Genomic DNA, 144,179 nt, shown 5'->3' with positions numbered 1-144,179 from the left:
CTTGAAGTATTATGAAAAGGGATGCTTTGACTGCACCACTGCTGCATATATTAAAACATTCAACAGAGTTTCAGTCTGGGAAAATGAGAACTCTCCTGCTCCTGCCTGAAGGTTATCACAGGCCAGAGACTATTTTCAGAAGGCAGCTGCAGCCACCCTGTTTTGGGGAAAAACATAGCGAAGCTGAACATGACCCTTGTAATGACTTTTGTCCTCAGGACCAGAGACATGTTTCTGACATCTTTCATATATTAGAGTAAATGCCCTTCTTGTATTAGAGCCATTTCAGTTTGCATAAATTACTGAAATAGACAATGGATTGTAGTCTGAAGACAGACCTTTCCCTCCCATACTTGGCTGCCATGAGGGGAGGTATGCCCGAGCACCACCAACCTGATGTATTGCACCCAAACATCCTGCTCCTGGGTCCTGGCAAAGAAGCACACCAGTGAAGCTGGAGCAGGGCAGAAGAATAGCTCCAGGTGCAGATTTCTAGGGAATGCTTGCTTGGGCCCTCCTTGGGCTGTGTTAGCCCTGGCAGGGCACATGCAGCTATGGCCATGATGCTTCCTGCTTTGGAAATACATCAGTCTGTCCTCATGCTGCCAATGCAGCCTACAAGTGGTGAAATACCAAAGCTGGCTAATTCTGTAATACTGTTGCTGCCAGGTGTGTGAGTAGGGATCACTCTGCACCACACAGTTAAACTGGGTTGTTTCTGTATCCCAGAGGCAGGAACTATGCATGTGCATCCCTTTGGCTGGCTATCAGGCAAGAATGCATGAAAATTAAACAAATTACTGGCTATTACAAGAAACATATTTCACTAATTGGCTTCTGAGGGCAACATTTTATTGGGCAACAGCTATCAATAGGCAAAGTGTGTCACTTGTTTAATATTAGAACTTTATTCTAGCCTAAGGGAAAGGAAAGACTAAAGGATCAAGGAGACAAATGAAAAACAAACATGGAAAGCTGCAAAGTTAAAAACACTGAGGGGAGGAAGCCACAAGGGAACGGGATTAGATTTCAGAGTCTCCATAAGTGAGCACCAGGATCTTTCTTGTAAATTAATTCCACACTTAATTTTTGGAATTCTTTCTTACTTTTCCAGACTCCAGCCAAAACTAAGTCAGATGAAATGTTATAGGAGACTGGCATCCTGGGATGTAGTGGTAAACTAGTTTACTTTCACAGTTTCCTTTCATATGTAGATTAAGCACTGCATTTTCTTTTGTCATTGCTTGCAAAGATCTGAGTTTCCTTCCTAAGGCATCATCTTTTATTAATCAGCTTATCCACAACAGAGTCCAAAGAGACTGGAAATGGGTTCAGACAGATGTTGATAAATGTCTTAAGTTTCTTATAAACTAAATCAAGGCCAGCCATGTTTTATTAATAAGCTAACCTTCAAACATACTTTGCCCTCTGTATACTGTATCACACTTTATATGCCATCCTGTTTACACTGCTTGTCCCAATTTTATTCAAGGCTGTTAACATCCTTTACTTAAGAAGGCAAACCCCAATGTATATGTATAATGCTGTCATAAAGGGTAAATGTTATCATCTGCAAAAGTACATGCTACATACCAGGTATGGTAAGAATTTGGAAAGACTTATTCCTTCATTGCTGCATCTCCTTTCCTGCAATGTTGCTGGCCAAACATCCTTAACCAGCATGCAGCTTAGCTGATACTATCACCTTGCCATGGAAAACAGACTTTTGTCATGTCCTTGAAGATTTTCCCCCTCTCCCACAGCATTGCTGTGGAGCGGATGCTGGATCACACTATCCCACTTCTAAGAGCCTGTCCTTAGCCAGGAAAGATGAGAAAACCCCAGACTTTTCCAGCCCAGAAGAAAGACAGCATTCAGTCTCCTAGGGTGACAAGTCCTTCAGCATGAAGTCAACACCTGAACATGCATTTTGGTTTTATAGACCATTAACATCCTTCATATAAATTATAACCTCTTAGAGTGACATTTCTATGAAAGACCTGCATGAATCCACAAATGACTGGGTGAGCCCTGTGACAAGGATGATCTGTGAAACTGAAGGACTTGTGTAGTATTGCCAATGAAAATTCAATGAGGGGGACAGATGACAGCCTAAGGTGAATGTTTGGTGGGGTGGGGAGTGGTCTCTGGCTTAAAAATTTAGGGGAATGTTGATCCAGATGGCTCCCAGTGACATGAACTGTGAATATGATTGGTGACATTATTACTATCCCAAACCCCTAAATTATTTTAGGAAAGGAAGGAAACAGAAATCCCCCCAAATGCCTTCTGACAATTCATTTTTTAACCTCCCTCAAGAAGTTAACATTTTAAAGGCATGACAATGTTACTAAAGGAAGCATTACTGAAATTACAGGAACATGCCTGGAAAGAGGTGTCATGCAATATGCCTTGCAGTATGATTTCTACAGGGGGGTTGTAGTGCTCATCAAGTTCAGCTGTGGAATGTTCTTGCAGAATCAGCCTTCATTAGAAAGCAGATGACACAGAGACTGTTTTCAAGAGGCATCTTTTCTTTGTGGTGGTGTTTTATGAAATTTTAGGCTTCTACAAACTCATTTTTCAGATGTACCGGGCATTTAATCTTTCATCAAAGTATTATATGAGGTGATAGAGCTCATGATTTTGGAAAACAAAAATCCACTACCCTGGGCAAAATCCCACCTGTATTGTAGTTGATTAAATTTTTATCATTGAGGTAAAAAATAAAATGCAGGTTTTTTTTTTTTGTTTTTGTTTTTTTGTCATTATTGTTTTTTAAATCAGCAATGAGGTTTGCACTGTCCTCACTAAGGTCGGGAATTAACTTTAAGCAAGGCACCAAGAAAAAAGCATGTACAGCCAGAGGCCCCTCTTGTAAAAATGGCTCTAGTGTGTGCAGCTGAGAACAGGATGTTCACACAGGCACAAAATCCCAAGTAACATGTATCATGAAACACTTCCCATTAGGTCAGAGTTGCAGTGCTGATTCATTAAAATGCAAAGTGTTGCACTCAGACTTCAGCTTTCAGATGCGACATTCTGAAAAATGTACCGTTGTGCCTGAAATAGCCCGAAGTCGTGTCCTGTCTTTTCTTCTTTTCTCCCCTCCTGAGTTTCTTACAAAATCTTCCTATGGGAAAAGTCATAAGAAGATATGCAGAATTCAAGCGGAGGAGCTTGAAACTCAGCAAATAATTTATCTCAGTGGAGGGGGGAACCGTGAAAGATCTGAAAAGACCATTGGATAATTAAAGTGATACATGATTGGAAAACTATTTCTGACTGTGTCAATTAGGCGTCTGTTAAATGCTTTAACAGAAACTAATAAACTGTGGAGAAAAGAGAAAAAAATCAGAAAGATGTCCCAATTTGCTAGATCTATTGTTTCACAAATGTGTTTTCCATTGTATCTCAGTGTGCTAAAACACTTTAAACCTCTTGCTCTTGTCAGGTTCTTGCATAAAGGATCCCCTCTGCTCTTTAGGTGCTTTCTGACAAGTGCATGATTCCTCTTTGCTGACCAGCCTCAAACCTCAGTGAAGCTAATGGGAAATCAGGAAGGTCCTTCACCAGGCAGGTTTGGGCCCAGAGGCACAAATGAAAATATTTTCACCATCTTTATCGTGTCCAAGAGATGAAAGGAGAAATTTCAGTGGCGCTTAACACAAGCCCTGTAGACTCCATATTCTCGGCCTTCTGCAGAACATGCAAATCCTATGTGCCAATTCCTCTTATTTTTATTGTAGCTGATGAAAGTTCCCAGAGTGTAGAATTATGAGATTTGAACTACCACAGTTCCTGTGCAAAAACCCTCTAAAATTCAGTTTTCCCTTCAGAAAGAATGAACTACCAGGTCCATGACTCCTCAGTTCAGGGTGTCCTGATGACTACCACCTCTAAGGACTTCCCTGTACATCATCTTATGAAGCTATAGTATTGTTTCCTGCCAGGCAAGTCTGCAGTAGCAGATACAGCTAAATTATTTGAGGGTTAAAGGAGAAAAAAAATGATAAGATATCCTTTGTAAAAAAACAAGTGAGCTGCAGGATCCAATAGCTACCCAAAGGGTGAAAAGAGGGATGTGTACTGTCAGTGGATGCACTAAAATTTTGGGTGCCTTAAGTTATTATTTTCCTATATATTAGTTATATTTATATATTATGTCAGGCAGCCTGAAGTCCACTTGAACCGGGCAAAAAATCTCTTCCATTAAAATCATCAGAAATCTCTTAGTCATCCAAACCCACTGGCCTCATAGCAAAATTATTTCTATGCTTACCATAGCAAAATAAACAAGTTCAGGACAAGTGCAGGGGCTTTCAGAATAAGCTATCTTTTTCTCTAGCCATTTCCAAGCACAGCTCAAGTAAAATAAAAAGAATTTTTTTCTTTAATTCTTTGGAGTATCATAGAATCATAGACTGGTTTGGATTGGAAGAGACCTTGAAGATCACCTGGTTTCAACCCTCTGCCCATGGACAGGGACACCTCCCACCATACCAAAGCCCCATCCAGCCTGGCCTTGAACACTTCTGTGGATGATGCATCCACAGCTTCTCTGGGCAACCTGCTCCAGTGCCTCACCACTCTCACAGCAAAGACTTTCTTCCCTGGAGAGGATTTCCATTGTGGTTTGTATTTCTCATTCTGTAGGATTTGATGGAAAATCCCAACCGTCTTCAATATAGTTATCCTGAAAGACCATTTGTTCTTAGTGAGGCACTGTTCTTCGCTGCAAGGTGTGGGGAAAGGGCAAGGACTCTCTCTACCCTGATGGCCACTTGTACTCCAGGAACCATTTAAAGGTTGTTGTAGCTCATGTGGACGCAAGCACATGGGGGTTTCCCACATACATGCACTGTGCTCAAAACAGACCCTCACACCATCTTGCATCACATCAGCATTTCCCGGTACATAAAAGACAGGGATCTCCTAGAAAGAGTCCAGTGAAGGGCCACAAAGATGATACTGGGCCTGGAGCACCTACCCTATGAGGAAATGCTGGGAGGCCTGGGTCTGTTCAGCCTTGAGAGAAGAAGAGTGAGAGGGGATCTTATTAATGTTTACAAATATCTTAAGTATGGGAAACAGAGGGATTTGGCCAACTTCTTTTCAGCAGTTTGTGAAGACAGGACAAGGGGCAATGGTCAAAAAATGGATCACAGGAAGTTCCACACCAACATGTGAAAGAACTTCTTCATGGTGATGGAGACGGAGCACTGGGACAGGCTGCCCAGGGAGGTTGTGGAGTCTCCTTCTCTGGAGATGTTTAAGGCCCGTCTGGACACCTACCTGGGCAACCTGCTCTAGGGAACCTGCTTTGGCAGGGGGGTTGGACCCGATGATCTCTCGAGGTCCCTTCCAACCCCTACAATTCTGTGATTCTGTCATTCTCATGGACATGTCAACAAAGCCATTGACTTTGGTGTGGTGGTGGCACAGGAGCTTTATCACGGCCCTTCCCACTTTGGCCAGAGCAGACATTCGAGCCACAGAGAGCTCCTGTGTGGCACAGGGCTGGGAGGCAGCTCCTGGTTTGCAGACGTAGGGCCAAGTGCATGGGCTACAGCTGCTGGCCTGAAGGTGTAACCCTAGTCCCGTGCCACAGAGCAACTGCAGGGCCCAGTGGGTGGCGGGGCTGAAGGGGCCTGGCATGAGCGCTGGCTGAGAGGCTGAGCGTGTGTTTTGAGAAGAATTAAAATGGCTGGCTGTTGGCGGGAAAACGATTCATTTAATTGCTCGGCGGAGGCCTGGCCCACCTATAGCGCGATTGGAGCAGTGTATAATCACGGAGGGTGTAACTGATGGGAAAAATGTGCTGCTTTTACTGAGTGTAATAGATGTTATAAGGTAAAACCTGCTGTGTAGTTTAACAGCTCCTATTAAACCCCCAGACAAAGCATTTGCTGGGATTGTGGAAATTCTACAAAATAGCCTGTCCCAAAAGTCACCAGAGAGCACGAAGCATTTCTCTTTTTATAAACTGAATCATAAAAATAATAAAAAATAGAAAAAACAATTTCTAAATATGTGGCTGGATTAATGAAATTAACAGAGCACTGCTAGTTTAAGAGTTTAATGACACTCTAAGGGAAACACAAAATGAAGCTGTTCAAAAAACAGCAACTGAATGAAGCTGACTTGATCCCTTCTGTGCTACAAATTGCTCCAGCCATGAAGACAACTGCTAAAAATGCCAGGGAGTTCCAACAGCATCTGGTAATCTTTACAACAGATAAACTGGTGGTAAGGCAGACAGCACAGGCAGCACTCGGACTGTGCTGATTTTTTCCCCTCTTCTTGTGGTAAATAATCTTCAAAGGATACTCATGCACAGGCAAAACACTGAAAAAGAAAAATAACCAAGAGCAGACACCATCTCACAAGGGGAAGAGTGAAAGGCCCCAAATAGCCTCCTGGAATCTTTGGAGAGTGTTGCAGCAGCTCTACACTCAATTAAGATGTGTTCAGATTTCTTTACTATTAAAGGAGCAAGACTTAATACAAAGCTCATTTCACAGTCTGCTGCTTGTAACTGTGCTAACACTGCCAGGGACTGCTGAAAAGGGTGTTAGGTTGTGACTTCAGCACGACTGAAACACACACAGAGGAAATCCTTGCTGCACCGACTGTTGTTATAGTGAAGGTAAAAAAATGCAGGATATGATAAAAAACTCAGAAAGAAAAGGCCAGCTTAGCACTGCAAGTGGGTGTATGATTTGGTACTGCAGCAGCCAGTGTCCTCACAAAGGTTGAACCAGCCCATCAAGATGCCCTGCTCTGAGTTTTTCCCCTGAAGACATCATTCCTGGCCCCAAGGAAAGGATGCACCTCCTGCAGGCAGTCCAGGCAGTGCAGGCAGCCCAAGCTGCACAGATACTCCCTATCTAACTCTTCCACAGAAGCAAAAGCTCACAACTTCCATGGTTGAAGGGCAATCGAGAAGTATTTCCAACAAGCAGGAAGACAGCAAAGAGAAGTTGATTTCCACAGCAATAGAAATTGGACAGAATTTAATAGTACAGAAGTTACAGATGTCTATTGTAAGAATGAATCAATATGTTATCTATATGCAAAAAAAAAAAAAAAAAAAAAATGTTCTGGAGGATGTGGCTAATGAGCAGCTGAACAGAAATTTTTGACCATTAGTCTGTTATGGGATGAATGAGCGATGAGTGTCTTGTGGCTGTGAGAAGACCAAATGTGCCTGGAGGGTATAGAACAGTGGTATTTTGAATATCGCATGAATCCCATCAGTGCTGTTGAGCAAGAAAGACCCTGGCAGAGCTACCAAAGCTACTGATCTGGGCTGCCAATGTCTGCTTTTAAGGCTGCAGTGAACAGAAGAGTTTTCTTTAGTTACCCTTTTGAAAACAAGTGCCTCCATTGCTCTCAGAAATTTTAAGTGATTCAGAGTTGGATAATCTGAGTCAGTGTCTCTGATGTCACATCCATAATGAAACTCAACTCTCATCACTCAGCAAAGTAAATCTGAAAGAATTTTTGTGAATGATTACTGAGGCAGTCAGTCCTTGTGATGAAAAAGCTGGATCCTGTCACTGCAGGAAAGCATGCTCTCGTCACAGCATTTAAGTCTTCTAGCTGTTCCATGGTTTTGGGAGTAGCTACTACTCAAATAAGCAAAGGAAAGGACAGGTCACCACATAATGCATCCCTCGTCTAGACACAAAATGCAGCAGGAACAGCTAATGGGGGAGGCGCATTGCCTTCAGTTTCTCTTCCCTAGTAAATCTGCAGAACTTCTGGAAAGTTTATTTCCCATCCATTAAACACAAGTCTTGAGTGCCTGAAGTTGCATCATGGCTAAAGAAAACAACAGAAAACTAACAGAATTTTACTCTTCTGATCACCATCTACTCAAGGAACAAATGTCTGCTCCAGCAGCCCTGATATCCTATTTTCTACTGTTTCCACAGAAAAAAAGAAACAACAAAAAACAAAGCTGATCACATCTGGTATATCACTTATGTTGTAGATACTGACTATTAACTGTAATCAATCAGATCCTAAAAACCTTTTTCAACTCAAAGGAGCCTTACCAAAACCTCTTCCCTCAAAATGCTATTGCTCACAGAAAGTGGTGAGCCTTGGCCTAAACTAGGGCTTACATCTGCCTTGATATACATTGATACTGCTGTAAAAATGTCAATGGATCTACTTCAGGTAATTTCCAAGAAGGAGACCAGGCTGAATTCAAGCACTTATACTTTCTCCTAGATGTCTGGAAGCCCTGAATGACTAAGCAATCATGTTTTTTGTCCTTTATCTATTTTCATTGTATTTTTATCCACACATGTGCTGAAAACAGTCAGCAATACGTAACTTTCCAACCTCTGCTGTATTTATATATTAGAGTTATATTCTTTGCTTTGTCTAAAGGTCAGATTACATTAGCAGTTCACATTCCTGGTTAAACATGCAGGCAGATGTTTTCTTCAGGGGGCAGATCATGTAGGAGGAGGCATCTTTCGCTCCTCCGGTCTTCAGTCAAACTAGACTTGTCCTCAGCTGTGTAAATGTGCATCTTAACTGAATGGCATATGCTTCATTTCGGGCTAACATTTCAATGAACTTAAAACCATTCAAGGGTCTGTTATCTCTTTGCTTAAATCCTGGGACACTGAAATTAATGGCAGGTCTGCTGTTGATTTCAGGAAATGGTACTGGGACTCCTGCCTCCCCCTCAGCCAAAATGTGGTTCAGTCATGAAAAATGGAAATACATTTCACTCTATTTAGCATGGACACATTATGAGATGCAATTTGGCACTGAGGAAGTAAGTCTGGTTCATAAAACAGCTCACTATGCAGAGAAGAAATGACTTTTGCAAAGCCTCCAGCTACACTTTAATTAGGCTAATAACCTGAGGCTGTGACAGGTCTTCTGCAGAGCTGAAGGTCCTTGTGAACCCAGCCTCCAACTGCATTTGCACATTTGATTTATACTAATTTTCTATTCTTTTGTGTGAAATTTGCATCCTCCAGCTTGAATTTTCAAGGTCTAGTTGAACATGCAGGCCTCGTACAAGGAACTGATTAAAACAAATGTTTCAGAATTGGGAGATCATGGTATAACTGCAGCTTTCTGAAACATTTGCTTTTAATCATGGCAAAAAAGAAGTTTGAAATGATGAAAAAGAATGTAAATAAGAGAGTGTTCTCCACAAACAATACTCTCACAATGATGTACACTGAAAGCTGCTTTTTGGAAGACTGTGGACAGAGGGTTCACGTATGCTGTTCTAGCAGAGCACTCCCTTGTGTCTGGGCTAGATCAGGAGGTAGGGGAAGTCTCTGGTACTGCCCCATTACCTCCTCAGTGGGTGGAAGGGTGTTAGAAAAGCCTTCACTCATAAGTGAAAATACAAACTGGGTCTCCTGCCGGCTTTTTTTGGCCTAGTTGCATATGGCGTTGTTGACATCTATCACTGCCACAGTGGACTGAGAGGAAAGCTAGGTTTTGAGCCACTGCTTAGAGTCAGAATAACTCTGTGTATGGGGTGGATTTTAGGGTGATATTGCAAGGATACATGTACATATACTACTGTTCACTAAGTCTGTTGACACATCCCAATAGAAGTCCCTGTTTTCAGTTGCTAACAACTTTGCAAAACTGTGATTTGAATGTTAGCAATGATCATCTGTGGTTGGGTTATCTGATAAACAGATGAATATCTACTAAGAAAAAAAAAATACAGTAAGGCCAAATCCAAGATCAGACAAGGAAGAAAATAAGCAACTTTGCTTCTCTTGAATAAAGTGATGTGATAAACTTTCTTTTGCTTTTAAAAAATAAAGCTCAGACAAAACTTGAGCATCCAGCCCTTCTCTTGCAACCTTTCTACCAGCGATGGGTCTGCTACTGTGAAAGACTGCCTATACTAACTAAGCTTGAAAAAAAATACTGTTCTTTTAGGCAGGATCTTTTCCTGGTTAGATGGGAAGATTGCTAGGTTGCTGAGCGTGTTCTGGTGGCTCTGGGCCCTCAGGCGCATAACCACCCAAGCGCGCCCCAGCTCAGGCCTTAGAGGGCCTGAGCAGCTTCTCCTCATGTGGCTCCATAGCTGCTGGCATGGCCTCCTGCCGGGGAAGCCCTCCAGAAGAGGAGGAGGAAAGCCCTGTGATCTGAACCTCACGCAGGACGAAAGCAAAGCTGGGTAGAAAGGAAAGAGCCATGTTATGGCAGCAAGATGTTTCCTGTAGGATCACTGGCAAGTGGAAGGGAAATGTGGGACTACTTAGGCAGCAAGACATGGCCTGAGAGATGGAAACGAGGAAGGAGGAATAGATCAGAAGAGGATTTAGGAGGGAGAATTGGATGTGGGCTGCAAAGGAAGTCACGGCTGGAAGGTGAAATCTGAGGAACAGATCCTGGAGTAGTTAGGTAACGAGGAAAAACTTCTTTTTCTCAGCTGCAGCTCTTTTCCCAGTCTCAGAGTCAATCTATCAAAAACTAGGAACTTGGAAAGAAGGTTATTCTGTGAAGGAAAAGATTGCAATCCTCTGGGGAAAAATACTATGTGATCATATAATTAAAGTCTGTATCATGATGCATATGCAAAAGCAGGCCAAATTTAAGTCATGCAGACAGTAAATATTATGTTTTAATTAAATTGTAGAAACATTTTATGACCTGTTTCTTATTTTATTTTATTTTTTATTTTTTTTTTAGAGAAAAAAAGAATTGTCAAAATATGCACAACATCTAAAACAATGAGATAGAGAACATTAATACTGGAAAATATTCAAGCAGGTTTTGAAGCAACAAGAAATTATCTCAAGAGAAACACAGGCTACCAGAATTTATTTCTGCTTCACTTGTGAGTTTATATAATTTTTGTTACTTTTTTATTATTATTTTTTTGCCTGGAAACTGATTAAATATCTATGGTGATAAATTTTTAGTCACAACACTGCAATTCAGTGACTAAATACTGCTGATGTCTCTCTTAATGACTCAGTTTTCTGTTATTTCAAGAGGAAGCCTGTGCCTATTCCTTCATGATAAGGAAAGAAGCCTGAATTCTGCAGAAATTCCTCAAGTCTTCTGAGTGTCATCACATTCGGGTGCAGATTAAACAAACACACCCAACAACACACGGGATTAAGAATCACAGAGTCACAGAATTTCTAGGTTGGAAGAGACCTCAAGATCATCGAGAGCTATGGAGAAAGTCCTCTAATATTGAAGGAACTGTTTCTTCAAAAGCTTTGGATCAGGCCTCAGATTTCCACTGGAAACTGTAGTACATTTTCTGATGGAAAACTTTACATCCCTTTGTATAAGAAATTTTTTAAAGTGAGGGTGTTGCTTTCACGAACATGTATGCTTTAAATTCACTGTAAATGCTCTATATCACGGATTACTTTTGACACCTTCATGCAACATATCTTTGGCTGCCAAAATAGAAAATGGATGACCTTCCTGATTTATAGAAGAGCTGGTCATTTGATCCAACACAGTAGAGTCTGGAAGCAGTAGCTCAGCCCTGGCCTCACTGGTCTCATGGAAATAGAAGAGATTTCATATTCAGGGCCAAATTCTGCTTTGATTGACACCTTGTGCTTTTCTACAAAAGAGCTCACAAGGAGGAGCACCTGACTCTGTGGGTGAGCTCCTCCTGGAAATAAATCCTGGGTCTCCATCAGGACATAGCCTCCCACTGTACTGCCCCCCGGGAATCATTTGGTGGGAACCTCAGTGCCTCATCTTACTTTGACAGGGGGTGTCAGAATTTGGCCAAGAATCTCTTCCAAAACAGCATAATGTCAGACCAGAAATCTCATGATTTTATCTACAGCAGCATTATTTTCTCTTTCTTTTCATTTGCATAGTAAATTAAGTTATTTTGGATTAGAGCCAGCATTCTTCTCAGCCTTTATTAGCATATATTCCCATTGATTCTGGTTGGAGTTTGAAGAAAGACTAGACCAAATCTGCAACTTTTTACTCCTTTTATTATTGGTTTAAAACAGAGGCTATCTGGCTGCTCACTCAAATAAATGAAGTTTAGAAATGTCAGTAAGAGTTTGGTTCTCCTGTCTGCTGAAAGAGTGTTTTTTTAATTAATGAATTTTCTTTTAACTCATGCATTTGGCTTCCATCATTAGGCCCAAAAACATGTGCTCTCATCCAAAATATGGTGCTTACATTGATTTTAATTCATGTAACGGAGTATTATAATGCCACTACAGGAACATCCCCTTCAAGTCTGAGGATCAGGTCCCTCCTAAAGCACAGAGGGACTTCAGCTGCACTTGTTTCTGCTTCTTGTACATGCACATTGCAAGCATGGTATGTTTTTTTTTTTTTTTTTTTTTTTTTTTTTTTTTTTTTTGCTGTTGATAGCTTTAGCAAGCAATTATTCTGCAAGAGAAGCTGTTTTCTGAAGTTAGGAGCTTGAGATCACAAATGGAGGATGTGCACCCAGCCACTCACAGAAAAATAAACAGAGAGGCCCGGTCTGCTGTGCCACCTTTAACAAACATGCAGCACTATTCAGGGCTTTTAAAAGAAAACAACACAATTCCTCCTGCCACCCAGTAAAAAATGTACGTTTGCAATCTCGTCTTGTTTTGCATATGATTGGTAGCATAGTTTTAAACTGCTGTAAGTAATAAAAATATATATGTGCAAGTTGGCTATAAGAAATGCCAAAGTTTCACCTAATAAAATTTTGGTATGCCTCAATTTTCAAAGTAAATTTGATTTATTTGAGCCACCAGCCATCTGATGACAGCCTTGTGTTTTTTATATGAGTCATATCCCAAGGGGTCTAGAATATGCCAATAGTGTACCTTGGACCAGATCCAGTGTCCGCAAACAGGTTTTCATTAGACTTTGATGCCAGTTGCATTGGGGAGCAGAGAGGCTGCTGAAAACCAGCTTTACTTTGGGATCGTTTCTTTCTTTTAGAAAAAATAACAAAGATCTTTTTTAGAGAAGCTTTACGCCTCCACATTGTAGGTGTATGGCAATATTTTAGAGAACAGTAATCTGTTATTGCAGGTGGTCATGCTTCAAGCACTTCCGTATTTTGAGAATAGATCAGACAAAGTGCAACAACTTTTATTGAAAAATTGCCGAATTTGTAAATTAGAAACACATTTTTCTGTGGCTGAGATTAAGTTAGCATGTATTACAGTCACTGGGACTTCTCTGAAGCACTAAGGGGACTATAATTGCACAGATTATTCCACATATCCTGGGTTGGGACCGTGGCCATCCTAAGGGCACCTCAACCACCCAGTTCTAGATCTGTATTTAATATCTCTGCCAATACTCTGGGACCTTTGGGCTCGACCTGTTGGCACAGTGGCACGTACTTCCCTTCCTCTCATCCCCTCAGTGCTGGCATCACTGTCTCCTTTTTGGTCGTGTGGGAAGGCAGCAGGAGCCGGATTCCAGATTCTGGAGATTCGCAGAGCCAAGGCTGCATATTGCTTTACTGCGGTCACCATAATAGATTTGGTGGTATCACATTCAGCCTAAAAACGGATGCAGACCTGCCCTCCCCTTCCTGTAAGGTTACCACACTTAGAAATCTTGAACAGGACAGGAGTGTAAACAAGAGTGGAAGAGATTCAGACTCACTGGGAGATGCTGGTGTCTGGTAAAATAACACTTCTGAGGTCACCAAATTTGTATTCATTGTTGATAATTCTGTATGAATATGCACAGCCTTTGGCCATGCATGTGTGCCAGCTCCCACCTTGCAAAATGCCATTACTATTATTCTTGCTGTGCAAGTTTCTCCTCTCCTTCATGGATCACTTATTGGCAAAGTGTTTTTGTTTGATTGGTTGGATGGTTTTGTTTTTTAAATTCAGTAAGGGGCAATGCTTCTTGGTCTCTCAGAGAAGTGTTAGTGGCTGGGCAAAATGAGGAGCTGCTGAAATCCATCCTTCTTCCTGGAGCTGTGGGTTTTACTTCAGATTTGAAGGCAGGAGTATGCTGGCACTGAAGATCCAGCATCCCCAGGGTCCAAAATGGCACCCCTTTCCTGCAGGGGAGGATGGTGGAGGGAAAGAGCATTTCCCCCCATTTCCCATTCAGAGCCCTGCCACTGCCAAGGCATTGGTGTCTTGGGAGTCTGAGACCTTCTCATCCAAGGGGTTTCATGTGGCTGCAAGCCACTTCTGGAGAACTTCCAGTTTCTCTGGAAACTTCCTTCTAAAAATCATTTTCTGAAGAAGGGAGAGCTGGAGGCAGCACTGTGTGGGGCAAGGAGGAACCAGCAGCACTAGGGAAAGCCAAGCTCAGCCTCTGTGAGAAGCCATAGGCAAACACTTCAGGTAGTTGTCCAAAAACCACTCATCCCAACAATTTTGTAGTTGCTGAAGAAAGAGGGACATCTCCAACAAGCTGCTCCTTGCTCCCTCTTCTTCCCACTGGACTTGGTACCTCTGGCTCTTTCCCCCAGTGAAAAGGTGGCCCCAGAAATCATCAGTCTCCCTTCCTCAGGGAAACACATAAAGATAAATGCATCCCAGACATGGGGCTGATGAAGGCCATACACATATGTGCCTAGAAAGGAACAAGAACCTCACAGTTTCCTCCATGCAGCTCTCTAAAGATGCCTGGGGAGCTCCAATCAGTTCATGGCAGTAGCTAAGCACTTCTCTTCTCACCAGACGCAAGGTGCCACACAGCTGCTCAGTGCTTGAAAGTTGGTCTAGTCTCCGGGCTTAGCATTTTATGGCGCATAGTGCTGGTGCTGGATGAAGACTGGAGCACTGAGCAATGTCTACTGAATACATTCAAGGATCCATGTTATGTTTCATTGGAATAAATAACTCTCATAATACTTAGTTTTCTAGCTTATGGATAACATGAGCATTGGTATTAACTCACAACCTGGTTTATAATTGCTGCTCCTTTTTTTTTATAATTGATGAACATCGACCCGTGAAGGTAAACAATGCATGCCTGTCTCTCGCTGTATGCAGCTGAGCAGACTCCCAGCATCAGGAAGTGCTGGTTGTGTTGCTGTGACTGTCCCTGCCATGCAAGCCCACGCAGAAGGTTTTATTTCTATCTGCGTTCCTTCATGTGCTGCTTACATTCCTCCTCAAATAATCTGGTTTCACATGCTTGATGCTTGCAAGCAGAATCCATGCAAATACCCCACGCCATGCGGTCATTAGTCATGCTTGGTTACAGTTTTCAACAACTTCTCAGTGTGAACCTTGAAAAGACCCCGCTCTATTTTACAGTTTTTTAAAGCTTGCAACTGGTAGAGGTGAAGGACAGGTTTCTGTGTGGGTTTATTTGGCTTTTTAATTCCATTACATTTTTATGGGAAAGAAATATTTCTGCGAACTTGTGGACACCTACAGAGTGCAATACTTCATTCATTTTGATGTTCAGAATAAAAGAAATTGGGACACATTTTCACAAGCTTTATTTTCATAAATAAAACTTTCCTTCCGGCTGTGGCAAAAGCCTTTGAAAAGCAGTCCCAAGGAAATGCAAGAATTCCTCCCAGACCTACACGCTTCCCAAAATTGTCTGAGCCTGGAAACTTGAGCAGTATCTGCAAGGGGGAAGGGGCTAGGTTGCAAGGCTCACCAGAGAAGCTTTGGAAAAATGCTGTTTCCAATAGCTCACTGAAGAAGCTATGTTCAAAACTGAGGTGAAGACAGAGTCAGCTGTACCCACCCATAATTTATACTGTGAGAGATTCTGGTCTCCTTCCACTGAGCTAGACTTTCTTACATACTTATAAAGAGAGTAGCGAGGGGATTCAGGCTAAACTGGTATAAATCAGTCATATTAACCCCCCAAAAAGATTCACTTGAAGTACCTCCAGGCCCACTCAGAGTGCTTGGAGAACAGGTTGGGCCAGATTAAACCTCATTTGCACATTAGAGGATGTGATGCCAGTGGTCCTAAGACTATACTTGAGTGACCAAAGCTGATCTAGCACACCACGCTTTGCTCCTAAACACAGTCCCATCTCCACTGGCAGAAGCCGTGGGTGAAAAGCATCTGCAGGTCTTGGCATTAGGCACACGGGATATTGCAGCAACATTTGGCTCTGACATGATGGAACACTAAAAAAACCACACCACCACGTACACTGAGTGTGTATATATATATATATGGTTCATGTTCCCACGTACAGCACTTCCTCTCTCAATTTACCACCCTCCTTCTGGAGCAGAGACAGACACTGCCCGATCCACACAGCTGAGGTCATCTTCCATCACCAGTCCCACTGGTGGCCTGGGGATGCTGCCAGTGCTATTCCCTGAACAAGGCTCCTTCCCTGCTCCCTCAATCTTGGTCAATTCTGACTTTTTCTCTGTTTCTCACTCTCAGGAAGGAAAAGAGAAACTTGAGGATATTTCTTTGTCAGAAGCCATCAGAAGCCATTTTCCTCTGGCCACGGCAGCCACAAGAAGAAATAATTTGCCCAGCTATTGCCACCTGGCTGCTGCCTCCTTCTGGTGTAGCCTGCAACAACCACCTCTGCTGCTGTAGAGTGGTTACAGCCCTGCTATAGAGGCAAACGCTGACCACACCTCTCAGCTTTGCACCCTCTCATTCTTGCAGCCCAGGCTCTGCAGGAATGGTGGGAGGAAAGATGTTAGCATTTTTTTTTAATCTTGAAATGTATTTTCCAGTCAAATCCTCCATGCATTGGGAATAATTAGTTTTTCTTATGGGTCTCCATGTCAGCTGAAGTCCCTAAGGCTTTTGTTGATAGTTTAGTGTTTTATTATTATGCTTTTTTTTTTTTTTTTTTTTTTTTTTTAATCAAAATTGAAAGATTTATGCTATCCTTTCCAAAAGTCCTGCCTCCCTTTCCCAAGGTGAAACATACACCTGTGATATTTGTACTTGCAGAATTCATAAGGATTTTTGTAGTACTCACAAACATTTTCTGCTCCACGCTTGGTGGATTCCAGGAGTAAGTGTTAACACAAGATCAGCTCACCAACTTGCTTTGGAAAGAGACATATAATGGCCACATTAGTGCTAGGAGGAGAGGCTGACAGATTGAGGTGTGTTCACCACTAGAAAGAGAAGATGAAGACAGTCTACAATTGGTTCTAGGCAGAGAGAAGGCAGAGCCAGGCTCATCTCAGTGACACACAGCAACAGGCTACAGACACAAGGTACAATATTGCATATTCCCATTAGATAGGAGGAAAATTTACTCACACTGAGGGTGGTCAAACGTTGCAAAAGTTTGCCCGGTGTCTTCTTGAACACACTTAAAACTCATTGATCAAAGCAACCAAATCCAACTTTGAAATTGGACCTAACCTGGCAGTTGGTCCTGCTGTGAGCAGATGCTTAGACCAGATGACCTCCAGAGATTTCTTCTAAACTAAATTATTTCGTGACCCTATTACAAAGTGAGACTGTAAAAGAGTCTTAAATGGAACTGTTTCTCTCTTGATGTGTTCAGTTGTTCTCTAGCTGAACACAGATTGAAACCCTTGAGTGCAAAGACAGCTCAAAGTTTTTTACCAGTGCAAGTCCCATTGAATTCCTACAGCCCTGTGGATGGGGATTGTCCAGGGGAAAATCAACCACTTGAGTCAGTGAAATGATATGGGATGGGGAAGAAAAGGGCTAGCCCTCTGACTGAGGAGCAAGAGGTGACCTTTGGAGGATTAGCTCATGGTATTGTCTGCTGCCAGAGCATGTGAAGAATGGGGAGTTTACCTTCTCCTCCAGCAGTATTTGCTGCCTTATACATACTGCCAGGCAGGCATCTTGGCTTTAAAAGGCTGTGGCACAGGCAGGAGAGGCAACAGAAGCATGACTCTTTATGAACTTGTCATATTCAACTGAGAAGTAACAACAATCTATTTGCCTGTGCTTGAAAGTGGCCTTTGCTAATTTGATATTATTCATTATATATTTTTTTTTCCCTAGGGATGAATTTTCTAAGAAGCTTTGTCATCATCTTATGTGAAAATTGTATTGATTTATGAAGCTTTTGTTGACATGGGTCTAATATTCACTGCTGTTTTCTTCCCATTCCAGTGTCAACTCAGAAATGCATAAGCGTTACATAAAAGGAGTTGCTGGTAGCAGACTCCCTGGTGGACCTAATTCTGAAAGCCCTCCTTCCCTTTCCCCATGCTTATTCTGAAATGGACTGAATCCTACAAAAACCCTCTCTCCCCTTTTTAGCATTCAAAAAGGCAGAACAACTGCAAAGGGAAATACATGGCAGAAAAAAAACAAGTTGACAAGCTTGCTGCTGGGATGCCAGGGAAGGTGAAACTCAAGTGGATCTGGTACAATTGAGAAAGTTACACTGAGGGGAATAAATAAACAAATAAATAAATAAATAAATAACCGTTCCTTTGCCTTATAGAAGACTTCAGTTAAATAGTAATTCTCTGGGCAGAGTTTTCAGACTACCACAGACTGTCATGCTATACAAATAAAGTTCAACATTTTTAAGAATGATTAGATGTTTGTTGTGGAAAAGTTCATCTTTCCAGAAAGGTGACGTATCAAAACATGATTTCTCTAGATCAGTCAGGTAAGCAAGCCTTATACTGAATTCTCCAGACACAAGACTCCAAAGTCAGCTGATGGTTTTCATTATTCAGAATGAGTCTCATACATTACTCATCATTGCCATAGCTATGATTTATTGATTTGACCCCAAAACACTGGTTCACTTTTGTTAAATTTCTCTGAAACAAAAGCAACTGGTTGCCCTAATTGCACTTTGTTTTCAATAAATGGGTATAAAAAGGAAGAACTCGGAGCCCAGATCTAAGATATCTTGTCTAAATGATAAAAACAATGTCTGTGGATTTGTGTTGGCCTGGAAACAAGCATTAACTTGAGAACCTTTTCCCATACAACAACTTATTTATTTTGAGATTATTTTTAAACAACCACAGCATTCATTCTCTATCCAAGGATAAGACAAAAATCACACAAAAATTTTTTCTAGATGATGTCTGCTTTAGCAGTTTGTTACAGGGTATTTCTTAGAAAGAATTGATATCTATTTCCAGTAAATGTACCACAGAATAAAACAGACTGATAATTTGGAAACCTTAGAATCCTTAATTTTCCTTTCCTTGATTAAATTCTTAACATTTTTACTTTTCTTTCATGGCTATGTATTATCTCTACAGCTATATCAATTTCCAGTATTGCTGGCTTTCATGCAATTCTCTTTAAAACCCAGACCCTTCCATAGCCTTGTTTTTTCCTACATACTGCCTTGAGGGATGGATAGGTCCATCTGAAAGTGTATATTTCCTGCCTTCTACTTCCCCTTTTACTTCCTGAATACAGGAAAGGGAGAAATAAATACACGCTAGTTCACAACAGCTCACAAGAATATTATCCATTTTTTCAGCAGAATTAATTTCCAAACCCTCACTAATTATGTCTTGACATATCAACAGATGAGAAGAAAGCTTCAATCCATCCTAATAGATACTGGCACAACAAAGAAAATATTCACTGGGGCAGTGCTTAAGGGTGCAGAGGCAGGCTGGAAAGGTTATGAAAAGCTCTAAAGTATGGGAATAGACTGAAACACAACCCATGCCTTAAATGACGAAGATAAAGGTGAAATGTTTATATCAAAGTTCAAAGTACTCTTTCTAGGAGCTCATAAATCTCACTGGCCACTTGAAAGACAGGGCCTTGAATCCTGGTCTTTAAATTCATATCATGCCTGAAGAAAACTGAGAAGTTTAAAGGACCTACTGTAGGTAGGAAACTTCTTGTAGAACATTATCCTTGTGTCTTTAGCCCATGTTAAAATCTTTGAGATGCAAACACATTGTCAAACTTATTTTATCCATTTTTTTTTTCATCCTATCTTGATTCAGGGCATAGGTATCCTCTCCAAAGTCATATAGGAGGATTTTGGAAGAGCCTTCACACCCACTGTTTCACAGACAGTCCATCTAACTTTTGAGGTATATGGTCATAGCTTTCTCTTTTGGGGGAGCCATGACTCTTCAGACAAAACTAGCTTCTTTTGCTTGAGCTCCATAGCTACCTTTTGTAAGAAAACTGTTTCATCAAAGTATAGTAGTTGGCACAGATGTGAAGCTACTGTCCAGCTTTTGTCTTGCTACTCATGAGCATTTGATCCTTTTACATTTTCTGTAAGTTAGATGGTCCTATTCACCTAGTACTTTGGAAGGAAAGTTTTTTGTTTTGTTTTGTTTTGTTTTGTTTGTTTGTTTTGTTTTGTTTTTGTTTTTCTCTAGTAGCTTTGCTTTTAGCTATGGGCTTAGATTGCTCCATTAAATGAACTGAAATTCACATTGGCACCTGCTTCCATCAGTAGTGCTCACTTTCTTGGCCAAACAGGAGACATAGATGGAGGAGAGCTCCTGAGCCACAACATCCTTATGCATGTGTCCCAGCTGAAAAAGTGACCTACACTCTAGACCTGGGAGCAGAGAGCTTTCACCAGGTTCTGTGAAGAGGACATAAGAGGTCAAATTTTGCATTGTTACAGTGGTGAAATGCCACAGACCTCAGTAGAATAATTCAGAATTTAAATGTATACTTATGCAACAAAGCTGGCCTATGACCTCCTCAGCCAAAAATTGGCTGATGACCCCTATCCATCACCCAAAAAAAACACATTAGGGGGTGTAGTTTCTGGTTTTGCTTTGGGAATGAGAAGATAAAATACTTTCCTGTCGCCAAGGAAATATGCATTAAAATACAGTTCAAAGCAAAAACTGAGCAAAAAAAATGAGCAAAATTCAAATGGCTGAACGGAGAAGCCTTTACAACATTTTCCAAGATACTGACTCATTTTTTTATCCAATGATAGAATTGTGTAAATCTGATAAATAATGACCTTAATAAAGTACACAGAAATCACCATTTGTTTTTACAAATTGCCACTGGAATTAGCTCTGACTGTCCACATTTGTAATATTTGAACAAAGTCTGTGGTTCACAGGCTCTTGTACGACTGCCCACGTCTGCTGTTTTGCTATACCAAATTAAAAAGCCTTCTAGTGCAGCCCATAAGCATAACTCTAGAGAAGGAGTTTGGGAAAATCAAGTACAGTACAAAGGGCCAAATACGATACTTGCCTCTGAGCTGGACTGCTTCCGCTTCTACCCTTCTCTCAGGCTGCACAGAACTCAGACCAACAAAACCAGCCCATCCTTGGAGGCACTTTACTTCATTCATACTATACCTTTTTCAAGATGAATTGCAGAGGGATGAGCATGTTTAAGTGGAAGATGAATCACTCCTACATTCAGCCAATTCAATAAAGTAGGAAATATGAAAGAAACAGCCCTTTTAATAGCTTTGGCTGGTTCCACAGGGTGGGGTGGGGAGCTTAAAAATCAGGAGTGAAGCACTGAGCTTGGCATTCAGCTGGGAACCAGCAACATATGGAACAGGGCACCTGAATGATGTGCTCCTGGCAACCTGAAACAGGCCATTTGCATTCTGAGCCATCTGGAGCTTCTCTATAAGGTCAGTGATTTAATTATATAGCAATCTCAGTGATTCATCTGCAGTTCATAGCTATGTGGCTCGCTACAGGTAGGTCAAAGCTGATGGGCTGGAATGAGTTCCTCTGCCAATAGCAGTTGTTTCTGAGTCTAGCAACTGGTAAGAGGGAAGGGCGTGAGAACTATAGGACTTTTGAGAGCTGGCCTATTGATGTATTAAGACAACAAGGTTAGAGATGCCTAGGTTCCTAACTCCTGATTGAATTCTCTGTGAGTTGAGAAATTTAAATAACTGCCTGGATCTGGGACAAATGTCTCTGAAGGGTTTCCTCTGTTCCTGACATTTATCCTTTGTAAGCCATGTAACCACATTGCACCTAACAATAGCTTTGGAGGTGGGGTATCTGATATCTGTACCATGCTAGAGTTAATTGAAAGGATCACATACCAGGAAAGATTCACAAGCAGGTACTAGCCCATGGACTTGGGTGAAAGCAGCCAGTGGCGTTCCCTGCAACCTCCCAGAGCAGAGCACACCTCATAACTACATCAACATTATGTGTGAGAACAAAACAGCAGGAAGGAATTGGTAAGGCTCAGGTCTGACTCTCCACATCTGGCTCTGCAATTTAAGCCTGGATCACAAGCATAGACTTTCTTGGAAAGCACCACAGCTTGAGATGGACAACTGAATAGAATAAGGGGAGATGCTGGGCAGCCAAAGAGAGCCTGTTGCTCAAGTATTTTCACACACAAGGCAGAGGGAGACATTGCTATCGCTTTTTAGCCTTTTCACTGCATGATGTAAGCCCTGAAAGAATATTTCTGGATAAAAATCAGTACATTGTAGCACATACTATATATCACATAGCCATATGTTCTTATGGTCCTTCCTTGCACATGAATTGACTGTCTTAATTTAGATCACCAGCCAAAGCCTTACTCTGTGATCTCTGGTAGGGCATTTTTAAGGGATAAACTTCCAGGTAAGAGGACTCTCCTCAGTAAAGAAAAATTGTATTAGGGAAAGTTTAAGTAAATTGGATGTACATATGTCCACGGTGCCTGATGGGATGTACACACAAGTGCTGAGGGAGTTGGTCAATGTCAATGTGAGGCCACTATTGGTCACCTTTGAAAGGTCATAACAAAAAGGGAAGGTTGCTGAGGAATGGAAGAAAGTAAATGTCACTGCTGTCTTCAAGAAAGACAAGAAGGAGGATCTGAGAAATGAGATCAGTCTGCCACCTCTTCATCCATGGGAAGGGATGGAGCAAATAAACCTGGAAACATTTCCAAAGATATTAAGAGCAAGAAGGTGATAGGAAATAGTTAGCAAAGGTATACAAAAGAAAAGGCATGCCTGACCAATTTAAGAGCCTTCTATGATGAGATGAGTAACTTGATGGATAAGGAGAAAGCAGTGGAAGTTATTTATTTAAATAGAGAGGCTTTCAGCATTGTCTCACTGTCCTGGTTTCAGTTAGCACAGAATTAATTTTCTTCCTAGTAGCTGGTGGAATGCTGTGTTTTGGCTTAGAATGAGAAGAGTGCTGATAACACCCCGATGCTTTAATTGTTGCAGAGCAGTGCTTATACTAAGCCAAGGACATCTCAGCCTTTGCTCTGTCCTGCCAACGGGCAGGCTGGGGGGTGCAGTAAGAGCTGGGAGGGGACAGACCCAGGACAGGTGACCCAAACTAGCCAAAGGGGTATTCCATACCATCTGACGTCATGCTAAACAATATATAGGGGTGGCTAGCCGGGGGGAGGGGGCCGGACTGCTCGGGGTTAGGCTGGGCATCGGTCAGCGGGTGGTGAGCAATTGCATTGTGCATCACTTGTTTGTACATACTATTATTACTTTCGTATTATCACCATTGTATCATCATTATTATTATTGTTATTATTATTTTTGTTATTTTTTTTCCTGTCTTATTAAACTGTCTTTATCTCAACTCACGGGCTTCACTTTCCATTTCTCTCCCCCGTCCCAGAGAGGGAGGGGGGAGGGTGAGCGAACGGCTGCGTGGTGTTTAGCTGCCGGTCGGGTTAAACCACGACACTCACATAACATCCTCACTGACAAGAAGGATGAAGAATAGTAGCCTGTTTAAGTGGCGGTGAGGTGCACTGAAAACTGTCTGAACTGCCTAGCTGAAGGGGTTGGTGAACAGTGGCACAAAGTCCTGCTGGAGGCCATTCACTAGTGGTGTGCACCAGGGGTTGGTTACAGGACTAGTATGGTTTCTTCTTTACTAGTAATCTGGGTGATGGAAAAGACCACACCCTAAGCAAATTTGCTGATGATACAAAACTGGGAGGAGTGGCTTATGGACCAGCGGAGTGTGTTGCCATCCAGAGGGATATCAACAGACTGAAGAAACTGGCTAACTTTATTTCAGCAAAGGTAAATGCAAAGTTCTGGCCCTGGAGAGAAACAACTCTGTGTAACAGGAAAGGCTGGGGATCAACTGGTTGGAAAACAGCTTTGCAGGAAAAGATCTAAGGCTCATGGGGGACAACAAGTATGCCAGCAATGTGCCCTTGTGGCAAAGAAGGCCAAAAGCATAGTGAGTTGCATGAGGGGGAGCATTATCAGTAGTCGTGGGAGGTGATCTTTCCCCTCTACTTCATCCCAGTGTGACACATCTGGAGTGCTGGGCTCAGTTCTGAACTTCCCAGTACAAAAGAGATATGCATTTACTGGAGGGCGTCCAGAGAAAAGCTATAAGGATGGGTAAAGGACTGGGGCATCTGACATATGAGGAGAGGCTGAGAGAGCTGTCACAGTTCAGCACAAACATTAACATCACTTAACAAACTATACAAAATTATTGGCCCTATGTTAATGATATTCTGTCAATCCTCTGTTTTATTTTGGAAAGGCTTAACATCACAACATGTGAAACATGTAAGGGTTATGTGGACTAAGTAGGCTACAATGAAGACAGTTATTGTTAAAAAAAAAAAAAAAAAGTATGATTTTATGATTTGGGGAATGGGAGGAGGCGTTGGTTAGTCCTGGGGGATACAAAACTTCCCACCTTCTTCTTTAATCTGATCCCATCTGTTTCATGATCAGTTATGGACATTAGCTTTCCCATGAACACATAATTTTGTCTGCATGACTTCAGCTTCAGATAGGAGGGTCATAAGGGTGGAGAAGCTTGTTTTGCTCTCTCATTTTGGGTGGAGAAGGCCTCTAACTCCAGCTGAAGGAGTTAATCCCTCATTGGTTTAAACCTCTAAGAACTAGCTGTTCAGACTAAAGCATGACTCCCAGTGCAGTCATACTTGGGTTAAACTGTGTCAATTCCCACTTAAGCACAGGCACTTAAGTCCTGAAAGAGTGGGATGGGTAAAGACTGTAGGATTTTTGGAAGGTATTTTTCAACTAGTCACTTAGTAAAACCCAAGCAGTGCTTCAGGCTGATTTATGTACTAGAGATTTTGAGAAGGGCTAACCAACTTTTTATTTAACTTTTAAGAACGGATCCTATAACCATAATTTATTCACTAGACAACAATTTGCATGACGGGTTTATTTCCCTCAAGTATCCCTAAAAATATCCTGATACATTGAATTGATTTTAGAATTAGAAAAGGGCTAATTATACATTTACATTGTAATAAATATTTTTGTTTTGTTTTCTGCACTAGCATAAGAACTCCAACACACTTTTCATAATCACCATTACCAATTCTGTATTAGATGTGATAAAATGAAAAATAACTCTTGCACAAGAAAATCAATGGCTTTAAAAGCAGGAGCAAAAGTCACTCACAAAACATGCGTGAAATAATCCCAATGTCAGTAAGGGAAATTACTCCTTTTTCTGAATGCTAGTCATGAAAACTTAGAGGAAAATTAGGAATCTTTATATTTATTGCCATTCCATGAGAGAATATGCTGTCATTACCCAGCAGATAACTGCTGTGAACAACATGGAGCCTGTGTGAAATCCAGCATTGCATTTCACTGGACCAAGGATCTTACACTTGGGCTTTACAAGGAAAAAAAGAAATCATGCAACTTTTCCTGCTCCTTATAAAAAAAGAGACGGTCCTGTCACTGGTTGAACAGATATTTGCTAAGTATTTTATATATATATATATATATATATATATATATATATATGTGCCTTTTATACCTTCTCCAGTGACCAACAGAAAAAAAACAGCAGAAACAAACATGCTTTTCCCAAATATATATCCTCTTGTATCTGAGACGAAATAATCTCTAGTCTTCCAAAAAATAAAAGTCAAGCTTTGAATCTATTTAACTTAATGCATGTAAATTGCTGCTCTGAGTACAAAATTTCACTAGTTTTGCACAATAAATGTAGATGACAGGAAGACAAATGTTTGGGTAAGAAATATCACCTATCTGAAATATGGTCTTCACAGTATTTCTTAATATCATTGACAAAAAAATGGTAGAAATGATGGAGAAAGGAGAATACATCTCAGGGAACAATTATTATTGTCCATCCAGATAATACTATCGTCTTGCTGAATTTCTTTTTCACCCCCTTGGTACTGGCAAGGCAAGTGACTAATATATTTAGTGTTATGAGAACTCCGCAAGGCAATGACATCACATTACTCAATTTGTCTCCTGTGTCCTCCAAGGAGTCAAAGGTCTCGTGTACACTCAAAAGAAAATCAAGTGACCTAGTCTGAAATGAAAGTAGCTTCCAACACAAACAAAGACAAAGATCCAGTATTTTTGCAGTTATGACAAACTAATTTGAAAGTTAACGGTTTGGCCCTTGCTTTGAATTAGTCATTTTTTATTTTATTTTTTGTGAAGTGAAAGGAAAATGTCAAGTGCTGTCAGAGTATGAAACTTATTGGTATGAGATTTCTCTGTTAGATGATGTTTCCTACACTGATCTTGTACTGCCAACAACTAAAATACCTTTTAATGTGTTCTGGCTTTTAATGTATAGCACTGCCTAAGTTCCATATGTTTACCATTATCCATAGACTCATCAGTCCCCTTTATTTTCAATAGAGGCAGTTGTGGAAGGAGGCCAGATTGTGCAGCAACACAGTTCCGGTAGTGAAATTAGCAACTGCACAGTATTCCCAGAGAAGTCCTGTTCATTTCTGGCCATAAGCCTATTTCTGACACAAAAATATCCATAGGAAAGGAATTGTTATGTGCACGTATGTCTGTAAAAGCGAGTGTGCAATATAGCATGTATGACACATTCACAGAGAACCCTTCATCCGCAGCTCTGATCTTCTCCAGGTTGGGTAATATTCAGTGACTTCATTTTGCAATGCCAGAAATCAAGGTACTGAGGTACAGGAATGCCAAGTAACTTTCCCAGAGTCCTGCTGCGAGCCTGAGCCAAGCTAGAAGCAGAACATTAGGTTGCAGCTCTGCAGTGTCCTGTCCCCGGTGGCAATAATGGCCGGAGGTATTTCTGCCTTTCACTCCATCACCTGATCTTCTCCTGGTCCCTGCACTGCAGTACAATGCCCCTGTGGCTCTGCCAGGACAGCTGTTTGTGGGGAAAAGCTGTGAACCAGGTCAGGAAAAAGTCTTTTAAGAAAACCTTTTTAAAATTTCAGGCCTGATCATGATCACTGTTGCTGTACGAACTATTTGTCGCTGTGCTCTGAAAGCAGGAAGAGGTGATAGGCGAGAGAGGATGCCATAAACCAGCATTAGCACATCCATAGCCTAAATTATCCATACGTGCTGATGACATCCATGTGGCATGCTGCAGAACAAGGCAGTAAAGTGAAATTATCATGTGCCTTTCACTTACCTCACTTCCAATTCCCTGTCTGCTCTATAACATACTCTTCTTGTACACCAGTTACTCTTAATTATTTCTAAAAATTCCATAAACTTCTCCTATTCCCCAAACATGGAATATTTATCCTCAGCTTACCCTATGTTTGGTCTGTGCATAAACAATATTTAGACATAGACTGCTGGCACTTCGAGATTAAAACTGGAGTTTTCTCAGCAAAATCAGAAAACATCAGTGGGATAAATAGTTCTTTCTGGCTTTCCTGGAAAGTCTTGCTTAGGTGCATCAAAGATAAAGTGGCTTTTCCCTTTAGGAAATTGAAGGTAACCTTTATAGGTGTTACCCAGGTATGAGTTACAGATCATCCATTCCTTCATCCTTCCCACCAAAAAGAACTGAACATGTGGTGTCAGGATAGCTGAGGAAAGTGGTTTTGCAGAGGAGACAAGAAGGCCCATAGGTGTGCTATTGGTTCCCAGGACATAACTGAAAGCAAGCTCAGGCCACCTAATTCTGCTCATATTTAAGCTGGCTCAATATCTACCTCCCATATACACCCAGCAAGCAAATACACCTACTGCTTTTATTGCCTTCACCATGAGTTCTGCCCAACATGATGGCGTCACAGAGAAGTAGGGTATGGAGATGTGATACCCCACTGAGGAGGCTGTCACTGACTCATCCCAGCTTGGTACCAGCATCACACTAGTTCCACCTTCTCCTGTAGCCCAGGAGTCCCCTGAAGCTGAAGGTATTTACTGACCATTACAAGCCACTAGGTACTCTGGTAACTGGGGACACTGCTATAAACCTGCTGTAGCCTCCGTGATCTAATCTAGCCCTAGGCCTCATCAATTTTCTCAAGCATAACAAACATAGATTATCTAACATCACTTTTTCAAAACTGAAAAAGTTTTTGCTTCTTTTTTGCTTCTTTTTGGCCTCTGCACCAGATCTGTCCTTATCTTATTAAGCTTGAATTACTCAAAGTTCCCAAAATATTCCTGCACACTTTTGCCTCTTCCCACTTAGCTTATCTGGGCAGCTATACCCTTAGTATTGCGGGAAAAGACAGTTTTAAGATGTGCTGGCTGTTCCTATGCTGGTCTAGAGTTTGGAGCATGTACAGAGCAAACCTCTGCCTGCTTATGTGGTTCTGCTTGTTTTCTGACTAACACAGTTATCATGTGGGCTTTTATTACTTCTTCACCACTCACCTCAGACAAGGCTATCTCCTGCCCCCAGGCAATGCAAGGAATGCTCTTCCTGCTTCACTTTGTTCATATGTACCAGTTTAGTCTGGAGTTATGAACATGATGCTGACATTTACCAGGAAATCAGCCTGGAGAACCACAACTGGTTCCATCTGGCTTTGAAATCTAGGGTAGTATTAAAGTTTTTTCTTAAATATTATAGCCAGGTTGCTTGTTCTGTCTGCTTTTCCTTGCCTTGCCTTGCCTTGCCTTGCCTTGCCTTGCCTTGCCTTGCCTTGCCTTCCCTTCCCTACCCTTCCCTTCCCTTCTTTCTTCCTGCTAGAAAGTGCATATATTGGGTTATTTGACTTTCTTTATCAAAATTTCAAAATAAATTTCCATTAAATATATTTTCAGTATATATTCAACTTATTTTGAATATATACTTGGGGGTGTACATTTAGATTTCCATGTGTATTTCTATATGAATACATTTAAATGTGTACCAGGCTAAATTCTGATATAACATAGGTCTGTGTATACAAGCCAGGATCCTGAAGTTCCTTGACAGGTGGAGCCAGGCAAAGAACTTTGTTCTCTTCCCTATAAATAAGCACAGGTGAAGGCTGCTCACAGAGACCAAAGAGAGTAAATGCTTGATAGAGTTTTCTGACAGCTTACCAACACTCCCAGTTTCATGTGGCTTTCAAGCATGCAAACCCTGCAGGCACACAAATAAGCAGGATTACAAAACCAGTGGACAGTACACACCGGCCAATGTAGGTGCCATTTCATTTCTTGTCCCTACCTTCATGCCACTCATGCTACACCAGTGTGTCCTTTCATGTATCTTCAGGAATGTGAGATAGAAAAGGATGAAACAGGGTGAAGGATGTATGGAAACAGAAACTGAAGCAAAGTTGAGAAGAGGTATTGGATGTATTGAGTTTCCTTCATCCTGCTCCATCTTCATGAAGCCTGAGTGCTTGCACTAATGCAGAGGGCTTCCATCCACCCTGTCCTGCTCTATGCTTGTAGGTACAACTGATCAAAGTCAGCTTGCTGGCAGCAGGAAGGAAAATCTGAAGAGGGAAATCTTCACCTTGATGGATTCTGTGAAACAAACAAACAAACAAACAAACAAACAAAATCAGAAATTTGTAGAACAAATAAAGTGGATAGAAACAGCCTGTACTCACCATGCATGACCTGATTAAAGAATCTCTGCAAATTAAGACAATAGGTGGCATGGCAGAAATTCAACTTGAATCCCTGAGCTCATAGAAGGTATCACTACTACTGTACAGTAAAGAAGCCATGAGGGAGACCCTATGAGGTGATCCAAATGCTAGCCAGATGTTCCAGCTGGTTTTGAATTCTCTCAGCTGGGTGTGTTTGCTGGAAATGTGTCCTTTGGAGTATAGCCACCTTTTCTCCCCTGCTCTAAGTGATGCTGGTGCATTTGCTGTCTTGTGGTGCTGGTAGTTGTGGTACTTGAATTACACACAGAAAAAGTAATAGAAATAACCCATTCTTGCTCAAAATCTTGGGAAAGTGCTGGGAAATAGAGAATTAATTTGCATTTCTTCATTCCTGTTTACATGACTTCTGTGCATGTCAGCATATGTTGATCACCAGCCACTAAAAAAAAATGATTTCTCATGCTATGCAACAGGCAGAAGAACCAAAGCAGACTAAAATTACTGGGATGCTTGTTTCTTTAGTTTACTTCAAGCTTAGTTTTACTTTGGGGCTGACAGTGAAATAACAGTCATGGTTATGGCACAAATTCAATTCTATAGTGAACTTTTCAAGTTGTTATACCTGCAGGACACTGAGATGGAAGGACACTTCACTGGTAGGGAATCATGGTGATATTTTGTTGAAGGACACCTAAAGAAGGGTGAAAGTCTGGAACAAATAGGCTACCTCCAACTATCTCACAATCTCTTGCAATTCTACTGCTTTCTATTTACTAAACTATATGCAAAACTCTTTTGCATCATTATGAAGATTTTGGAGGCCCTGGTTTATGTTTGCTGTAGTTGAAGGAAAAGTATCTCTCTTGACTTCTAAAAGTGTTTTAATTGTTTCCTTCTGTATTTACCTCATTTCCCTGTGGAAAGCTATTTCCATTTAGAAAGTATTACATGGAAAATATGGAAGAAACAAAATCTTATTTTGAAATAGTTTATTGGTTCTTAATATTTTTGAGAACACGTTCAGTATTGACGATTAAACCTGACACTTTTTAACAAATGAAATCAACTATAGCATGGACACAGGTGCCTACACATGATGATAACTCTGGCAGAGCACAGGCAAAAACAGTACTCTGTAATAAAGACCAAAAATGTGTGGAAAAAATTTGCTAAGCCAAAAGGTAGTGAGATGGATCTTAAACATGATGATTTCTGCAAGGTTCCACTGATAAAAAGTTGCCGATTTGCCACCCATTACATCTCACTTCTAATCTCACAACTCCCATCATTAAAGTTATCTTCATTTGTCCTAAATATGTTTGGAACATTATATATTTGAATCATTATTATATGATGAATATTTGATTTATGTTCATTGTATACTTGGGGAAAGTATTACAGACTCAAAATATGCCTAATAACAATTTAACTTATTGAAGACTTAAACAAGAGTGCAAGGAATTTGAAATATGACCTAATGGTGGCCAAAGGGAAAATTCAAAGACTTAAGACATTCTATAGCATAAAGTACTATGATTTTAAAAATGAATGGGCTGGAGAACTTTGCGCAGAAAATTGAATTTTGCAGGACTTAATTAGCTTGCTTCATTCTTTTGAAAACTACAATTTCAGCTTTTTAATGAGGGCTTTGAGTTCCCTTGTGTATTCTGGGCTTATTTGTTTACCCAGAGAGGATCATGTGCTTGGCATGAAGAGTTAGTTGCAATATGAACAGGCAAGTAAAGCAACATACGTCAATAATGCAGAATGTAACCATCAGAGGGAAGTATTACTTGTTGCTCTGGCTTAATCTTGTGGAGGCAGGAATAAAAATAATACTATAATTTAGAGGGGATTGAAGTTGATGGATACCATCGAAGACATATGAACAAGAATATATAGCGGACAAGCTGAAGTAGGCTTTTCTGCACACAGAAAAGGAGTGAAAGGTGCATATATAAAAATTAGGAGGTAAAGAAAAGCAATCAGATATGACTGTCTGAAGTGAATGTTTGAAGATGATGGTCTGTATTAGCAGAAAAAGACTTACTGAACAAATGTTAAATCAGAAATAAGTTAGAAAAATTAACAAGAGGGAATCATCCACTTCAATAACAAGCTAGATCATTTCTTGATATTGTATGTCTATGCACAAGAAAGGACATGTGGCAGACTTTTGTGCAACAGAAAAATTATCAGATCCTGGATACTCTGAATGAGAGGACAAAATGTGGAATGTTGTGTAGAGAGACATCAGCAAGAAGTGATCAGAATGAGACAGAGAGGAATAACAATGACAGTGGCTAAAGAAGAAAAATATCACTGTAAGTCAAAATGATATAAAAATTAAGAGCTACAGTTTATGTACAAAGGTATATTTCCCTGTAAACCTGAAGAATCAAAATTTTAATTTTAATGTCCAGTGCTTCCTGAAGATTGACAGAGTCTGCACCCATCCATCCAACATTTTCGGGAAGGTTGTCCCACCTGGATGAACTTACATTTCTGAAAATAATTAGGAGGATGCAACAGTTGTCATGCACATGAAGAACATGGTAGATGCCAGAGGGAGGGAAAAGTATTTTTGTCTGTGTCCATATCCCCTACAGAAGGCATTCTCTAGTACTACCCAGAGGGAGAAATGCTCCACAGCTGTCCACAGACTGAAGGAGAATGAGAGAATGTCCACATTCCCCTTCCAGCCTCATAATTCTGCTCTTATCAACCAGCCTCATAATTCTGCATATCACATGCAGTTGTTGCTCTAGCCTGTTTCCCCAGCCCCTCCAGAACTCAGAGCATTTCAGGGGCATGCCTTCCCCTCCCCATGACTTCCACAGATCACCAGCACCTACAGCTGATGTCCTGCTCTGCAGTACAGCCATCCTTTTTCTTCCTCTCCTTACAGATAATAATTCAAACCCAAGACTTTGGCCAGGCCATCCTTTCACAAAATGATCTCCTGAACTCACAGAATAGATAAAGAGGACATGTCCATAAAAACCTCACCCCAACCACTGGACATATGGTAGTGCCAGCCTTTGATTAAAAAAATGTATCCTTCAGTTCTTAATCACGCCTTAACCTTAACTTTCTTGTTTCCATAAAACATAAGGCAGAAGAAATCACTCAGTGACTCTGTTCTCATGGGCGTGCCAGACATTCAGATAACTGCATGTGTCTTGCTTAAAGACTGATGCACTTCAGGCTTCAAGATTACAGCAGGCAGAGGACAAAATCAGCCAGGATGTGCCTGTACTATGGAGACACTGTTAGGCAAGATATATCCAAACTAATTCAGGCAGGCAAACTAGTACCATGAAGAACAGAAAGAGACAAAATATCGCTGGTCTGTATCCATCCAATAGAAAGCGAGATATCTTTCTCATTCAAGTGTACAGAGGAGACCAATACTGTGCAGCTAAGCATTTCCCAAAGGTTTGCAACACCATCTCAGTGTGCAGATCCATCCTATCCTGTTACATCACTAGCTTTGAACTCAGCCTGGACTAACTGGGTATTTACCCAATTTTCCAAAGCCTTTCCCAGGCTCAATGCTATTGCAGCCCTGCAATTGTCTAGCTTAGGCTAATTCAAAAAGACAGATACAGGACAAGGTCACTACTGTGAGAGGCTTTCTTTGGAAGAAATTGAAAACCAAAAAAAAAGCATTCCCAGGTTTCATCTAGACCATGACCTGTCTGGTAGTCTTTTGCTGTTTGCTGCTCAAAAATATAAAAATCATTCAAATTATTGTCTTAATCATAGAATCAGAGAATCACTCCGGTTAGAAAAGACCTAAGATCACCTAGTCTAACCTTTAACCTAGTACTGATAGGTTCACCACTTAACTGTGCTACTAAGTTCTATATCTACACATTTCTTGAAGACCTCCAGGGATGGCAACTCAATCACTTCTCTGGGCAGCCTATTCCAAAGCCTCACAACCCTTTCAGTAAAGAAATTTCTCCTAATATCTAACCTAAACCACCCCTGGTGTAACTTGGGGCCATTTCCACTTGTCTTTTCACTTTCTAATGAAGAAGTATGTGTTATGAGACCATTCTTCATGCTCTCAATTACCAAGAAAGGCATTGACAGGGAGACCCACCAGCTCCCAGAGTCCAAGACCAGAAAAGACCATGATGACCAAGTGGGACAGCTTCCTCTTTCCCTTTGCAAACTTAGAATCTTAGAAACATTAAGGTTGGAAAAGACCTTCAAGATCATCTGGTCCAACCATCACCCTACTACCAATGTCACCCACTAAACTGTGTCCCTACACACCAGGTCCAGCCTTTCCTTGGCTACTGAGATAGTAGCCAAGGGCCTAGAGGGGAAGATGTATGAGGAGTGGCTGAGGTCACTTGGATTGTTCAACCTGAAAAGAGGAGGCTAAGGGGAGACCTTATTGTGGTCCACAGCTTCCTCATGAGGTAGACTGGAGGAGCAGGTGCCAAACTATTCCCTGAGTCATAGAGATGGCAGATGTCTCCTTTCTATACCAAATGGAGCCTGTATATAACTAACACATTTAGTTTGGGACACTTAAACCACAGTAATCCAGCTTCAGGAGGACTGGACTTTGCCCCTACTTGGGAGAAAAGGATTAATTCACTAGTGGGTGGGAGAGAGCAGCGTCTGGCACTAACTACACCTGGTTCTTCCATGTCCAGGGCAGCCAAGGAGTTCAACACAGCTTGGATTTGACTTCACAGCACGGTTTCTCCTCCAGGAGGATGTCTACACATGTCCATCTATGTAAGTGACCACTGTTGGGGAGATGGACTCTGACTTGCCTGCAGGAACCTCAGGGTGGAGTGGAGAGGCAAACTTTAACTCCCCAGGCCCCAACAGGTTCCTTCAGGAGGAGCTTTCCTCCCCAGAGTCAGTTCAGCTGGACTGAACCTGAGCATGGTCATCCACAGAACTGAATAGAAATGAGAGAAGGAGCTGAGATGCAAAGTGCAGTAGGGCATAGAGAGAGGGAGTCTGATATGACTTTAGCACTGGGATGGTAAGAAAAGGTACATGATCATTTCTTGCAGTATTAAGGAATACGGAGCATAAGAAAGTGTGGCCATAGAGAGAACCCCCACGGGACATCAACAGAGTGAGAGAGAAGGGAAAAAACAAAAATGAAACACAAAATAACCCAAAGGCTGGGGCTGGCTGCTGAGTGTTGAGCTGTCTCAACAGTCTCTGAGTTAGTATCCTATGTGATCATTGCAGTTAAATAACTTCAAGGTCCTCTTCACTTCTAAATGCCAAACTGCCAGTGTTGCCACATGGATTCCAGTCATTGATCGGGTACTTGGCCCTTCTCTAGCCACAGGCGTATTCATTGTAGTGCTGAAAAATTGTATCCTTAATCCAAAAGCCACCTTTTTCTGGTAAGTGTGCAGAGTGGAGGAAGAGAACAACGACTCAAAAATGGCAGGGATACAAAGAGATGTCTGAGAAACAGATTAACAAAATACTTCGTTAAACATTTTGCAAACTAGATAATACTAGAAACTTCTATTAACAAGCAGGGGATGCTTAGAATATGCTATCACATAAGAAACTTGCTATCTGCTAGATGTGTCTTGAGGGATTTGAGAGGATTAGCAAGGAAGCTTATTGTAACACATGTAATCTATTTTTGATTTCCAGGAAAATTGGGAGGTATGGGAATTTTTGAGAAAGAAAGAGCAAATAAAGTAGTATTCATCCAAAAAGGAAGAATGACTCTGGTTATTATTGTCCCATGGGAAAATTTTTTAAATGCCTATAGATAATAGACTCCTGAGCAATACCAGAGCTCATTGTATAGAACAACTTTCGCTAGATATACTTCACCATTAGAGGAAGGAAAAGCAGTAGCAATCATGGTTGGAAATATGTGCTTGGCCCCCATGTTTTGCAAAGTAATAAAGCTGTCTAGGGCATATCTAGTTCTTATGGAGACTGAAGACTTGACAAAGGGCAGCAGATAAGAAATTCAGTAAAATGGCAAAGTATAGACCATAAGGAAAGTCTCTAGGAGTTCAAATCAAAGTACAAAGTACTCCACATTAGCTTATTTGAACAGCTTATGTGCACACTCTCAGCCTGCAGGAAGAGCCAGGTAATTCAGTTTAGCATCAACCACAATGAATGTGAAGGTCCCACCATGACTGATGGTAGGTCCAGACTTGTAAAATACTTTTCTTCATGATTTGGGGGAGTGAGGTACAAATATTTTATAAGAAAGGACTGAAAAGTTTATGACTGCATGAGGCTCTCTATAGTATGGATGTAAAGAAAACAGGAGAAGAGAGCAGATGTTTGGAGGTCAGGGAAATTTCTGGGAATCAGATATCTGTAGAGGTAGCCACCAGGCAAGGAAAGTTGAGCTCCTGTTAATGACCTCCAAACATCTGCTCTGCTCACTCCCCTGTTTAGTTTCTACTATGATTTGGGGGATGTCTTATGCAACCATGATTTGTCGTTGGCAGTTTAGGGGCTTTGGCTGACTTCCAGTCTCTGCTCCAAGTGGATGTCTTTGCTATGAAATTTTTGCCGTATTCTTTGCAAATGATTACCAATGCTCAATTACATCTTTTGTGAAATAATATTGATTGTGTTCCTGCCTCTGTTTCCTTCTCCTTTATTATAACTTTTCTCCAAAAAGGATTTCCTAATGTGTTGATCTGGCAAAGCAACATACTTCTGAAAAGGCAGCTTTTGCTGTTGCAAGGTAGACAGACCACCTGACCAAAAACTCATTTCATATGTTGACTACAAATCCAAATCAGAGATTATCTCTAAATGCTCTCTTCTACTGATCACTCACTTTAATATAATGAAAATTTACATTATACTTCTGTATAAGACTCACTGCCTACTGCCAGCTATGTGCCTTCTGTATCTTTGCTGTAGGAAAAAAAACAAAAACAACAACAAAAAAAACACAACACTCTTTCTCAATGTCTCAATGTGTAAAATTTAATTTTATACTGGTAGAGATGAGTAAACTGGTGGAAGGGATCTGGTTTTTCTTTAGTGGTTTAGTAAAACCTCATCAGTCAAGGAATTGGCTTTGTGAAATATTGGAAGGCCTTGTTTGAATAAAATGTCCCCAGGCTGGCTGGGAATGGGTGGGCAACTTTGTTAAACTGGTCTGGTTCTGTTGCAAGCTGGGCTTTTTTTCTCATCTATTTTATATAAAAAAGGAAACAAAACTTTATCCATGCCTGTTTTTAGCACAGATGACTTTATATGACTAAGTGAGAGGAAAACTAAATAGCAGTCAGATGGAGAAGATTAGAAGTGGGGAGGCTATTGTATAAAATTAAGGAGATAGGGAAGCCCAAAGCAATAAGTAAGTAGCCCTTTGCAAGATTTTATTAAACAGCTTATTCCATGAGAGCAGAGCTAAACAAACTCAGTTTCCCATAACATTTGCCCCTTCATCCCTTCATATATTTTCCATCATTCTTAACTTCCTATCATCCTGCACCATCCAACAGCCCTGCCATATCTACCTGTCTTCCTAGATAAGTAGCAGCATACTGTGACAGGTCCAGTGCTGATGGATCAGACAGCACACAACCACTGCAGGCTGATTTCTATTTATGTAAGCCTTGGTGGAAGTGTTAATTAAGATATTTCCCTTCTGTTTAGCTATAAAGTTTGGAATGCTTTAAGCCACTCAGTATCTCTGAGACAGCTAAACTTCTCTTGGATTCTGAAAGTGGTCTACGCTTTTAGGGGGAATGATTGCTCTGGAGCATCAGTCCAGTGACAGGCACAGGTAGATGTTGCAAATGACATGTAGGTAGGCATAACATTCCACCACATGAACATCTTAGACAGTTCAGTTAAATATGTTTGTATATTCCATAAGAAAATACAAGTAGTTAGAATTAGAGGGTACAGAAAAGAACACACTGAGATCCAGTTCTTAGGGAAATAAAGTTTTATTGTTTTATTTTATTTTATATTTTATTTTATTTTTATTGTGGAGATTAGGTAACAGCCAACAGAAAAAGATGAACTACTTCTAATGAGAAAACTAAATGAAATTTAAATTTCAATTAATGAATGATACACAAGACACAAAAGAAGTGTGGGATGGATTCTGTATCAAAATAAGAGACCATATAAAAAGCTTACAACAAAGCTGGCTGTTCAATGCATGCTACAAAGTGCCATAAAGCAGAAGGCTGATATCTAGAAGGACCTGAGAGGTGAAAGGTGAAGGACTTGGGCTAAACAGATGGAGGAAAAGAAGTAAGAAGGACAACAGCACAGAAGAATGCATGGGAATGTTTTGCTGAAGGATGAAGACATTGGCTTTCACATTTACAGCAGCAGGTGCTCAGGGAAGAGACACTGCAATTCTTCAGGATTTCATGGATCTCAAGATTTTGATGATAGCTTAAAGCACAAAATGAGGTACAATAAAAAAGCTGGTCTATAGCTCATATTTATCAAAGAGGTGCAGGGACTGAATGTGGCTGAAAGCTGTGTTTGTTCCCTTGCAGCCAGAATTGCCCAGCAAAATCTTCATCCCACATTTACTCACAGAATTAAAGTTGAAGGCCATTTAAATTAGTCTCTTAAACTTCACTCAGCAAAAACTTCCTTCACAACCAGAAACTGGGGGAAGTTCCTCACAGTGCAATGCTTCAGAGTTATTTTTCTTAAAAGCCTTTGGAGAAGAAAATTTTTCTGCCTGAGTTTTTATAGTTTAAGAGATGTTGTTGATTTAAATTTCTGTCTTTGAAAAACTTGTTCTCCTAACAACATCTTTTTGGACATCAGGGATTTTTTCCACAGTTTTCAATGTTTATCTTTCTGATACTCATTTTGATACACCCTAATGGAATTTCAGTGCCTGCCATGTAGGACAATTGCACAGTCAGGATGGCCGAGCGGTCTAAGGCGCTGCGTTCAGGTCGCAGTCTCCCCTGGAGGCGTGGGTTCGAATCCCACTTCTGACAACTTCTTTTCAAAAGCCACCTGGACGTGGTCCTGGGCAGCCTGCTCTGGGTGGCCCTGCTTGAGTGGGCAGTAGACCACAGGGACCTCTAATCCAACCTCGACTATTCTGGGATCCTATTAGGCATATTTAGACAACATGACACTGAAAGCACAAAGCAGCCTTGGGTTAAATGAAATATATAATATATAAAGAAAGGCAAAGAACTATGTCTGAGTGAAAAATTCAGATCTTCTTGACATTTGGTCAGTCACCTTTCTATATAATCTTTTAGGTGAAGGATCATGCTGTGGGTTTGTTAAGAGCTGTGCCAAATTTGATATGCTTTGAAGGCTAGATGGTATGGTCAATCACCTCGTCTTCATTAACAGTTTCAGGTCTTGCCAGAAATAACTGCTGTGCAAAGGGAGAACACTCTTTGCTATGTTAAAATTAGCTAAAATAGGGTGTCTCCTACTCAAATCTTTTCCTGGATTGCCAAATGATGTATAGCTGTTTGTGTTGCAGATAACGCTCCAGTGGGGACCATGCTAAAATCCCTGAAAACTCATATTAAGCAAGACCTCTGGCTGAACTTTAACTCTGTGTTCAGAAGTGAGAGGCTGGTGCTATAAGCCACCCAGATCTACATCAAACACTGTGATTTTAATTGCACACTTAGCTAACTAAGATCAATTTAGATTAAATGAGCAATAAATTCCCAGCTATATAAAATGAACAAAACAGCATTTCAGATTAGCTTAATCTGTATATGGGGCACTTGCAGAAGTAATGATGGCAGAAAAGGAACAAAGTGGCCATCTAAACACTGGTAGGATCTTAGTACCTTTTGCCTTTGCGTGCAACAGATGTTTCCCTGAGTTGGTCAGTTGTATTACATAAGCCATAAAATAAAGACAGAAGGCTTAACAAATGATTGGCACAGATCCAACACTTAAATCAGCTTCAAGTAGTATGAGAAATGATGCTGCTTTGAGGGCAACTATAAGGAAAATCTATTCTGATAGAGTGTACCTATCCCATTTTGGCTGATTGCTGTTTGAACTCCCCCTGGTTAGAAGTACATTAGGGAGTATATATTTCAAACAAACATTGTGCAGCATTGTTAAGCACTCTGCATATATTTACCCTGTCTAAATGTTTGAAGTTACAAGCCACATATGAGTTTCTAATTTCTTTCTTCTTTTAATATGCCCCGTTGGAAAATGTCAGTGCATCCACACGTTGCACTTGTAGTGCCATTCCAAACCTCTGCAACATTTGCAATAAGTAAAGGAGAGACAGAGGCTGGAGCAAACATCTCTGGAGCTGAATGCTTATGGAAAACACCATTTGTCCTCTCTGTTCTTTTCTACAGAGATCTACAAAGCCTCTTTCACCATGCTGCCACAGAGTCCTGACTCATTTCTGTTCTTGGATTGGCTAAAGAGGTCACCATTGGCCTGAAGATTCCCATGATGGAGACCTACATGACAGGTTTCACAGCTGAATCTAAGATGACCTGCACTGATTCCCTCCAGATGTCTGGAGAGACAGAAATAACAAAGGGCTCCCTATGTATTTCAAAATGTTTCTTTTCCTTCTGCTGAGGAGAGGCCCTAGCACCCGATTGTGTTTCCATTCCTGGGACTGTTTCAGAAGAAGCCTGTTCCTTAAGCCACCCGATCCTCCACTCAGCCTGGGTTATCTTTAAGGGAGAGCAGAGCATCTGCTTGCGGTGCCATGTGATGGAGTTGTACTTCCAAAGAGCTCTGCTGATCTCATCACTTTGAATGATGAAGGCTTAATGTCATGCACATGTTCAACTACCCCTCCCTGCATTCAGACCACTGCCATTTTTACAGCATGGTTGCATACAGCAGGCATCTCCTGAGATACTTCTCTGTGCTCCCACTCAACAAAAATCTTAAGACAAACAGAAAAGGATTGAAAAATGAAAAACAACATCAGAAAACACCAAACAGATCTCATGTGTTTCCATATCGTGATTTATTTATTTATTTTCCTACAGTGACAGCTATTGGCATTCAAATCTGGGGTTTAACACAACAATGTAGGGCCTCTAGGTCCTGAAGGCTACAACAGCTCTCTCTTGTAATGATATAAGCTACCACAGGTTCTTTGCTCCCGTGACCTGATACTTCATTCACTATTGCTTTTGCTATTAGCTGTTATTAGCTGTATTATATGCCGTCAGCTTTTGTTTATTGCTATTTTGCTTTTAGTTTAAACCACACAAGAACTATCAAGACAACTGTCTTGTTCCAGGTTAATACAGCTCTCAGAGCCCAAAAGAGTAGAATAAATAACCTCCATGGCCAAGCAACCCTGCTGTATAAGTAGTTTACTGCAGGAGGTTAAAGTCAAGCAGAGACCAGACACCTTCAGAACATGTCGCAAGACTTGTTCTCTTTCAAAATTTCAATGTATGGAAATTCAAGTACGTGTAGCACTTTCTTCCCATGTCTTTAGCAAGGGAAGAAAAAGAGTAAAAGACAGCATGAAACTCATTAAGCACTGTCCTTTCATTCTGGAAAGTATTGAGAGGCTGCATAAACACATGAAGAAAGCTTTAGAGCAGATGAAGAGATTAATGTCTTAGCTGGAATTGGCTTTAACAAGTGGGCTAGGTATTTCCCTCCTTGTGAGCAAAATAAAAAAGCCTTCACTTTTAGTTGCTAAATTAATATAATTATTCTTTAAATCCCAAATGAAGAAATGCAAACCTTTCCTGGTAGATACCTCCAACTTCACAAAACACCCCAGATGATGAGTGTGTCTTTCTGAAACAATCTGATGATTTCTTTTTCATCCAAAAAAGAAGCAAAGTCACCCTGTTTCAGCAGAGGGACATCCACATAAGGGGGGTTGCCACATGCTCCTGACTGCATGAGGCAAAACTGACCACTCTTTCCAGCATGTCATCCATGCAATATAGAGCAGATGAATGCATGACACAATGGATAATCATCTGGCTCTTCCAGAAACATTGGTTTCATTACATGTATGTCATGGAACTGGTCAACACCTATGCATTAGAAATGTTTGGTATTCCTGATATTAAATGGTTTGGTCTGACCTACTGCTACTGCTCTGACTAGGTATAGACTCTCACTAAAATCCCAGATGTAGATGCAAGCTGTTCTCTTTATACTTGGATGCTACCCTTTGTGAGAGAGAAGGGGAGGGGAGGGGAGGGGAGGGGAGGGGAGGGGAGGGGAGGGGAGGAATATGGCACAAAGTATATAAGGAAACATTAATGTATTTGTCTCAATTTAAACTAAGAACCTCATTGCACAGGAAACAGTGGCAGAGCTCTCAACACCTTTAATAAGATCACATTTAACCTCTATTTACTTGCTACTTCACAGCTTTTATCCTTAAAATATACTTACAGCACTCAGACCTAGAGCAAGCAAAGCTGAAACAGGCAAGGCTGGTGAGACAGAAGGAGGGAGAATTTCCTGGTCAGTCATCTATGCACACAAGAACAAAGCAGCCATGGTCAGCTCATATGTCACTGCAGCAAGCTCCAAAACCTCATAGAAATGTCCCAAGTATAGAGTGATAGTGAGTGCAACAGATTCTATCCAAATAATTCTGCTGCTGTAGTTAAAAAGGACTATGGATGGTAAGGCCAGAAAAAGCTGTTTTATCCACAAGTCCCATCTTCTTCTGCTTAACATGAGACACACATCACATCGTTCTAAAATCACATTTGGTTGTAACATAAATTGCTGACTGAGATGGGTAAGAAATGGCTTCTACAAATTCTTTGGTGATTTCTTGTTACCCCAGGAAAAGGATGGTAAGATGAAACCAGGGGTGTGGTGGCAGTGTGGGTTAAGAAACCTCACTGTATGTTCAAAGGCATGTGGTAAGCCTAGTGACAGATTGGAAACCAAGACTTCACCAGCAATCCCTGCTCTAAATAGGTTTCTGCTCATCTGGACTGGAGAGTCAAAGACAGTGGCATGGGATGTTACCATGCTAGTAACCCTATTGGCCATGCAAAAAAACATTAATTTATCCTGCCTGGCTTATTGAGACATTGGCACTGGATTCTGGATAGGTGAAACTGGTTTCCAAAGTACCTTAAATACCAGGCATGTGGTATGCTACAACTGCATCATAATTAGAAGAACACCAATATAAAACACTCTTGCTGCAGTGTCATGAAAGAGTTTTGGCTGTTCTCAAACTCCAAGTATTTGTATTTATGTCCTGAAATAAACAAAAAAAAATATATATATTTTTAAAAGGAAGGTATATGTATTTTTTTTGCTTAAAGCTCAATCATCTCCTTATGATTCTTGCACAGATTCTTTCTTCCATTGCTCCACAAGTATATAATATTGAGTACATTATTTTCCTTCAAATGCCTGGGAAAGGAGGAGTTAATACATCATGGAAAATAGCTTTGTGTGGAAGACATTTGTTTTTATGAATCTGGCTCTAAGGCTCTCTCTCTAGTTTTAAAATTACTATCACAGCCAGATTGTGCATCAAAAAGATCCCACTTAGCAGAATATATGATCTCAAAAATGAATATCTGTTAGATTGTTCATACAGAGTGCTTTGAGAAATAACTTCTCACAGATGGAAAGCTATAAAAATGGTGTTCTGCTATCTTGTAGTTTGAACCACAATCTCAGAACATATGAAATATTGATATTGAGTCAAGCTGTACCTGGTTCCCCTTGAATGAATTCTTCCAAGTTCTTGACCTCTGTTCTAGTGCTGTTTCATTTTAGGCTGGAGTCCAATGGAAAAGAAAAAAAAATAAAAAAATAATAAAAAAACAACCCTTTTGTCCATGAGCAGAGGCAAATCAGGAATGACATACTGTTTTCTAACCAGCCTATTTGATATTTTATGCTACCTTTGAAGAGAATTGTTATAATAAAGTATAATGACATGAACGGTCACACGCATGAACATTTACTTGGTGTGAAGTGTTTTCACTGCTCTCCGTACACAGTAGATATGTCTTGACAAAAAGAGATGGCATAGAAAGCACTGCTGACATTTTTAGGTGATGGAATAATGAAAATAAATGCTCATTACTACTAGCTTTTTCTGAAGATTCTCTACTGACAGTACCTTTTGCACTGAAAAATGCTGACATCGTCAGCGTAGAGATCTATCTCTGAACAGGGAATTTTCCTCTTGAAGTCTCTCTTCATGCACCACTTCAGTCCTGGCAGTTTTCAGAGTGTACTGTAAGGATGCGTTCAAGCACAGTGCCTTTAAAACACTACTGAGGCCACACCAGAAGTACCCTTTCCTGGAAATTTTTTCACCATTCTCTCCAGGTGCTCCTAACCTTCGTAATAACAGTAATTCTCAGTGCCAAGGTCCCATTAGCTAGGAATCATTTAACCATTCACAGAAAACATCCAGCATTGTGTTCCAAGATCCATGTTTCCTGACCAGAGCCTGTTGCCTCAAGCCTGTTGATCTTGAGCTGCAGTTTGACTGTGAGTTGTTGCGAGCAGGACAAACGCCAACACTTGACACCCCAGAGTCCACTCCCAAACTAACGGAGACCCTAGAGGAGCAGATGGAGATCCAGAGAAGTGGATGGAAACTGCTACTCTCTGCCATGAGCTGACATGGGATCATTATACCCTGCTCCTTCTTTCTTTTTCTTTTTTTTTTCTTTTTCTTTTTCTTTTTCTTTTTCTTTTTCTTTTTCTTTTTCTTTTTCTTTTTCTTTTTCTTTTTCTTTTTCTTTTTCTTTTTCTTTTTCTGTTTCTGTTTCTTTTCCTTTCTTTTTTAATAAATAAGTAACTCATAGGCAGCACCTTGTCCCAGTCAAGCTCTTGTTTAGTTCACCTCAGTATAGCAGACCATTTGCAGGTATATCGCTTTTATTTTCCATACCTTTCCTTTCTACTTATTTATTAACCTTCACCTAATAAATATTTTATTAAGTTATTCTTAGTGCTTGGATTGATTTAGAAAAAGCTCTGTGACAGGTTTTAAAGCTGAATATCTCAAAAATGTTATTTTATCATCACCGGATATTCCATATAAGTGCTAATATTCATTGGTCCTTTCTGCAGGACAAAAGTGATCTGAAGTGTGCTCCATGAGGACATCGCTGTCATTCCTCCCATTTCTCCTTGTCCAGTTCAGGACTCAGTAGCCTGAAAGATGCTCAAAAATCTGATGCAAAAAAATAGTGTTAAAAGCGCTTTTTCAGGCAGTGTTTGTGGGAGGGGTGATATTCTCCCATTTCCCCCAGAAAGGCAGCAACAGAGGTGTTTTTTGCAGGTCCACGTGTCCATGCAGTTCAGCATGGATTGGGCTCCTTTAGACCTACATTAACACCTTTCCTCTGTGTTTCCAGATCTCATTGATGCAGCACAGCTTTCAGCTCTAGGGGAAGCTGAAAGCCCTCTGCTGCAGCTTGCCCAGGGACTGCAAGAAACCCTGAAATCCAGTCCTTGTGCTCTGCCACACAGCCATGGGGTCACACACCATGCACTGTGAGTAGGTGCTGGGGGTGGTAAAAACCCCTTGCTGCCATTTATGACAGAAAGCCATGCAAAGGAAGAAGAATGGAGGCAAAGCAAAACAAAAGTAATAGGAAGTGCCATGATTGCCTGCTTTTTCTTCTTTCTCTTGGAAATACAAAGGGAGAAGTAAAAACAGCTGTCAGGGAGAATTCAGTCTTGGATTCTCATTCACTTCATTCATTCTTTGTATTCTTTGTTGCTTGCATTAACGAAATGTCTCTTGCAGTTCTTGTGCAGTAAGATCTTCTACCTTCATATCACATAGGTTTGTTGCTTTATCTCAGCAAGCAAACAAGCAGCCTTTGGACTGATGGGCCACATTTGCCCAAGTGAAATAAGATGCACCTGAGCCAAGAACATCCCTGCAGGCAAAACAGCCCAGATGGGCTGACGTCCTCTGGAGATGCCTCACTCCATGTCCTTAGGATATAAGGAATACATGTGCATCCTATCCAGTACCTAAAGGGGGCCTACAGGAAGCTGGGGAGGGACTCTTTATCATGGAATATAGGGATAGGGCAAGGAGTAATGGCTTTAAACTAAAAGAGGGGAGGTTTAGATTAGATATATGGAGGAACTTCCTTATGCAGAGGGTGGTGAGGCACTGGCACAGGCTGCCCAGAGAAGCTGTGGATGCCTCATCCCTGGAGGTGTTCAAGGCCAGGCTGGATGGGGCTTTGGGCAACCTGGTCTGGTAGGAGGTTTCCGGGATCATGGCAGGGGGATAGGAATTAAATGATCCTTGAGGTCCTTTCCAACCCACACCATTCTGTGATTCTATGATTCTATGATTCTATGAACATCAGAATACTGTGCTTCAGTCACATGCCTGAAGTTGACACTTGTGCCCCCAATGTTTTCATCAGACATTAGCTTCAAATGAATTTATCTTTCAAAATAGTAAATAAAACATGTGATCTCTCTCCTCGCAACAGGGCAGTCTTTGCAGGGACAATGGGTCCAGTCAGGGACCTGCTGTGGCTCTGCCACAGGAGCTGGGAATGTGTCCTACAGACCAGGGCAGCTTGCAGTTCCCCTGGGCCACAAGCTCACATCCACATGGCCAGAAGAGTATGTGAAATCCAACCTCATCAAGCGGTCTGGAAACAGGGTTGTCTGGAAAAGCATTAGGGAAGGGCCTTAAAACCTGTCCACTGCAGCAGGTTTAGATTAAGACAGGTATGTCGCAGACAATCCCACTGCAAAGGCTGGAGCCTGTGGCTCCCATTCAGCTTGCACAGATGACATTCCTTGCACCAACTGACTTCATGCTAAAAACCAACTCTGACAACCATCTCGACTACAGGTCCCACCAGGAGCAGGTGGTAGCCATTTGCTCTGTAAAGCACCATGTGTGTTGAGCCCACTAACGGATGAGTAGTACATTGTCATAGATTGTCCTGTTTTTCCTGATCTCATGTAGGTACACAGCAATTCCCTCACCTAGCACCATGATGGGAGCCTCAGTGGTGACCCCATGTTAGTGCTCGCAGAGGACGTCTTCCCACCCACGCGTTAAAAAGTCCCCAGTGTAGACACTTCCATGAGCTCTTGTGAACATTTTACTTTTGTTCTTTCTTGTTTTGTTTCCCTTAATCTAAGAGAAGTTACTCAAACTGAGAACATATTGTTGCTCTTTGTGTGTGGAAAAACATAACATAGCAACTTGTCTTAGCTTTCTAATAGTTTCACGATGTGCTTTTAAACAATGTCAAACTTGTTCAAGGCTCGTGACATTTGAAGTTGGCAAGTAAATCAATGTTTATTTTCTTTCAAAAGCAAAACTTTTTAGAAATAAAATGGTTGCATTTATTTCAAAGGAAAAATTTCATCCCTGTTTTTTTTTTTTTTTTTTTCCTTTTTCTTTTTTTTTAAAACATAAAATGCTGTGTATGCAGGATTATTTTTATTTTGTATGTATGTTGCAGCGCTCAACATTTTAATTGCCACTTCCTCAATAAAACTATTGGAAATCTTCCATCTTGCCATTAGCACTTACAAAATAACTGTTAACAATATGTTATCCAGACACAGAAACTTTATAATTAACATTGGACTAGTCTTCAAAGTCTAGTGACTAAAATATATCCTATAAAATTACTGGACTTCATTCAACGCTATTCTGTTGGTTTAATGTTCAATAAATGTGTTGAGGGGAGATATTTGGCAACATGAGTTAGTCTCTCTGGCAGAGAGAGTGACTACAATAGGGTTTGCTCTCTGCTGTATGGCAAAAGCACCAACACTCTATGAGGCTACAGCGCAAACACTGAAAGGTTGCTGCTGGTGTGAAATAACGTAGCTCCCAGACACACTGCTGTGCAATCCTTCAATGCGGCGCTCCTCCCTTGTCAACTGACAAGGAATTGGACAGTTTTCACATGAGCAATAAAACACAACAGGCAGTGTATTTCTGGATGATTATAGCACAACTGTGGTAGTGTCAGAAGTCAGGGGGCTGAAGGCCAAGTGTCTTAACTACGGGAGAAATGCAAGATTGGCTCTGAAGTGTCTTAATGCTATCCCAAAATGGAATTTCTGCAGTACATTAAATAAAAAGGAACACTTAGACCTGTGCCTTTAACACAGACATGGACATGACATCATTGGCAGCTAATTAAAACTTCTTCCAGCTGCAGCCATAGTAGGCCATTCCACTGGTAAAGAGTTTGGAGAACAGGATGAAAAGGTCTGGTATGTACTTTCTTTTGTATTAAAATATGAGAAAAGTATCAAAAGAGTTCTGTAGGATCACAGTCATTTAAAGCAGTATCTCCAAATAATCTGGCCATACAAAGCTCTTACTCCACAGGAAACATCTGAAAAAACAAACAAACAAACAAACAAAATAACTCTCCTGCTTTTTGAGACAAAAAAAGACTAATGGACCAATGTACATATTGATACAGTCTTGGAAATTATTTTTTTGGGGTAGAGCTCTGAATGAATCCAACAGTATCATTGTGTTCAATATTCTAGATACTCAGGGAGAAGCAGTCACTGTCCTAGTGTACTTTCAGTCCTTTAAAAATATGCAATACTTCACATGCCAGATGATATTTCTCTTAGAAGCTTCTGCAGGCAAGAGTCAGGCTGCCCAGGGCTCCTGCCTAGAAAGAAAAGCAGAGGAGTCAGAAGTAGAATCCTTGGTCTTAGAGTCCCAGGGCTCCATGGTGGCTTTGGTGACATGCTTGCAAGGCAGAATATGAGGACATTAAAGTGCCATAAGGAGCCAGCCCCAAGGTCCACCTGGAGTGGTGTCCTGCCTCCAGGGGTGAACCAGGAGTGCCTGGACAGGGAGGAAAAGGCCTCCAGAAGGGTGCGATGGAGCCACGCACAGCTCTACCAGGCCAGTTTCTCAGATAAGAAAATGAGAATAAAGAGAAAATTCATAAATTTACAGTATAAATATTAATACAGTCTTGCCATATCTGAAAAACAAAAGTACACATGTGAAAAGCAAAAGTATCTAGTTTTCCAGACCACGTCACTAACTCTTTACAGATAGCAAGCACTATAAAAGATATATCTGCAGCATCTGGGGCAAACATTTCTTCAGAAAAAAAAAAAAAAAAACCTCCTAGGAGAAGCTGTTTTCTTATACTCTCCCTTTTCTCTGCTCACAGGTCATTTGGTGAGGCCGCAGGTCAGAGTAAGGGCTTCAGTGCAAGAAAAGTGCCGGGGAAAGGCTTTCATCTTCTGTGCTTGTTGCACACACCAGCATTTCCCTTCTGTCAACAATTCGGACACCTGGTCAGACCAGTTATTTTCAAATTATTTGTCACTGTCTGAGCAGGTTTGGTCTCTTTGCAAAATGTGATTTTTCAGATCTGTCAGAAGCAGGAACAGACATTTAAGCAAGTGGCTGGGTTGCTGAGGGGACATATCTGTGCTTAGAAATGTCTACTAGGCCATAATGCAAGCTTGTATCTTCTGGACCTTTCTTTTCACCAAGACAATGGGCTTATTCTGTTCAGTGATTCCCTAATATTAAAACTGGATAATACACTTTTGAAATAAGTTACAGATCATTGTGGGGGTGTTTGAGTTGTGCCAGTATAACATCACTATATTGTGACATTCAGGTCTCAGATGAAAAACATGGACAAAAATTTTTGAAAGGAAAAATATCCTTTGTTGATACACTGTCAAGCATTCAGGTGAGAAGAGCAAAGGCATATTGTAGGACATCTTTTCTGTGCATGTTATTGCAAACATCACATAATCATCAATCATAAGATCAGAGAAAAGAGATGTTTTAAGGACACTAAGGAATTATCTAGTCAATTCATCTCTGCCGTGTTCCTAGTTTAAATTATTTCTTCTTTTGTGCACAAAGGGCAGAAGATTTTTTTTTTCCATTCTTGCTGCCACCCTCATGTATGTGAAGACTATTATCACAATTTCTTTTTATTCTATTGAAGACAAAACAATCTGAATTCCTTCAGCCATTACTTGTAAGATATAATTTTAGGCCTTTGATCACAGTCAGTGCTCTCCTCTGGTTTCCACCCACCCACCCATCCATCCATCCATTCATCCATCCATCCATCTATCCATCCATCCATCCATGTCTTTTTGTAGTTCAACACCTAGGATTTATCCACGATGAACAAAATGAACAAAATTAAAGTCTCACAGGTGGTAATTCTGTATGAATACAGTACAACTGCCTTCTTCCCAGCTGTGTGACTGGAAGTCAGAGAGAAGAAATGTGAATCTTTCATGATGTAACCAGGGTAGCCTCACGTTTAAGACAAAACATTTCTGTGTTCATCATTCAATAAAACTACTTTCATCTTAAATTTTATTTATTTTTGTGAAGATTTGTTTGAATGCTCATGTAAGGTGAATGCAACTAAGACACAAAGTAACAGACCCAAACAAATATTCCTAAAATGTTAACTCATGTTCGCACTGAGTTAACAGAGGTACTGTACCCTTCTTTTGGGCAGCTTAAGATGATAAATTAGTATGCAAATTTGATGAGAATGATGGTAGGTACTCATTAAACTGGTGATGGGTGTATGTCATCTTATCATTTTGATAATTTAAGAAAAGTCAATCAATGTTTATGATTAAAGTACAATGTCTCTCATGCTGTAGCTGTTCTAACTGGAAAGAAAAAAAAAAACAAACACGCACATAAAAAAAACAAGCTGCCATGCACACAAGCTGTCCTCAAGATATGCTTCTATCTTGGACCTGTAAAAATGTTTTTGACCCAAAGCCTTGTCTGTTTTTTCCAACTATATTAGTCAGCCTAATAAAAGAGACTACCTCTGTCCATAAATTTTGTTTCTCTGGTGGTTTTCACTATAATATTTGCTACCATAAGCCCCTAGGAATTCACAGATCTCTTTCTCTCTGTCTCTCTCTCTCTCAAATTCAGATGAAATCCTATCCCACTACAAGGCTGTCTCCCTGTGCAAAAGAGCGGTGTGGTAGTATCAAGGGTTGCCATCAGATGAGCTGACAGGCTGGTGCAACACTGCAGTTCTGGTAGGAGATGTGGTCTTGCATCCCAAAGCCATGCAGACAGCAGAGATCAGCGCTGCACTGGTGCAATTACACCGGTGCCAGTCCTGGAGAGAGCTCTCCCAGTGCTCCCTACTGCTCCATTTCAAGCCACAGACATGCCTCAAACCACTTGTGAGACTTCAGTTCCTTAGGTGCATGGTGACTTTGGAAAAACATAATCTCTATTCACGAGCAGGAGAAAATCACCAAATGATTTGTTACAAATTATTCACCATGCTCTAAGAATAACCAACTTATTTCATTTAAAAGAGGGCAAAGAGGTTCTCTGCAAGCACGTGAGCACTTTTCCCCAAGGAAAATTTCATAATGGTTAATATAAGCAGAGCTACAGTAGTGCATATGGTTAACAGCTGCTTTAACATGATATGGCATAACAACTGTCTGGAAATCATTAGCCTAACTTTTCTTTAGTATTTGGATAATTAACTAACAGACAGAACTATTTCAGCTTATCAGATAACGCATAGATATGTATTTTTCTGTATTATTTACAGTACATATAGTCCCTTTTCTCAAAATAATGCATGAAATGATTGCTGAGGGAATAAAAAAAAAAAAAATCATAGGTCTCTATAGATATTTAACAGCTATTTAGATATTTCCAAAACATTGAAACATTCATGGGTTCCAAAGAAGACTTTCCTTTAAGGAAATTAAAACATAAAACTGTATTACTGTTAAGGTTGCATTGAGACTCACAAAAGCCTGGAAGATAGATATTTATATATATATAAATTTTGTTATATATATTGAACCATAAAGCGGAGTTCTCAGGGACTTTGATAATGCAGATCACCTTTTGGTTCAAAGATTTTCTAGTGGACCTTTGTTGTTCTTCACAACTGCCACCCTCCCTCTCCTTTATCTGCCATTAATAATTTTGTTGCAAATAAAACTACCTTTTAGTTTATACAGTGGTATGAGTAAAAGTTCTCATGTTAAACAGAGACAAAATTGTAGAAAAAGAGAGATCAGCACCAAATATGAGGGCAAAATAAAATTCCTGGCTTTGTGTTGATCTACAGAAAGCTAGAAGCCATTGTCCTTTTGCATGAAAAAGTATATAAATATGCAGAAAGTCAAGCAAAAAAAGCATGAAAAGCAGAATAATTACTCCAGCCAACAACTCTGTAAGTTGTTAACATTCCTCATCCAGAAGTTAAGTTGCACATTCAAACTTCATTCATTCTTCAGAAGAATTAAATTATAAAAATAATATAATTGCCAAAAACTTCTTTAGGAAGAAAACATGTTTGAAGGAAGCACCTAGAATTTAGACTGTATGTAAGTAGCAGAAATAAATAATTGAAATTGTAAGATCTGAATCCTTGTCATCTTTCCATGAGTCCAGATAGAAGAGAGATGAATAATGATGTACAATTTTTCCTTCTGCTTCCCAGCGTATTTGCATGTGCATATTTGTGCACCTGTCCTTTCTTGAGGACAGTTCAGAATCCATGTTGAATACCCATAGAAAGTTAAACCTATACCCTGATGCAGGTGCATGTTCTTTCAAGTGGGGAGGTGGAATGCTCTTAAAGGCTTGGTTATAATGAAGTTTTAGGAGTGGGGAGGGAGAAGGGACATGACTAAAGTACAAATGGTTACCCAGCTGCCTTTGAATAACATGAAGAGTAGTTTGACCCGATTGACTTTTCTGTTGTCTAGTACTAAATGCAATTCCCTCTCCAGCTTTTCCATAGACCATAGCTTGTTTTACCCTTTTGGACCTCATATGTACCAAAGCATATATTTCTTTACAGCACACATCAGAAAAAAAGTGGTAAATGTTAATCCTGCAACGGGCATTGAAAGAACAGGTGTGTTCTTGCTTAATGAAGATAGATTCCATTTCAACAGTAGCCATTTAGTAAGAAATATGTGTAATACCTGGCTACCTGAATCTGATGTATCTTGGCTCTGCTAATACATGCTACCGTAGGAGTCAGAGACAAAAAGCTTATTAAACAACAGTAGCGTTTCCACAAACTCACCACTGCTATTAATTAACTGCCTGTTAATGAATGCAGCATGCTTTCTAAAGTCCAAATGTATTTATTATTGGTAGGGAGTTCAATAACAATCCTGCCATACTCATAAGCTTTATAAACTACCTAAATGCCTATTTGTAGTCCTCATGGGATGGTATTGTCAGTAAAGATACCTGGTGGTATTTCTACATGTATATGACTTCGGTATGATTCATGGTCCAACATGACTAATGACTGCGATTCCTGTAGGGTCATGGAGTAGGCATATCTGATGGCTTTTTGTCACCAAAGCTTTCTGCAATACAGATCAAAAGCTCACTTAACTTAGAGCCATAAATTTTGGGAATAGATGTAGCATTTAATTTGCTCCAAGTTTTGTTTCCATGGGAGATAAATAACTGAAAAACTCCTATTTCCTCAGAAATGTAATGAAATATTTCTTTTAGATATCCATATAGCAGAGACTACTCAGCTTACAATTTTGTCCAGTGCTGCATAGTTGGACCTTAAATCTCAGGAGAAAAGTTCATTGCATGTTGTCTTCTTTGGATTTGACCCACAGTCCTAGCAGAGGCAGAAGAAAGACAACTGTGGCTGAGAGGGGTCTTACAAAGTGCAGGAGTGGAAGTCCCGCCATCCTTCAGCTGAGTATTCACCTCTTTACAGAGGGCACCACGATACTTTCGGAGTGCCTACCACAAAGTTTCATAATCTAGCACATTTTGATCACAACATCTGAGCCAGGTCCCCAGCCTCACCAAGGAGTTTACAGGAGCATGATATGAAATTTCAGATGTTACTATTGCTGCCATCTTTGTGCAAATGCAGGCATACAGCCATTCATATATGACAGGTCGCTGGAGGATTATGGAGTAAACAAGATTGTAAGGATCTTGTGAGTATGGGTGAAAAGTAACTCTTATTAGGGGAAAAGGGTTTTTACCTCACTTGCCCTTTTTCTCTCTTATATGACAATAGCTAGAATAAATCTGCACAACAATAGAGTCAGATTTCTAATCACAAAATAATGTCTCTGTTCTCAGCACATTGGCTGAGAAAAAATAAAAATAAAAATAAAAATCTGTTCCCTTTCCCATTGTTGGCCTATGACCAAGTTCCATGTGGGTCTAATACTGCAATCTTCATTCAGATAAGAAGAGATTTATCAAAGTGAAGATCAGGACTTTTGTCTATAAAATCAGCTGGTTCCTGTTATAAGATTCATTCAATCATGATGACATTTGTGATATCTACACCAAAATCAGCAAAACTCATTCCTTTTGCTTTGCAAGATTCATCTCATTGTATCTTATCAAAGTCTTTTTGTTACTCAGACCAGCAACTGTAAAAAATTATCAGAAAAAAATTCTGGAACTGCTTAAGACTACTGATTTCACGTGGGGGATGGGTCGAGCACATAGAAATCTTCTATTTGAATCCTGAAACAAATGTAGCACAATAAAATTGTCTTCAATATTATAATAAATTTAACAAGTCTTAGAACAATTCAGTCACAATAAAACACAGAATCATGCAAATAACACAAATAGTAACAGACAAATCCTAAGAACTAGTATTGCATCTATCTGACAATAATAATTGTAGGATGAAAAATTAAATCAAATCAGAAAAAAAAACTTTCAGTTGAAAGCTGACTATCGAGGTATTTTATAATTTAAAATACATCCAAAATAAAAGCAACAATAAAATGTTAAGTATCTTACCATACTATTCATATATTGGAGGGTTATTTTTGTTGATGTTTTGTTTTTTTTTTTTTCGGTATTATATGTTCCATCTTTGTTTTCAATATATAAGCAAAGTTTCCTGGGAATGATCGTCATGGTCAGCTTCGTATTTAGCATTTCTCTTCTGTTATTTGGTTCTGAGAGGTACAGAGATGACATGAAAAGAAAAATAATGTGTCAGTGAAAGAAAAAGAGAAAAAAATATCTATTCTAATCCCATTTTCTGTAATAATATAGATACTCTTCATTTGTGAAAACCAGTAAATAACCCATTGCAGCTCCTAGACGCCTTTAAAACTTGAATCTACCAGCCCACATTTGAAGAATTCCAGTAAGATTTTTAAAGGACTGTTGTCAAAGAACAAATATCTACAGTTCAGGAAACAAAGTTTGTTTCCTAAAACCTTCTTCAAGGAAAAAGTATTACTCCTCACCTTTACCAGTTTCTGAACACATATTTAATCCATGATCTAAGTAATTTATTCTGGCAGGAGAGCTTTTCTTTTCTTCTCTTTTCTTCTCTTTTCTTCTCTTCTCTCTTTCTTCCTGTGAAACAAGTAAGCTATCAGAACAGTTTTATAAAATGTGAAGATCTGCTTAATAAACTCCTTTGAGGGTAGTTGGGACACAGATGTTTTTTATAGTTATTAGTTATAGCTTAAGATAAAACAATGATGGAAAATTAGAAGTCTGAGTTTTATACTGGGTACCTACTAAATCTCTTTTCTATTGGTGATTTTATCCAACAGTACACAACAAATGCATTACTGCAAAGTATGCATTAAATATTCCACACATATGTAGCCAGATAGTTGGATGACATAAAAATAATACAAACACTTGCACCCGTCTTCCACAGGGGAAGAATACTTCTATAATGTGGAGCATTCAACCATTTCATATTCCAAACTTCATTTGATACAAGAGAGTATGCCACTTTTTCCTTTTTTTTTTTTTCCTCTTTTTTTTTTCTTCACAGCGAAGAAGTAAAACTTTTCCCATGGATTTTTTTCTATAATATATAACAACAAAGCCTATATTACTCAGCTCTGTCTTTGCAGAAATAGGAAGGCTTTTGCTTGCTCTTGACCATTGGCCACAATAGACCGTAACCTTTGGAAATGACTTGTTCACAATTAGTGGCCTTGCTGGTGCTCAGGGATCTGTATTAATGACCTGGGCCTGGCTCTTCCAAGCACTTCACATGGAATTATTCCTGTCCAGAAGAGTTCACAGGCTTGAAAGGCACTTTATCCTCAGCTAACAGAGGCTGGTGCAAGATTCTCACCAAAGGTAATTGGGCATCTCATGGCTGTAAGGAAGGGCATGTAACCTTCAGTTCCCCTACAGGCTTTACTCTTAACTGCTGCCCAAATATAGGTCCTCCTTTCTCAGATTTTGTTATGTCAAAGTACTGTAGCTGTTTATCCCTTCCTTCGCTCCCCCCTCCCCCCGCTCCCTTTCCCACCCCCCATTCTCTTTCAAGCCCATTGTTTTTCCCCACAGGACTTATTTAAGCCATCAGGGGTTTATATTTAGCTCTGGCAGAAGCCAGAGGGTACATGTCTGCTCCCACCTCCAGTGATGTAAGGCTAACCCCAGGACCTCAGTGTCCGCACTTCCAGCCGAGCTCAGTGTTTGGTGGAGTAAGGCTCAGAGCATCGATTTTCCCATGCCCTCAGACTTTGCTTGTTGAGACTCCAGCCTTTTTGATTCAAGCATCTCTTGGCTGCCTGGTGGTGGCTGCTACAGTTAAAAAAAATAAAATAAAAAAAATCATCATCATCAGTTCTTATACATTGAGATCCAAACTTTATCTGGCATGAGCCAGCCAGCACAACCCTATCAATTGAGGCGAGGCTAAGCTGCCAGGTTATGTCACCTGAGGACCTGGCCTCTGGTCTCTCCTGAAGTTCACCAGAAGATTTTCAGCCAAAAATCTTCAAGTTTCTTTTCCAGTATTGGCTGCTTTTTCCAGCAGTGAGAGCAGAGTGCTCATAAAATATGTACTCGTGTTATTATTATTGTACAGTAACACTAATATTATAGTAGTACCCAGAGGGCTGGAACTAGGTCCCACCAAGTTATATGCTGAGCAAACACAGCCGTGGGACTCGGCCAAGGAACTAGCATGTCAGGCGTCAGCCCTGGCATCAAGTACCACCATGCACAGTGATGGAAGTACCAAGCAGGAGGAGACCCCAGGGGCTGCAGGGTAAGTGCATACCAGCCATTCTTCTCCAAATACCCATCTCTTCATGCCCTGAAGGTGAGTTTTCACCATCCTTCTCACAACCTAAAGGAATCTGATGAAGAAAAAAAAAAAAAAAAAAAAGGAAACAACAAAAAAACACCCACCTTACAGAATGCAGCATAAGGCTGAGGGTGAGAAAGAAGGTTGCCATGATGTTCACAGAACAAATAAGAAAATACTTGATCTGTGCACTACCATAGGCTTAGCTGGTTTGTTTTTCAAGATGAATAGTCCAGTCATGAGCTGACCCTTCCAGAGAGACTTTTAATAGGTTAGAATAACCAATAACCTTTACAATCCCTCTTGGGGTGCTGAGATCACCCTTTTAAATCCAAAAGTGAGAAGGCACATGCTCTTTAAAAATTGTACAGTTCCCAGTAGGTAAAAGGGTAAATGACAAAGAAGACACCAAACAGAACTGGTCTAAATGAAGCTTTCCTTGTTTCAGATACATAATCTGCTGGAGAGACATGAGACTCCAAAGTTTCTCTGTTTGTTTATGTCAATAAATAAATAATAATTAAAAAAAAAAAAAAAACATATTTCATTTATCTTAACATTACGGTTAAATATTTAACTTTGTTAGCATGAGAAAACTCTAGTTTCTGTGTCAGTTAGTTTACTGGAGAAGCAACTAGTGATTGATACTTGCAATTTTTTTGTACCCTCTAAACACTACGCTTTAACTGATAAGACATTTCTCAAGCAAAATTTCAGTCACGGTGCTTTTGTTTGCTATATGTCCTGGGATACCTGCAGGCTCTCCCCACTCTTCACCATTCTGCAAGGTATTCTACAGGCACATAATGTTTCACAGACCCTATTTCAAAGGTTTCTAAAATGACGTTCACAGTTTCTGGACTGGATTCTCTGTTAGTTTAGATTGGCAACCCTACATTGACTTCAGTGGAAGTCTGGTAATTTACACCAACTGCGAATTTGGATCTTTATTTCTTCTTCTCTTTTATTTCTGAGGACAGATTGGTTTATTTTAAAAAGCTGGCTGCTGACTAGAAATGTGTGAAATAACTTTTTTTCCTGCATAAATATTTTTAAACAGTATTTTCAAGGATTTTGCAATGAGTTACATGAAGCTGGCAAAACTCTGGTACCCCCTTCATCTTGTGCAAACAGAATTATGTAAAGAACAGGCCTATGGGACATTAACATGTTCAAGCAAAAAGAACATTAAAAAGCAATTTTTATTTTTATTTTTTTCCCCAGAGACCTTAACTTTTCCCCATTCTGGCCCCTGGGCAGGTGACATTCTACCATCTAGAGATTTTACCTGATTTATCCTGACCACCCCCATTAGATTCTTTTTATATTCTGGATAGGACCAACTGGCCAGTTTACTGCTTGTGTTTGCCATCATTGCAATGAATAATTAATCTCATGTTGAGTCTCTCAGTCTATAAAGCCTACTCCAAATTCAATTAAATTTCTAAGTGTAGGCACAAGGCCATCTTAAAGTTGTTTTTCCCTTGAATTTAATAGGTTTTGGCCTAGAGAGTGGTCCTCTGCCCCAGCAGTTTCTCCCACATAACGGAGACTTTTCTCATTCTTCATTATTCAGAATTACCTTGAGATCTTCCTAGTAGTAAGCACTCACTTAGCCATACACCTCCCCAAAATGTTTTAATGTGATGAAGCCACCAAAGCATTTCTAAACATAGACCACAAATATTCATGACCATGCTGTAAATGGTTTCTGCATCCCCTTGAGAATTGTCTAAGGCCAAAAGTCATAGCCAAGGAATGGAGTTTAAAACTTTGACATGAAAATCTTGGAACATCTGGTCCTTGAAGGATGGCTGCAGCAGCAACTAAGGCTGCAAGGATATCTTTCCTTCTCCAGCATTTTCTCTCACCCGACTCTATCCATGCTTTTGGTGTCCTCTCTCCCATCCAAGAATTTCTTTCCCTTTTCACCAATGTTTTTGGGTAGCTGGTCTTCCTCCACACAATTTCTAGCCTGTCTCCTGCTGCCAAGACAATTTGCACACTGTTATCACCAAAGAAAAATATAATTATTTGGGCAACAATAAGACACACACCACTAGACACATCCATGCATGAAGGATATCTTTGGTCCCTCCTTTGAGTTTTAACTACTTTCCCTTCCTCATCTCCAAAGGCTGTGGTGGACATAACGGTGCAAGGCTGCATGTGGGTGAGGGAGACCTGCCAAGGTCCCAACACCAGGAACTGTTGCAGCTTTTTGTCATTAGGGCCTTCACAGCTCCTCCTGACTTTTCCTTCATTTGAGGGCTTGTGTGCCTCGTACCATACACCCCTACCCACATATGACAGCAATTTATGCTGCCACCTGACCCTTCCCACCCACCCTGGTCCCAGCTGCCCTGCCTGGTTGAGCCCCGAGGGGCTGCTTCCCAGCTGCACACCAGTTCTTCATCTTACACTCCTTTCACACATGCTAGCACACAAACCCAGCTCTCAGCTTCCCCCTTCCCAGCAGGGGCTGGTTGAGAAGAGGGATGCAGAGAGCCTGAGGAGTCCCAGCCACCTGAGATGTTGCCTTCTCCTGGAGGTGGAGAGCAAGGCACAGGGGGGCAGGCCAAGAGGTTTTCCTCCTGATGGCAAGAGCTGAATTTTATAAGGAGGGGTGGAGCTCTGCCTTCAGATCTTTCCTGGCTCTGCTCCCAAGGAAATCATGTCAGTGAGGAGAGCTGGCAGCACTGCTGCCTGCCCCCCCCCCCCCCCCCAGCTCTTCAGCCCAGGAGGACTTGTTCAGCTCTTGGCCTGACAGCTTCTGAATGGCGGCGGAGCTGCACGTGAGCCTGGCCATAGCTCCGAGCCTTTGCTTTGCCTCTCCATCTCATCTATGAATCACAGGTGTTGTGCATTTCCCTCAAAGGACTGAAAGGAGTTTTCAAGAGCTCCAAAATCACTCAAAGTTAATGGGAGCTGGGAGCCCAAAAGGCCCCTTAGGAGCCACACTGCCCCAGCGCTCTTCAAGTCCTGATGTGCACTGGAACTGGGATTCCTACGGCACAGGATGCTTTTAAATGCATGTTTTGCTCTCTCACACAACTGGGAGCCAAGAGCTCGGCAGCTCTGGTCTTGCTTCTGTAATTAAACTTTTCCAAGACATTTAGGCAAGTCACAATCCTACTGAGCCTCTTTCACCATCTGTAAAATGGAGATAACAATATTTAAGATCCTTCCAAAGTAAACGTTAATAAGGCTTCAGCAGCTTATGAATGCATAGGGTCTTGAAGATACAAGGCACTGGGAGAGCATTATGTGTTGTTGTTACTAATTGTGAATATCCCTAGCTCTAGTTTGTTGTCAATTATTATTAAAAGTGAGAATTTGTGATCCAATGTAATATTACTCTGAGAAGATTTAGTATCTTTCACAGCCTGTAAATAACTTCGTTGTATTTGTCTGATGCAGAGATGGTAATAGGAAACAGATTTGAAAAGTGGTGCAAAAAGGAATGTGTGGTTGTTCTGACAATATAGTTTTCTTAAATTTAAACCTGATAAATCAGCTTTGGGATTATATTTTCTCTGAGCAGAATATTTTTAAAGGAGGCAACATAAATGAATTCCTTAATTAGAACGTAAACATTAGCAATATGTTTCTACACTTCTGTTCATACTGATGAATAAACAGATACATGTCAGGGATTTAAATGACATTTGGCAAGGAGGTATAGGGAATTTTTTCAGAATCTGCAGGAGGAATCTGAGGAAGGTCTTCTGACTACCAACTTTTTGACCCTACCAAGTGAAAAGTGACCCATGGATCACAAGACTAGATACATCAGTGCCACAAAGGGCATATCAGCTGCTTACCAAAAACATATGTCTTCACTACCATGAAGTACCAGTCTAAAGCTTTCTAAAATTTTGCAGATGAAAATTAATTGTACTGCAGTAAAGATGTTAGATGAACTGGCTCCTCATATGGGAAGTTACTCAGGCACAGGAAAGGTCTATGCTATTTCTTTCATCTTCTTCCATTCCCCTCCTCCCCCCCACCTCCCCTGCCTCAGGAACCACAGGACACTAGATATACCCACTGAGGAACTGCATGAATGTTTTTTTTTCCTTCTCTTTTCTGTTCATTCCTATGGGTTCACACTACCATAAGCTTCCCTTTAGTGGATGCTAGCCCTCAAAATCAACCTTATTCTAATGGGCTGAATAGCTCTTGACTGCTGTGCCATGAAGAAGTCAGTCTAAGAAACACATAATTTTTCTAAGGGAGACGGGATTGCTCTATTTTTATTTATTTTTTCCTCTTAGAGATTTCCATCCCTAGTTGAGCAGGTCTCCATCCCCTAACAGCAAAGGGTTCCCAGCCCTAGGTCATCGTGCACCAGGTGAAGGATGTTGATGCTGTTATTCTTCTTTTCATAGGCATGAGTAAGCATATGAGTGTGGGTAACTGACATGAAGCAGACAATTTGTCTGCAGAAAATGAGGTCTGGACTCTTTCTTCCATGGCTGAGGTGTTTGGTTTTTTTTTTTTTTATACTCTCAAACCTCATTGAGCCACTGTGTAGCTCTGGGTATGTGTATGTTTTTGTGTGCTTTTCAATGTATCTTCTCCTTTAGATTAAAATCCATACTTTTGTTTTTCAATAGCAGTTTTGGAAGGGTCAGCTCTCATGATTTTATTATACTTGGTAGTGACTTTCAGAGTATTTGGTTCTTTAACAGAATCTCAACTTCTGTGGATCTAAAGCAGATATGAATTTCTCAAAAGAACTGAAAGGAGTGAAAATGTTAGTCTTTTCCATATTTATAAGCAGCCAGTTATTTTTGAATCTATTGCAGATGTATCCCATTAACTGTCAAGTTACTTAGTAAACCCACCAAATTACTGCACACTCACTCAATAAAAGTGCTAGATATATAAAAGAGCAAGGAAGTTTTTCTTAAACCTAACCAGGAAAAAGGAATTGTGTTTTTTTCTCTCTCTCTTTCTCCCCCTCTCTCTCCCTCTCTTCCTCTCTCTCTTTCTTTCTCTTTTTCTCTCTTTCTTTTGCTTCTATCTTTCTTTTATTTCTTTTTAAACAAGGAGCACAGCAAGGGAAAATGAATGTTAAAAACCAAGCAGAACAAAATGAGGGCTTACATTTGCAAACCTCGACATACCACATGTGCCTATAAAATACAGGAAATGGGTACAAATGTGAAGCTGCACACAGGATTAGAGGCACATGAACACATTTAAAGCAGGTGGAAATAATGTCAGCTGGAGATGTAATGCCAGGTTTGTACCAGTGCAAGGGTAGATGGGGCTATACTGCCATTAGGGTATTCTCAGTACAATTTTCTGAAAATAAACTGTAAACGCAAGGAATTTCTGCTGTCCTTAAACAAATGTACAGATGTTAGCTGCATCTCTTCCCATTGCTTTTAAAACAGGAAAGCCTCCAGGCCTTCAGCTCAACTGCAAAGCTTTACAAATCCAGTAAGCTACTTTTTCAACAAAAGGAGCCTTGGGGAACATCACTGAAGTAACTTTTTTGTCAACTGGCATTACAATATCATGCAAGGCCAACACACAACATCAAGCTATTGGGAAATCCAGCCTGGTGAGAAATTGTCCTTGAATAAGTGTGTCATGCATTAAAACAATGATGGGATGTACACAAGGCAAGTAATAAGATGGCCTGTACTGCCCCCACAGACTCATCCCTGCAAGATCAGCATGGGTGGGCGTAATCCTTCACAAAAATGTCTCCATTTTCCCCTACAAATTCCCAAGTAGGATACTTTTGGGTAAAGTAGATCAGAAAGAGCCTGGCAGAATTGTCATAAGGTCTAGAGAGGAACAAACTTTTCATGTCTTTTCAAACAATCCTGCCAGTGGTGAGGGTAGAAGTAACTTGTCATTAGCTATGCCCAAGACTATGATCTCTTCTCTGGAGGTACTGGGGGCACCTGGAGCTGACAGAGCCAAGCAGTCAGCAGGGAGAGGGGCCAGAGCTGGCACAGAGGCACAGAACAGGATGGTTCTTACCCTGTTTGCATCCTCTGGGGTATGACTTGCTCTGTGTGCACAGTTGGTAAAGTTTACTGCATCTTGTATCTCTCCTGCCAAAATCTCATTCACAGTGAGGATCTAAATCAAAGGCTCTCCTACCACTACGGCTCTGCCTCCTTGTAGCAGCTTAGATTACACATTTTCCATGAACTAGAAGAGCACCCATCTCCTACTACTTAGAATTGACTGGGCCCAAAGAAATTTGTGTTTCCAAAAAAGACAAAATATGAATGATTTCAGAGTCTGGAATCTCTTCGATCAGTGCCTTCCAAAAGCAACCCTATCCCTGCATCCAAAATCTACTGAGAGAGAGAAAACAAGCAAACCTTTCCCACTTCTGAAGATATGGCATACTTGCTCCAGTGCCCATTAAACACGATAGTAAGTTTCCCTCCTCTTTGCCAGGTTAAACTACACATATTCCTTCCCATTCTCTTGCGCTGCCTTCCAGAGCACAAATAAAGCACCATCTGGCCCTTCATTAACTCTATTTGATTTCCTTTGATCTCATGTAAACGATGAGAAAAAGATCTAAGACTCTCTTCTCCTCTTTAGACATATGCATAACTCACATCAGTGTCAATGGGAGTTAAACATCCCTATGGAGAGGAAGAAATAGAAACCACTGTGTATTTCACTGCAGCATCCACACATTTGCAAAATGGAAACAAAGTGGTCCAAAACCTAATTCCCAGATCAAATTCCTCCAAGTCTGGAAGTGGACCTTAGAGAGGATGTAGAAATACCAGGATACTCTGACATGACACAATAGGGTAGTTGATGCTCTTATTCATAAAGCAAAACACCTCAGTTGTCATGAATTCAACTGGCAGCAGCTCAAAAAGAAAAATAATAAAATTTAAAATGCATTTTGAAGTTATCCATAATTTACTTTATCTTCCTCTTATGTATAAGATAAAAGTTGTTGCGAATTAAAGCCTGAGGTCGCAGAACCTTCCAAGACCCTTCTTCTATTTGCTCCCCAACCCCCCCAGACAACACCATCTTTTCACCAGCATTATCTTCTCTTATTGCTGGTAGTAAAAGAGTAAAAGATGTTGTCTTTATTTCAGGGCTGGCCAAAGAAGCAATGGATCCAGAATACTGGCAATCACCTGCTAACACCCCACACATCCCAAAGCATGCAGGGAAGTTTGTGCCCGCATAACATTACTGACTGTGGTGGTGAAGGCTGGGAGCTTGTGCACCCCATGGAGAACCACGGTCACTCAGGAGATTACGGTCAGGCAGGGAGGCAGGGACTCCCAACATCCTTTTAAATCCCCTGGAGAGAGGTGCTTAGGGCAGAGCCTGAAAAAGGCCTTCACCCTGTCCTGCTGCACACTCTGGCACTGACCACTGCTGCCAGGGGGGTGCTCAGCCCCTTTCCATCCCCAGTGCCCCTTTGGGGAGGCCTCTCACTGATCAAGTGATGGATTTCAGGTTGATTGAGCGTGGCGAGAACTGACAAGTGTACCCAGGAGCTCATCAGTCCAAACACATGCGCACACCTCAGCACTCACCCCCTCCACCCAGCTGAGGCTCTATATGTGTGTCTATGCCCGTATATATCCAAAATACCCACTCACACACAAACACATAAGCTCTGCTCTCGCAACCCGTCCCCTCGAGGTGTCCCCAGCTCCAGCACTGCCCGCAGGCGCTGCTTTGCCGCTGGACCAGGACAAAAGCAGACGGTGGGAAAGGGGCCGGGGGACCGAGATCCGCGGGTGCGCAGCGCCCTACGGGACCCGCAGCGCCGTGCCGCGCGCAGCAGCAGGGCCCTGTTTTTTTTTCCCCGGCGTTTAACGCGGGCTCTGATCTGGTGCAATAATCAATAACCATCCTTCAGTCTTTGAACACCAGGGGGCTGAGAGGACTTTTCAAGACAAATTCCTCGGGCGATGATGTATACTTCACACTTACTGTGCACTTTCCACTGAGGAAAAGGAGAGAAAGAGAAATAAGGGAAAAGAAAAAAATAAATAAATAAAAATAAAAAAAGAGAAACAACAAAGGAAAATATTACATTTATCTACGGAAATCAACGGCTGAAAGAATCCCGACCGCAAGGCATGCCTATATTTAATGGGGAAGACTTTAATCAATAAATATGCGTGCGCGTGTGTGTATGTAAGTTTCCATATACACACATACATACATCTATACATAATATATGGATGTATGTTCTCATGTATATGTGTATGCATATGCACACACGCACTGGTTTATTTTTAAAAAGGCGCCAAGGGGCTTTACACACGCAAACCTTAAAGGAGAGTGGCTTTCAAGCCCTGGTTTGCGACACGTAGCTGAAGCCTCCACAAGCGCCTCGCCCTCGCCCCGCTCCCCGGGTAATTACAAGCAGAATGCTCGCACAGTTTTTAATAACTGTCTCCCTTTCAGCACATCGAAAAAGCAATATATTTAAAAGATATATTATGTATGCAACACTTGATAGGGAGCTCCGGGGAAATGATCTCCTGGATGTTACTCTGGAAGTATTTGGGGCTGGCTGATTGCAGAGGAATGTAATTTCGGCGAGCCAAATCCCTTCTTTCAGGTGACACGGGGGCTCCGACCGCGCTCACGGGCTCCGCCGGCATGGGACGGCGCGGGGAGCCGCTGCGCAGCAGAGAAGGCTCTTTGGTGGCTCCTTGGAAGGATGTTGCCCAGCTGGGGCTCAGCTTTCTCCTTCACAAATGGGTTTCCACCCGAGATCCTACCCGCTTGCCTCTTGCTCCGATGGCTCGCCCCAGTCGCCCTCGCCCACCGCCGGGGTGGCCCCGGGAGGGCGTCGGGGCGCGGTGGCCCCGTTCCCACACCAGCTACCCCCAAAACGGGGCAGACGGGGCCGAGGGAGAGCAGCTGTGGGCTCCCCTCGGCAGCCGGTGTGCGCGCATCTCCCCGGCCCGGGGCCGGGCTGCGGCTTCGGGGGACCGCGGAGCCTTCCCGGGGAGCCCCCTCGCAGCCCCCCGGAGCTCTCCTGGGCTCCGGGGGTGCCTGCGGGAAAGGCAGAAAGGCGAGCTGAGCGGGGCTGAGCCGCAAATCCGAGCGAGAGGCTCCGGGACGAAGCCCTCGGGCTCCCAGCCCCGTTTCAGCTGCCGGGTTCAACAGCAGGCAGGGAAGGTGCGCTTCAGGCAGCGGGGCTTTTCAATTCCCCTCGCATATAAACACAGGAACGGCCTTTCAAGAAATTCAGACAACTTTGTAAAACACCATCGACTCACACGTTCACACCGAGAAGAGCAGTAAAAGGGTATGAGTGTAGGGTCTGGATTTTATGTTTTCCTGTCCTCTGGGGTCTGGTTTTAGACGGAGGGAATTGGGGGGGGGGGGTTATTTTAGGGATTTTTTTTCTTTTCTTTTCTGTGTGGGGAAAGATTAACCTTTCAAGCCGAGAAATACAGGTGCTCCCTGGAATTTCCCCCCCAACGCACATATCTAGACAAGAACCGCAGAGCCGCCTTCTGCGGGACAGCGAAAAGGGAGATTACGACGTTGAAAGCTAAAACAAAGGGCTCTCGTATTTCCCACTGAGCAGTGCCGGGCTAGTTATGGCAGGGGAAAAGCCAAGTCCTTCGCAAGTGAGAGAAGCAGGAAGAAAGCCAGTTCAAGGCGGAGAAGCAGGGGCTTTCGTTCAGAAATTGATCTGCGCTTGGAGCAGGGAAAAAAAAAATACTTTTCCCTTCGCATCTGTACGATTATTTCGGTTTATTTATAGCTGGTGGGGAAACATCGTCTTTTCCTCTCCTCCCTGGAAACGGGAAAAGCGCTGGTAGCTTTCTCCTGGAGGAGAAGCGTTCTCGCCGCTCGCAACAAGCGCACTTGGCGATGCTCCCCGGTCCCCTCTCCGCTCTCGCCGCTGTCCTCCCGGCAGAGCCCGTCCTTTCCCCCCGCGTTTCAAAGCACTGTCGGGAGCTCTTCGAGGCGGGGGACATGTACGAGGGAAAAGGAGGCCCGATTCTGCAGTGAGATTCGCGTAAAGTTCAGAGGAAGTCTCACTGGACGCGGAGCCTAAGGTCAGCTTCTAAAGCAGCCTACTGAGTAGTTTTGTGGCTATAAAGTCCTTAAGTAACCTTGCATTTTTTTTTTTTTAAATATATAATCAAGAGAAAAAAAGAAGAAGAAAAAAGAAGAAAAAAAAAAGGAAGCCTTCTTTGACATGGTTCAGTAATAAAACAATCGAAAACACTAAACCTCTCCCATCCCAACGATCCAAGAAGGGAGTTTGCAATTAGCTGCAAAAATCCCCCTGTGAGTTAATGACCTAATTTGTGAGGTATAAATTCACTAACTGACTTTGCTTTCTTCTTCTTCTTCTTCTTCTTTTTTTTTTTTTTTTTTTTTTTTCCCTCTTTCTTGGTTCATTTATTTTTTTTAATTGCTTTTTTTTTTTTTTCCTGGACCTCCATGGAAATGTCTTTATTCATTTGTTTGTAATACAACAAAACTATGACTGTGACACTTTGCCGCACAGTATTCAAAGAATGGAAAATACTCGCTTGGGTACCCTTGGCTTTGTAAATAACTGCTTTGCCAATAGATGGCATAGTGTCCTTTCCATTGTGCGGAAGCTCCGGTTCCCCGTTTTTTTTACCTTGCTTGTTTGTTTTGCTCGCAGCAATTTTTTTACGCATAAACGTCTCTTTGCGTTTCCTTCCCTGGGGTACAGAAAACATAGGTATCTTTAAAAAGGTATATTGCAAAAATTAAAATTACAGATGTAATACATACTGTGAAACCTATAAAAATGCGTTTACAATGGTTACTTAAAAAAGAAATTTATAACTTTCATATGTACCTTACTCGTGCAATATGCAACTGCCATATGTTTCCTAGTTCCATAATTCAGTTTTTCCTGGACAGCTGGAGCAGGTAGTACTTCTTAAAGTACATTTCATGTAATATGAGAAGTAGTCCTGACTAAAGACCGAGGGTTACCATAAAAAGACACAAGCCTTGCTTAAAAAATGTTGTTTAACTACACATCATTTCTTACAATGGTATGATATAAATGTTCCTGTAGACTCACGTTATGATAAAACGGGGATATACTGTATCTTTTTACTGCCGAAATCCCAGCCTAGCAAACATAAATATTTCCAATTAGTGACTCTACTCTAAACTACGGTGATTTAAGGCTACTTAATTTAATTTAATTCCATACATGTTTTCATATTTTTCCTGAGACAATAGTGAAAATATGAGTTAAATTTATAGGAAAGCAATAAAAAAGTAAAGCCAGAGGTTTCTTCAACCCTCATTTAGCGTTTGCAAACGTTTATTTTGTGACTGCAGTCATGAAAAGGCTATTTTTAAAAATCGTTTGTCTGAAACGAACAATAAATGTAAGTGGGAGCGTCATATTAAAGACTGGAGATTTCCTTAGAAATGATTCATACTCGTGGCTGCGTGATTCTGAATAAAGGTAGTAATTTAAGCGCTATAAAGCGCAATCGCCAGAATATTTATAATTTTAACACGGGTGCCTTTAAACAGTATTTTCAATTCTTTAATGCGATTCCTCAGTATTTGCACCCGTCTGGAAAGCCGACCGGTTGGCTGAGCGTTTATTTCCGTACGCTGATCTTATTTATGCTCAGCAGCAGCAGGGGAGCGAATATTTCTTTCCGCAGTTTTAAAACGAGACCTGAGGCTGCGGGGGCACCGGCCGGCAAACACTGCCCGGCCGAAGGGCTCGACGAAGAAGGCAGGAAAAGGCCGGCGGCCGCCGTGCGGGGGGCGACGCTGGGCTGCCGCCGGGCCGAGCGCCCCGACGGCGGGCACCCCGGGCCGGCCCCGACCCGTTCGCCCCCTCGGCTCCCGGCCGCCCCGGAGCAGCGCTGCTCAGTGCTGAAGCGGGGACAAAACGCGCTACCCGCGCGTACAAGTCCTCGTCTAACCCCAAGCACGGCGCCTGTTTGAGGGCCGCTCCCGGCAGGTTGGGCTTGTCTTGGGGGCGACCGGCGACGCCCGCAGCCCGCGTTAAAGCGGGGTCACAGCAGGCGACACTGGGAGCTGTGAGCGGTGAGGGCGGTGGGGTTCCTCTCGCCTCCCGGGCCCGGTCGCCAATTTTCGGCACCCAGGCTAGGAGCACCGATAGGGATGCTGCTTGCACCCCTGCCCCGCAGGCTGGGGCCGGCTCGGTTTCTCCCTTTGAGAGCTCCCAACTGGGGCCGAGCCCGGGTGCTCTCAGGTGCAGGGGCTCCGCTCCCCCGTTCCCCAGCCTGGCTGCGGTCTCTCGGGGCAGTGAAACCGAGCCAGGCCCCGGGACGAGGACCGGGGGCTCCGCGGGCCTGAGGCCGCTGCGGTGCGGGGTGAAGCCGGTGCGCACCCGCGGAAGGCGACCCACGGGAGCAAGGAGCCGGGCCGGCTCCCGTCGGCAAGCTGAGCGAGGTCCCGCCGCCTCTCCGGCCGGCTGCTCCTGCTGGCTCCATCGTGGCTTCTCCTGGCCGGGCTGAAGCCCTCCTGGAAGCCGAGGAGCAGCCCGGCCGAAGGGCCGGCTCCGGGGAGAGCCCCCGGTAGGCTGTAATACCCCGCCGTGGCCAGGGGGGCTGCAGGGGCTTCCCTGCCCCTTTGAAATTCACTCCACGCTTAACCTTATCTCAAGCTCGTTTTGAAGGCGACCTGCATCTCTGGAAGAGCAGCTCCAGGTTTGCCGTGCGCCCCGTTAATGGCAAAAACGGAGGTGTTAATTCTCTCTCCAACGCACCCAGGCCTCCTGCTCATCCGCAAGTGCGGAGGGCAAGGGAAAGAAGTGGGGCGAAGGTGCTCTGGGGAGACAGGGTTTACGCACGAATTTCTCGCTGTCGTCTGTATTTTCTCACTAGATGGTCGTGTTTGGCTGTCTAGCCCCCGTCAGCTACCTGCTGTCAGTGAAACGATTAGGCTCACTGGGGGAAAAAATGGATAATGATATAAATATGTTTTCCTTAGTGACCGCTCCTACGGTCCCCTGCTGGGAAGTTACAGCAAATCGTGATTTACAGAGAAGCGTACGCTGTGGATATTCCTTTCCTCTCTGATGGCACCCGGCTCTAATGCTCGAAAAGCTTTGCAGAAATCACACTGTGATACGGCAATACGCGGCCGTAAGGATCTCCAAAATGTCATTCGACATTCTCGAAGAGAGAGAAGGAAAATATCCTTCTGGTGGAAAACAGTTTAGACATCTTTTTCGGAAAGTCTACATACACGATTCTCCTACTTCAAATAAGCAGCGCCTCAACCAAGTGCCTGCAAAGGCAGCCTGCATTTTAAAGTCCGGAAATAAAAGAAAACCCAGAAAGGTGTTTTGAATATATATATTATTCCATTAGCAGATCACTATATATAGAGATTCTTCTCTCTTTCATCATCCCATAAAAAAATTAATCGGACAGACATATGGATCACAGGTTGTTCGATAAATTTAAATCCATCTTATTTAAATAAAAAAAAAAAAAAAAGGAAAGAGAAGAAAAGAAAAAAAAGAAAGAAAAAAAAAAAGGAAAAGAAAAGAAATGAAAACAACATGCCACAAGTAACCTACAGAAATCTGGCAAGAAAAAAAAAAATCCACAACAACAAGCGCCCACCCTCCCGGGAAAGAAAAAGAAAAAAAAACAAAAACAAAAACAAAAAAAAAAAAAAAAGAAAAGAAAAAGGGGGGAGGGGGAGAGAGAAGGGGGGATTTGCCCCTTCCGCCGCAGCGCGGGCAGGATGCGGAGCAGGGCGGGGGTCGGGATCTGCTCCGCGGGGTAGCGCGGTGGTCTGAGGCCGGGGGGGTTGTCTCGAAGCCCCCCCGGGGCAGGACCGGCCATGCCGTGGCCGGAGCCCTCTGCGGCCCCCCCGCCCCCCCCGCGGCTCGGCTCGGCTCCGCTCCCGGGTTCGGCGGCTCCGCGCCCCGCGGCCCCGCGCCCGCCGCCCCCCGGCTCCCGCGCGGTTCCGCGCCCCCCCCCGGACCGCCGGGCGGGCAGCGGCGGGGGTCGGTACCTGCTCCCGCCGGCCCCGCCGGGGCTGGGGCACCGGTGGCCGTGGCCGTGCCGCGGGTGGGCCGGGGAGGGCGGCGGGAGCGCGCCGCGGGGCCGCGGGAGGTGCCGTCGGTGCGAGGAGGCTGCCGGAGCGCTCTCGGACAGCTCGGCTCCGTTTCCTTCCTTCCTCGCCCTCCCGAGCTCATCATCCCCATCGCGACGGCGTTTAAACTCCGGCGAGCTCCTCTAGCTTAGCACGTTGCGACCACTCTCGCACATCTGATTTCCTTCAGATTCAGTCGCGGCTGGAATAGGCAGAGCAGACAGGCTTTAGACCACGGAACAGTTAATATGTCCCAGATTTAATGTAAAGATAAACTAACTCCGCAGCACTGTTCGTCGGCGACAGGCATCAGGCATTTTCTGCTATCCTATCGATTCCGAGCGACAGCAACTGCAAGGGATTTTTTTTTTTTTTCGTAGTGTTGAATTTTTCTAAGACAAATTGCCATCTCTTCCAACGTGGAGATAGTTAGCGCTTCTGTGGTAACCTACGGATAACACTTCTGCGTCGGTTTCGTGGTGTGTGTTGTTGTTTTTTTTTTTTTCTGCTTTAATCAATTATCTATCTGTCACATACCTATATTTTCACGTCTCGAAAGCGCCCCTACTATTTAAGTGCTGATAACCTCATTCGAGGGGATAATTTATCTCTGGGGTATATTTATTAGTCAGCCCTTCCTCAGCCTCTCTGACGAAGCAGCCCACTCACTATTGAAATTAGGGATAAATTTGCATTTCGGGGATAGGTAAAATGCTCGAGTGAAAGCAGTTACGTCTCCTAAGTGGCAGCTATTTCCTTGTCGGACTACAATCAGAAATCTTCCAGTTCTCTCAGCGGAGCCACTCGACGGTCCGGACAGGACCTCCGAGATGGTAGCACAGGCGAACCACGCTAGGAATTCCTCTCCTTGCTGCCCGATGCAGCCAAGAGAAGCCCAGATCCCATCCCACGAAAGCGTGAGCTTTTCCCCAGGATTTTTTACACGAGGATTTCTGCTCCTTCACCGGAACGTGCCACCTCATTCGGCTCTGCGCAAATAAACAAACAAAAGCCCCCAAAATGCAGATCTCCCTCAGAGAAACGAAGAAAATAAAATAACATAAACAATAAATCTCGATAGCTTTTTCCCTTCCCTGGGAGCGCAAAGCAGAGGGTATCTGGCTCCAAAACTGCATCTTTTAATAAGTTTTGCTCGCTGGAAAGATTCGAAAGGATTTTCCCTGTGACTATTCTATGCACCTGAATACGATTATTAGTGAAGCTGCCTCGGCTGGATGCCCCCATGTTGTACAAGGCTCGCTTTGATTCCCTTTTTAGCGCAGCTCCAGCGGGTCGGGGTTTGAGGGGGGAGGGAGGGGGCTGCGGCCGTCGCAGCCGGGCGATGCATCCCCGGCAGCCGAATACCGCTGATAATATCATGACCGACCCTTAACAGCACCAACGGGCACAGCGTCGTTTTCCCTCATTGTAGCCCCCGGGCAAAACGAAATCCCGAGGGCAGCGCCATGGGAGAGCCCCCCCCACACTTTTCCCTCGCCTTTTCGGGGAGTCGAGGGGGGGCTCATGAACCTCCAGCGGGCCGCATCAGCCGGGACGGGGGGGGTAGCGGGGCTATTTCGGTCGGGCCGGCGGCCTCCCCCCCCGTCCGGGACGGGGCGGTGGGGCCCCCCCGGTCGTGTCGGGGCTGCGGGGGCCCCCCCGGTCGGGCGGCGCTGATTGGGCTGCGGGCGGCCGGGCCGGCGGAGCCCCCGCCCCGCGGCTCCGCCCGGCCCCCGCCGCCGCAGTGACACTAATGAGCGAGTTCTTCCCACCGGTCTCCTGCCTGGAAGTGCTGACAGATCAAGGCAACAAATTTCAATTACAAGCCCTAATTTGTGTCCGCAGAGCGTTTGTTACCCATGTCAGTCCCGTTCGGCCCATCAGACGGGGCAGAACGTGGAGGAGGAGGAGGAGGAGGAGGAGGAGGAGAAGGAGGAGGAGGAGGGGGAGAAAAAGAGCGCATCTGCAAAAAGGAATAGAGTTTTTTTCTTCCCCCCTCTTTAAAAAAAAAAAAAAAAAAAAAAAAGGAGAAAAAAAAAAAAAAACTTGGCTGATAACTTGGATTTAAAAAGAAAGGCGAGGAAAAGCCCCAGCCCCTTGCCTGCGCGGTCGGGAGGACGGGAGGGCGGCCGGGCGCGGGTGCCGGTGCCGGTGCCGGCGGGCCTGGATGCGCGGGCTGTAGGGGGGCGGGCATGGCCGACAAGCGGCGGTCCTCGCCCGGCACCACCATGAGCCTGAAGGCTCACGCCTTCTCCGTGGAGGCTCTCATCGGCGCCGAGAAGCAGCAGCAGCAGCAGCAGCAGCAGCGGCAGCCCAAGCGGCGGAAGCTGGGCGGCGAGGACGAGGCGGCGGACGACGAAGGGGGCAGCGGCTGCTGCGCCAAGAGCTCCCCCGCCGCCGGCGGCAGGACCTGCGGCGACATGGAGCTGGGCTGCGCCGCCCGCGGGCCCGCCGGTGAGTGACCACCCCCGGCCCCGACCCCCGGCCCCGACCCCCGACCCCCGCGGGAGGCCGTCGGGTGCCGCCAGGCGGTGGAGCCACCTCCGGGGGGGCCCGTTCGCGACACGCTCGTGCCGGTGCCCGCGGCTCCGCGATGGGGATCCGCGCCCCGGGACGCGCCCACCGCCCGCAGCCCCGCCGTGGGTGCGCAGCCCGGCGCGGAAGGCCGCGGACAAGGCCGGGTGTCGGTGCCGGGCGGGCCCTGCCTCTCGTTCCCCCAACCCCTGGGGCTTCCTCCCCGTCTCTCCTCTCTCCGCAGGCGGCGGAGGCGAGGACGGCTTCCCGGCGGGGTCCCCGGCAGCCTCTCCCGGCGGTTCCCCGAAGGGCTCGAGGCCCGGCTCGCCGCTGCCCGCCCCGCAGGCGCCGCGGGTGGACCTGCAGGGAGCTGAGCTCTGGAAGCGCTTCCACGAGATCGGCACCGAGATGATCATCACCAAGGCCGGAAGGTAACGGGCACCCCGGGGCGCTGCGGGGACGGCCCCGCACCCCGCGGCCTCCCCCGGCCCCGCGACGGCCGCTGGAGGCGGCGGGCGCCGGCCGCCGCACGAAAACGGGCGAGAAAACGACCCCCCCCCCCAAAAAAAAAAAAAAAAAAAAAAAAAAGAAAAAGAGAAAAATCTTTACACGCCGGGGAAATGGCGAGAGTTTCACATGGGCATGTGGCCGTGTGGGGTTTCCTGTTCGTTAGGGTGAAGCCTGCGAGCGCCGCGTCCTTCTGAGGGGAAACTTTTCCCCCTTTGCCAGTGGATACAGATGGCAAAAACCTGGATAGTATAAAAGTATCTGAACTTATTAGAAATTACAAAAACATATTTTATTGAATCCATATGCTACCTTCTGCGTTTTCAGAGAGGCTTTATTAATGATTGAAACGCAGTCTTAAACAGCACAAAGCAACATTTGTCTTAGCAGGGTCCAGTCAGGGATTTTCTTTTTTATCTTACAGGTGCACTGAAATAACAGTGCAAACTAGTTAACCACAGTCAGGTTTACCCTCCTGTGTTATTTTTTTTCAAGAATAAAAGGAGATAGGATTTTTCTTTCCAGTAACGACTTTTAATTGATTATTTTTTTTTTAGAGGAGCAACAAATAGTGGATAAAGCGGCATGGCTTTCAGGTTTATAAACCACAGAAAAGTACCTTTCATTAGCTCGCAGTCAGCTCAATGTTATGATGTTTCTTTTTTGGCATCGAGAATGAACTTCCTTGATTAAAAGCCATGCCAAGCATACGGTGAAATAAGAAATGCATTTTTTATGTTAAAACCGCTGCATCAGTTAATTATTCCATTTTCTCCACAGAAGGACCTAAATTGTGAACGTATTTTTTAGAAATTACCTTGTACGTTCGTTTCTGCTTTCAATAAAGAAGTTTTACTATACCTTTCAAAGACAGAGTAACTCTTGCACTTCACCTTTAGTAAGTTGCAGACAGGAAGTCCGTCTCAATAAAGACCATATTGTTTGGTTATAGCATGGCACATTGGGTTTTATAACTACATCCTTGCAGTGTTATAATTGTATCACCATGGATTCAACTTTGTAATTTGCTGATATACAAATGATACACCATTTGCCGCTGTCAGTTCAAGCAACTGGCAATTTACATTTCCGTAAACATTGCTGTTCCTGGACGGAGATGGTTTTTGCACATCTCCAGAAATAAATTTCTAGTTAATATTTCTAACGGGCTCTAAAAGTGTGTACTGCTGAAGTAGAGTCTCAAAACAAAATGATTTACTGTCTAACAAGAAAGCTGAAATGGTGTGGTAATAGTTGCACTCCCAAAGCGTATCCCAAAACATACGAAGCATTGTTCAAGTAAATGCACTTTAAAAATCTGTTTTGACATATCGAATGGACCATTTCATGGCTATGTAACTGTAATCGTCAAAAAGGACTCTGTAGACTAAAAGGAAGAACGAGAAAAATCCCACGAACTCGTTACTTTTCCTAAACAACCATTCCCAAGTCTGTTTCATATTAAAAATGACCTCTCTCTTTCCATGTTCAGGCGGATGTTTCCCGCAATGAGGGTGAAGATCTCAGGTTTAGACCCACATCAGCAGTATTACATTGCTATGGATATTGTGCCAGTGGACAACAAAAGATACAGGTACGGTGGCTTTATGGCAAAAAACACATCTTGCAAGCTGTAGGGATCTCAGCTATTGGAAGAAAATATTAACAGCATGTAAATTAGCAGAAGGTAGTGTTTAACCCTCCGTCTGATTCCTATTTTCATCCTGGTACATTAAAACAAACAAACAAACAACAACAACAACAACAAAAAATACTATGCCAAGGTGCCAAGTATGCAAAAATAACTGCAGTGGTGTCAAAGCTCTTTATACCTTTGGCTTATGTTTTATGTGTGCTGTGGGCAACCACCAGGTCTTCTGCTTTCGCTGTCTGCAGTTCTAGTACAGTCAGAGAAACATTATCATACATTATTTCTCATCATATCAGTGGGAATTAGTTCCTGTTAACAAATAAATATGTAATTAAACATTTTTTTTTTCTAGGGTTACATAACTTCAACATTATCAAATAACATTATATCATAAATATCTGATTTAATGACATTAGAATGTAGTGCACATAAGCTTTCTTGGTCGTCCTTCAAATTGATTCTTTCATTTGCTTCAATAGCTGTTTATCACTGAGATACTTGGTTGCTTAGATTCGCAAAGGGTAATGTTTCTAATTACTGTTTTTTAAACAATCAGTGGCATTATTGTCTGAGGAATAATGTGAGGAACAAAAGTAGCTGTTCTTCCAAAATTTGAGAACAGGAATTTTGTGCTTAAACTCTTACTATTGCAAGGGTAGTTTTATTGCTAGTGAGCTAGTTCCACTTTGTTGAAACCACTGGTCCTGTAGAAATGATAGTAGCATTGGGCCCACAGTAGTTATTCCTATGAGTTCTAGAAGTTTTGTATTCATGCTTTACAGACGTGATCCTGTTCTTTGTAGTAGCCAGGAGCAGCCTTGCCAAGTAGTTCAGTGGAGGCAGGAATGGGTCCTTACCCATTGCTGTTTTGATTGTTTCAACCCTATACTTAGTATAATTTATGGAAAACCGCTGCAGATTTAATTGTGGAAGTAGGAATATTTCAGACTAAGACTAAAAGGTTGGTTCTTCAGGAATGTTTCCTTATTTCCTAAACAAACACTGCCCTGTGTTTTTTTGCATGTCCTTACCTCATTGACTGTAATTTTGTCCTTTTCTCATGCGGTATGTAAGCAGTTTCTTATGAACATTTTTGATTTTGTATTTTGCAACAAGGTGTCTGTAAAAATGCTGAGCGTGTCCAGTGCATATACCTATGGAAGGCTTTTCTGATTGTACCATAGGGGGAAAACGGCTTTTTTTTTTTTTTTTTTTTTTTTTTAAACAGAGAAGTGCAGCTGAAATGATTTTTTTTTTTCTCTGTTGTTTTTCTTCATGTTGCAAGTGTACTTTCACTTAGCAATCTAAGCATATCATTCCTAGAAGGTCTGAGCAGTTTCTTAACTCACAAGAAGAGCAAAGTAAATATTCCAGACTGAACAAAAATGTTAATATTAAAAACAGTGTCAGCAAGCATGAGTTGTTTAAAATGCACTTTATTTAAAATAAATATTTTCATGCTGATCCGCACTGTCTGCCCAATGAGATGCATGGTCCCCAGATAAGTCACTTAACAAAAGTTGTATGACGGGCAGCATTTTTGTAATTGGCAAACTTAAATTTCTATAATCATATTTTAGTACCACACCTTTAATCATCCTATTAGATGTTCATGTTTCACTTGATTCCCCTTTTCATCGTTTGCTATGCAATCTCCACGTAAATTTATTGCTGACTTACTTTAACTCCTACTGTTCATGTGGCTTTGCAAAATGATTGCCTTGCTGATTTTTATGTTTGAAAGATGCAATAGCAGTCATATATTGAGCCTAGTCACTAGCTGTCATAGCAGACAGCAAAACTAAACAGAAATGAAGAAAATTGCATGTAGATCTAGATTTCTAACCAATTTGGATCCCACTGTAAATATTTGGAATCTTAAAGTGTGGTTCAAAATATTTTATTTTTATGGCATTATTTACTTTTGCAGGAAAAGCATGTATTGAGTATAAAACAACAAATATAAAATAAATGAAAAATGTTAAAATGGTTGACTGTGTGGATTAGGGTTGAGAACTTCTCTCTGCAGAGGATTCGGGAAAGGGTACTGCCACTGTTCTAGATCTTAGTTTTCCAGCTTGATATGAATTGTATGAAGGGATTCGTGTATTGGGTCACTTGGTTTTAGTTTCTTGTTATGTTGTTTGTCTTTTTTTTTTGCTAAGGAACTGAATTGTACAAACACATGATTTGATATTATTTCCTGTTTTTATTAGAAAATACAGCTCATTTACAGGAATTTTACTGTACTCGGAAAAAAATACCTTGACATTTTTATTTAGTCCTTTTTAAACTGCTCTGTGAAGTATCTGCCTTCAAAATAAGTTTTCTACTGAAGAAGGCACTACTTTTGTAAGAAAATGATTTTTTCAGCATTGGCCTATCAAATGAAATATAAACTGTGTTTTTTTTTTTTTTTTTAATTTTTAAGCCTTTCTGCAGTGCTATTCAGGAAAAATAATAGTCTTGCAGAAATAGCTAGAACTTAATTTGACATAGCTTCATTATTTTTCCCTATCATAATGTTCTTTCCTTTCAGTAGCTTTATTTATAGACTCTTATATTACAGTCAACATGTTAAATCTTCCATATATGGAATTACTACTTGATTTGATAAATGAGGGACCAGATTCTGCTCTGTTTGCTGATGCTTTTTCAGAGTGGAGCTGTAGCAGTCAATGAATTGACACCAGCTTGAAGTGTAGCATGGAGTCTAATGTACATACTGTTACTGATTTTAGGAAGACTAAGGTTGGATGAAAGCATGAGTTTTAAACTTATGCACAAACTACCTTTGTGCAAACCAAGACTGTGTTTTGAAACTTAAATTGTAACATTTATTGTCCTTTCATGCTGGTCAACTGATGGGTTCTTGCTATATATATGGTCCCTAGTAGGTTAACCCTTAACAGGTCTGATCAATTATTTCAGGTTTTGTGGTTACAGACTTTTGTTTTTTTCTTACAGGTATGTTTATCATAGCTCCAAATGGATGGTGGCTGGTAATGCTGACTCCCCGGTACCACCTCGTGTTTATATTCACCCCGATTCACCCGCTTCTGGGGAAACGTGGATGAGACAAGTGATCAGCTTCGACAAACTGAAGCTCACCAATAATGAGCTTGACGATCAAGGGCATGTGAGTACTCAGTCTTCTACGGTATTATATGTAGGCACATTGCTCAGCTCTGAAAGACTCTGACATACAGCTTCAGGGTGCCAGAAATAGGCTTGACTTTTGAAAGCTGTTTTGGAACTTTACCGTCCAGATCTAAAATCTGCTTACTTTCTGCTCTGACAATTAACTGCTTATTAGAGCCTGCTGTTTTACTCCCCCCTCAAAGATAGAACTCCTTCTGCAAAGTAAGACTTTACAAGGCTAAATTGCCTAATATGAAGGGGCAGAATTGCTCTCATGTTTTCCCACCAAGCGTGTTACTCGCAACTTGTGCTCTGATCAAAAAGTACATTTAAATTCACAAGTGGCTAGGAGAAATATTAATAGTGTGTAATAGCTTCATGTGAATAAAAATGCACTTAACTATTTGTTTAACCTAAACATTTGTGTGAAATCCCATGAGGTGTTAATAATTGCAGTCAAAAACGAACAACATGGGAGCTGGGTTTGCTCCGATAATGATTTATTGCATACCTTATGAAGCAAGACCCTTTCACAGCTGAGGCTCATTACTTCTGAAAAAACTGGCGAAGACGTATGCAGTATGAGTGTTCTGTTTGCAAGTTCTAAATTGTTTAGTTATGACATTATCTAATGTGACAAAATGTGTTATGTTAATATTTCCTTTTCTCTTCAAAACTGTTGAAACATGACAGATGTAAGCCAGTATCTTTCTAGCAATCCTTAAAATAGTTTTAGTTGACACCTTAGGAAAAAAAAATAAAAAATGAGAATTGTTTTTTAGCCCAAGTGGAGTCTTTAATTTTGAGAAATCCAGTAATAAATGGCAAATGTTGGCTTCCTTTCAAAAGGAACATTGAATTCCAAATGGTAGAGTTTTAAGATGTAAGGGGCAAGTTTTGAGACAGGATGTGGATTCCGTTGTCCTAAGCATAGCCCAGTTTATTAAGCGGGATACTTTCTCCTTCATGGACAGGATTGAAAGAAAACGTACCTTGCACAAAGTGCAAAGATACTACATGCATCTTTCAAAATAGTTGTAGCTCTGTGACATTAAGCCAGGTATTTTCTGAACACGTATTCCAAGTATAAGTATGACTCTTTTTTTCCCTATTTGCGTTTGCAAAGGAGATTAACTTGAGACTGTGGTCAAATTGTGCAGGAGTTAAAACTTTTATAGTACAGACGCAGGAATACAAGAGATGGGCTGGACTGAGCAAGCAAATGCATCGTAAGGATGAAAAATCTCCCTTTCTTATAATACTATTCATAATTTTGCTATGCTCTTCCTTAAAAAGCTCATGTGGGTATTTACATCTTTTGAGTGAGTAGTGCTTTTGTTTAGGATTGTAAAAGAGACGTGGTAAGTTGTTTATTTCCAGAATTACATTTATGGGGTCTTATTTGGCATTGTTTGTTTGACCGAGTACTAGCACAGGTAGCCCCCTTAGTTTCCTTCTGCATATTTGAGACTCTTTTTGAATGGGAGTTGCTTTCTCGGAGTCCAGAGTATAATGTAACAGTTTACAAAGTTTACAAACAAGCAGATGCGAATGGGTAGAATATCACTTCTCCGATGGAGAGCAGGCTGGTTACTTTCTGTACTTGGTGGTTTGTGAGGGGCAATGTGTGGATGCAGTGGTCCACCCGTGCACTTGCAGTCACAAACTGCTTTGTGATAAAATCTCTGATACGTAGAGAATTGCATTACTGCGTTTTTCCATCCCAGTTCTTATCTTTGTTTTTATTCAGAACCAAAACCTGTGTAGTGTACGCAGCACACCATTATTCATAACATGGGGGGATATAAATTTTCTGGTCTTTAGTTAAGTGTTTTGATTTGGAAACACGTGAAGCAAAGCTCTAGTACAGCGATTTGAGACACATTGAACTGATTCAGAGCTACGGCAGAGCCCCTCCTCCCCAAAATGGAAATTTAAGTATTAAAATAAAAGGACAAAAGAAGGATGACTGTAAAATAATTTCATATTTCTCAAATCTGGGAAATTGCAAACATGTCATTCATAATTACCAGAAAAGGCAAAAGCAGAAAGCAGAAAAGTGTCTTTTCCAATGGGTACATTTTTTCTTTTAAAGCTATGGTAGTGTGGAATGCTGTATTGAAAAAGCTATGTAGCCTCTGAATGCCTCCAGCAATAATGGAAAACGAATAATCATATTTTGTGATGAATATAAAAAACAATTGTTTCTCATAAGCAGGAAGGAACCATTTTTCTCAAGAGGGTACCAAGGGAGGGATGGTGGATTAGAAGAGCCAGAGGTCAAGGTCATACTGTCCCTGGAATATTTGTTTTTACATCAAGTGTTCTGACTCTCCCACCCCTGTAGTGGGAGAAGGGATGTATTTTAGGCTATTAGAAAGCATTTTTTCATCCTCGTTTTCATCCTCTGCTTAGGCAGAATGGCTCAGAGAATCCTCTGTGGGGTCTCTGCACTCTGCCTTCCTTCTTCCAGTGATTGAAACAGCACCGGGGTTTAGCTGTTCTTTGGGTACACTTTCTGTGCTGCCTGGTTCCGGGACTTTATTTCTTGTTGAAATCATTCCTTTGTTCTTTCTGTCCTCCTCAGAGGTGTCAGTTATTGCAGAGTGTTTGTGTTAAAATTGTAGGGCTCAGTTTTGATCTTGTGGACGCAAATTTCCATTGAGGTAGGGAGTTCGCATGCGATCAACCCAGAGCCCTTTTACCAGAGTATTAACTCTCGGAGCTGCTGACAGAAGTGACTCACGGGAACGGGAATGGGGACTCTATTTGCAAACAGACGCTAAGGTAGTATTTCTGTGTAGTATTTATACTGCGGTTGTAACTAACAGCAGCCAGCTCCTCTTGCGTTGCGCTGGCCCTGTGGTAAATGGCAGCGCTGGCCCGGGATTAGCTTCTTGTTCAAGGGATCGGCCATCTCTGAGACAACTTGTTTTGCTGCTCAAATGCTTCTGGACTTCTTGCTGCCTGCTGCTATTTTCATCAGTGTTTTGGGTGGGAGTTGGTGACGACGTAATTTTATAGTGCTGTTCCGTGGAGGGGTTTTGAAGTACATCTGCACGTAGGACACTCTCTGATACTTGCGTTCCTGTGCAGGCTGAGGAGATCAAGCAAAATTTGTAAGGATATGTTTTCCTTCTGTATTTTTGATCTCAGAAGGGAGTCATAGAACGAATTCTCTGCGTTGGAAAGATTGTGTGCCCAAATGGATATTAAGGCTCGATGACACCATTAGAGCCTTTACTGTGGCATTTTTTTGTCATACATCTGAGTTACGGTACAGAAAAGTGAATCTGTGTTTTGCAATTGACACTGAGAAGTGTGTGGTTTGGGTACTCTTTGTCTCGTGTCAATGCCGCTCACCTCCAGTCTTTGGAATAATTATTACATTGTAAAATCAGTCTCTCACTCTGGTGAGAGTTGGTTGGTTTTTCGGTTTTTCTATTTTGATGCGGTTTTATATCTGCATTTCGACAGAGGGCAAAAGTCAGTATTTTTGATGCTGTTCTCTGTGCTTTTCAATTAAGTATGTATTTGATGAAGAAGAACATCTAACTCTTAGTGAAAATGAGGCCGTTAGTATGTTAATTGTTCCATGGTAGTTTGTTGGTTTTTTTTTCCTTCCCCAATTTGAAAGTGGGGTGAGGCTGGAGGCAGAGGCGGGCTCTTGCTCTGCCCAGACTTGGCTTCAAGCAGGAAGCTCTGCTTACAGTCAGTGGGTAGTAACATCTTCTTGTCACAATGAAAAGCTGGAAAACATCAGCATTTTCACTTGCAGTTTCTGTCTTTGTGAAAAGAGAATTCATGTTCCTTGACTCCACACATTTCTCTGACTGCAGAAAGCCTGACTGTGTGGGCTTTGCTTGATACAGAAAAATTTTTGGAGGCAACAGCAGTGAGGTGAGGACAATGCCACCATGCCAGAGGAGAACTGGTCTCACTGGTGCTGATGCTGACAGTATCATGGCAGTATCTAAGGTCTCATCATGGCAGCATCTTTCAAAACAACCATTTCAGAGGTAATTCTGGCCAGAAAGAGCTTTGTGCATTTGTAGGTGCGGTGGCCTTGACTCCACACTGCCTCCGTCTCTCCCCAGCCTGCTTCTGCCTTCGTGCTGCAGGGCTGTTGCCTCATCCTCCCTGCCCAGGTAGATCACGTCTTGGGAGCTGCCGTGGTGACAGTGTCACAACAGTGAGGACTTTACATTTAGAGAGATGTATTCCCCTGGGAAGTAACGGTGCAGTGTTGGTAGGCGCCATCCCTCTCAGCTCTGACCAGAACCACTGTGCTATTTGTCCTCACACGGTGGAGGGCTCGGGTATGGTACCTTGATACATGCGAGAAAGAGTGGCTGTTTTGTAACCTTACGGTAGTGAAGCTAACGTCTGAGGTTGATGATTTTGCTAGGAAAATATTAGGACACGTCTGAAGACAGCTCACTCACTTAGGAAGACTGTCTAACCCAGCACGGGGGCAAAATGTGGCTGTGCCGCCTCCAGAGCAACTTGGGGAAGAATCTGGGACTTCACTGTGAGCAGGGCTCCCCTGCTGTCTTTGAGCTCATCCCAGGAGGGATGAAACTGTGCTCGGGGTCTTTCCGCGCAGCTGGGCAGGGTGGTGGAGGGACACTCACAGCACAGATCCGGGAAGCTGCTCCCCTCCCTGCCCTGCCCGAGGCCCCAGCGCTGCTGCAAGCTTTCAGAGCGGGCGTCGCATCTGCTTCTCCTTTTACTCTCCTTCTACATGGTGTTGCTCTCTAATTCAATAGGACTTGACAATTAGGTATAATTTATTTAGAGTTGAAAATCCTGGTAATTAACAAAGATTCCCATCATACAAGGCACGGTACAAAATGAAGAACAATTTTATTTCTTTTTTTCCTGCTGTGGATCATTAATGGGCTAACAGTATATCAGTACAGGAAATTTCAGTACAGCATAGAGCCAAGCCAGGTTGCTTTTACGAGATGACAAGGATCAGTTTAGCCACAATACCAACCTAGATGAGGAGTGGGAAGCGTTTTTTCTGTGCTGCTGGGACTTCACTTGTTCTGATACGTGAACAAGGTTGTTCACAGCTGCCTAGGTTATCATTGCATACATGGGCAAGTCTGCCGTGTGAGCAAGCAGTCATATGCACCACAAAGCTTAAAACAACTGTAACACAAAGGTTACAGTAAGCAGAATGGGAGCAGAGTGTGGTGTGCTCAGTTGTACACAGGCAGATGACAAGGCACAGAATAACGATGGGCTTGAACAGGGGAACAGGGCTCTCCTTGATGATTTTTTTTTCCTGTTGCATCAGTATCTCCCCTAGTATCACTGGGTGTTCACAGGAAAACAGGGTCAGGAATGTGCTGTCCTCTCTATATTTTCATTTTGTAGATCTTTGCCAACAGAGGACTGAAAGGATTGTTATAAAGGAGAATATACATTTGTATGATAAAAATATTGCTTATGCAAGATTCTGAAAACTGGGAAAAGGTCTCATATGAGAACATCCATAGGGCACTCCCTGAGCAAATTAATTGGAGCCTGTGATGTCATTGTCAAAACCTTACTTACAGGCTAATAAAAACCCTGATTATCCAGAAACTTGGCTTATCCAAAATGGGGTCATGTCATCTGGCCAGGACCAAGTGTAATAAACTAGCCAAATGCTAGTTTAGCCAAATGAATGTAATGTCTTCTGTGTCATTTGGATGAATGAACTTCCATGGTATCTGGCATTCAGGCATAAGGGCTCTGTCAAGTGCCTGAGCACATACATATTTTGAGGCTACTCAAGGAGCAGGAAATTAAAAACCTTCCCCTGAATTTTGATTAGGGGTTCCACAGGCCAATAGCCATAGGGCTATTTATTTATCAAGTTACTAATTTCTTAGGCCTTCCAAAAATAATAATTGAGCTTCCTTTTTTTTTTTCTTTCTTTTTTTTTTTTTTTTCCTTGAAATCTTCTATTTTCATAGTGGTTAGCTGAAGTGGCATAGAGTAAAATAAAGGAAAAATTGCGTATGTTAAATTTCCTCTAAAATTTGGGAGCAATACCAAGAATTATTTTTATGTTTAGCTTTATACACTATGAGTTCATATTGTTCTTGTTTATCCTTTATTATGAATTGAGTGTTTTATGCTGGGAGGGATTTGTGTATTGATATTCATTGTCTGTAAATGTATTACAAACCTAGGCTTAGTAACATTTTAAGCTTTTGTCTTTTGGTGTTGTTTTACTCCGAGTATCTGCTGTTTCAGAGTATAAAAGTCTCAGATCACGTTCAAAACAAAATACATTTTCCAGCCTTCTGGATATCAAGAAGAAAAATGCTTCAAGCATATCCTGAAGGCTCCAAAAACAAAAGGCAAATGCTGCTGTTGTTAATTGTGTTAGATCAAATCCAGGCTCAAGTGGAGAAAAAAAAAAAAAAAAAAAAAAAAAGGTGACAAAACTTTCCTAATTCCGGTGGGACCAGAACTTCACTCCTTTTTTCTTTTTTTTTTTTTTTTTGAGCCCATCCCATAATTTTGGGGTTCCTGAGTCATAATTTCTAAATGCTTAGGGTTGGCAATAACATAAATGCACAGACTACTGTAATAACAACCTTCAGAGGTTAAAACAAACATTTGATTTCCAGTAAGTGGAGTGGCAAACACATGCCATAAGCTGTGGTTTCAAAAAGCCATTAGTCCTGGAACAACAGGGTGTCCGTTCTAATAAATGTTATCTTTTTCCTTTCTTTTGATTGCACAGATTATCCTTCACTCTATGCATAAATACCAGCCTCGTGTCCATGTCATCCGAAAAGACTGTGGAGATGATCTGTCCCCCGTCAAGCCTATCCCTTCAGGAGAAGGGGTCAAAGCATTCTCCTTTCCAGAGACAGTATTCACTACTGTCACAGCATACCAAAATCAACAGGTAACTCGGGCTTTCTGCTTAGCATTTTGCAGGCTTTTCAAAGAAGTGCGAGACAGGAAAAAACAATATATGTTGGTTATACCACCAGGCAGCATTGCCTAACCCCCTTTAATACTACAAGTAGCTTTCACTAGTAGTAGTGCAGCAGCGCCAAGAGGCTATAGCTGAGACTTCAGGCCATGTGGACTAGGTGCTGCCTGTAAAAAGTAATTTTTGTAATGAAAATCTCACTAAGTTGACAACATAGTTAATAATGTCTTAATTATAAATGCAACATTGAAGAAGAAGGCAAAGAGGAATTTGTTTTTTAAAGGTGTTTTTGTACCTGTACATGTAGATAAGTGATCAGATAGAATTTGCAAAGCACTTTTGGGCCTGACCCCAGTAATTTCAAAACTCTGTCTGAAAAATGTGCCCCAATCCCTTAAAAGAAAAGCTAAGGTCTGAAGAAAGTAGCTGTAATTTTTATTAATTGGATTCAGCATATATTATTAACTGAAATTTATCCGCACAGACTCAACATTTGCCTCTTATCACCACTTGTTGAAGTATTCATATACAGAGTAACACCATATTTAGTGTTGGACATTTTATTAATTCCATATAAGCAACTGTAGCTATATTTTGGGAGATTATAAATGCCTTGTTATCTTTACAGAGAGAACCGTGTCAGTAATGTCAAGAGACCCAACTAAATAATGAGATACAATTACTTCATGCCTACTGTTTTTATTTAAATGAATTACAATTTATTTTTTTTCCTTTTTTTTTTTTTTTTTTTTTTTTTAGAGAGAGGATAATAGCTTAGCGATAATCTCTCTTTTCACTCTTTTCACATTTCCTTCTTGGCCCATACAGAAATAAAATTTAATTTAAATTTTATTGCGATTAGGCCATGTACTCTCTTAGGTGAAGAATGACATTTTCCAGAAGATTTTACTCAAGAATTCCAACCTGCCAGTTAGTAGCATTAAATACCTATTAGCTTCTCAGGGGATTTGCAAAAATAATGGTCAGAAGACTGGGCCTTGTTTTGCAGTGTTTCAAGAGAGCTTTCTTAAACCATGCAAATAGTAAGACATTTCTACTTTAAATGAATGGAGCTAGAGTATTCAACTGACAGCTTCATTCTGTCAGGAGAGTCGTTTTTTGTATTTCTTAGATAAATTTGTAGATACTAATTTCTTTAATCATCTTCACAGATAACTCGCCTGAAGATTGACAGGAATCCATTTGCCAAAGGGTTTAGAGATTCAGGACGCAACAGGTAGGTGCTGGGAAGGAGATGGGCTTGTTGTTGCTGCCAGAATCAGTTTGTGAAGGCTAGTAGTGGATATTCTTCATACAGAGGGGAATAGCTGTATTTACAGACAAATTAGTCTGAGGACTCAGACTCCCTGAGGGAGCACTTAGGCTTCCCAGTAACATTCTCAGTGGTGGCTTCCTGTTCCTACTCCTCTGACCCTTGGAGAGCAAGAACTGGTTGGCACGTGGCTTGACTCATGTGCTCGAGTTTCCTCTGGAAACTGCAGTATACTGTGAAGGCTGAAAATTGAATTAATGCATCCTGAGGACTCAGATTTTTGAGAGAGTGACCAGAGTGTGCTCCAGAACGGGGAGCCAAGGAGGCTGTGTCACCATTTTTCTGGGGGCAGTGTTGGGCATCGCAGTGGGAGTGTAAGTAATGATACTGACCTGGGCACGGGAGTTTTCAAAAGCCAGCAGGCAAGGTTGGAAGGGAGCACAGCTGGCCAAAAGGAGTGGCTGCTCCTGAAGACTTCCTCCTGGCTAGAGACACAAATTGCAGATAGCACTATCCAGCCATAAGCTCAGACTCCCCTGAATTTAGTGGCATTTAGTATGGATGAGTGGCTCATTGTTTTCTCTTAAAGGGGGAGAAACTAATTCTGCTCATGCAGTAACCTTATGGTTATTACATTTGTGTAGGTGGAAGACCTGTGTTCAAATGTCTCTTTCACTTAAAGAGTTTTAAATACACTTCCTAAGTGAATGCTTTTCCTAGTAGGCTATAGATGACCTTGAAACAGGCCGGGTTTCCACCTCTTCTGTTGCAGTTGGACTGATTAATTGCTTGTTCTTTCTTGATCCACGATTCTTTCAAAATAGCAATAGGGAATCTGAGTAGTGCGAAGTGGAGGCTTGGGTCTGGTCCCTGCTGCCAGTACAGATGTGGTATCTTATCCAAAGACTGTTCAATGCAAAATACTTAAGCCTGTTATGAATTGCATGTTAAACCATTTCAGCTAAAAAAAGAAGCATTTAATTGTGGTGCATAGTATACATCAGTTCCAGTGACCACTTTGCGTTTGCTGTCTACAGCTGCTATATTTATGACTTCGTCTTCCAGAGAAGGGAGCAGACTGTGTACCGGGAGGAATGTTCAGAGAGTATCTTTTGTTAGCTGCTTTAGTGAGTTTTTCTTTTAGCACAGGCTACAGCATTAAAAAATGTTTTATGCTTCCACCTGAGTTAACTGAAGGTTGAGACTGGCCAATAAAAAAAAAAAAGAGTATTTTTTAGAAGATGAACATGGGGTGGGGTTATAAAAATTTACAGGAGCACACTGCAAGTGTCTTTTCAGTTTACACTTTGTATTTGCTGCTTTCTAAGGTTTTTGTGTTCTAGCAAAAACCAACTGGCATTACTCTGTCCTGAAGCCTGGAAGGGATGTCCCATGCAGTGGCATAAATAGACTTTTGTCCTCTTTTGTAGCATTCTATACTGCAAATAAATGAACAGTAACTTCCAGATAAATACAGCAACCAAAGAAGCAAAACAAGCTGTGTGTACTCGAGCAAGAAAAAAAATGCTGAACATGCCATATTTGACAGCTTTCCATAGGCAATGCTATGCACGCTTATTGTAGAGCTATAAAATAAATGTTAAGGAGGCTTAATAAATGCGAAGGAGTCTTCTAAGAAGTATGCAAACCTAACTCCTCTGAAATTTCTGATTAAGTTAGGTCAGAATTTCATGCGTGATGCTGTATGAAACAAGAGAAAATACCCTTGAAAATAAACTGGAAAGGATCATTCTGAAAGGAGTCTTGAACTGGATTTACTCCTGATATAGTCTGAATACGATGTAGGTGCTGTGAGTGTGTTGCATCTGCAACTGTGCAAATCCAGTTATAGTTACTGGGGCTATCCAGAGAGGTTTTTGGTTTGGCTGCTAGGAATCGGTTTGGTTCAGGAATTAAAACAAACAAACAAACAAACAAACAAACAAACAAAAAACACCAGCCACATAAGATTTGAATTGAAAACAATTATAGTTTACAGAAATGGATTATGAGGCCAGTTTTGTAGAAAGTGCTTGTGTATAATTGTATAAATGTTTCAGAATTGGCTTTAGATAAGGTCCAAAAGCTTTTACTGTCATATATGCACCCATTACAGAAGTAACTCTTGCATACTCTCGTCTGTTGCAAATAGACATTTGTTTACTGATCTCAGTATTGCTGTTTTCTTCCATAGGATCTGTGGCACCAAATAAGTAGGCTTGGGAATGCAGCTGAGATTTATAATTGTTGAGGAAAACAGTAGTTTACTCAGCTGATTATTAATTCACTCTGTTGCTGGACATTGAAATTAAATGTTAAGATTTTGTTATCTTTGTTGTTCTGGCTGTTATTACCTAGGCATTTTAGTCTGCAACAAGTGTGAAAAATGCTGTTCACAATTCCATCAAACTTTTCAAAGTAGCTTTAATTATTGTGGCTATCTTATTCTGCACTGCTGCATGCAATAATTCAGTTTAATTAAAAATATTCCCTTTCAGGTCATTCCCTTTGAGCCCCAAAGGCTATTTTACAGAAATCAGTAGCTTCACCTTTTAAAAGCGTTCCCTGTACATTTGCAAAGTGCAACAGAATTTATGTGCTGAGAATAGTTTCATTCTTCAGCTAGGCCTTAGGTTTGACCCTATAAAAACTTTTACTCAGGAAAGGACCAGAATTTCTCTCTTTAAATACTTCAGGAAAAACATAACTGTTTTGTTAAATAAACTTGGCCATTTGATAGCATAAATTAGGGTGGTGATAAAATGTGGAAATTGTTCGAAGGCATCTTGTATAAATTATCACCTTGGCTACACTCCTCCAGGAGGTGGCTTTTATCTCTACTTTAACTAGAAATGAAAATTCACCATTACTGAAGAAAATGAAGGCTATCTTTTTAGTCCAGGTTCAGCTAATAAATACTTTATAACTATTTCCTGAAGTACATTTGTGATCCTCCTGGAAATGCAACGTGGAAGAAGCAGTATCAGAAGAACATGTTGGTAGCTTCAAATTGGTCTATTTGCATAATTCCAGTTTACAGAGTGTTGCTGCTCAAAGGCAAGCACTTGTATTTGGTTTGTGCCTGATGTTGACACTTAACAGGCCTTTGGGGCTCAGCAGCCAAAAATAATAGCAAAATTATACCTCTGAGCTGCATTATTTATAAAATTCTGTCAGAAAGCAAATGAGCCTTTACCTTCAGGAAATAGAGATTCTTTTAAATATTATCTGCCAAAATTGTTTAGCCAGATATTTCTGTTTTGTCATGACATTGTTGAAAGAAAATGATTGAAGATTTTCAGTTTCTAAAGGCATTTTGTCCAGCACATAATGTCTGAAACATAACATTATATTTTCACGTTTTAGTAGCAAAAGAGCTGTACACCCATGCCTTGCTCATGTTGTGAGCACAATTTTCCAACTCATCAACAAAGTCTGGAAGTCCAGTTTCAATAACAGCTGTCAGCTGATCACCTTTGTTCTAGTCAGAAATAGGAGATCATCTTCCTGGCAATTAGAGCACTTGCTCTTATAGAAATGTCATAGTAGGAAATTATTTAACATCATAACATTTAACGGCCACCCAAAAAACAAACAAACAAACAAACAAAAAAAACAACCAACATCCCCCAAAATAAAACTGAAAAATAAAAGCAGACTTGTAGAAGAAAGGAACTCTGCATGCTATCAGCCAAGTGACTGCACATCACAGAATCTCATGAGTTAGCATGTAAGACTCTTCCAAAAAACAAAATGAACTTCAGAATAATCCTGAAATGTTAATAATTTTTACATGTTTCTGAGGTATTCAGATAAATGTGACAAAATACAGCTTTCTATCATAATGCAATGATGTTTTTGTTCTAAATAGGATGGGACTGGAAGCTCTAGTAGAGTCTTATGCCTTCTGGAGACCTTCACTAAGGACACTTACGTTTGAAGATATACCTGGGATACCCAAACAAGGTAACAGTCTTTGTGGTTTTTCAAAACAAAAATGCATGAAGATAAAGCTTTATGCCCATCATTCCTTACAAAAATCTAGGTAAGTGTCTCACCTGCAGAAAATGCGACCAACCAACTGCAGGCCATCACCTCTCATCAGCATTAGTCTAAGTTAGAAAACAAGTGCTAACTTAAGGACTGTGGCAGCAAAAATGTTAGGTCATAAAGATAAATCAGATCACACGTGGAGGAAGATGACATTTAAGGACAGAATAACCTTTTAATGAGTGTTATGGTCTGGCTAGCTACACAAGGCAGAGTTATTATTAGCGAATTCTGTTGTACACATCCAAACTCAAATGCAGGAATTGCATTGCATTTAAGAAAAAAAAAAACAAAAAACAAAACAAAACAAAACAAAAAAAATGAAAGAAGAAGTGTTATTTATGTATTGAATAAACAGTTTCAAGCTTAAGTTTGCTTCCTCCTTGGAAAGCTTTCTTGATTCTTAAAGACCAGTTCAGTGAAAGTATCTACAAACTTTATATGTATTCTAGAGCTTGAAAAAATGGATCTCCTCTCTGTTCTTTCTCCTGCTCCCCAGTTCATAACCTCTTGGCTTTCACTTTCCCTGCCATAAAAGTAGTGCTGTGTGAGAGGGGGATATTTAAATGGCCTGTGAGGATATTTAAATGGCCCCCTGAGAGAGGGGACTTTCCATGCTCTTTTCTAAGTTGCTTTCTTTCCAGAGCATCACTGTGCGTATAGAAAACTTCTCAGACTTTTCACAACTAAATCAGATATCTTGCTCTTGAGTCTTAACATTTCCTGCTATCAAATTTAAAAACATCCTATCAGCTTTCTTGGTAATATATTCCAGAGTCATTAAGCACCTTCAGAACAAAAATTCAGAAAATACAGAAACACACAGAAGTCACTTTTCTTAACTTCTCCTTAGCCCACTCCTTTGAAAATCTTAAGCATGAGAGTTTGATGTGGGCAGTTAAAAAGGAGGTTTTTTTGCCAAGTCACAGATGTTTAGGATAAACGTAGGCAAACTTTTGAGCAGAGGGTGGAGCTGGGGGGCTGGTCCTTTTACAAACACCTAGAATGAGGTGGTAGCACCAGCCTTTGTCAGACTTCATAAGACTGACAGGCAACTAACTGTGGAGTTAACCTGTCTAGGAGACAGACCAGCTATATCACCCTGTTTGTACATAGCAGCACTGTTTGAGAGTAGGGGAATTGTTGTTGCTTGAGGTTAAGGAGCTTGTTGAAGTTATTGCTGATGTTTGGAGAGTGGGAACGAGGATCCGTGCACACCTTTAACCTCATGTGCCTTGGCGTATAGAGATTTATAGTTTAGGCAAAGAGACTTGGTGAAAAACCCCCATTAGAAGTCTGTCCTGATTTTTAAAATTGCCCATCTCAGATAGTGGAGGTGTTGAAACTGAAATCCTAGGATCTGTGGAATTTGGAGGCATCTCATAGTGCTTTGTGCCTGTAACCTGTTAGTAGAACAACAAGCTGGAGTCAGAGTTCACTGATAACTTATTTTTCTTTTTACTAGTTCACCTGTCATGAAAATTTGTGAGCTTACTGACAGTATGTATCTCTGTGTCATCAAGCTCTTTAACTATTAATGTGATTCACAAACAGGAGAGACTTCCTTGCTAAGTGACTTTGGCCTGGAAAGCAGTGAAAGACCCAAATCCATTTTTCTAAGCTCATTTTCCCAGGAGATATAATTTCTAAGAAAAAGAAGCTTTTTGTGCAGCTGGGAAACATTCAGTCCTCAGAAAAAGCTTCACCTGTAGTTAGCAGTTCATTTTTAGGAACACTCAGCACTGGTATTTGTGAGGTTAAAAGTTCTGATACCAGTAAATGAACAGTTCATCCACAGTTTTCTGCAAACCTAAACACCCACCTTCACATTCAAGAAATGAAACAGCTCAGTACACACTTCTCAGCCTACACCTTTCCTAAGTTGTTTTATCTATGAGAGCCTCTATCATTTGAGATGAGGAACTGGTTCCTTAGCTGGCGCTCTGGCTGTGACAGTTGGGCACAGAGGGAAGCATATGTCACACAGAACAAGGGCTGAAACCCACTCCAGAGCATAGCAACAACAGAGACAACACAAAATTCATAACTTTGAAGAAGGCTTCCTGTGGTGTGGTACTTGAATGGCTACACCTTGGCTGCCAGAATTTTCTTCCAGTGACAAACAAAGAGTAGTTAACCTTTTGAACAGGAGCTGTAAGGTTGGATATATGAAGTGATGGTCACAGAAGCATAGGTTGTGTTCAGTTCTTGGATAGGTCTTTTCTTTAAAAATATGCATGTGCCATCCACACACACCTTCACATGTACATAACAATATTTTTGAATTATTTTGTGCCAAGTGTTTCGCATCAAGGGTTATTTTAAAAGACAAATGTCTTGATCTGTCATCTAAGAAATGAACCTTTCCCAACATGTTTCTTACACTGTCATATTCTCTTCCAGGAAATGCAGGTTCCTCTACTTTACTCCAGGGATCTGGCAGTGGAGTGCCATCTACCCACCCTCACCTTTTGCCGGGTTCCCCTTGCTCATCTCCAGCCTTCCATCTCAGTCCCAACACTAGCCAGCTCTGTAGCCTTGCTCCAGCTGACTACACAGCTTGTGCCCGCTCAGGCTTGACCCTGAACCGATACAGCACTTCTTTGGCTGAAACCTACAACAGGCTCACAAACCAAACCAGTGAGACGTTTGCTCCCCCAAGGACTCCCTCCTATGTCGGTGTGTCGAGTAGCACAACTGTGAATATGTCAATGAGTGGCAATGATGGGGATGCATTCAGCTGCCCACAAACTGGCTTATCCATGCAGATTTCAGGGATGTCTCCACAGCTCCAGTACATCATGCCATCCCCATCCAGCAATGCCTTTACCACTAATCAAACCCACCAAGGCTCCTACAACACGTTTAGACTGCACAGTCCATGTGCGCTGTATGGATATAACTTTTCCACATCCCCTAAACTGGCTGCCAGTCCTGAGAAAATTGTTTCTTCCCAAGGAAGTTTCTTGGGGTCCTCGCCAAGTGGAACCATGACGGATCGGCAGATGTTGCCCCCTGTGGAAGGAGTGCACTTACTTAGCAGTGGGGGGCAGCAGAATTTCTTTGACTCTAGGACCCTAGGAAGCTTAACACTCTCGTCTTCTCAAGTGTCTGCACATATGGTTTGATGAAGCCTTTAAGTAAAAGTACAGTATGTTTGGTGTCTACAATGTATTTCTTCTGGAATATGAAAGGACACTCAATGTAGCTTGTAAAGTGTGTGTATATATAATATGAGAGGAAGTTTCACTGAATTTTTGACTTGTTTGCGGCCAGATTATTCTCCTATTTTGAGTTACACGGAGTTTGTTGCAGCGCAGACTGCTTTAGTTTTCTGGTATAATACACTTAGTTGTATAACACGTTGGGACATATGCAACAAATTAAGTAAGACTTCCTCCCCTCTCCCCCTCCTCTTTTCTAACCCCTTTAAAGAACGAAATGACACTTAGTGTATTAAACAACACAAACAAGCCCACTTACATTTCGTATAGTACTAGTGAGTTTCTTTAAAACATTCATACGATGGTAAGCTGATGCACCAAAGGCATTTTGCAAGCTTCTTCTCTGTTATAAGGGATATGAAGGGTATTTGGACTTTCAAGTGTTAAGCATCAAGCATCCAGCCTAAAATAGAAGTTTAGCTAATGGATTATTTACAAAGTAAACGGAAAGATTAGTTTGCCTTCTCATGATACACTGTTTTTAGCTTATCAACAGCACGGCATTCTTACTAGGATTTTTTTTCAGCATTAGTCTAGATTTATGATTAGGTATTTGGAGACATATAATGCATATTCAAATTGTGGCAATATGAGTGATTTAAAACAACAGCAGAAGAAGTGGTGTTCCTTGGTTTAGAATGAACCTTGGGGTGCTACATTTTTGTCAAAGGAAGGGCTTGATGCATTTTTTTTCCTCCATAAATATTGCCTATAAGACATTTACTGGACAGTAGGATATTCTAATGTATCTTTCTTGTTGTATTTTTACTTTTTTTAAAGGCAAATGCAGGTTTGATTTAGAAAAAAAAAAAGTGCGCAGAATGAGAAATTCCATTATTGGTTTTACCCTTTTGTGTGTTTTGTGATTTTTTTTTTAATAAGAGCAAAAAGTCTTCCATCCTCAGTGTCTCATAAATAAATTGCCTGTAGCCAGTAGACAAACAACCCAGTTTGCCCACAAATATTGCTGGAAGCAGAACTTTGTCATAGTTGCCTCCCTGTAACATGGTCAAATTGGGACCAGGATTACAATAGGCAAAATTCCTTTAATAGTTTACTTTGAATGCTACCGCATGACACCTACAGCCTATTTCCCTCCCTCCAGGGAGCCATCTGTCTTCCTTTCTTGTTGCTTTCTGTCATGAGGCTACTACCGCTCTGTTCCTTAAACAGTCTTTGCCGGGGAATTTGAGTAGTTTATTTCCTTCCAATATCTGGTTTTAACTGGTGTTTGCAAGAACACAGATCAAAACCTGCTCCTGACCAAGCCTTTCTGGAGTGACAAGGACACAAGGAGATATTTGTCCTAGGGAAACTTCTGCCCTCATCTGCACCTGTACTGCCCTGGTGTGTGCCGGTGGTTCTGCTGCAAGAGCTGCCTTCCAGATGCCTGCCTGTTGAAGCTGAAACAAGGAGGGTATGGAAGAGATTTTAATGCTTAGGAGGATGGGTTCAATGTTTCCCTAAACCTCATCTATACTGTGCAGTTGATGTAAAGGCATTTTAAAGCGGGTACAAAAGTAACTGAAAATGCTTTCCTTATTGACATTGAAGGAGAATAAGGCCCTCAGACTTAACATATTTCTCTGTTAGATTTTTCAGTGAAAGTGTATTGTTAAACTTTGCAAGAGTTCCAACGTCTTTCCTGGAAAACTGGGTTTATCCATTACCACTTCAAGAAATACTCAATGTAGCTGATGTTTCTTCAGTGGATTAGAGATAATATATACAGAAGCAGCCCTCTCTCTGTCTCTTACTATTATTTGGGAATAGGAGGGAGACCACAAAAGCCTTAAAGCTCGTGGCTGGAGAAGGCTTTATTTCTATTAGTTATATATATGTTTATGTTAAAGAAGACACTTAGAATGTTCTCATTAGAGCTGGAAAGACAAGAGGGTGAGGCTGCAATTAAAGAGACGTGGGTTTGCTTATTTGATGTTGTAAACTTCCCAAGTGACCTTGGGCAATTCACTCAGCCTTTCTGTGTCTATTTTTTTTTCTTCTGTAAATTGTGCTACTAGCAATTCTTTGCCTCATAGGAAATGCTGGCAGTACATTGAACATGAAGATGTTCTTTACGTCTGATGTACTGTGTGCCATACATTCAGGACGAATGGCTAGGTAGTGTTCATGTGTGAGGATAACAAAGAGCATTCATGTACTTTGGGTCTGCTGCTCGTTTTGGCATTGCAGTGTTCTTTGAGGCAGACCTGACAGCAAAGACTTGCAAAGCTAAAAAAAAACTGTTCAAAAAACTCCCAGTAATACTTTGTGAAATGGTTCTAAGATGTGTAGATGATGGGAAATTTTTCAATTATGTACATTGTCATAGCTCTATTGGTTTAAATTAACAAGGCAGTTGTGTATTGTAATTCATGTTCCAGCCAAAACTTTGAAGTGTTGCAGTTGGACAAAGTGTTAAATGGGAGGAATGGTACAATTAATCTGTACATGAAAAAGGATAAGCAAGATAATTATCCATGTCATCTGAAGGGCTGTGACTGGGTAGAAATGTGGAAGAGCTAAGTCATGCATGTTCCTGCAAGGGGAAAAATAGATTGTGCATGCATGTATATGGAGGTGCTCCTGGCAAGAGTATGTACTTTGTCACCTGGGATTTTTTTAGAACTGGTCTCTTAGTTTTCCTCAAATGATTGCTATCATATAACCACACAATATTGTTTGAAACGTTTGTTCCTTAAAATTTGAATCGTATTGTAAATACTTACTGATGTGTCATTGTGAAATGACTAGCTTTTTATCAACATAGTAAATGCTACATATGCATTATATCTATAATTATATATCTGTATTTTACAAAAATGCCACAGAAAATATATTAAAGTGTGTATCTAAACACTTTTTACTATATTTGCAAAATTAAGGGGCTTGGGCCTTTTTTTTCCTCTACAACTTTAGCGAAAACAAGGTAACTCTAAGGTAAGCTCTGAAACTGAAAGACAATTCAATAAGCTACAAATACCCAACAAGTCTACAATTCTTGTATGTTTCAGTTTAACTGCATGCCATTGAACCTCTCTGTCATTTGTATGCAGAGGTTGTGACAGATGGTGGGCAAGAAGAGATGCTGAGGCTGATAGCAGAGCTGTGAGGTTTGGGAAGAAGGGAGTAAGCAGCTTGCTGTGCTAATTTTTCATAACCCAGCTCATCCCAGCTGCCAAGACAAGTTCAGCTGCTCCTTATCAGCCAGGTCTGGGAAGTTAACTCTTCCACGTGACCAGGTGCTTGCATGAGAGCTCGATGCCCTTCAAATCTTCACTCCGTGCTTGTACTAAGACAGAGTTTATGACCTATAATCAGCTGGGTATGCTGTGCCTCTATTCAGCAATGAGCAGCATTTCTCCCCACAGAAATACTCTTAACCATAGTGGCCTTATTTCCCATTGTACTGCAATAAATGATTCCATGTGACATAGGGCACAGAGCCTGAAAATATGATTGCTTTAGAATACTAGGGTTTCGTAGTCACTTAACACCAGCATTGTTACAAATGACCAGAATTAGGGCAAGAGAAGTAGGCATGAAAATGCTTGATCATAAATATCACGCCTCTGGAGAGAATGAAAACTTCTGTTTGTAATAAGTGGAGCCTTTTTTGGAGTGGTACAATCAGACACTGAGAAATCTCATTTCTGCTTGAGCAGAGGGCAACAGGACAAAATCAAATTGTTGGCAGTAAAGTGAGCAAATCTGTACTGTGAGCAGTTCAGCATAGGGGATAGTTCACAGGTTCTATGGGTGTATTTTTCATGTAAGGGTAATAGATCTAATTAGACTGTATAGAAATGTGTATAAAGGCTGTAAAGTAGCTACCTCTAGAAGAGATTTATGTAATATGAAATTACTATTGCACTCTTCTGAATATGCTGTCAAACTCTCATAGCCTTATTATTTATGTTTACTCTGAAATTCAAGTTTTAATGTCAATGACTGCAATTATCATAAAGGAATAATAGTCTTTATGGGCTGCCTTTTCACTTCAGCTGAAAAAAAATACATTAACTTGTCAGCTGAGCTCTTCAACTTAATGTGATCCTCAGATACAATAGTTCTTGTATTTAGCACAAAGGTGTTACAGTCAGTTTAATATATGCAAAACTACAGTCAAATTCATGTTCTGTCTCATTTTCCACAGTATTCCTCATTTACCAGTTATTTCAAAATACTGATGGGCCAAGATGGCACACAGTTTCAATAGGTGAGGACATGCCTAGGAAATAACATTTCTAGAGGATTGAACTTGCCTTAAATGTTTTTATCAATGTTGTTTTGTTCATGGACTTAAAAAGTGCTTGTTAACAAAAAAAGAGAGAATAAATCCTATGCAGTCTCCAATTACTTTTGCATAACAGTATCAAATTTTCCATAAAACTAACTCAGATACTTTGGTATCCTACAACCCAGACAGAGCAGTTCCAGCAAATGAGAAGATGAATCTTCTGGACATAATTGGAGAAAGATAGGGACCTAAATAAGTGATAGTTTCTATTCATTGTTGATATCAAACCTGCATCCTCTTCATCTGAAATGGTTAAAACTACAGCTTTGTACAGAAAATTTCTAAATCTGTTCCTTGCCAAACACAGCCTGCTGGTTGAAAGCCTGTCCCTTCTTCAAGTATTGTCACCATTGCAGTTGCTTGCCTCTCTGCTTGCAAATGCACCAGATGAGGTTTGCAGGGGAAGGAGATTTTATCCCAAAGCACACTTCCACAGAAAGGACTCATTACACACAGTGAAGTATTCCCTGACATTCCTGCCACTTCCTGCCTTTCCATGCTCCAGTCCTGCAGCAGGGAATGACAGGAGAAATGGAAATAGCAGAAATGGACCCCACAATCCTACACACATTTTCCAAATGTATTCTTTTAATTATAAGTCCTATGTGCACTGTAATGGCACCCACAACTTGCAGCTTATCCAAATATATCTCAATGTACCTCTCACAGGACTGACAGCCAAGGCTAGTCAAAAAGGATAAAGCAGGATATGAAAATACCTGTGCTACCTGAAAGCTGGGCTATCACAGTGAATGCTAAGAGTAGCCCCAGCTCAGACTTACCTACTAGTACTGCAGACATTTTGACTATGCCTTGCGCTGATGTTCATTTGCACACCACTGGGTTTTATTTTGATGCTATAATAGGGGGCCAAGAGCAAATTCAGAGCATATTGGAGGAAACCTGCACTCCACTGTGGCCAGTGGTAATGTTGCCTTTGACTGGAGAGAGATTTTGCCCACTATGCTTTAAGGATGCCATATTTTCAGACCCCAAGCCATCCTGCCTTCCGTTGGTAAGTGTGTCACCCACACAGCAGCTGTAGTCATACCATTGTCAGGCACATTCTTCTGGCTCTTCAAGGTGTTTTTCAGGTGGATAGTTTTTATCCATTTCATATGCTCATATTTTGTTTTTAAATCTGTGCCCCTGCTGTTTTCGAGCCACAGTCTGCCCCGCACAGAAAGATAAGGCAAGCCTGGAAGTCAATTCTACCTCCCCCAAAGCATTGCCAGTGGATGGTTTATTCACTTCCACTGCAGATAATTGACTATATATTTCCCACAATGTTTTTATTGTATTTTACAGAGAAAAGTAATAAAAATAGAGGCTGTATCACAATCAAAGCAGTGTTTCCATTCCTCAGGCAATATTTTTCACTAACCCAAAGGAAAACACCTCCCTACCCTTTCCTGGTTGCTATGCTCTGTATATGGTTCTTGGCAAGAAGAAAACCAGATGCCATTTTTAAATGTAAGGTGGCAGAAACCAGAAAACCAGGAAAATGGTCCTAGTTCAGGGAAATGTTCCTGGATATCTTTGTCTTCTTTGAAGTGCAATTTGGATGCTAATGCTTCCAGAGGCATCTGCAAAGATCCTTTGATACAACACCAAGAAGACATCAGCTTGGTAGTTTTGTATGTGTGTGCATGCAATACATGCCTTGCTAAAAGAGCACTACAAATTACCTGTTCTGCACATCTTTGTGTGTCAGTGCCACACAAAGATGTGTGAGCAAATGTTGTTTATGTGGTTCTGATAATCCCACATAGAAGTGTTGCTTCACAGGTGTTGAACAGACCTCAAAGCTATGTCAAGAGATCAGTTCTCAAGGAGACCTAGTTACATGCCAAGCCCCTGTAATCCAGTTATCCTCGTGGTGGTAATTAAATAGCATATAACAATGAATATAAGAACTAGCTAAGCAGGTATTTATTTTGTTTCACTATAACTGAAGAGGATACATTAATTTCCTCTACATTTTGGGAGGGGAAAGGTACTAAATGCCTAGGTACTGAACACTCTAATATGGAATAGTTCAGCCCCATAAGATTTTTATTTATTTAATTTTTAATTTATGTTTTATTTTGTGGAAAGAGAGGAGCCTTGGAAAACAAAGTTTAAATCAAGAGAAGGCAGGTGAAGGCTGGTGTAGGAGCAATCAAGCTCTAGACATAACAATATAGTTCCATAGATGCCTAAAAATGGTCTGTCTGGTGTCATGTCCTTGTGTTCCTCAGAGAGAATTGTTACATCAAGGAATGAAATGATCCATGGAGGTACCTTTAACTTACAAAGTGTTGGGTGGTGTGAGGGCCTTAGTTTGGTAAGTTAAAGACTGAACTACTTAAAATATCTAGTGTTGAACGTCTGCCATTTTAAGTCTTTAACATTCTGTTCTTTCTTTCTGTATTTATTTGTTATGAAAGATGTTATTAGCAAAGATGAGATGATGCTTAAAAATTTCCAGCCAGATGTATCTCAAAACTTTCCCAGAGATGAACGATATTCAGATATAGTTTGGATTCAACCCATTATATAGATAAGTTTGTTTTATAGCTGGCCACAGCTGTGAAGTTTGGATTCAGATCTGTAACTCCCCTAAACTTTGAAGACTGTAGTCAAATCTGTGGTTTTGGATTTGAATCTCCAGTCGCTTGTTGCATCAGACTGTTGTTCACATCTGCTACACCATGAGCTCAGAGTGAAACTCCAATACCAGTTTCAGACTCTGTGAAGCTGAACATCCAAAATGCCACTTCTCAAGTACACTGCAACAGATGAGCACCAACAGCAGCATATTGCAGGTCTGTAGGTTAACAACCCTCTACCTGCCACCTGAGGGCTATCTGTGACCCACCATAGAGCACTGTCTGGTGGGTCACAGGTTGTTGGCTCCCGTCCTACAAAGTATGCTTTACATACTTCCTTCATATTATGTTTCCGTGTAAGTGAATGCTGTAGCTTCCCACGGGAACATTACATGATCCTGTGTGGAAGGAGAGAGGTTTGGTGTAATAGCAAATGGGATGAAGGCTAGTCCTTGAGGCACTCTCTGAGGGCTTATCCATGCCGAGTGGTTGCTGAAAAATAAACTAGGAAGTGAATTTACAACACCTCAGCTCCACAGGTGGGCACTCTTAACCTACAGGCAGCAAGGGGGAAGTACTCCATGTTGGAAATACAAGTAAGCTGCACCACACAAGCGACATTCCTGTGAGGCTACACTGCTGTGAGGCTGAGGTCCTCTAATTTCCCTCTCTTGTTTGCTCTACAGGCAGACCTTAAGACTTCTGCCACACTAAAAAAAACAACAAGCCACAAAAGTCTAGCTGGGAGGGTGTTACTGGTTGTCACCATAGCATAGACTGCCTCACCAACAGCAGTGACAGAGCCACCCATGGTAAGTGCTGGACAACTCTTCTGACCTGATAATAGTTGGCAGAGTATTTGATGACAGTTGCAAGAATCTGATGCACAGCAGTATCCTTTACAGCAGTTTAATCTTTGTCATCAAATCCCCCAGCAGCCATGATTAATAGCAGCACTTGAGCTTGTTTTGAAAGTTGTATATTTGGCAGCTATGAACTTTGATCTATGGTTTCGCTTTAAAGAATCATTATGACACAAACTTTTCCTGTAATCCTTCCATCTAATTAAACCACACACAAATACTATGTGGGGAAATATGATGCTATTGATATAAGCTGTGTGTTTATTACAGTATTTTAGGCACTTTATTAAAGTGGATAGTTGTTCCCAGCAAGATAGTAGATAAGCTCCCTAAAAACAATATCATCATCCAGGAAGAATATATAAGAGAATTTCCCAAGGCCAAATTCGATTAGAAACTTTCTTTGTTGATTAATACTGTGCCCTTGAACCCGTTAAGGGCTCGGATGTTTTAACCTGAGCTAAAATTACTAGCATTTAATGAATCCAGCCTACTAAATGTGTACTTTTCCAGAAAAAGTTAGCCTTTGTTTCAGACAGTCAAAGGATTTCAATGTCTAACATGATAGTGTCTGTTGTCTAATAGTAGGTTGTTCAATATTTGGGTACAATTTAATGGAAACATTTTCAAAGATCCAAGGAAATTTACCTTCATAAAAATATTTAAAACCATGAAACAACCATCCAATCTTTTTGTGGGTGGATCAACTCTAAACCAGATATTGCTTGCCTGTATTTCTGTCCTGCTTTACACTCTGTGATGAAATTCCAATCAGGAAAATAAAACTCTTGTTTTCAAACCTAGAATATGAACTGTGGGTCAGAGTCTGAGCAGCAATTTTTCTGGGGCTGAGATGCAGAGCTGCATAGTCCAGACTGAGTTGGCTTGCCTGTGCATTGCACCTTCATGCCCCTTGCATCTCTGCAGAAGACGGTTCCTTCCTCGAGGGTAGGCTGTCCAGGCTGTGAGCAGCAGTTTTAAGGAGATGCCTGGGAGCTCTGGAGTCTCTCCTAGTTGACCCAAAACATGATCTGGGTGTCATAAAACTGAGAGATAACAGAGGTGTAAATCACTATCTTGAGGTTGCTGCTGCTGCCGTGTTCAGCACTGTTTCTATTTGCCAATCACCACCTTTTCTGTATTATCAGAGTGGATTTTCAGCCAACTGGCTTCTGCCTAAAACACAACTCTTTTCACTACTGGTTAACCCCAGTGACCATGGTGTCTGAGTCAGTTGGAAAGGAGACAAAGTAGTAAGTGTAATAGTTTTCCCAAATTGACCCACAAATTTCCAGAGACTTGATGTAAATGTAGAACAGCTGAAGCAACATGAGTGATGCCTTAGGGAATTCACAGTCAAGTGCCCTCATGCAGAGAGAGTAGATGCCCATCACCACTCTCAGGACTCGATCAGAAAGGATTGAAACAGAATTGCTCTAATGCAATTCCATCTTCTTGTGCCAGGTTCTCCAGTTTTGGTATTAATCCCTTGTGACCAGCCGTGTCCAAGGCTACCGCAAGACCAAGCAGAATTAGCAGGGACATTTGGCATGTATCCGTTGTCATGAGGGAGGCTGGATCAGTGGCCAGAAATGGCCTTGACCTGATCTGCTCCTGAATGGCTGGATGCAAGTTACTTGAGCTGTCATCGTCTCTCTAGTGCTCTTCTCTGGAAAGCAATGTGCAAAACTTGTTCAGGTATCCTGAAATCCCTCCTATAAATGCATAACCAGGGCTCTGAGTGACAGTAATTGGCTGGGCAGAGTGGAGGTGTCACATTATTCTCAACCAGCTACAAAGTTTTGTGGGTGGATACAGGGTCAAAATGTATTCCATATACAACTGGGATAAAGTTTTGTGTAAAAAATTTATAAAACCTCCTAAGGACTTTTTACTAGATCAAGGGCCTCCTCTTGTTCTTATTGAACTCAATGGGAATTTTGCTATTGACTTCAAAGAAAGTTGAAAGGAGTCATGAGGGGTTGATTTCCACTAATACATGTGTGCTTCTGCACACCAAATTTGCATCTGGAGGGACTGTTTTAGTTGTTTTGTTCTTGTTGTTGTTGCTGTAGTTGTTTTGTTGTTGTTACTTTTGTTTGTTGTTGTTGTTGGTGGTGTTTTGTTGTTGTTTTTTGCTTTTTTTTTGTTTTGCTACTTCAGAGTTTGTATAAGCACAAGGTCTGTTACATGTAAATTGTCTGGACGTATGAGCAAACAGCTTATTTCTATTAAGCAAAAATACTCATACAATACACATTGCATACATTCTTTTAGAGAAATTGATTAATTGAACTACCTCCTCCAAGTGGCATCATCCTCCCAGGAGATCAAAATATTTCCTAAGCACATAATGACTGCTGAAGCAGGTTCTGTTCTTATCACTGTCAGCTGCAAGAAACCAAATCAAATATAAACGAATACTTTACAGGTCCTTACAGAGGCTACGAAATGGAAAGCTTCAGCTTCTGTTCTATAAACAGTAGTAGAGCAGCCTTAAGAACAGATTTAAGAATTTAAACAGTTGTCAAAATGGTTTAAAACTTACCATAACTTAAACCATTTCTGAGTGCAGACTTGTCCGTTCCTTTTCTGTAGCAGTCTGCAGAGAATGAGATTTATCAAATACACCAAACGTAACCTTAGATGAGTGGGCTTCTTACGGAGCAGTGTGAGTTAAAACTCACGTTTCAGAAAGAGGCATGAAGTTGTTAGATTGGGGCACAATTTAAAAAGTAGAGATTCACTAGAGAGGAGAGTGAACAGGAAAGTGACCTTGCAAATACCTGTCAATTCTGTAAAAAAAAAAAAAAAAAAAAAAAAAAAAAAAAGTTTCTGCCCTAGAGATTCCTAGGGACCTAAGCAAAACCAGACTGAACTCACCTCTATGTCACTAATGACATATTCTGTCTTATTTACCATTGATTGAGACCGTGCATGACTCTTTCTGTGTTATTCAAAGAATGGAAATGGAGTAGAAGATTGCTGAAGCTTCACAGAAGATGACTTCTGCCAAATTGGTGAGAATTCAGGGAGTGGTAAAATGTAGATAGGCAGAGATTTCAGAGAGTATCAAGTAGGGAGGTTTGGAGAAAACCTACACAACCTTGGGGTAAAGAGTTTGGGTAGTCCCATAAAGCATCAACACCTGGTTGCTGATGGGAATAAAAGCAGTTTTCTGAGCTGACTGATGTTTCTTTCCTCTTCATGAAGATTATATACTAAGGATCTCACACTCTGGAGCTAACCCAGTCAACTTTTCAGAATTGGTTTAATATCTGTTGTTGTATTTGAGGTCAAAGGGCTTTGCTGCAGCTGCAGCTCAGCCAAATAATCTGGACTTGTTGCAGGAGTTACTAGTCAGAGCTCTGATTTGTGTCAGGTGCAGGTTCAAACCAGATGTGACAGGGATACTTTCTGGTGTTGAAAGCTAGGGAAGGTGTCCCACACTTCCTGGGAGCTTAGCCCTGGGCAGTATATACTGAAGAAAATAGACTTAAAAGGCAGACAATAAAAAGTGATATTGGAACCTGAGTTAAAATTCATCTAATAAATAGAAACATCCTATACCATGACTGCAGTTGTACCTAGTGTTGATTTTTTTATGCTTTCTGGAAGACTTGCTTTATGTTCAGGATTAGCTTTTCAATGTCCAGTGGTGATAGGGGCTTTTGAAGGGATGTAGGTAGCCAGCCATAAGATAAGGGGACAAAGTAGCTAGCAGATTTTTCATTAAAGCAAACATAGCTGCCAAACCTGAGATGGACTGTGTCCTGGGGACAGGCACTGACACATAAACCTGATTTGAAGATCTATGTCTCTTAAATCCAAATCTTTAGATTAAGAAGGAAGTCTTTGTGGTCAAGAGGGAAAGAGCAGATTGAAGGGATATCTGCACATGTAAGTCACCTATACAGGCAAATTGGAGCTCGTGGTATAACAGCTGTGCTTGGCTTGACTGTCAGCTAGGTCTGGCAGCCCTCGGTGCAGAGTGAACAGGTAAGGACTTAGTGTTGATCTTTGTCACCTGTTTTGACCTGATAGGCAGATGTTTCAACCATAGTGTTTCACACCATTCTGTCACAGAGGTTTATGTCCATAGGTCCTCACTTTGCATTAAAAGCAGTATTTCAATGTAAAATAGTCAGTAACTGAAAATATGTCAATGGACAGTTTAATTGCAACAATTAACGGCAATTGATAAAGTCAGACTTTTTTTTATAAATCTGTTCAGGCCACTTGCCTTTCACTAAGAGTCCAATGCTGCACCCTGCTTCCCTAAATATCAACAAAAACAACTGTATGAAATACCTATATGTTATCGTCTGCTCCTTAAAACACCAAAATACACTCTACGTATGTAAAAACGCAACACAGCTCTCTTCACGAAGCAAAACGACAACACATGTATTTAAATATCAGAGCCTGAATGGAGTCTGCTTCTTTTCCCACACCTCTGTAAAATCAAAGTTTGAAACCCTGTAGGAGCTCTTTTAAAATATCCTGGCTTCCTTGCTGCAGACCATATGTTGTTTCAAAAACCAGGACTGCAAACTCGAATAATTGCATGACTTGCATTCTATCACTGTAGACTGTGCTCCACTGGCTTCAGCTGGCACGGTTTGGTAGCTGTTACAGATGCCACAAGTCATTGCTTTGAAGTCTGCACATTAAAAAAAAAAAAAAAAAAAAAAAAAAAAAAAAAAGAGAGAGAGAAAAAAAAAGGGGGGGAGGGGAGGAGGGAGAAAAGAGAGAAGGGAGAAAGAAAAGGGAGAAAAAAAAAAACAACAAAAACCTTTCAAAAGATTTGCCTGACTTTCTGTTATAAATAAGTCAGCATTTTGTAACATCTGTCATAGTCCCTGCCACTTTGGTCTCCTCCCTCCACCCAGACTTGTGATTTTACACTAATGCTGGACCAGCTGTGGATTCACATTCCGAGTGAGGTGCAGTGGAGAGAGCAGGTAAATGCTGAGGATGAGGCCAAGAGATGCTGCCTTGCTCCTGCTGGCACAGGGTAGGGAGCAGAGAGAGCAGGGACATCGCAACAATATCTGTCTGGAAGCAAGTTGTCATTACAACGGTTTGCAATAGCCTGTCCCTATGGAAGAGGCTCATGTCATTCCTGAGGAGTCTACAGGGACCCCAAAACACCTCCCAGCACTGCTCAGGCATTTCCTCTTTACTGCTCTGGACAAGGTGCTATGGACAATTGGGTCCGGGGACACAGGCATGCAACTAGTGGCCCTTTTTTCTTGCTGTTCAGAGGCCCAGAGCAATGAACTCGTGTCCTGTTCATTGTGACTAGTTCAGGTGTTACCATCAAAGAAAGCAAGCTTTCCCTGTGCTGTTTCTTCAGTTACTGGTTTTCATACTCCTAGCTGCAATCTGCATAATCTCATTCAGATGTTGAAGGACAGGACTCAGAGTGAAAATCATGTCCCAGTTGGGCTTGCTACCAGCTTGTTTAATTAGTTCTTGAAAGTGACTATTGCCAGCCAAAGACAAGAGTGGTACCATAAGTTTAAGCTTTGACTATTAAAGTACGCAAAACACCAAGGAAATGCACTAGGTGCCTTCACTTTGGCAACTCCAGCTGGTTGTCCATAGAATTTGCAGTGCGGTATCACTTTGCACGTGTTCAAAACGTAGTGCCAGATCCTCCTCGGCATGTTGCTTGCTGGGTTCCTCGCATAGTGCTCATGCCCAGAGAAGAGCCCTGGCCATCTGCAGAGCTTGGGCTACACCAAACGTTTGCTCTTTCATTCAGGCTCTGCAGGGAATAATTCTACCCGACTTGTTTTCAGGTTTGAATTTGGGGGCTGGAATTCATCACCTCGGAGGACCGCTTCCCCCAGTTTGGTGGTGTGTTCGATCACAAGCATCTGTAATCCCTGTAATCCATTTCACCCCGCTTGCCTTTCGCAGGGAGGATGGGATAAGAAACGGTCCCACTCCATAAAAGCACATAACACTGCCTGTGACCCTGCTTAAAAGCCAGAGGAAGGTGTCCTTGAAGCTATTAAGAGGAACTATGTGACAGCTCTTTTCACTATTATTTTAAGTATCAGCTTCAGCTTCCTTATTCATTTCCAGTATATATTTTTGTTTTGCTTTATTTTGTTTTTATTTCGTAATAATATCCTGAGCACAGCACTCATCTGGTTTAGCTGAGGTGGTGCTACTGAGGTTTTTTTTCCCCTCTATACTGTTGGTCTGTTTTATAGAACATGGGAAAAGGGTCAGGGCAAACATAATTAAAATGCCAGCACATGAGCAGATTTTGTCCACATGTTCCTAAGATCTTGTTGTTCTCGGGTTTGCTGTTTCTATGCACCAGGTGTTAAGACGCAGTTATGTTAAAGGAGTTCCATATTAAAAAAGTATATTTGATGTGGTATATTATTAAAATCAAACTAGCTGGCAGTAGCGCTGTCTTATCCCAGTGAGGTGAAACAGAAAATTTTTGTGTAGTTCTGCACTTTGCAATCTTTTGCAATGTGAAGCATCTAGGTCTTGGGAAAGTGCATGCATTTCAGCATATATGCTTTGTCTAAATCTTTGCCACTTGAAATCCCATTGAGCTAAAACTTGCCCCAAAGCTGTCAGCCTTGCTGTTCTCTTTTTTTTTTTTTTTTTTTTTTTTTTTTTTTAACATGCTGTTCATTACTTCCATATACCTTCTATCAGAAATAAAAGTGGAAAAAAAAATATATATAAGAAAAATACAATAAAAAAGAAACAAAGGACTTTTTAAAAACTGCTAAAAGACAGATTTCTAACTTGTGGTGATTTACAATCTTTGCAAACAATTAGGCTTCAGTGAACACAGATTTATTATTATTATTATTATTATTATTACTATATTGATGATTAACTTTGTTAAAGAAAAATATTTTGAAGCCTTGACATATAGATATTTGTAAAAATTAATTGGAACCAGTTGCATTTTTTCAGAAGGATGTGATTGCCTGTCACAATACTTGCAAGAAGTTCAGATTCAAGATTACAAAACATTTATCCAGGATCCCACATTTAATTAAGAATCAATACAAGAGGCAAACATGAAAGGAAAAGTAGTTAGAGGTGGAAAGGGACCTTTTCTCATGTAAAACTCATGAGCAGAAACCACCTTTGCTCTTGCTCCTGCCCTTTTTAGTTATTAGGGTGCCTGGACTGGAGATCAAAGTGACACAAAAAAAGCGATCCCCTGAACAACCAGAATAAAGGCTCAGCTGCAGCAGTGTTGTTATCTTTCTCAGACCTTCTAAAACAGCTTTGAGTGCAGAATCCAGATGGGGTAGGCAGGAATGAGGATGGAACAACGTAGACATTGAGTGAAATGAGAATACATCGTGCATGCATGCATGCATATTCCATGCTTGGGTCATGTCACTTGGTACAATGGAAGCTCTACCAAGAAGGGAAATGTGAACTGAGCAGCCACTGTTTGTTGAAGACTGGAGTCTGTGCGCATACATAGGCTTTTTATATATTCTTCACAGAAATCCACAATATACAAGCTGGTTGTCCAGTTACTCCTTTGTAGCCTGTAGCAGAAAATTGGAACTTCTAGGTTTTCATTCCCCTTTTTCCCTCAGAGAAGGCATGTAAACCAGGTCAGATGGATTACATTTTACAAGCACCCTTAACTCTCCCAGAATTACAAAGGAAACCTAGGTGTCTAGCTCAGATGTAGCATGCAGACGTATGTAATTAGGTGGAATGAATCTTACTTAGAAATCACCTTGCTAATGACTCTGACTTCCTACAGACCTACTTGCACATGGGCAAGTGTCACGTGCAACACATGGCAGCACTTGCTCATTGGAACTGCTTATCATTTTTCCTAGTTTTGCTCCTTCCAGCTTTGTGGTTCCTTCATAAAGGGAAATGCATCTCTGTCACACACTTTGCAAGGTGTTACCCAGGCGGTAGGGCAACGCTGATACCAGTGCCTGGAGCTACATCCCATGCTTGGCTGGGCTGAACATGAGCCTTTTCCATTTCTTCCTGAAGTGACTCTGAAATGTTTTGGTCTCTATCCTGAAGGTGCACAATTGTCTGTTCAGAAAGCTAAAACTTGAGAATTTTGAATATCAGCTGAGGACCGATTCTTCTCTAGAAAATAATAAAGACAACACAGCTTAGCAGTCTCTTTCATAAAAATTGCCCTTGAGAGCTGAGAAGGACCATAATTTTAGCAAAGTTAAATTCCCTTTCCTTTGTTGAAGATCTCAAAGATCCTTAGTATAACTGAGAATTAGGTGTGGGTCAGTCCCTCCCTCTCTCTCTCTTTTTTTTTTTTTTTTTTTTTTTTTTTTTTTTTTTTTAGGAGATGTGTACCCATCTGTAGTTACAAGTTGTGTTGTTATCAACATCATGGCAGTTTACACAAAGTGGAAAGCTGTAATTTCACTTGATGTAATTCACTAGCAGTAAAGCAGCCCTGTATATTTACTTATCTGTGCTGAAATAAACACACTACAACATTTGGGGCTGTTATAGTTGAGACTGAAGAGAAACTTCGTTATAACTCCCACTTTTATATCTAATTTTAATGTTCTTAATCTCATAGAAACTTTGCTTGGCTGAAACATTGTATTTGCACTCATTTGAGAAAAGCAGTCATGGTTTTATCAGTCATGAGTAATGTAGTCATTTCTATTTCATACCAATATCTGCATAATCTTGCCTTGACATTATATTATGTTTACATATGTAACTTGTTATTATTTAATATAAGTACATATGCATATTTACACATACATACACAGACATAAACTGATAAGGAAAAATATTTCAGCATTAGGCTTTCAAAGAATTATGAAGTTAGAACAGAGTGAGAGGTTCACAATGAAATTTAAGACTTTACTGGCTATAAGATTTCATTGCTAACACAAGACTCAGTCCAATACTTTGCTCATGCCAGGGTCAATTTATTTTTAGCAGGAAGGATGGTCTTGTTAAAATACAAGCAAGAGTAAAGTTTGATATTCATTGCTACAGAGTAACTCCTCAAAAAGAAAAATGAATAAAAGAATAAGGTCTGCTAATTGGCAATAATTTAACCTTGCTAAATGCAGTTCAATTTATTTATTTATTTGTTTGTCTGTTTGTTTGTTTCTTTATTTATTTATTTACTTATTTTTACTGACATTGAATGGGAGAAGTGGGTGTGAAATAGCTCCTACATGCAGGAGCCAGGAATATTTCTTTAGAGGTCAGTGTGGATAGATTCTACATCCTCTTTTCTTTCTCGTGTGTGTGGTCTCATGCCAATAAGAAGGCTTTGCAGAGAGGGGGTGTTAATACACACACAGTTGCACGTGGTTCCTGAACAATCGTCTTGGCACCAGTGCTGCAGTTTCAGGAGTCACCTCCTCCGGCAGGAGGCAGGAAGGCTTCCTGTTTCGGTCAGCCACACAGAGTGGGAATGAAGAGGAAAAGGTTCTTGTAACTGCAGTAGGCACAGAGCACAGTTAACTCACAACCAAGATACATTTGCACAATCAGCTCCAAGTAACAAATTTATTTCTAAGCTTTGTTTGTAAAGTAGAAAACATAGTTTCTTGGTATTAAGAAGCATCAAGTAGGTATAAACAGAGTAGGTCTTAGAAAGATGAAAAACAGAAAGAGGAAAAGAAGGCAATTTTTCCCCTGTTGATTGCTCAACACTCTTTACTAAATAATTCATTGTTATTAAAAAATATATATATTGAGCTAATAAAACTATATAAAAGTTGATGACTTTGCTGATAGATGTTATATGTGAGAAAAGTTGAGAAGGGGGAATGAGTCAGTATCTCTGTTATGCAATAAAGCTTCAAAACATTAATCATCAGGAATTAGGCTCTTGCATCTCCAAAGCTATTACACAGCATGGACCAATCTGTGACATGTTCCTCATAAAGGTTTTGGAAAAATAAATACACACATTGAAACTTTACACCTGCCACCAGTTCCCTCCCCTCTGTGCATGGAAAACAACGCTTTGTGAGCAGAGACATTTTAAAGTCCTTTTATGGAAAGACCGTTTTGCCCAGTATTGTGCTAATATTTTCTTAATCTAAGCAGATGTTTAAACAAAGTTATGAGTGCAGCATCCGTGGCTGCTGGGAATTGCAGTTTACATCCCTGTTCCAAAGGCAGAATCGTGGAAAGCTGCCATAAGGAATTATTCCTCTGAGAAAATGAAGCATAGGTTTGGAGGTGACAGGCTCCCCGTGAGGAGAAACAAGGAACCCCTGGAGAAGTTCTTTTCTTTGGCACTCAGCTTTATACGAGTTAGAAGCCCCCCTGGGTCTTCTGCAATTTTTCCAATGGGTGGGAAACACAGTTAACATTTAGGAAAAGCAATTTCTGACTGCCAAAACTGCAGTGTCTGACAGTTTTGCATCCAAGCAGAACTGATGAAAATCCAAATATTTGTGGATTTTGCTTCAGATGCAAATATTTTGTATAGCTTGAATCCCAAATTGAAGTCCCAATGGATTTTTGATTAAAACTCCTGATATTCATACTTCAGTGTTTCCCTCATTTCAAATAATATCAAGCTGAATCTTTCTTAATAACTTTCTGAGTGGGTATACATGTCAGAAACATTTTAGCCTTGTATATGTTTATAAAGTGGTATGTGTTTTTTCAAAGCCGACTTCAATGAGGATTTTTATACAGGGTGTGTTTTATGACCAAAATAACAAGCAGAAAAGATGATTATTTGCCAGGAGGTATCATTCAAACAAACAAAAAAAAACCCACACACTTCTTGGCCAGAGGTCAATTGTGCTATCAATTACCTTATAAAAAATCAAACTCTGGAGCAAAAATGTCATGGCCTAAAACAATGGTCAAGCCTGTGATACCATTTGGATTAGTAGAAAGGGTGTTGCCAAGACCAAATACGTATTACTATCTTCTGTCAGCCAAGCAGACACAGAAGAACTGATCTCTGGAGAGAGAATTAGGTATGAACTGGTCTCAATTTTTAAGAAAAAAAATATCTCTCTGTGTTTTGTTTAATATATTCATTGATTCCAAATACAAGCCTTCATATTAGTTCTTGGAAGCCCACAGATGAGGGAGATGATTGAGCTGTTTCTTCCTTCTTGAAAATCCAGAAAGCTTTCAGCAAGGTTTCCTCATCAGTGTCTGCTATAGAAAGTAAGCTGACATGGGATGAGAACCAAAACTCTGACATGGCTAAATAACTGATTAAATGGTAAGACAGAAAAGGTTAGGAACAAAAGGTGGAGGGAAGTCACAAGTGAAATCCTGCAGGATCTGTGTTCTGGCCTGTGCTGTTCAACATGTTCATAAGTGATATGGAACAAGGAATGAATAATGAGGTGACAAGGCACCCTGATGATAGTAAGTTATTTAGGGTGGTAAGGACAAGGGGCTTTTCATGGTCAAAGAAAGACTTGACCAGATTAAGTAACTGAGTAAATGACAAGATGAAATAACTGAGTAAATGAAATATATCTGAGATAAATGTAAAATTTGAGGTAAATGTAAAATCATGCGTAAAAGAAAAAAAAAATCTATTTTTACCTATTCAGTGTTGGGCACAAAAGTCTGTCATCACTGTCTTTTTTGAATGAGATTCACACACTTCCATGGAGACACCACCTCAATGCATATTAACAGTGAAGAAAACAAACCAGATGCTAGGAACTGGTGAGAAAATGGTGGGCAAGAAGCCCACATAATTACACCACCCTACAGCCTGTAGTGTCCCAGTCAGTCCTGAGCAGTGTATGAGGTTCTGGCCTCTGTCTGCACAAGGATGTAACAGAGCTGGAAAAAGGTCTAGTGAAGAGCAGCAAGAACTGTCAGAGTAGGGTACAGCTTCTGTGAGAGTGACTGAGTAGAGCAGGAGACAACCGATGAAGTACAGTACTGCTCTGTACATTCATGCTTGTCCTACAGATGGCAAGTAAGAAATAGATACCCACTGTCTTTTACAAGGTAAAGCTAGTCAAAACAGAACAACGAGACATCATATGAAACTAATGGGTGACAAGTGTCAAAGAAACAAAGGTGATATTTCCTCCATAATTCATTGGTAAACTATAGAAAACCTTTGGATGTTAAACATTACTACTGGACAAAGAAATTAAATAAACCCTATTGAAGGTCTGTAAACACTCAAAAAGAAGCAGTTTTCACAATAGAATACTCCCCAGACTACAAATAGCTGAGGCTTGGGGTTGCATTTTAGGGAAATACTACTGCTGTCTTGTCCTGTTCTTACTGCCTTCCTTAGACATCTGCTGCTGAAAATCCTGGAGAAGGGATGCTCACCTAGATGGATCTCCAGTGTGGCCCACTAGAATTACACTTAGGTTCTTTTATTCACTGCTCGTGATCTGTGCTAGTTTGGTTACATGTCCATTGACAAGTGAACACTTAAGTAAGCAAAAAAAATATTGCGTGTCCCTGACACCAAAAAAGAGTGAAGAAGGGAGGGAGGGAGGGAGGGAGGGAGGGAGGGAGGGAGGGAGGGAGAAAAGAAGGAAGGAAGGAAGGAAGGAAGGAAGGAAGGAAGGAAGGAAGGAAGGAAGGAAGGAAGGAAGGAAGGAAGGAAGGAAGGAAGGAAGGAAGGAAGGAAGGAAGGAAAGGTATATTTCTGGTATAATTATAGTATAAGATTAGCTGAATAGTGATTTACAATCAGAAAATAGTTTGATGGTCTCAAATGCAATTGAATTTCACATGGTAAAACAAAGACAGCTAGTGTGAATCCTTCCTTCCATGCTCAATAAATTCACCTTAGTATTTCTGTTCTGAATCAAATCATGCCAGTAGCTTTAATCCTGCTCTGGGAAAAGACCCAGGAATATTTCCATGGGTCACTGTAAAAACTTTTATTTCTCTCTCTTGGCCATTTTTTTTTTCTACTAAAATAAAAATGTCTTATATGTCAAACTGGTTTGAGACACACTGTTTAGTCACATCATAGAAAGCTACAGCAAGGCATTAGTTAGGCAATATTCCTTATCCAATCTTTCTACAAGCCTCTCCCCTGTATGAAAGGAACTTGACCTGGCAATCACAGAGCACACAGGGATGACTCAGTCCTGGACAGCGTACAACAAACAGGCAGCACTGCCATCAATCCTGACAAAAATAAGAAATTCAGAGTCGTTGAAATGACAGACATGAACACTGTTCTTGCAGAAGAGATAACAGTGCTACCAACCAGAAAGAAGAGCAGCAAGAGCAACTGTTGCTAAACACAAGGGGATTTTTGACAGGCTGTGATGATAAGGAGTTCTCAGCTGGCAGGCAGACAAAACGCATCCCTGCAGAACATCTTTAAATCAGGGGATGCCTTTGAGCCAAAGTGGATGCAAAGCAATAGTGTTATGCGAAATGAGAGTGAAAGATAGAATTCATGTGGCACAAACCATAATGAGAGACACAAATTTTAAAAAGTAACATAACCTTGTGCCACTGTGAAGTCTGTACTCAAACTTTTCCTAGCCAAACATGCCTGCTGCAGCAGAATGTGTTCCTGGCATTTCTGATGTTTTGTATTTATGCTGACTGCTGTCAATCACAGAAAAAACTCCTCCAAAATTGGTAAGAAATCCTGAGTTTTGCAGCTCCACTCCACTGGTTCTAATTTCACTGTCATCAATGGGAGCCATTTGCACTTAGTATTTTTTCAGCTGCAAATGCCTTTTATTGAAGCTGAACACAATCCAATGCCATTTTCTTCGGGTTGTTAATTGAAGAAAAAAATACAATATTTAGCTTTTTCCCTTCTGCGTTAAAATAAGACAATAATTTGAAGATCTCAACATTTTTCAATATAAGAAAGAAAGAGAAGGAAAAGAAAGGAAAAAAACAAAACAAAACAAAACAAAACACATAGCCAGCATCAATTTTCTACTCAATTCTAACAAGAATTATTTAAAATCTAGAAAATGTGTTAACTGTGAGATTCCCCTAGAGCTTTGTCTCTCTAGCTCATCAGAAAGAAATTACAGGGTCACTTGATTATGGTCCATGGGGAAAATAACTCTGATAAGATAAAGATACAAAGGTATAGCGTGCTTGGGAAACTCATAACAATCCAAAAAAGAGAAACACAGTAACTGACCGCTGAGATAACCAATGTGATAAAGGCTTTCTTCCAGGAAATTTTCAAGTGTGGGTATTTCCCTCAAACACACATTTGATTCATTGCAAGCTCTTGACCTTGAAGCAAGAATTCAGTCAGGAAAGTCCTGTATCATCAAGGGCATGAAAAGCAATGTGATCCTTTTACAGCCAAAGGAAGGTAGAGCGCAGAAGTGAGTCACATTTGTGACAGAATTGGCACCCAGCCTGGCAGAATCAGCTGTCAAGTGGGCATTTTGGGAAGGAGCCACCTTGAGCTCAGGGGTCTCAAACAGTGCAGACTTTCAAAAACCCTTGGTGGTGGCTTGGATACTCCTGAGGTCAGAGGCCCTGTTCCAGACAAGGAACTGCAGCTTGGTGCCAATCCTTTTCTGTTTCAAAGAGCAACCCCACCATGACAATACCTGATCTCTTTTCAGACATCACAAAGACAACTTTCTGTGCACACTCGGATATTAATCAAACTGAAATGAAGAACTTCCTGAAGTCATAGGGAATTGGAGCCCAGATGCTCTTTCTTGCAGAAAACAGGGTGTCCATGAAACAAACAGAAGATAAGGGGGGATTTGTAACAAGACTGAGACTATTCTCCTTGAGGGCTTCTCCTTATTTTGTTAATAGCATACCCTGAAGCATCTAATCCCAACTATCAATGCTCTTAGTTCCTTACCTAGCACAGAAATGACAAAGTCCTGTCTGAAATGATAGATTTGGCCAGGTACCTTTTTTTTTTTTGGCTTCTGGAAGAACTCTGCTTTGCCACATACTACCATGAAGAAATTTAATTGCTGTGTAATTATAATGATACCAAATTCCATATTGCAAAACCAAATGTGAGACAATAATAATTTATATATGTCCCAAATTTTGTCTGTTTGGTTTGGTGATCTGTGCAAGGTAAATTTTCTGAAATATGAAAAAAAAAAAAAAATCTGTTCTGATCCAGAATAACCCCTGATTAAAATAAACTGCTACAAGTGGTTTTAAATATTTCTTTGCCTTTTTATCTTTTCTTCATCTCTTCTTTAATATATATATATATATATATATTGCAAAATGCTTGCCTTGAAGAACAAAACATTTAGAGCAACTAAAGATGGAACAATTAAAAAAGAGGACACTGGGAGATGCAACTGAGTTCTTCCAATGTGAGCTCTTTGGATTCCCACCCATCATTCTTTTCACTTCAGCACTTATCAGCAGTTGAATCCTCCATAACCCTAAGGATCAGCTCACTCTTCCACTTCCCATCCAAAAAATAAGTAATAAAAAATATGTTCAGAAGAAGGTTATGATGCTGGCTTCCTACCATCACAGCTATGTGCTAGCTTCAGCAGGGTTGCAGGCTTCTGCACGTAAAGCATGCTGACATTTGCTGATGCCTCCATGAACAACTGGCATGATTTGTGATCTACGCTTTGGGCAGGTGAATGGCAGGCAAATGCAGGCTCTGCACTTAGCTGGTGGATGCCTGTCCTTGCAATCCGAATCCCTGGCTGATATAAGAGAGACAGTGTATCACCATTTCTGCTCTCTTGGCTTCTGATACCACCACCTTCTTAGTTATTTATTTTTAGTTGGACCTGAGAGGAAAGTGGCACAGCAGGTTACCCAGCTGGTTCACTTATAGTTTGCCACCAAACTTGGGGCTTGTCATGTTGCTATATCGCAACACAAGAAAGGAAGGAAGGCAGGAAGGAAGGAAGAAGGAAAGAGGAAGGAAATTAGAAGAAACATCACTAAATATGACTCTTCAGATGCAGGTTCTCATTTTCTGTACAATTAATGTATAAGCAGAGTGCATTTCCATTTCATTCACAGTCAGTACACGTCTGGAGAAGGTAGTCATTAATCAAACAAAAAACAAACAAACAAACAAAAACAGAAAACACACACACACACACACAAACAAACAAACAAAACAACAGAAAAAGATATGATGCATGCCTACATGCCATCCCTAGCCTCATCACTTGTGTTGTCTTTAGCATTCATCAAGATGAAGAGGAGACTTTGAGTCACATCCCTGTGAATCTGCAAATACTGTTGCATTTCACTGAATGTGGGCTGTGTTTGGGTGTTCTATATGTGTCATGAGGTGACTGAAGTTCACAAACGTTTTCTCAGTTTCAGAGACTCAGAACATGAAATACAGAAGTATGCCTAGTCATATTAGCAACAAGTTTCTACGGACAAACTGAAAGTACACAAGATGAATTCTTGCTTGGAAGGGAGTCACTATTTCCTCCTTACTTTTCTGGTGTGAGCCCTGAAATGGCTGAAGTCTTTGGGAGTAGGAAGCTTGCTATTGACATCTATTGATGAAGAGGGAGAAAAGCAGCTCAGACTGGCCTGAGTGCACCACGTATCAGTGGATGGATAGGGCTGGGAGCCTCTTGTGAGCATCTGCTGGTGAACATAGGGAAACAACTAAAACAGACCAAACTTATTTTTGTCTTTTTTTGTGGCTTCATATGCTAAATGTGCTTCTGGGTAAGGACCTATTCTAAGAATCAGTTTTACTTCATAAGAAATAAACTCAAAGGTCAGACCATAAAAAATACGTTATTTACAGCTAGCTTTGTGGATATAACGTTGTGTTCTCTATGTTATTTATTTTTTTATCTTCTTTAGATCATCTCTTATCTTAAGATGTCGTACCATAGAGGAGGACTATATGCCTTTTTCTACCAGAAATTAAAATAATTTAAGAACTATCATTGTGTTTCCACAGCACTTACAGTGTTGTCATATAATGGTTATGTATGTACATAAATCGCAGCTTTCATTGTGTGTACAGAGTCAATGACCGGAGGATCATTTTCACATGTAGTTATTTGCTGTAGTTCCCTCATTAATGCCTAAGTGTGGTTTTAGTTCATTTGCCAATTTTTCAGCTTTTCAAGAAGAAATACAGGCAGGAATTGCCATCAGGTTCCCATTTCTAGTGATTCAGTTTGCCCTGTGTCATAAAACCCTTTGATACACATAACTATGCTTTCACATGCATGCAAAGAATTGTTTTCAAAGTACAGCACAGTCCCACAGACAAGGCAAACTGCTTGAACATGCTTCTAAACACGGACCGAACACAGTCCTGCTGGGTTTGACTGCAGTTCTTCTCAAGTAAATAAAGTTGTATCCATTTACACCAGGTCTGAATTTAGCCCTATGCTTTCTTGGAAAGAACAAACAAATCCCAACAACAACAGCAAAAACAAGCCTGAATGTATTAAGCAGCTATTTAAACCGTTAAACAATATGGGCTTTCTTGTGCATCAGCAGGGAGCTAAGCTTTCCCCAATAGCACTGTGTGATGGATGGTGGTGCATTTGTGTCAGCTCAGCTGGCAGGTCCAGCACCTTTAGGAAGGGTCATGTAGCAGTTTGTACTAGGCTTAGAAAAGCTGGGAGGAAGGAAGCAAACTTCTCGGTTCCTGTGAAGAAAGACTTTGGTTATTGCCCTTTAATTGAGTAGATGTAGATCCACAAATGGCAAAGCATTGCACTGTCACCTAGACTCAGGAAGAACATCAATAAAAGACGAGGTAGGAGATGCAGAGGATTGTGTGCAACTAGCAAGCTCACAAAGCAGTAGAAGCCAAGCTGCTCTTTGATGCCTACTTTTTTATTTTCTTTCCTTTCCTTTTTTTTTTTTCTTTTTTTCTTTTCTGTGTCTAATGAAGTTTCACTGTTTTTTCTAGGCTAAATAAAAAGGAGTAAATATGAATAGCACAATAGAAGCCCTCTCTTGAAGCTCTTACAGCAGGTTTTTTGAGGACTCTTAAATCTACACAAACCCTAACAGGAAAACAATGGCAAACCTCATTCACCATGTTCATCCCAGGCTTTTTCCACATGTCAGTCTTCCACCTTGCAGGGGGCTATGTGGTTGTTTTAGTCAGGAAAGCAAACTGCATGGATAAATTAGGATGCTAAAAGCATAAAATTACTGACTCAAGTTACCTCTTCTATGAATTACAGTTTGCAAAGCAAGGACATTTACATACAAACTTATTTTGGGTTTTGTACAAATCAAAATGCAAATTTGATAAACAAAATCATCGTTATATTTTGCTTTTTATTGTGAAACCTTAAGACTTCCTTGAAATCAAGAGGAACTACCCTGAGAGGTAGACATCTTTCTTTAGAGGTACTCTGGAGAGGTGCTGCATTGTAATGTTGACAGAAGCTGACAAACTCCTTATGTCTTCCCAATTCCCTTTGTGAATGCCAGCTGTTTTATGTACATATGTTTCTGTCTATATGATATTATAACTAGGCACTGAAATAGGACGAAAGTACTTGGGCCACCTCTGCTTCTGGATGCAGCACTGCAATTCAAAAGCCTTGTGTTTAATACATTAGCAGCAGAAGATAGCTGCCTCTTTATTAAAACTTGGCAATCTGTTTCATATTAATATAAACACTGAGAAGAAGAGCATAAATTCTAAGTGAGTAGTTCTCCAAACGTACGTTTGATTAAAATGATGCCTCTTCAGAGAAGTAGACTGTATTTATGTATTTTGGATGGAAGGCTTAAATTTTTTGGCAGGCCCACACATAGAATTTGCATGTTAATATGCTAGTTTGGGTACGCTCTTTTTAAGTAGCACACATCAAATCTCATATTGTTTTCCTTCGAGTCCCTACCACAACATCACTGACTGTAGGAGGTAGATGAGGCTTTTAAGAGAACCTAGGAATACAACACTGTTGAGCTTCACAAGTTCTAAAACTCATTAACTACCAGCCTGTGCAAAATTTCATAACATTTGAAGCATTTAACAGCCATGCCCATGAGAATGGACACCCAGAAAAGGATAAGAAAAAATGACATAGTCAGGCTTGTCTATACCATAAGCCTATAGATCATAAATTCACAATACATTTCATTGCCATCCATGCTACTGTCCAAGGAAAAGAAGAAAACATACTCTGAGACAGCCAGCATTATTCTAATGGCATGTTTATGAGGCAGCACCTTTTCGTTTCATTATACCTTCTCATTAAAACTCTGAATTTTTGAGCTTGGAGTTCATTTGCTATTTCTGAAGAAAAAACGATTCCAGAAATTTGAAAGCCTGGGATATAGATGTATATTATAGCCCTCTCCAGAATCCACCACAATATATTAATCACAGCTTTGTTTTATTTTCTTTTTTATTTGCTCAGATATTCAGTATTAATAATATTAACAATAAAAACACTCCTTGTTATCCTCAGATCATTTACATGTAGTCTTGGCCAAAAGAGAGATTTTGACTGTGCTCCTTTGTTCCCCACATACTTTGGCCTGAAACATTGCATATCATAGTAGAACAAAAATTACATACTTTGGCCTGAAACGCTGCATATCATAGTAGAATAAAATCTGCTTTTTAGAATGACGTTTGAGATTTTCCCATCAAGACAGATTTCAAGAAAAGTTGAAGTTAGAATGATATATTCAGAATGAAGTATCGTCTACTTCCTGCAGGTGCCTCAGAAGTACTTTTGAACAAAGTTAACTTTTGAACAAAGTTAACCATGCCTATGAAGATCACAATCACATGGCAGATGTTTTGGTGCACTGGCAGGAGCACGGGTTTTATTTTGGAGTCCCAGGTACCTAACCTGAGTGAGTATTACACAGCAGGACTCAGCACTGACCTCTTCTTACAGGCATAATTCCACTGTGAGAGATGGTAATTCCACATTTGAGAGATGTAGTTTAGAAGGTATAGCTTGTTAAAGGCAAACAGTAAAACTTTCTGAAGGTAGGAAGGAAGGAAAGGATGTTCATAATATATTCAAGGGATGAATTGGGCCAACATTTTTCTTACAACATATGCATGCTATAATAATTATTTCCAATTGTAGTTGTAATAATTGTTTCCAATTATTTCAGTTAGACCTGAAAAGCTCCTATTTAAGAGCTAGATACGACAAACTCTTCAGGTCCTTATATACTAATTACCAGACTTCAAGGAGGAATCCAGTCCCCATAGTCAGGTACACAAATTATGTGTACAGTACAGTGGAGGGAGAGGTGCACAGTGCTCAGTGGTTACAGTTCTTTCCCCTAAGTAGCAGCCTGGCTGGGGGCTGCAAGAAGTCACCTATTCCCACATGCATACTTGGCATCCTCTCACACAGAGGGTCCCCCAGATCCAGTTGCTAAAAAATAGACAGTATCTGTGAGCCCTGACTCTTTTCTGATAATGTTCCAGTATCACAGCCCTTGTCCATGAGGTAGAAAATTGAGTGGGATGTTCAGTGCCCTTCTCAGTCTTCACAAGCTCAAATTTCTGTATCCCAAGAAAGCATCCTAATCACAAATAGGGAGGTGCCTTATAAATGTGAACAGCTTCTGAGTGAGAGGAATGGAGATTTTGGACCTTAATCTGCTTGACTCTGACCACTATTCATATATCATTGAGGGAGAGGGAGAGAAATGAACCCAAGGTCCTCTCTTCAGCAGAAGCTACACACATCTCTGGCCACACTGTGGGTGATGTGCTTGAGTATCTGGGGTCAAACTGGAGCAGGAAAGAAAGATGATGCAGCTCTTCAGCGTCCTCCCACAAAATTACTTCTGTCCCTGTGAGATGTCAGAACAAATTGCCGCTCACAGTAGATTGTGCAGCTGTTCAAACTATGATTGTGCTGCCCTCTGGGTGCTTGGAGCTTGGCTCTCTCTCATGCTGAACATGCCTTTGAGCAAGAAATTCCCAGATAATAGTGGTAAGATAACACACCAAAGTAGCTGATACTATTTTTTAAAAAGGTTTTATCCCTCTTCCCCTCGCTTAATCTGGTGGTTAACATCTTAGATAGCGAGCCGCTTGGGGCAGGGCCCACATCTTCCTATTTTTAGAATGTACCCAGCACATTATAGGCCTGATGCAAGCCAAATATGTTATTATAAGTCAGTATTGGAAACAGGTTGTTGTTAAGAGCAATGCTCTTCTGAGGTTGCCAAGCAGGCTGTGGGGACTGCTCAATGTGACAGAGCTGATTCACCTCCTCCCACCCAAATGCTTCTTCCCACCTTTCAGAAACTGTGACAGCGGCCACTCTGCCGAAGATACTTTTTACATGATTTCATGCCTGTGAAACTTCATCAAAGTGCTTATCCACTCCTATCTCCTTGAGGCTGGGAAAAAAAGTGATCACTGGATTCTTCTCAGTATTTCTTCTTTCTTCTCAGTGTCCTGGCAATGGCAGTTAATTGTGTGCCCTTTGTGCAGATCCAGCTTCTTCTGGTCAATGGCATTTGTTCAGAGAAGTTGCTTCAAAAGTTTCTTCATAAATTCTATTCCTTCTGAATGTCCTTAACAGTGATCCAAAAGATTTCCTTTCTTTAGCAAACTCATGTTAGACTAATGTAATCCTCTCACAACTAGGTAAATGGGTTTATTTATTTTAAGCAAGTTCTTTTCACTAAGATTTTATCAATTCTATCTATCAACATAGGTATTAATATAATTAATGTCATTCTCCTTACACAAAATCTTCTGAAAAGTAACTCCAAGTGTTCAAGACACAGGAGTTTAATTATGATCTTTTCCAGGTCTCCCTTGCCACCATATCAAACAAACCGTGTTCTCCATTCTGTGTTTAGATAAATTGCAGAAAGCATACCAGAGACATTTTAAAGAAGAAGCAAGAAAAAGAATAGATATGTTCATGCACTTTTAATTTCTGATCTACATGTTTTTGCCAGAATAGATTTACACAGCTGGAGGCTTTCCAGTCATCAGTCTCTCTAGAATAGGAGAGAAAAATAGAATTGTCATGTATGCTTCTCAGGGACATTACTTTCTGGAGTCTGTACGACATAGTAATGTACTTCCAATTTTCCTTCATACTGTAGGTTCCATTCAAAAACAATAGGACAAAAAAAATCCATTAAATAATACTAATTTATATCTATAAACAGATTCTATGTTAGACAGACATTTCTCTGAAGTTATATTTGTCATATCTACCCCTTTGTCTTTATTTTGTGTGTTTCTCTTACTTCATAAGACATGCTTCATTTGGATGAGTATTTACTGTGGGTGATTCAAATGCACTGGACTAGGTTCACTGGTATTTTAATCTCATTTAATATGTCTTAAACTGATGTTTTAAAACATGTAAGTCTGTATGCATATAACGCATTCTGTTTTGCTTGGTTTTGTTTTGTTTTGTTTTGTTTCTTACTAAATTTTCTCTGTATCTACTGAAGGTGTCTGATCTACTTTTACCATGTAGATCTGAGATACATTACAGCTCAAAGATTACTGTGTGAAGAGGAAAGCCAGTGAAAGGCACTAGGATTAGTTCTGTAATGTGATTTTTCTGTATTCTGCAGTTATAGTAAGTAAAACTCAGGTGTAGTTCATAAAGAATTAGTCATATCCTAGGGACTAAGAACTGATTATAAAGCTACATAATGATATTTCTATGAAGTGTTGAAATACTTACCATCTTAAATTCACCCTAGAACAAAAAGTAAATTTATATTTTTAAATCTTTGAAGAAATACAGTGTAGTTGATAGTATTATCTATGTATTTGCTACACCTGCTCCACATTTCTGTTGAATATGACGGTCACAGCCACTGAAACATGTAAGATCTTCTCAAGGAATGGTGTGCAAGCCTAGTGTATTTCTGTGATAGGATCTGTTTAACTTCCTTTCTTCAAAAACCTTTTAAATGTAAAAAAATGTAGATGATATCCCAAGGCAAAGTCAGCTCTGCACTGTGTATACTGGAATAGATCACAGTGTAAATAGAGGAAAAATGAAAATAAAATTCCAGCTGAAATACTTGTCCAGGAATAGTCTACCCAGATTTAAAGGTTACAAAAAGCCAAAACCAAAGAAGTCTTTTCAACACTAATCTTATTTTCAAATTATTAATGTCTTTCCAATAATAACATTGGTTTAAAAATAATAATAATATTTACCATCCCCTAAGTGCCAGGAATCAAACGCTTTGGGATATTCGTTTTTAGTTCCTAAGTGACACATGGCAAGATAATATTACATGCCAAGATTTTCTTTGCCTCAGCTGGTGGCTCAAATGGGTCTGCATTCTCCAGACCTTTGGGAGCTATCTCTGGGACGTTCTTGTTTCTTGCTGTTGATTCTATTAGATAATGATATGTTGTGCCACTGTTTAAATACATCATTAGCACATTATAGAAAGAAGTAGGCAGGCTATGTGTGGAGTCAGGGGTCAATACACACCTTGAAGAACATTCACCATGTCTTTTTGCTTTGTCAGTTGCTTCTAAAAATGGATCTGGGCTTTACTGCTCAGATTCACTGCGAAACAACAGGAAGCTCTGAGATTAGGTGTTGTTGGTAATGTGAATGACATTGCCAGGAGCTAGGAGTGGATATGGGGATGTGGGTTGCTGTAGATCCACAGATGACATCCATGTACACGGACACACAACATTACAAGAAATAATTGAAACCTTCCCTACTTGAGCTTATTTTTCTGCAAGGCAAAAACAGGGAATAAGTGCATTACCTTTGTCAAAGATGAGAAAACTTAACAAGGAAATCTTCCAGCGAGACCTGGAAAAATCTTTCCTGTGGATTTTGCAACATAACTTTTAGTTATTCAGAAGCTGATTCCCAAGCTACTGAAACAGCTTTTCTTGGCTGCAATCAAAGAAAGCCACATTTCACCGGGAATTAATTGGGCTTATGGTATTTTTAAGAATGGCAGTTATGTGGAGAGGAAATTTGCCTACAACCTTGTGAAACAATACCTGAGGTGGAAATCATAAAGAAATAAAGGTAGAGAAAACCTACTGAAAATGATGGTGGTTTCTACAGTAAACACTATTAGTTGTGGATTGTATTCTATATTTATTTTTAAATATCACAGAAATAGAAACACAGTCATACTTGTGATTTCAGAGTAAAAGGTGACTCCTATTGTGAAGTTCAGAAAATAAAAGAGTAATCGAACATTTTCAGAGAAAATAGTAGTAATTTTAGTAGCAAAAGCCATTTTTTGAATAACTTTGGTCTTTCTGTTCTTTAGACAAGATAAGATCCTATATCTTTATATTATATTTATATCATATATCTTTAGATATGTTCAACTAATAAAGCTTACCCTTAAATGCTGCTGAACAGCCCCCCAGCTTGGTGTATTTTCTCACATTTTATCTTTACATAAAAATCTGAAACAATCTTGTTTCATCCTGGTTACTGGTATTTCCAGAAGGTACAGAAATAAGTTCCTCTTTGCCACCCAGGTAGTCCCTGTCTGCCAATCAAACTGAATGGACTGCCCTTAAAGCTGAGGAAATTCGTTATAGTTTGGACACTTGTACAATGTCAAGTGATTTCACTTACTGGGGCTGGACATGATGTGAGGAGTGATTAGCACAGCACTTGTCCAAGACACAGCAGGGGTTATGGCCGCCCTTATGGTCAGCAACTGCACAAATATGAAATGGGCTGAGTTTGTGGAAGTAGGTTTCCACAAATTATTTGAAGTGTGAGGCTACCTCCTATCTCTATTTATTATTCCAGTTCTTGGTGTAGCACTGACGAAAAATTCTGTTTACTTTAAGCTGTTCCCATTATTGGGACAGCATTATAGGCATTTTTCCCCAATGTAGCTTCTACAGTAAAACGCTAGCAAATGTGACATTATGACAACCTTGTTTAAAAATATTCGGTTTAAGATGAGGAGTTGTATTTGTTCTGTAAACGTCTTGGTGTTTCAAAAAACAAACTTGCACGTCTGTCACCTTTTGGGCCTAAACACTCCCACCATAGGATCTAAGGCAAATAAATATTTGTCCATTTTGTGTCAGGGGTTGGGCCTGAGCTGGAAGCAGATACAAGCACTGAAGGACATTGAGAACAGCCCCCAGATCAGTGCGGCCTCTCTTGGCATGTATGCATGGTTTGGGAAAGCAGCTCCCAAGAGCTTCAGACAGCACAACGAGAGCTCCTGTCTGGGAATCCCTTTGTGAGAGGTTATGGATAGGTCTAACATGTTCAGGCCCATGCTTTCATTTCAAGCAATGCTGGCAGCAGATGAAGACATACAAAGAAACCCTTTTAGACAGGCTTTATTACTCCAGTCGTCTGGTGTACCCTCCTCCCCCCAGTCGTGATAGGCTTGGCAGACAGAAAAAAAGGAGTCTCAGAGAGATTTTACTGGTTTGTTGTCACTGTCAATAAGTAATAGCTCTGTTTTTAATAGCCAGCCTCTGGGTAGTGCAGCCTCCACCGGCCGCCCAGCAGACATCTGAGTAAGCGCTTTTCGCAGAGGCGGCAGATGGATGACTATATATTACATAACCTGCTGCTGCCAAGTTCTGCGCGGTTCCATGTGTGACGCTTTAAGCAAAGTTTCAAATAAGTCCATGAAATGTGCATGCTTGCAGATTTGGATCTGGCTGTAAATTTTGCCAGATGGTTGCTCTGCCCTACCCTGAGCAGTGCCTCTACATGCAGTTCCGAGCTGCGCCCGGCATGGCACACAATGCTGCAGAGGCATCCTGGCCTTGCTGGGAAGATGGCCTTGTGTGAGCCTCACTGCAGAGAAGGCCACATATGGACCTCACTGAGGAGATGGGTGCATGGAGACCTCACTGAGGAGATGGCAATATGGAGGCCTCACTGAGGAGAAAGCAGCATGTAAACTTCACTGAGGTGGCCACAGAGACTTCACGGAGGAGATGGCCACGTGTAGGCCTCCCCCTGGAGTTGGCTCGTTCATGGAGGATGCTGCAAAGAAATTCATGGCCAAAGGACTGGCCGGCAAGGGAATGGCTCCTCAGAGCAACTCAACAGAAGAGAGGATGGCAATGTAGTAATGGGGATTTTCTCAAGGGTAACTCTTCTGTTCAGAAATGGACTTGCTGCTGTCTGGGGAAGAACAGAAAATGAGTATCACTCCAGGAGCTGTCTGACCCCTGTTCAGCTAGAAAGCCTGTTGCAGGAGTCTGCATAATGAAAGCTGTCTACGAGGGACTACCAGCTGCCTGGCTAGCATGAGTTGTGTGAGTCCTTCAGCAGAGACAGGAGCCTACTTGCATGCACAAGGTGCGACAGGGTAGAATATCTCTTGATTAATAGGAATAATAAATCAGACCTCAGAAAGAAAAATTGAACTTAAAGTATTGTGTTAGGTGTATGTTAGTGCTACTGCTGTACCTCAAGATAGTACCTAGGTCTTACCAAGTCTTTAGATACCAAAATAGTTTACAAAGGAGGGCAGAGAAAAGCAAGAGGGAAACTGGAAGGAGGGAAACTTTCAGAGAGGCCCTGGCAGCCCTTTTACTGCTCTAGGATAATGACTTGAACAGTGAGTACTAACAACCTTGGACTTGGAAATGACTGTAGACACATTTGGTTTTATGGTAGTCCTACCTACTGAATTGTAAACTCTGATAGGAAAGTGGCTTTGTGTTCTCCGATTTCCATGCAGGTACGATAACTTGTCTTGGCTGTACACAGAGTGTTTGGATACCACTCTGAGGATGATGACAGAGGAACATGAACAAACAAACAAAAAAAATTAGCTAAAGTACAGGGCAGAGACTTGGCTAACTGAAAAACAAGTTGTGCTGAATCATGACTACAGCATTGTACTACGCAGTTCTGCATGTGTGTGTTTTAATGGGGATACAAATGAGTGATTCACCCAGTGCTCTGCTTTATAAGTCACTAGATCACGAACATGGCACAGCTCAGTTTCCAGCTAAGCAACACTTCATTCAGCAGTTAAGTGAGTTGTTATCTGGCAGTCATTATATCTGTGATTTACAAGGAACATACAGATCTGCATTACCAGTGTCAAAGACCACCAATATAAAATACAGCAAATGGGATTTTTATCTTTCAGCACACAGCAAGAGTGGATGCATGAGACACACTTTTCAGGCTGTATGTAATCAATCTAACATAAGACGTTATCTCCAAAATAGAAGACTAAACTTAGGACTGCTTTACATGACTTCTTACCTTTAAATATATTTGACAATCTGCTCCCCCGGTATCTTACAAGCTTTCTGTGGCCACTACAAGATGTTCATCACCAGCATGAAATGGTTACTGATGCAAAGTGAAGCTATTATGTCAGAGGAGTCTGCTGACAGGCTAAGAAGCCAACACTTAACAAAAATCAAAGTCCATTGATATTTTGTGTTTTAAATCTGTTTCAATAATCTCTCAAGATGAGAAAAATGTGCACAGACTAGAAAAGCAGGCAAGGATTGAATGAACGACATTTCTCAAGACAGAAAGAAGAAAACAGTAAAAAAAAAGAAAGTTAAAAAACAAATTAAGGATTTAGCAGTGACTGTCTATCTTTCATATTTTGCAGAGTTATTTTCTAACAAGGAAGAATCTGAGAGTGAGGAAAGAAAACAGAATGTCTTAAACTTTGCATCTGGAGCAGATATGGGTATCCTTAAAGCAAATAATTTCTGGGGCTGGTTTTCGGAAAGTACAAAGCTTCCTAATTGTGTTCAGGAAACCATCATTAGTGTAAAATTTAGACCAACACTACTCTCCCTCATTCTCAGAGCATATGAACAATCAAAAGACTCTCAGACCTGCTGGGCACCCTCAGTGGGAAGTGAGAACTCAAGACCTAATGACACTTGGATCATTTCATTCACTTAGGTGGGCTCCAGTCTGGCAAGCACTTAGGATGTAATGATTAGGGCTGTGTAAATAAATGGAAAATTATAGCTTTGCTATTATTTCATAATTTTATTTCAAAAGGAAGATGTAAAAAAAATAAATAAATAAATTTAATAAAACATTTAATTTAACCCAAATGAAATGTTTTATCTCAGGTACATGCAAGTAAACTATAGGAAACAAATTGTGTGAAAGTCAGAATAGTTATTATCTCTTTCTTTTCTACATAAATCAAGCCAGGGAAAATATTTTCACAGACAAAACTATTCAACATTCTCCACCCAAACTTGCTAATAGACTTTGGATGACCAAAACCACATGTTCTGGGGTTCTGTGAAAGTCTTTTTTTATCCAATTCTTGTGCCTAATTTTGCATATACAGACAGATTATTTGAATTCAGTGGGGCTATTCCAACCTATAAAAAAAAGCAAAGTATTTGCCATATGCAGCCTTTACATGTGTATTGCAATGTATATTGAGAATTTAGAGTCAATTTTGCTGTGAGCAACCATATGGATATTAAGAGAATTTTACATGAATATTTCCTTTTCATTTTGCCACGTTAATTGATAATAAATGTCTTGTATTTGTTAACATGCTAGGACAAACTTAAAAGAAAGTGGATTTAAACTTTGAATGAATTGGGTTTGTATGTTTATATCTCAGAGAGATTTTTTGAATGTTTAGTGACAGAGCAAGAAATTATTGTGTCCTATGATCTCATTGTTGTGTATTTATAACTTGGGTTAAAGGTGACATCATAAACCTTCAGAAAGTCCTTGTATACAGAAAAAACAATGAGGGGGAGAAGACTGCTGACCTCTCACTCACATCAAGAATGATCAATCATAAAATCAAAGGTTGGTATCAGTAATTTTTGTAAGCCACAAGTTTTCCTACGTGGTAACTCTGTGATGAGAAACACAGTGTTCCTGTCTTACAGATTGACTGTTAAAATCCCTTTTAAGAGTGGGATTTGGGATTTGATGTTATTGTAAGTAGTCCTTACTGCAAAACCTAGGGAAGGAGAAAGAGAAGAAGAAAATAGCATTCCTTTTCAAGTTGTCCCACATAGGTAAGAAAAGAGTCAATTTGTTCTCTGCCTTTCAAGGGGACAGGCTGTGGGACTTGCTGTAGCCCAGTAACTGAGAAGTCAAGGTCCTTCATTCCTTGTACATTTACTCCATGGCTCCAGTAGCAGTAGAAAAAAAGTAATGTTATCTTTCTCTGTGAAATTCAACAAGGTTATGTGTATGTGTGGGCCCCTTCTACTACTCCCTAGGAATGACCTGCCTCACTCCTTCCCAACACACTCTTCTCTTTCTCCCATTTTTCCCCAAGTTAACAAGTCTGGAAATAATTAAGAAATCCAGTCAGCTCTCCAGCACTATATAATTCAATTTAGTGCTCAGTGTGTGAAAATTTGAGCTCAAGGCAGTGTTTATCTGTTATAAAAATGCTTTCTTGTAGGGGAAAAACATTCCTCCTGGTTGCTTGTGGCTCATGGCTAGTTACTTAAATCATTAAAACCACAGGTTTAATGATTACGTATAACATTTTTTGCTGTTGCTGTTTTAGAGTGCATGATGACTTCTCGGAGCACAGAACACACACTCACACAAATAAACAAATCAGAATATATGAGAGTGCTTTCACAGTGTCTTCATCATCATCCAGTCCTGATTTAAGAACAGCAACTTGGTAATAGCCCAATAACCTCACTGTGTCAACATGAATCAGGATGGCAGGTTCTTGAATGCATTTGAAGAATAATATGATTAAGGAGGGGATGCTGAGGAAGGATGCTACCTCACAGTATTCTTAGTCCCATAATTTCGTAAGAAGTGAAGAAAATCTCTGCTTTTTAAAGAAATATGCTGTGTCTTGATATTGCCATTTTCAGACTTCTGCATACCTGCTGTTTTTCCAGGATTAGAACTGGAAACATGGGAGTGGTAGAGCTTGCTAATACACAGCAGCATATATAGAAGAAAAGGGCTTATTTAGAAAGGGCTGCATGTGGGCATCTTCCTGGTTTTCTTGGTTAGAAAAATATGTGTTTTTTAGAGCAATACATTCCACTCCACCCCTTTTCATTTGTGGTGGGACTTGTGCTGAGACTGTCTTCACTGGCTATGTCCATTCTAGCAATTTAAATGTGCCTAGGACCATTCCCTGTCTGTAAGGCCAGCTGGCACAGAGCACCCCCACAGCCATATTATTAACATCCTGCTGGGAGTGATCTCTGACTTATGCTAACTCCCAGTGCTGCAGAGCACAGGCTTTAACCATGACTTGGCCCATACTAATGACTTAAAACTTAGACTATTGAATTTATTGAATTAATTTTCATAATTAACAAAGCAATACTTAATTTATGAGGATAAATTTAGACATTGCATTGTGCACACAGAAGAAAAGGCACCTCTTTTATATGTATCTTTATAATCTTGAGGTGCAAGACAGGTACGACAACCAATCAATAAGTATATGGAGAGCAACAGGAATAGTCACAGCTGAAAGTGGGTGGAACAGTGTTTTCTTGCTCAGGATCCCCAGGGCTTACAGAGCTGTGTAGAGTTTGACCTTCCACTGCAGGCCACTTGGCATTTGTAGGTGTCATGAAGTAATTCAAAGTACAGATATTTATTGGAGATGGCTTTCTTAAAGACGTAGATACTAAATTTCCAAAGACACAATATCTAACTAAAGAAAGAACATCCTTCTTATCCTTCTTTTACATCTACTTAGCTAGTCAACACTTGCAAGGCTGTTAAAACATATATGAGATGCTAAAAAAAATTGTGTGCAGCTGTTACCTGTGAAACTTTCCTGTTTGACTTAAATTATTTTGGTCTGTTTATAGAGGTGACAAGACATTTGACAATACAATTTCAAGCTGCAGTTCAGTTACAGAATAGAAAGTTGGGTTCTGAAGAATCCATGCTTTTTAGACTCTCACTTAGTGATTTGGTGGCCTCTTTGGGGTTGTTACAATATGAACATAATATTCCTGTCTGACTACAGATTTTCCTTCTAACAGTTGGACAAGATTTGTATCTTTTTTGTGCTTTGCTTTGACGCAGTAGTAAGGACAAGATGATAAGGCCACCTACTGGTATTATTCACATGCCTAATTTATTTTTATTATTTAACGAAGCTTTTGAAGGAGCCTTAAGCGTTGAAAAGAATTAGCTGGGAATATTAAAGTCCTGACAGGAATCATAAGCAACCCAGGGTCTCATGAGCTGTCTGGGTCTCAGTTGCTGTCTGGGCAGGGAAAGACAGGCTCTCTTCTAAGAGGGGAACCTTCTGAGTGCACTTACTGCTCTTTCCTATATTCTCCAATATAAAGCTTTCAAAGTGTTGTGTGAGCATGACACCAACACCTCCAGACATCAAACCCACCCTTCTATCACCACTGCAGTTCTTCTGGGGTGCTGAGTAATAGCCAGTCTTCTAGGAAGGGTCATTAATGGTGAGACAGTCTGTGTTTCAATCACCTGCCTATCAATCAAATTCCTGAAGGCCAGAGTTCAATTAATTGATGACACCCTGGAGGCAACCCAAGCAGTTAACAAGTCAGTGAGACTTGGTAGAAAAACAAGCAGTAAGTTTTTAAAAAAAAAACAAAACAAAACAAAACAAAACAAAAATCCAATCTCCCATAACTCTCGTTTGCCATTTTACCTCCCTCTGATTTCTGTTTCCATTGTTGCTGCACAAAAAAGACAATGCATACTTTTCATGCAAAAAGCATGGAGTAGCCACAAAAAGAAAAAAAAAAAAAAAAAAAAAAAAAGGTATATTTCAAACCACACACCCTCTATACCACAGATAGATTCACGATCTTAAAAATGCTAGAGAGAAGTGACCAGGGTTTATCCCAGTCCTAATAGCTAATTTCAGTGCTTTCCTTTTTCTTAGCTGATTTAAACTATTTTACCATACTTGCAAAATTTCACTGAGGTGTGTTTTAAGTTCCCGTTGTGAAGGATTTTCTTTTGTGTTGCTTTGTTTTAATGTATTTGTTATTAGACTTTTGTTAAACTCTAATGTAAAGTTTACATCACTGTTACACAACTCTTCCAAGAAACACTGAACTATGTAAAGACCTCTCCCAATGTGAAACCACCTTCTTTTGCAGTAATAAATCAGACAAACACTGATTTAAATGACAAACAAATCTAAAACAGTGAGATCATCTTGGTTTAATCAAGACACTTTCTGTTGTCCTTACCAAAGTGAGCATGCATGCTGATATATGGTCTAGATAGTGTAGAACTTAGAGTTTTAAAATGTAGTATTGTTTAAACATGTCATTTGGCTTAATTATGCACCAGTTTGTACCAGTTTTTGCTTTTAGTTGAAAGGAAAACGTTTCATTGGCATAGCAAAGTTTGATGCTGCATTATGTTATAGTTACTCAAACCTAATTGTTTCTTCAATTATATATAGATATAATTATGCTTGACGACTTTGAAAAGTTTCAAATACAAGTAAATCTTCTGACAGACCTGGTCTGGCCAGGAAATTTATGATCAAAAACGAACCTGGCAAGTTCTTCACAGTTGGGTGTTTATTAATGTTTGAGAGCATCTAGTCTATGCAACAAACAAAATGCATCGGCAGTATACCTTAGCTAAGGCTTTGCTTCTCACAAATGTTTTGTTTCTGGCTCCATGCGGAGTCAACTATTTTGATGCAGAGGGAATGCAGGTTGCTAGCACCTCTTACTGAGTGAGAACTGAGGCAGATATGCTGCACGAAATGATTAGAACATACAAACCCTTCTTGGGGTAGTTTGCATCATGGACTTTATTTACAACAGAATGAAGCAGTGTGTAAGGAATGGATTGATCTGGGAGAGGCCAGAAGTTTTGATAATTTGTTCATCAGCAAATCCCAAGGAGTTTTCCTGATCTGTTTGTTTGCTTTAGCTATGTGGAAGGACCATGTTCTTGAGTTGAGAAAGCTACTAAGTATCATGAAATCTGGCTAAGTCTAACCTGTTGATCTATAGAACCAAATATAAATAGTATTTTGGGTACATATGTTTATTATTACAACATTACCACTTTGCATTTATAGAGGTAAATGGGATGGGCTACCTACTTGTTTATAAATTGAACTGTAAATCTCTCTCTGGCTTCAACAGCATGAATTTCGAAGAGTCCATACAGAATTCATTCAGAGTCACTGAGGTCTCTTGGATCCTCTTCAGTCAGTGGCTTAAAATCAAGGCATGAAATAGCAACTATTATTATCCCTTACACCTAGTACATGCTATAAAAGCTCTGTTCACAAGAGCTGAGAGGCAGAAGCCCTAAGGGCTGACAGAAATCAACTGTACAAAGATCCTTTTGCAAAGGATGGTATTGTAAGGAGATAGGGATGCGTGAAGTGCAGTTAGGATGGAGATACTGTGTGAAATTTTTTTGTGGTGATAACTTATTCCCATCTGTGGGCAAATTTCAGATTGATGGCAAAGTACCAGTCTGATTGCAGTAAAAATGTATTATATTTGGAAGACATGATCATTGTGGCAGTCAATCTAGTATATTTAAGAAAGTGTCTTTTTTTCAGAGCATGCTGTCAGAAGTCTGAAATATGACCCCAGTCCTTGAGTCCCTGAGTAAGCAGGAATTAATAAAAAAGCAAGTCAACTGAATACTGCAAGCCCCTCTTCCAAGCTCATGATACATGGAAATGTTCCAAAGAATGTTGTACATTTTTGGATACTACCGAACTGTTACAACAAAATAAAAACAAGAACCCAGGATCAATGGAAATCACATTCACAGAAGATCACAATCTTCTAGGAAAGAAGGAAAAAAAGAAAAAAAAAGTAACCTGCATGGGAATTATGTTTGAAGATATAGAAAGGGAGAAACAAAAGAGGATGACTTATGAGCATGCAAATGATCAACTGGGCTGGAGTCCAACAGTCTCTGTGGATGAGGCATGCAAGAGCAAACATCAGTTATCATTGAGTCAGGAAGTTCCAAGTCTCATCTCCTGGACTCAGGGCAACAATTTTGATACTACTGAAGGTACTATTAAATAAACTTATCACAAGTTTTTGGAGCTTTGCAAGATGTTCCATGAAAGGACATTAGTATCTTCAGATGACCTGGAAACAATCTGCAGCCGGAATTCAGTGAATAAGACTGTTTTTGTTTGTTTGTTTGTTTTTGTTTTTGTTTTGTTTTGTGAACTTCAAAAAGGAGTGTCCAAAATAAAAAGAGCAAAGTGAAAATGATTCAGAGGTTTTCAGACAAAGTCCATTGCTCTGACATAGTTTGCTAGATCTGACAATTTATGAAGGCTGTAATAATGAAGAGAAGATTCAGGTAAGACAAAATTCTCTAATAGTCAGACCTGGCATAAGCAAATGAAGGAGGTAAGAGCATGTATTTGCATGTTACCTGCAATGACTTAGAGGACTGCTGATGGGGAGCCACATAACAGCCACAGACAAAAAACTTCCTACTTTTTGAGTGCAGTGCATACATAGGAGTGTGTTAGTGAATGTAGGCAAGTGCAAAGAGTTTTCTGGACTGCCTCAAAAGGTTTGTGAAAACATTAATGAAATATATTGCCTTATGCCAGATAATGTTTGAAAAAAATCTGTTAATAGCAGACATAGCACACGGCTTAGAAGTGATAATGTTTCTGCAATATATTTCCCTTCTGCTTTCTCACTTTTCAGAAATACACAGTGAAGTAAAACTCCTGTATCTTCAAATTAATGAGAAAAAATATCTTGGAATGAAATATAGGGAGATTTTTTTCCTGGCTTTCTTGGGGTCACATGTTTTTATGAGGCAGAAGATCTCGTAAGCTTGCTATTGCACCAGATGTGGGAGTTTGCTTCTGATTCAGAACAAAATCGTTGGGTAGAGTCCAGATCCCAAGTTGGGAAATGGCAGGGTTTGCTTTTTCTGACAGCTTTGAGTGTTTTCAATGTGCTACCTCTACTTGTAAGGAGGCTGGCTTACACACTGACGTCTCTGACAGCACAGAATGGAAAACAATGAACTAAGACTTTCCTACTTTTTTTTTTTTTACTTTTTTTTTTTTTTTTTCCATTTATGAGCTCATCTGCTCTTAGTAGTCAGCTAATTCGCTTCATGCAGGATGAAATGATCAGCTCCATCCTTAGGCAATTATTACTGCAAGACTGGCATCTCCAACTCACAGATTATTTGGCCTATATATCAGGAGTCACTAAGGCAGCCAGGGAAGGCAACAATGGAGAATTTACTTTTCAGTTTCCACAGGGTGTTTCTGATGGCTTTTATGTTTTTATTCAGGTAGCCTCTGCATGTGTCATACGATTTTGGGATTGCCAGTCTCTTCTATTAGAAATTGCATTTCTTGAGCAAATTGTTGCTAGATACTTTAAGGGTTCTTTAATTTGAGCTATGTCATCTTTCCATTTATTGTTTGTGACTAAGTCCTGGGCGTGCCATCATTTCAGCTCAAAATAGGCCCATTATAAAACACATCAGAACATGAATACTTACAGAACAAGTATTCCAAACAGATTTTAGCATATTCGGTAGATAAAACTGAGAAATAACTTTAGAACAGGCAACTAATTTTTTAAGTTTTCTTAACAGAATTGAGCACTATGAAGAAGAAGCACAGAAACATAAGAGCAAACTATACAAGAAGAGAGGTGAGAAAATCAGAACTTTATGTTTTTCTTTTATCTTAGAAGAATAGTGAAGAGTAAAAGGAGATGCCTTTTCTAAGTATGCTCAGTACCTGGCCCATGGGCCACAAATTCTGCATCGTCATGACCCATTTACAGTACAGGTCCCTTGAAGTACAGACCAAAAATGACCAATCACCAAGGATGGTGAAGTTCTATCCCAAATTCACCACCCTGTTAAGTTCCTACAGACCAACAGCCTTGACCAAGAAAGCCAAAATATTTTTTTTGTGTGTGGGGGGGGGATTTTCTTGCAGAATTTAATTTTAAAAGCACTGACACTAAATAGATGTGCTCCATTTTAGCTTGTATGGCGTAGGTATGCACTTGCATTCACTTTACTGATAGTGACAGGCAAATATTCTTCTCTGGTCATTATCATAAACAAAATGCTACTAGCATGGATATTAATCTTATCTCTGAACATTATATTTCAAACTGTTTTGTCCTTGCTTATACAATGGCAGGAGAGTTTATTTGTCTAACTGTCCATTTATCATTCCCATTTTCCATTTTGTTTAACTAGGACACATACTAACTTACTCTGAGCATGTTGTTTGTTTTACAGTTCCACTGACATTGCCAAAATTTCATCCGCTTTTATAGAGTTCAAAGGTAGACTTTCTTGGCACTGTGAAAAATTAAACGTAAAATGCAACAGAAGCTTTTTCTCTCTTGGTTATCGCAAGCAATATGTGCTTCTACCTTCAACCAAAACAAAACTATGAAAGAAGACAATTTCTTGTGGATAAACCACGGCATGGATAATCTTCCTGTCACAGCAGGAAGTAAAAGAACTGAAGCAGCAGTTTTGGGGCAGAACCTGCTTTAGCTACACCTTGGGGCTTTGGTAGGCGTGGAGCAATCTGCCTATCTCAGCAGCAAGCTGAAGTCATTCTAAAGCAAAGCCAAATTGTTTGTTGCAAATGGGCAAAATTACTGGGAAGAGTAAGGTGCAACATGCAGAAAACAGGGATTCTCATGTTTGTGAACCATGTCAGGAGGGCCTAATATTTTTCCTATGTACATTTATTTTAAAGAAAATTAATCCCATCTGTTTCATTAAAAACTTCTTTTCTTGGCTTCGGAAACAAAAAATTAAGAACGCTTGCTTTTAAATTATTCTTTAATTTTGGTTTTGAAACATACATAATTTCTGAAGGTCTTGTCTTTCTTCCTACTTAATTTTCCTCCTTTTTTCTCTCTCGGAGAGAAAGAAGTTTTTAAAGAGTTTTTTAAATGCTGGAGCAAGCAATTGCTTTCTTTTACATTTATTATTAATTCATTTACATTCTTACTTCCATTTACTCTTAATACTCTATTTTTCTTCTTATTATAAAGTAAATGTTTTTAAGAAAGGGATCCAGCAGAATAGGTTTGTTTCATTTTAAATACAGGGCGTATTGTTTCCCTAACAATTTTTAAGCATTTTGTTACATTTACTGCTAGTAAAAAGGTGTAAAAATAAGTTTTTAAATTATGAAGCTATCTTAACTCTGGAGTTTTCTGGTATTACATAAAAAAGTCTTCCAGATGAATATTTATATGTCATTGGTTTCACATTTTAAAACAAATTTGTCCAATATATATATGTATAATACAGTAGCTAGTGTAAAGCTAGAAGTGTTTGTGTATTTATGCTAAAGTATTGCCCAAAGTATTAAAAAATATTCTGTACTTTCACATACTGCTCAAAGACTGTTGTGAGACCATTTATAGACTGTTCAAAGACTAAAACTTTGGTTCTTCCCCATTTCTGCTTGAAGAATTTAGTGTACAGTTTTGCCATGCAACGAAGTAAAAAAGCAGATGCTTCTCTTTTATCTTGTGCCCTCCTGTTTGCTGACCACGAGGAGCAACACTTTAAGGGGGATCCTGTGCTCTGCTTTAATGCGCCAATGATAGTGAGCTGTTATCTCAAAGGCCGCCTCTCAACCTCTACCCTGGCACGTTAGCCAAGATCAGTGATGTAGCGCTCACTGTCAGTTCCTGAGGTGAAACACTATGCAACTGGTGAAAGGGCTTTCTCAGTTAGAGGCCACAGCTGTGAACTTTCTCATGAGCAAAGAAACTTTTAGGACCAACCTGCCCTTTGTGGACTGAAGCTTTCTAGAATCTGGCTGCTGCTGGAAGAACCTGTGCAATGCAGCTAATGACAGACATCAGCAGAACTGATCTGACTTCTCAGAGCCTGTCATTGACTTTAGGTAAATTTCCAACAGTCTGTATTTTAATATTTTTAACAAACAATTTATTTCTTGGCATGATTTAGGAAAGATTTAATTACAAAATGGAAAGGAACTTAGGGACAATACCAGGGTTCAAGAGAAAATATTTAGCCCCCCTGCCTAACATTTTTACAGGAAAAACAATATTTTAAATGTCCTGACCCTTTATTTTCCAAAGGTGATGCATTTCACTCAAGGACCTAATTCTCCTGCATTCATTAAAAAGAAGTTGTAGGTGCTCAGACCAACACTGGGGATCCTACACCACATGGCAGATCCAACAGTGCCCTAAGTTGTCTTCTGTCTCAGGCTACAATGGCTGGAACAGAAGAGATGTTGTTCTTGAGTGGGCACTAGCTAGATGCAGTGATGTTTCACAAGCACCCCAGCAATGTTCACTGAAATTTGGGTAGCTTCAGACTTGATATTTTTCTGTCTTAGAATTAATAGAAATTAATCATTTCAGTCAGACTCCTGACACCGAAGCAGAACAAAGTAGCTTCATAAAGTTTGGAAGTTTTTCTTTGGATGTTTTGGAGAATGGCTCAAATATATATATATATATATATATATATATATATATATATATATATACACACACACATATATATATACACACATATATATATATACACACATATATATATATACACACATATATATATATTAATTGAAATTTAAGGGTTTTTTTTTTGCTAGTTCTTCATTTATGATAACTTAATTTCTCTACCCAAAAAGAAGATGAATATTTACTCTGTAGGAGGCAACATAGTATTTTGATGGCTATCTTTTCTTGAAGATGGTCCACAGGATAGAAAATACTTGTCCTTTACCCTCTTTTCTTCCCTTTTCTTCTCTACTATTTTCTTCCCTTTCACTCCCTTTCCACAAACACACATCCAGTGAAACACTTTGTAAATTTTGCTCTGTAGGTAAAAGACAGAAAGGTTGTTTCTCCTGGTAAAAAATACACCGTTGACCAAATGATGTTGTCAGATATTTGCAGGACCATTTTACTTGAATTGCATCAATTTGATGCATGATATTGCTCTCTACATTTTGCTAGTGTACAGTACTGAAAGGGATAAAAAGCAGTAAAAAGACATGCCCTGTGGCAGGGGAAAAAAAAAAAAAGAGTAAGAAGGTGCCACTTTTATAAAGTCACCTTTGCAGGCAGAATTATACCTCAGTGTTGCTTTAAAGCCAATTATATTTCCCTGGGGACCAAAAAGAAATGTGTGGGATAGTTAAATATTGCAAAACCAAAGAGTTTTCAGCTAGTGAAATAGAAAAAACTCTACTTCTAGGCTGCAGCTCAACTCAACCCATCTCCCAACAATTTCTCTTACTAATAAAAATATTTTAATGTTACCAAGCTGTAGCTGTTTAGACCCTTTCCATCAGCCAGAGTTTGAGATGCCTTATTATTGCTGGCAATTTTAGCACTTCCTTCCTTCTGCCGTAATAGCAGAGTCTGTGAGGTTCCTCATTAAGAGACGAGTGCCAGATACTGACAGAGTGCAGAACTCAGCCCCAGGCTTCCCAGGCTTGTCCCTCATTACTGAAGCAGAATGGAAGTTGTGAATTCTCAAAGATTTACTTAAATAGTGCTAATGCAGTTTAAGTGATAAACTTTCCAAAGTGGAATGATTCTCACTCAACACACTGGAAATAAAGGAACACAGTGCAGTGTTAATAAGCTCAATTTCCAGATGCAAAAATGTCCCACTTTCCTTTTAAAGCAGATGCAATCAGATTACTTTCTTCTTGCAAACAGGAAAGAAAAGATTCCTTCTCTTATGCCACCTCACATATCACGCCTGATGCAGTAAACGACTTCCCCTTCTGCCTGTTGGGGCTTAGCCTTAAATGGGTTGATTAATATGAAGTCAAATGCAGCAGAAATGTCCCTCCCTTTGCAGCAAAGCCTCACCTTGGGTTTCTCTAGTGTTCAAGAAAGAGGTTGTAGCTGACTGTAAGGCAGGTTGTAGCTGACTGTAAGGCTTGTCTTTATTGATCTCCCTGTACTTTTTGGTCCTCCCCCAGACAAGTGAATTTGAGAACAGAAGTCATTCATCTATGTCTTTATGAAACATATGACCTAAGGCTCTTCTATTTAAAGGATATGGCCTGTGTCTGCCCATAATTTCTTCTCACTCACAATTTAAAATGTGCCTCAACACACACTAATGCCATGTGTTAGTGCTGCAACTGATTTAGAGCAACTGTGTTACCAAGATCTACTCCACCCTACAAATGCATGTGGAAAAAACCTTCCAAACAATGAGGTAGCTGCTGTGTTGCAGATGATGGCAAACTAAAAGATTCATTTTTGTGTAATGCTTTTGGGCAGACCAAACACCCTGGATACTGAAGAATGGTGTGGTAACAAGCTGCAAATCCAATACATTTCCATCCTGGTTTGGAACTGAAACCTCTTAGAATTAGAGAACAGCAAATACTACATTGGTATTCATCATGGTATGCATACACACATACACAGATACACAGGTATTTGGTAGTTATAATATAGTATAATATATTATAATTTATAAATACAAAAGGTGTCAATATTTTTTTTTTCCATAATATGTATCACTGGTACATAAGAAGTGACTAATTCCTTTGTTAACTATTTTTGTTTGTTTGTTTTAAGTGACAAACATTCTCTAAAACACTTCCTATTTTTAGTTTGCATGTCTACCATATTCCTTTCTTCAGAATGGTGATATATATTAATGAAGGCTGAAAGACCAAAATCTGTAAGCCTATAAGCAAGAGGTTCCTCTGGCAGGTACATTCCTTTAGCCAGAAGGGTTAAGTAACATTGTTGGTGATGGATATTGACTGATGGACAGTGGAGGGTGATGGTTTAGTTAAGTTCCCTTGGGATCCATCAGACACTTCTATTTTTGTCAACTGTGAAATATTATTATTTTATGGGTTTAGCTGAGAGTTTTTTTCTCAGAAAACACTCCTCCTCATTCATCTCCTCATCTGGATAATGAAGTTGACCTGCTTGTAGTAACAGCATGAATAGAACATTTATTCACTATCTACTGTAAAAGGCTTTGATGATTTTTCTTCAGATGAGAAAGTTTTTGGAGAGGCTGTAATACATCAACTGACTCAAGAGGCAATCCTTTACATGCCACAAGCAGCTTGATCAGCCCCTCACAGCCAGTGACTTAATATGAAGAATGTTCTGCATTATCCAACCAGACCACCAGCAGTGTTATGTTCAGAGCAAACAGAAGAAAATGCTTGATGCCTTCCCAAGCAACATCTCCAAACTTGCCTGTGGAAGCAGGACAGTTAAAGACTTCTAATGACTAAAATCACACTGGGAACAGTGTTGCTAAACTTCAACAGAGAAGGAAAAAATAAAAGAAAAATAAAGCTAACACACAAAGTGCTCAGATGTGCCTTATTATTGTACAGTTATGATCCAACCTTTAAAATGGACAGTGAAAAAAAGGACAGGAAAATCATAGCAATTTCCTTCATGGTAGATGATGTATCCTTACATTCTGCCTAACTGTAGTGAGGGACAAAGTGACATATGAAGTCAAGTATTACTTTCTGTTTTCAATTTAGAAGGTTTTCCCACAGGTCTGAATGTACAATCCCCACCTCAGGTAGACTGGATCATAGAAGAAAAAAAATTCAGTGACTTGATGTGTTATAGTTTAAAAACCATAATCCATTCTAGACTAGAGTCATTGGAAAGAGCTGAAAGCACTATCTGTTGGTAGAGGTTTTTATTATTATTATTACTATTACTATAATTATAATTATTATTATTATTATCATCATCGTCGTTGTTGTCGTCATCATCATCATCATTTAATCCAGGGCATTTGCTACAAGATTGTTAAGCATTTTTGGATGAACACTGGACAGTGGAATCTGAGTGACTCAGGCTGCCACCATGCTTCATCCATCTCCTCGTTTGCACTGGCAAATACCATTGCCCTCCTGTCTCCCAGAATAAAAGGGAAGCAGGCAGATTCCTGTGTTATTTACACAGAGAAGTCAGAGGTGTGACAAGACCTTGGAACTGGCGTCTCGCCAGGGGAGTGCTCTTCCCCATGACCTAGAAGGAATGGCTCCACAGCACTCTTATCTCACTCACTTCAGAAATAAAAGGGCCAAATTAGAGGGTGACAAAGTAGCTCTGCAACTCCTGGGGTGGTGTCAGTGGCAGTAGCAAGTAACTCATATTGACTTGTCTTGCAGTATCTGTGGGATTTTAGTTTCTCTAATACTTTTTACTAATCAGTCAATGTAGTCTAAGCTAAATGCAGCTTTCCTCCAGCAGATGGTATCTCCTTCTACCTGTACTGAATTTGGATGTGTTCATTGCATAAAAGTAAGTTTTAGCTATATTTCAGTCTCCTCTAATGCCCTTCTTCAGGTTCTCGTTTTAATAACTCTGGAGATTTTTTTTTTTCACATTCCTCTTCTAGTTTGTTCTTTTTACGTCTGCAGCATGAGGAGATTTGCCTAGAAATTTTGGGATGATATATTCAGCACATTTGCAGATGAACTATTTGATGGAACTTACCCTATTTTTCCAATTATAATCATTTATGACTTTAACATGAGCACTACCATTGGCTCATTCATAATTCAGGCCA

At 40.7% G+C, this 144,179-nt stretch overlaps 1 protein-coding gene and 1 long non-coding RNA gene across 2 annotated transcripts; one reads left to right on the top strand and one right to left on the bottom strand.

Moving 5' to 3' along the window:
- Positions 1 to 48,011: 48,011 nt before the first annotated feature.
- On the bottom strand, positions 48,012 to 71,048 carry LOC309875871. Its single transcript, XR_014317081.1, has 5 exons — positions 70,659 to 71,048; positions 55,977 to 56,146; positions 54,835 to 54,946; positions 54,377 to 54,537; positions 48,012 to 48,230 (listed from the first exon to the last, which is right to left on the bottom strand). It is a non-coding gene; the product is annotated as an uncharacterized lncRNA (long non-coding RNA).
- Positions 71,049 to 72,563: 1,515 nt separating this feature from the next.
- Positions 72,564 to 96,857, top strand: TBX18 (T-box transcription factor 18). Its single transcript, XM_082755960.1, has 8 exons — positions 72,564 to 73,193; positions 73,498 to 73,684; positions 75,253 to 75,354; positions 78,379 to 78,550; positions 85,301 to 85,468; positions 86,671 to 86,735; positions 90,643 to 90,737; positions 93,225 to 96,857. Exons 1-8 carry the CDS (start codon positions 72,932 to 72,934, stop codon positions 93,947 to 93,949), a joined length of 1,776 nt encoding a protein of 591 aa, XP_082612086.1. The 5' UTR covers positions 72,564 to 72,931; the 3' UTR covers positions 93,950 to 96,857.
- Positions 96,858 to 144,179: the final 47,322 nt, after the last annotated feature.

Source organism: Aythya marila (assembly GCF_965140915.1).
Source record: "Aythya marila genome assembly, chromosome: 3".
Lineage (NCBI taxonomy): Eukaryota > Metazoa > Chordata > Aves > Anseriformes > Anatidae > Aythya > Aythya marila.
This window is presented reverse-complemented; position numbering and strand designations above follow the sequence as displayed.

Excerpts from the sequence above, each read along its gene's own strand:
- TBX18 (XM_082755960.1), top strand. The coding sequence starts at position 72,932 with ATGGCCGACAAGCGGCGGTCCTCGCCCGGCACCACCATGAGCCTGAAG. Across the intron at positions 73,194-73,497 it reads CGCCGCCCGCGGGCCCGCCG|GCGGCGGAGGCGAGGACGGC; the intron begins GTGAGTGACCAC and ends CTCTCTCCGCAG. Across the intron at positions 86,736-90,642 it reads AGAGATTCAGGACGCAACAG|GATGGGACTGGAAGCTCTAG; the intron begins GTAGGTGCTGGG and ends TGTTCTAAATAG.